Here is a 128531-nt window from a genome sequence, read left to right on the forward strand (position 1 = left end):
TATGAAGATTAGCCCCATCTGCATCCTAATTCATCTGCCACAAATTCTGTATAAAGATGACACAAAATTGTAAACCTCCCTGATGTTTGGGACATTCTGTTTCTTATTAAAAGGAATTAGGTAAAAACGGTTCAATTTCTTGACTTCTATTTTTTTAACTTTCAAAATCTTCTCTGAATAATACATGTTTTGTTAGAACTTTGGCACCTCATGTTTCCAGAGCATGGCATGGTTTTAGCTGGAAAACAAGAGCCAAAGGTGATTTGATGAGTTGAGCTGCATTCACTCGTTACAGTAACTGGTACAGAGGGACAAGGCCCAGTGGAGCAGGAACTGCTCTACAGAAGCCAAAAAATATTGGGTCTGCTTTATATATGCAGTCTAATATTAATTCCAAATGGCATCTCACCTTGTAATGATTCACACACAGACAAAGGCGAGAAGTGTTAGTAAACATTTCAGGCTTTAAGAAAAGGCTCCCTACAGTTCAAAAGTTTGTTACATCTTTCTGACCAATTTTCTTACATGAAGAGATAATTCTAACAATTTTAAAATGTTTCAGGAAGCAACATATGGTACGCATGTATGCTGTGACAAAATTCAAGGCTGCAAAGTGGAAAATCTGCAACCATCTGTGCAATGCAAAATTACGTAAAAAAAAAAGCAGACAAGCAAATACTTGATGGGAAAAGTATCATGGAATCACAGAACTGTTTGGGTTGGAAAAGGACCTTAAAGATCATCCAGTTCCAATCCCCCTGTCATGGGCAGGAACAGCTTCCAGTAGACCTGGTTGCTAAAAGCCTGGCCTTGAACACTTCCAGGGATGAGGCCTCCACAACTTTTTCCAGGCAACCTGTTCCAGTGCCTCAACACTCCCACAGTAAAGAATTTTTCCCTAATATCTAATCTAAGCCTACTCTCTTTGGTTTAAAGCCATCCCCTTCTTGTTCTGTCACTTCATGGCCTCATCAAAAGTCCCTCTCCAGCTTTCTTGTACCGCCCTTCAGGTACTGGAAGGTGTTCCAATGCCCCTTTGGAGCCTTCTCTTCTCCAGGCTGAACAACCCCAACTCTCTCAGCCTTCCTTCATACGAGAGATACTGAAGCCCTCTGCTCACCTTCATTATTCTGAGACTATAATTTCTTTTGACTAGTCCTGAGCTTAAAAAGAAAAATGAAGAAAAGAGAAAAGTGTCATCAGATTGTCTCTTGAAGTTTTAGCAGACACGTTTTGGAGAATTATCTTAACATGTATTTTCAGTGCTACTATGCCTGTGTAGCAATTCCGCACGCTTCCACGTTTACTTTGGATATGGCAATTTTTTGATGCCAAAATAACACCAAGAAAAGCATCCTAGTGTCCATGATGAGCTTAACAGGGATTAAGCACTGCAGAGCTAACACACTGTCATCATAGCTGTATCTTCTCCACAGAATAAGAGGATGAAGCAACATAATGCTATACTTGTACAGCAAACCCCATACTGGATGAGCCACACACTTGTGTTGACAGTGCTGATTAACTGCTCTACCTTGCATTTGCAGAGATTAATTTCATGTGAAAGCATCCTAATAATAGATGTTCAGACTGAGCCCTGCTATTACACAACAGGACAGTAAATTGGCCAGTAGGAGATTTGGGTCTTGTTCAGAGATAATGATGAAGACCTGTCAGTACAGCAGTTGGTCTACTCCCAAACAATCTAAAAATGCATATCCTGGTTATGCTGCTCACATGGCAAAACATCTAATGTCTTCAGTGTATCTAAAGGCCAACCAGACAATCAGTGGTTTAGTCTAACCCTGCTAAAATACCCTTTGAAGACTTCTGCTTGATGCACAGTAAACCAAATCAGCTAAAAGGATGCCAGGTCTATAACCTTACTTGTGAGATTATCCATCCATGTCTGCCTATTTTTTAATAAAAGGAAGTAGGCAATCATTCACATCCCAAATATATACAAATAAAGCTTACTAGTCAGTATTTATAGCCTACTTTCTGTTGCATAATATTGGAATAATTACCAATATATCCGGATGGGACTTGTCCGGGCTTGACCAGCCTCTGCTGCTTGACCAAAAGGCGGCAACTGCGGTGTTTTCACCTCAGAGACACCTCTGGCTAAGCTGGATGCTGCAGCCAGGCCACTATAGACAAGTCCAGACATGCAGAGCTCTGGTTTATCTCTGTGCAGATGCTTTAAGGCGAGGTGAAGGAAAAGGAGTCGGTTCTGCTAGAGGGTTTTGATCCAGAGTTTTATTCCGACCCACAACCTTCTGAATCCCATAACAGCTCTAACAGAACCTCCCCAACCGCGTGGTTGCTGGCTCTTTTAACCCCAGGGAGAGGGGGAGGGAAGGGGTAGGGATCCCACCAACCAGGTGCAGGGCGGGCAGGTCTCAGGTGAAAGGGACACCTGGGTGGGCCAATGGGCACCCAGGGATGCCAGGCACCTTTTGAACACTGCCAATCACTCGACGCTCTTCTGGAATGCCAGGGTTGATAGACAGCACTCAGCAGGGGTCAGGGTGGGGGAAAGTAGAGGTGATTGGCACCTGGGAAAGGACCAGGATACCTGAGACAAACTATGACACCGCACCACAACAGCATAACTTTTAACTAAAGTGGTACTGCAGCACTTGTAAAGGCCCTCTGCAGCCCAGACTGCAATTATGAAAACTCAGACCTTATTGCTTATGTGACTTTTTTTCCTTTATTTCACCGTTGTCTGAATTATTTTTCCTTTCATTCCTTATGGGGTTTTGTTCCTTCCATCCCTATTCAGTCACTGCAAGGCAAGAAGGGCATCTCAGTATGCTGCTCAAAACCACTCAAGGTTCAGCAGGACAGGCCATATATCATTCAATTTAGTTCAAACACAACAAAACTTCAGAAGTCTGTTCCAGTTGTCAATTTTATTCAAAAGGTGTCTTCTATATATTTTTAATATATAGAAATAAATATGAAAGGCCTATACAAATATGAACACTTAGAGAGTACCAATACTGCCCTTCATTTTTTATACTGATCTTTCAATACGTAAAGGGACAAAACTGCAGCAAATAGCCCACATACTTAATAAAATAAATTGTACAAAATCTCTGATAATAATGTCTGTCCATGTCTAAAAGAATCTTTTAGATTGAGTTTTCTTTTACATACATGCAACCTCGACACAAAATATGTTCAGCTTCGAGATGCTCACAACACAGACTGATATGCATTTTTCTCACGATGGACAGTAAACAAAAGATCATACTTCAGTTATACTTCAATGCAGAAATTTAGCATTATCATTTTCTATGACATGTTTAACAGTATTTTTATGACATGTGTTAACAGTTTTTATGACATCTTAACAGTCCAATAAATTAAAAGGAATGCAATCTTGCCTTCAAGTAAAACCCAAGTCATTTTAAAAACTTCAGAATAGGCATTTGCTTTTACATACCATGATTCTCCCCACAGCTTCAAAAATTTTTACACCACATAAAACATTTTTGGTATAAAATAGTATCATAAAGTAAGCAATCCTTTTGCTTCTTGTGAACCACATTTGATAGACAATTCTCCATTAAGTGATATTGTTCTAATACAGGGCATCACCCACATGCAGTTATGCAAAGTCACTAATTTACACATTTAAAAGAGCATAAAGCAAAGTATGTGCTTAAATGGCGAGAGGGATGACTCCTATATTGAATACAACTGCTCCTTCAAATGTTCGTTATTTGTTGGGTATTTTTTGGGGGAGGAATATTTTTCTTTAAGAAAAGGTCACACCCCAACAATATTGAAAGGCAACCACATGATAGAGCAAAAACCTCTTTTTTCTGACAGAGTTTGTCCTCATCCCAGAACTAAAAGTTCCCAGATGTTAATTTAAGATCTGTAGATCAAAATTCCTGGAAATCAGAAGAAATATTTCAGGTATTTTCTGTATGGACAATAAAACCATAAGCTTTAGATAACAAAAAAATATAATTTGCTGTAAGTGCACAAAAGCCCAATCTTTTGGTGCATCTCTCTCCTGTTGATTCAATTGTTTTCACTTAAGGAAAATATACAGAACTTCCCTCTCGTTCATTATTTAACTTACATAAATAACTGTTTGAAGAATATATTTAATAGTTCATCCACATACTAAATCTTAAGGGTATTTGGGAATGCCAACTCTGTTTTTCAAAAAACTACTGCTTTTACAATGTTGTAACAATTTTCTCTTTCCATCAAAATAAAGATTTTTGACCTCATATTACTAAACAGTATTCTCATTTCTACTTCTTGACATTTGAATGCTTGGCTTATTGTTTCAACAGAGAATTTGTAGATTCACTGAGAAATAAATGGGACAAGTCTCTACTCAAGGGCAGATATCTGATATGCCTCAGCTTCGAATAGCAGTTGTGTTGTAGGGTTCTCATTCACAGTATTGGAGTGGTTTCCATAACAAACCTCCCTGGATCACTGTAGTTCTCTAATCAATTTTCAATCCTCTAACCTTTTCTGAGCTCACACAGCGAAACAAAACACCTTGCAACACAGGTTTTGCAGGCATTGCTAGAGGTTCTGCAGGCCAAAAGTGGTGGATTGTTTCCCAGCAGTGTGAGAGTAACAATCTCAGGAAAGTCTTCATATATGTTGTATGGAATTAATCTGGCCCACACAACCTCCTCACAATGATGAGGGTCAAGACAGTAAGACTCCAGTTCTGCAGAGGGTTTGACATTCAGGTTAGAGATCCATCATGGTGGGGATGGGAGACAATGACAGACAAAAAGGAAGACAGACCATATACATAAAGGCTTGTAGTATTATTTGTAGAAAAACCCCAAAACAAACCCAGAATCAAGAACCCAGACACTTCCAAGGTAGGAATGCATTCATCAAAAATTAAACTTTGTCCCATTATGAATTATTTGAAGTTTGGGTTCCTAAGCTTGATACTGGACAGGGGAAAGGGCAAGGGCAAGGGACTTCTATCTTAAATTATACAGCAGTATCATTAGGACAGTATTTAAAACCTATTATTAGAAGAATGAATAATTTACAAATGTGACTTTAAGAATATTATACCTAAGTAGTAGTTATAGAAGTTTAAGCTTAGAAGACCTCAATCTTCTTTCTTTTGTGTTTGAAATCGTTCCATTAAAGCCCTAAATATATTTCCTGGTATTTTCTGATGTTTGTCTATGAGAGCTTGGACTGCTGCTTTTGTCTGTAGGGAAAGAAAAAAGGGTTTGGTCAGAAAACCTCATCTTCATACTGCTCATATAATAACACAGTTTCTAGGCTCTTTTTAATCTTTTTAAATATGACAGACCTATTGCAAATTCAAAATACTGCTCTTCCATATTTAAGCCCACAGGATGTGATTGTGACAACACTGCCAAAAAACAACCAAAAAAATAGTATTTCTTATGTGTGGTAGCTGTGTTCACAAGCTGTACTAGTGATACACAAAAGTCAAACAACAAGAGAGTAAATTCATGAAGAGACTTAGGTCCATAAAGCATGTTAAACACCTGCATGATGTATTGCAACTCAAACTTCTGCCTATGCCCAGGTTTGCATCAATAACACTCTTCCAGTGGGCATCACCTTTGCTTCTACACATGCTCAGAAGCAGCACTGGAAACATCATTGTGTCTCAGCACATTTGACTTGTACAAAGTAATGCCCTCTGGACCCAAGGCCCCTGAAGGCTCTGGTCCTGTGACACATGCTCAGGCCACTTAGCTGCATGTGACAGCAGCCTTCACTTTCACTCAAAAAACAAACAGGCCAAGGAGTGCACAGCAGTTACTCTTGTTATATAAAAGCTGTACAAGGAACATTCAAAAGCAACATGCAAAAGCTGTGGTGATAACACACTTCCTGTTCTGCCTAGACAAGCACAGGCTAGTGAATTCTTAAGGCCAGAAACAGAAGAACAGAGATTTGCCTCTGTAAACCAGTGGTCAGCAAGGGCAGATGTTGGTAGAATGTTGTTTGTTGGTACAAGCTCCCACTGTTTATATGAAGGAAGTGATCAACTGATATGACCTGGGACAAGGACTTCATACATCTGGTCCAAAGTGACTGTACAGATCTAAAACGTGTATTAGGTAAAAAATTTGAGCTTTATTTTTTGCTCTGTATAATGGGAAAATGCATACTGTGCCATAGCCTGAAACATGAGATACAACTTCAAAATCATTCTAACTAAATAGGATTCTAGGGAATTTGCATTCTAGGGGCTTTCTCTATCAGAATCTGAACTTAAGTCAGAAAAAAGTGAGGGTTGGCACAAATGTAAGATGTCAATGCATGCCTGAAAGTAACTTAGACACCTTCTCTGCTAAAAGCCAGCAGTTCTGAAGCCCTGCCAGAGTGATCCCCCAAAAGAAATAACCAGTGTGCTATAACCAGGGCCTAAGATATTGCAGACAAGCATTTTCAGAGTCTTTTTGCAGAGACCTAGTCATAGGATAAACAGACAAACAGACAACTGAACTGACACCTGCATGGTCAAGAAAAATCTCTCTCTCAAGTGAAGTTTTCAGAATATTATAAGTGACCATCTGTGGAGTTTTCAAAAACACCTATTTCAGCCCACTCCATTTCACTGCTCCACCACTTAACTGGTTTATATCTTTGCACTGTGAAATCTATTAATAAACTGAATAAAAATGAGGACCTGAAAAATCCTTTCTATAAGGCATCTAAATCTGAACTAGAGGAACATTTAGAAGTTAAATTGCTGGGCTAGAAGCTGGACAAAATAGAAACACGCTAGACAAAGCAATGAAATTCTTTACCTTTTTCTTTTATTGTATGTAATTCCAACAGTTTGTGAACATAGATTTGCTATGTTTGAAAGGCTTCCTTAGTATCTTTCTGAAAACACGAGGAAACAGAATGCTTCCTCTTGGGTGAAGTGCTTCCCTCTATCAACTGAGAGCTGTCTTGTCTGACCAAACTTCTTCAGTCTTTAAAGCAAGTTGTTTCTCAAAGCACATATAGGGTGAAATTAAAAGACTAGAAGTTGCAGTAATAAAAATATAGTATTTAAGAATGCCATTCAGAGTTAGGCAAGTACAAAACTTACCACGATTCCACCAATTTCTGTAACTGGCTCCTAGACAGAAATCACTTGACAAGACTATTACAGTGGTTTTAATCAGAACATCCAATATTTTAAATTTACATATTATAGATATCTATCTTACCTTTGTAGCTAGTTCCTCAGCAGTCATACTTGGTTCATATGGAATGGGTTCTCCAATAAATGTACGAAGCTTGACAGGAAACCCCCCGTACAGAGGAACTATTGGCAATCTAATACGCTCATATAGCGACCTAAGTATTTCTAATGTGAAAAAATGTAGTTGAAAACAGGAGAAAGAAAAGTGGGGAAGGGAGAAGGGGAGCAGGGGAGGGTAAAGGAAGAAAAAGAGAAAGAGAAAGAAACACTGGGATTATTCTGTTAAGTTTTTTGTCCCCGCTATGTCTTAACATTGAAACTGGCTTAAAAAGCAATCTAGCTCCCGATCCAGACTCTCAAATAATGTGACATCTCAAGTGCTATCCTACCTTGACTTTCATTTCCTAAAAGCTGCATTAGTGCTTATATCAGACTTATTTCTACCCTAACTTGGTGTGAAATCTTTCCTCCAAAGAGTAGCTGAAACGAGAAGAAAGAAGAGGAGAGAAATTCAATAGCTGCCTCTCTGGAGAGGAAGAGAATCCTACACAATACAGGTTACAGGTTCAGCTCATTTGACAGGTTAGAATTAGAAACTAGTATTGGAAAACTGCATGTTCAGTCCCATTGTGGTCTACAGGATCAGAAATAGCCTTATCTGCCTAAAAGTCAGTCATGCTAACATACTGAATTGCTCTTTCAGATCACACACTGGTTGCAGTTAAACAACATAAAAAGAGAGAAAAAAAAAGGTATTTCAAACAGCTCTAAGAGGACACATTCTTCTCCACATGCCACCTTCTAAGCGTTTATCCCAAATGTACCCAGAAGAGATTATTTGAAAAATATGCACTAATATTATATTTCTCAATTTCAGACAAGAAACTCCATTAACTGGCAAGCTGGCATAAGAAAATCCTTACTGATCAAGATGTGGAATTTTCTGTACATAACCTATAAAGACAAAGACAAAACTACTGAAACTGGAGTAACACCTCCAGTGACCAAGAAATTACACTCCTCTAAAAACTCTACTGTAGAATGCAAGGAGCATAAATGATTTTGGCTTCAATTTCCTGTTTGGGATTCCCCTGAACACAGCAACAATTAATTGCTGTTTATTTTTGTACAACATGACAAATGTGTGAATTATTCCAGCTTCTGCATCTGAGGCCTTGGCTTTCTCCATGCAATACATAGCTCTTAAACAGAGGGGGAGAGAAACAGAACTGGGCTGTCCTGCAGCCCTCTGATGAAGGTGATGATGCCATACTTGAGGCAGAACATGTGGTGTGGAGTTTTCAGGCCCCTCTGCTAAACAGTAACTAAGAGATATAAAAAAGAGGGAGTTTACCACTAGCAAATGAGCAGAGATGTGGGCATCTAATCATCCCAGAGATGGACCCCTCAGACAAAAGACCCATCTATTCATTTTCTGGCTGCAAGTTCCCTAGAGATAAGGAAGGAGAGCTGCCAAATGCAAGGTTTTGTGAGGAACCACAGGTCTAGTGCAGAACAGAAAAGCAACTACAGATTAAATGTAGTTCAGACTTTAAGTACAGGTAGAGGTGTAAGCACAGAGCTTTAGGAAAACAGGAATAATGTGTCAGTTGCCAACCTGTTTGCTTTGCTTCTTAACAGAGAGCAGGAAACCTAGGGTTGGCCTAGCAGATATAAGCAGAGAAAAAAATGCTTTAAATCTTCCTGCCTTTTTCTGGCTGTTTTTTCTTTCTTCTACTGCTTGTGCAAAAGAACACTGTTATGTGGAAAGTAGCCTATATGAGCCAAAATCACATCTAAAGCAGTTATTAAATCCTAGTAACATCTCTGAACACTACCAGAGAGCAAACATCAAGAAACAAGGCTGTGTTAAATCTCAAACTTATTTGAGGATTATTTCTACAGAGAAAGGCTAAACACACATGGAAAAATAAACTACAGAAAAATAGAAAATATCTTACTTATTCCTCCTAATGTCCTAAAGCCTTCTCGAACATTTTGTGTAAACATAGGAATGATGGGCTAGGAGGGAAAAAAAATAATTAAGAATTTAAGGAAGATAGCACTATCTAAAAAACTTCTACCTCACTTAAACTCAATAGGCAAATTAATTTCAGAAGTGTTTCTCAGACAAGGATATAGAGAGGGCAAAACAGGTATTCTGAAGTTCTTCTGTGACCTTCTGCCATGGGGTTTCAAACTCAAGAACACCACAAGATTTCAGTGAGTCACTGTTTCAGCAAGTCTATTAGAGCAGTCCAGAATTTCAGAACCTATGGAGCTTTTAGGCGTCCCTCCCCCCACCTAGCAGTGTTGGCACAGTTGTGATTTAAGTGCTTAAACCTCTTACCTAATTTGTAGTTATGCTCAAAGGGAAGGATTCACAGGATTGGGACACTAAACTTGTCTGATTCCTCTCTGCTATGCTGATGGTATTGCTTCACACTTGATGGGTCATATTCAATACATGTCCATGACTTATTTCTGCTGATGAGTACTTGGAATGGTGTTGAATATTTCAAGTTTTTATTGCTGTTTTTAAAACTGCAAACAGCTGTCAAGATTTACAAGAACTGTGAGGGGGTCAGCTACTATATATAGTTTTTCAATAGCATTTTATAGTATGTTCCCACTGCACACAGCATTATCAGAAATACAGAACTCTTCATGGGATTTTCATTAACTCAAATTCTTTTAAACTTTTTTAAGACAAGCATGGGGATGGGCTAGCACATGTAACTTTTCAGACATGCATCAAGTTTCGGGCTTTTTGAGAGAAAAAGAGGTCTGTAAATAATTACAGAGAATAAAAAGAAGTGCAGTTGCCTAAACTGAATGCATACAAATGTCTTTGTTCTAGAACAATGTTATTTGGAACATCTTACTTTTGACATAGAGGTAGAAATTTTTGTTTATATGACAGAAATAATGGCAAAAAAATCTGCTGAAATAAGACAACTTCAACACATTGAAGGTCCCAGTTTTAGATACATTTTTCTCATTCTTCTTTCCATGAGGAGTTCTGCTTATGATTCAAGGTGACTTAAAAGTTCATCTTTAATCTAAATCAAGATGTTTTTCCCACTTTCAGCCTGCCTCTGACACTCTCACTATTTTACTGCATCTCTCAGGTTTTTGTTTGTTTTTTTTTTAGGAGGGATGAAGCTACAAGACCCTTGTGAGCGCATAAAGGGAACCAACACACATCCAATAAAAAAAAAGTGCAACTAGCACAATCACAGCTGAATCTCAAGTATGGCCTTTCACATGCTATTTTAATACACTGGTAAAATCCAAACCTGTAGAAAATACCTGCCTAAACAGTGTTATTTTCCTTGTGAGAAAAGTGATGCATACTTGGGCCTTAAAAATATTCTATTTCTGTATAAAATCCTGAGATTTAACTAGCCTGTCTTTGACAGTAACTAAATATAAAACTCTTGGTGTGAGACTTGCTTTTAAATTAGGTATATGCAGACCTATGAACATATGCACACATCTTCCAAGTACAAATCTAGAACAAGAGAGACTCTGAAATGATTAGAGTCTCTTGATACAAAATACTAAACCCAGAAGGGCTAGCCAACTACAAAATAGTTACAATTCAAATATATCTCACACACTGCTGTGCCTTAACATTTGGTCCCCTATGAATAAGTACCTGCCTGCTGACCAAGCCCAATGCTGTACATTAGAACTGAAGAGTTCACACCAGTGACCAGCCCTGGACATCCCTCACTACCATAAAATGCCAATACAGTACCAAGTGTCAGTCAGTGAGTCTATACCCGGCTGGGTCACACCACACTTCAGTGACAGAACAAACAGAAACACGGAGCTGGACTCCATGATCCCGATGGTCCCTCCCAACTCAGCACATTCTGTGACTCTGATATGTTCACCTGTTTCCCAACCATGCTGGTCAGGGAGGGCTTGGCCATCACAATACTAACCAGGCATATATAAAAGAGCACATGCTTATAAGGAGAAATCTCTTATAAATCTTATAAGGAGAAATTTTGCATTTCATCTCCTGTTTTTTTGGACTCTGGACTTTCTAAACACACTATTGACTCATAAGCCTTCTTATCTATCAAAAGCAACAAAAAGAGGAAATGTAGTTTTTAGAGTAAGTAGACCATACTCATGACAGTCAGAAACCTAACATCAAATATATGATAATCAAAACAGCTTTCTCTGGAAGAAAGTACTAATAACTTAACCTTCTTTGCTTCTCTTCCATTATGTGTCATACTTACCACTTTTGCATCAATGGCCACCTGAGCAAAGCCCTTCCGATCGCTCCACAAAATATTGTACGTTTCATCACTGAAGAGTGCTTCCCGAAGTCCGCCTGGAGCAATGGCTAACAGATGGCCCTCCTCCAGAGTCCTGACACAAGCTTCTTTTGGTCCATGTATAACTCCAAATACCTCAAGTAGTATTCTGAAACCTGTAGGGTTAAGATAACATTAATTCTGGAAATGTTAATTCATACTACCATTGAGTACAGATTCCCAGCACAGAAAACTATAGCTAAGATTTGATTGTCTAATAAGCTGTGGCTGCCAGTCCCCAAGACAGACTGAAGCATTAAGTCTAACTTACAGATTTAGATTTTGGTCTACAAAGCTAAAGATCTAGAGGTTTCAGTGGTTTTTTGTCATAGTAAAGTCAGGTGTTATCCCACAGTCAGGACTAAATTGAAAAAGAACTGTCAAGCACTCTGTGATATCTGTCACATGTCCCTTTGAAGGAGTTGCTTGGCTCAAGGGCACTGGCTCCTTGCCCAAGCTCTACAGTTCAAACATAGCACAGTCCAAATAGAGAGCAACAAGAAGCAAAACCAGGAAATTGTTGTGGTTCTGTTTTGTGAACTTCGGCAAAGAACAGCAGCGCATAAGGAGGAGAATGACGAAGAAAATACATCATTTTCTGCATTACAGATCACTGCAGCAATTGACTCTGGTTCAGTCTGTGAGTACATGGATGACATTTCATACAGAGAAGCATCTGGTAAGCCTCAACTGAGTACATTCACCTTCTGTCAATATTGTAACTGAAGTCTTTTACCTAAGGTTACATAAATTCCTCATATCACTTTGAATTTGACATGTCATTCGGACTGTACTCCTCAAGAAACAGTAGAACATCAAAAATTTCTGTAGATGCTACAAGCATCAAAATGAACACATTTGATCAATTTAGACAACTAGCCTATTGTTAAAGGACATAACTCCCAAAGACCTCTGTTTGCAGGAAGTAAGTCCTGTTCAGTTGGTTCAATAGATTTTAAACTTATGCAGTATTTATGAGTACTGCATACCAAAATGGTAACTTTGGATGACTGGGCAGTAAGGGAAACATTACTTCTCTTTCTTGAAATTTCCCACTGAAGCAAACAGCCTTACCAGCCATAGACAAGGACACAGAACTGATCTAATTGAGTTTGCTCTTAATAACAAATTAACAGCTGTGACTATAAACATACATTTGTTACATACACACAGATGTTAAAGGAGAGCCCAAACAAAGTTAATAAGACAGAGGTCTGTCTTCTCTTATAGCTTGCATAAACTAAGGGCTTGGGAAGAAAAGAATAAATTAATAATGTGTTGCCTCATGCTTAACTAAACTCTGATCTATAACTAGTCTTTTTAAGTGGTATGAGTATAATAACTCTCAACTCATCTCTATACCCAATCAGGATCTGTCCACACACATGGCCACAGAACACAAGCTGCATTACACCTGTCTCATATTTTGCTGTGCCTGCCTCACACACTGCTGATGACACTCAGTCTTCATCCAAAAGCATTTGCATGGAAGAACACCTGAAACAGTTTACCTAATTGAAATTCATTTCTTTCAGGTGCTTTTTTTGGGGGATTTTCAATAGCTGAATTTTACAATGCTTGACATTTCCAAACTAATTAAAACTCTCTAGAATGTACCTGGTGGTAAAAAAGCTGCCTGTCTCCAAGTCCCTTCTGTCAGTGAGCTCAGGAGACAGACAAAACAGTCATGAAAAGAGTTGGGATGAGCAGGAAAAGAGGCTCCAAGGAAGCAAGGACTGCAACAACACAGTTTCTGTACTGGATACACTGAGGAAGGAGTGAGGGGGAGGGTGTGTCTGACAAAGCAATACCATGAGTCTGACCAGTTCATATATCAGTAAAAAAATAACTGAATATTAACAGAATACAGACAAAAAAGTGTAGTACAGAATAGTTGTCCAGGGAGGTTTTAAGTCCTCACAAAATTTCTCAGCTGTATTTCCTGCCTTGACTTTTAAATATCAACTTTATATTCTGAGCAGTGCTTCACAGCCTTTCCAGCAGATCACACATTCCTATTGATATCTCTGCTTCAGTACCAAAGAAGAACCTGGCTCCCTTAAAGCAGCTGAGAGATGCAATCTGACACAATGGCCCAGAGAGGACAGCCAAGGTAACTGGTGTCCAAGGCAAACGTCACCACAAAGTTAGAAGAAACACTGTAGTAGTACCGGGTAGCACTGCATGAAAGGAACCAAGAATCTGTTTTTCCATTTTAAACAACAAAACAACTCTCAAAATTATCTAAACACAAATTTTCAGCCATGCAGAACATGTTCTTCCAGACACCAAGAAGTTCAAACCTAATTTTATTCCACAGTTCAACCTGAACTCCGCCCTTTGCCCCAACATACTCTTCTCCTATTTTCCACAAGACTGTATTGGCAGAAATGTTTGAAAACCCTTTGGAGAGTACCCAGTAAGGCATGTAATACTGCTCTCAACTTGTGCACTATGTACATTTTTCTGTATTGGCCCCAGTGGCTGTTACATGAGGGCTGTCAGCTACCAAACAGCAGGACAGCAGGGATGTCATCATTTTCCTATGGTTCATCTTCAGGACCTCAGACAGAGAGGAACTATTTAGACCATTGAATCCAACCTTCCATAGTTGTGTGTGTGTATACACACACACACACATATATACATGCATGCACATATATATCTGCAGAGCATCTAGTCCACAAGATACTTTGCAGCACCTCTTGCGTGTAACAGACAAGAAGCCAAAGCTCCTTTCCTCTGGAACATTACAGAAAGGGACTGTTTCAGTTACATAAAATAGCAGGCAACCTTTTAAAGAGGGCTCCCAGATGACTTCAGGGAGCAAAAATGGCCCATATTATAGCAGAGGATGATGAAGAAGAACACAAATGAAATCAGTTCTCTCTGAATGTGTTGGGTAAAGGCTTTCTCCTAAACTTAGAGAAGTCAATGTATTTCTGAGCACTACACAGCTAAGAGTCTAAAGGAACCAGAAAGCTGGAATATTGGGGTTTTTTTTTCCCTGTAGCAGACCTCTAGTTATAAAGGAAGGAAAAAAGAATTTACATGACCGTGTTTTATATCCTTCTCCTCAAAAATGCAAGAAAAGCATACTTAATACTGACAATTCTGACATATTCATGTGAGTCTAACAGACTCCCCAAATGCACCACCACCCTTTCCCATTTTCCCTGCACTGAGCATAATAACTTTTGGTTAGAACATCTTCTGAAAAGGCATCCAGTTCAATCTGAACACTTAATCAAGATCAGACAGCCTTAGTATTAGGATAAAATTATGCAGTCTTTCTGGTTTGATTCACAAGGGAAGCAGCATCTACCTGAGTTGCCAGTCATAGATTACTGTGCTTCTTTTGAAACAATCCACAGCTTTTTCTGGGTTATTTGGACTTGTCTCCCTGAATTCCTTCACAGAACCAGAGAATTATGTAGATTAGAAGGAAGCTCTGGAGGTCATCTAGTCCAGCCTCCCACTCAAAGCGGGTTCAACTAGATCAAGCTATTCAGAGCCTCACCCAGCAGAGTTTTGAAAGTCTGCAAGGATGGAGATTCCCCAACTTACCTAAGCAATCTGTTCAGATGTCTGATCACTCAAGGTAAAACACCTTTCCACATGTCTAATCAAAATTTCCTGTGTTGCAATATGTCTCTGTTACTTCTCAATCTATCGCTGTGCGCCTGTAAGAAGAGTCTGACTGCCTCTTCTCCCCACCCTCCCACTAGGTCACTTAAGACAGCAATAGTATCTTTCCCCACCCTTATCTGATACACACCAAACAAATCACTTCTCTCAAGTCTGTGAGAAACAAGCTCTCCTTGTACACTGTGTGCTCCAGACCCCCATTATCCACTGAACATGCTCCAGTGTGTTTGTTTACCTTGTACCAGGGAGTTCAAAACTGGACATCATGTCACAGGATATCCTTGCACAGGTGCCACACCAAGAAAAAAAAAAAATCTCTTCACCCAAACCAGTGGCCCCATTCATGCTACAAAAAGCTCACCCTGCAGTTCATCTTCTTTGCTGTTAGGGCACACTGCCAATTCACATTCAGCTTGTTGTCCACTAGAATCCTAAGTCCTTTCCTGCAAAGCCCCCTTTTATCCAGAGTACTGTTGCACAGAATTGCTCTATCCCAGATGCACAGCTCTACACTGGCATTTGTTGAACTTCATAATATTTCTGCCAGTTGAACTCTATCAAGTCACTCTGAGAACAAGCTTTAATGCCCAGTATATCAGCAGCTTCCCCAGTTTGGTATCATCAGTGAATTTCCTGTGCATGCTCCAGGCCCTCATCCAGAGGTACTATAAAAACACTAAGCAGCAGTGGTCTCAGTATCAATCCCTGAGGAATGGCTGTAGCTGTTGGCTAGATGTTGTACCACTAAAACCAGTTCTTCAAGATCAGCCAGCAAGATGTTTCTGCAATGCTACTGAACGATATTTGGGGGACTCATAAGTATACTCCCACTTAAAGCCAGATTTAAAGCAGAAAAGTAGTAAAACATAATGTCCCATGTGATAAACATCTGTGCCTATAAAGATACAATATGGAGCCAAATCTGCATCATGAAGTAGGTTATATTAGTCATCTGTATGCAAAAGATTTGATGGCCACTGAGAAATGAATCTGTTGGCAAAAGCAGTTGTAGAGGCAAAGCCATACTGTAATCAGTATGAAAAAGTTCTTTTCAGGAACTAAGGCTGAAATAAATCTATACCAACAAAAAGACAATTTTCTTATATGAGTCGGTTCTACTAAAAGCACCAGTACACTACAGAATTCTTCTTGTAATTCATTTTGTGAATTGACAGGCCTTTAATCACAAACCAAACTTGGGAAACAAAGTGGGTACTACTGTATTTCACACAGACAAAAAAAACAAACCCCTCACATAATTAATTTCACCAATTGGCAGTGCATTTCATTAGGTTATCCTGCCAAAATCTTGCCCTAAACATATTTTTCATATTCTACCTGCTTCACCTCATGTTTCACACACACATGTTGAACACTTCTCTAGCTCTCCTGCAAAACAAATTCTACTCAAAACAGTCTTCCTGGGCACAAAATCCATCCTCAACTGGATAAAAATTGGGTGGAATAAGAAAATACATTGTCTCTTCAGACAGTATTCTTAACTTATATGGCATTTGTTCCCGTTTAATTCTTAATCAGTTCACACCACTCATTCTGCCAATATTAATGAAAAAGAAACATCTTATTGAAATCTTTGCTAATGATTAATACAGAGAACACTGCTTCTCCCATGATCTCCCTCTCTTTGTTTCTCAACACCCTAGAGTCATTGGAAAGTGTTGCCCAGACAGCACCATGTCCCATTCTTGCAGGGGCCAGTCTCATTCTTGTTTGTAAAGAACATGCTCTGTTTCAAAGCTTTCACTAAATTTGTCTGAATGTCTGTTCTGAAAGCTGTGCTCCTGCAACACGATTTTTATTAATTACACAATAAAAAAATTAAAATAAGAATTCCAAAACTGCTTGTTTATAATGAAGTATGTTACCTGGTAATCTAAAGACAAAATGATCAGCTACTACACTGCAGCGCCTCTTCTTCATTATATGAAGTCTAGCTGAGAAATAGATATAGTCAACAGGAGTAGCTCCATGATAAAACACAACAAGTCCTGGTCCTTGAGGAATATTTTCAACACCATGAAGCTCATAACCTGTTAGGAGTTAAAAAGGGAGCAGATGTTAATTTTTTATACAATTCTATCCCAAAGAAACTAACTTGCAGCAAGCTGGCAAACTGAAACCAACATGGATTGAGAAGTGATAAGAGCAAAGTGACCAATAGTAAGTCAAGAAATAACTTACAGTATCTACAGGAAATACAAGATGCTTCACAGAGAATACAAGTTCCATTTATGGCACCACACTTAGAGGAAAAAAAACCAACAGCATTAAAACACAACACCCAGTCACACTATTTCAAACTGTATAATTTATCCTTATTTTTTCTGTTCACCGTTTTCAAGGCTGCAAAGTCCTCTGAATCAATCATTCAAGAGAAATCAAAATATGGACTGGAGTGATGAAACAACTATTTCAAGCTATTATTAACCTTTCGAAGTTCATTGCCATCAGTGACTGTTTTAGAGGATTTGATACAACAGCACCCATTTTCATGTCTCCTTTTACTTCAGGATATGAAACTTATCTTTGCTACTTCTCTCAAGTTGTTCCAGCTTTCCCTCACTATATACTAGAAGCTATTTGGGACTATATATGTCAGCTGAAAAATACATAAACACACATAAGCTCCTTCCTGACCCCACATTTCTATTCAAGTTACAGGACAGAAAATATTTAATTAACACAAAATGCATCAGTATAGAACATATTCAGTTAACACCCAGCAGTACTGTTATAGTATCTTTTTTAAAAACAAAATAAAACAAGAAAAAAGAAAACGCCCAAAAAAAAACCACCCCTCAACCAAATTCTGTTACATCTTCCAAAGTTAGTCAGATCTGCAATTCCTATTCCATTAATTTAATTCTGAAGGTACTCTTGGCTCTTCTCCCTCTATTTTACTGCGGAGCTGCAATACATTGCAAGTGTATCATCTCATCTGTCCCACCCCAAGGGACCACTAGCGGTGCTCCATGCCAGCCAACTAACACACACAGCATTGGCATAATACATGTTAAGTTACAGGTATCGATCAGCACGTTTGGGGCTTTTTGGTTGTAGGGTTGTTTTTTTTCTCTTTTTTTTTTTTATTAATGCTGTTAGATTTCAGGACGGAAAGTTCTTCTTATGATATCCTGACAAGTCAAGTGGGGGAAAAAAATAACTGCAAAACATTTCATTCTTTAGCAAGACAAGTGTATAGATAAGAGGGAAGCAGCTGGCTGGGCAGAAAAAAGTCACAGCTCTCAATGAGGCACCGGATAAGACTCTTCTTGCACAAATAAAATGTCAGACCTTATGAAAAGAAAAAGTTGCTAAGGATTAAAAGAGTCAAGGCCCTAAAAAATAATTTTCTTGTGAAAAAAAAAGTAAATAGCTTTTTATTGTGAAGTGAGCATTTTAAGCTCTTTGATGTAGCTGTTGATTTTGATGTAGTGTACTTTCTTAGATTTGAAAGTTACATCTTAGTCCTACAAAGCCTATCTGATGCAGCTGCTGCACCATCTGGTTATCAATGCCTTGAAAACCCACTTCCCTTTGACTAGAGAACAAATAGAGATGATTTTCAAGAAGGATTTATTCTTTATGTAAATTGTTCTTAAGTATCTCTTTCTCCTTTAGCTGCATCTAGACTGAATGGCTCTGAAAGAGACTTATGATTTCCTTAGAGAGCAAAGCCAAATCATTTATTAAGTCTGTCTTCATAAAGAAATAATAGCAGAAGAACAAAGAACAAGGCCCTTAGTTTTGACATTCTAGTAGAGAAAGTAGTAGTCCAAAACACAAAGATAAATAAAAAAGTAGTTCTGTAACAGTGTCAGGCTCTGAAGCTAATTTCAAGAAGGAACTAAGTGCTCCTTTTAGCCATCATTTGGCATTTCATGTAAGACTGGTTAAGTGCAATTAAATTATGCTAGCATGTGCTGGCTGACATACTACCCATCAGGGAACTGGCATTTAACTTCCAGTCTTTACATATTAACTCTGAAATGATAGAGTTCATTGATCTAGCTTTTAACACAACACACATTTTAGGTCTTCTTCAAATAAGGAAATCCAGGAATTGTTATAAAACTCAAAAAAATGGGAAAAAAGGGCACCTAAAACATTGTGCATATATTCAACCAGAACAGAGATGCCACTTTATAGCAGCAAAGGAATAAATGCATAGGACAAAAAAACTCATATTCAAAAAAAGTCTCAATGTCTTTTTTTTTTTTTTCTCTCCTCTGTCTCAAGCACCACTGAGAGTTATGCATAAAACAGAAAAAAAACCGGCCTGCATTGGCATGCACCAGCAGCAACAATCAGGCATATCTTGATAATCTTCAAAGCTAAATGAGGAATAAGGGCTTCAGAAGTTTTTAATAAAAGATCAGATCTCACTTACCATGCCATATTCTTCCATGTCCATCCCATATGGTTGCCAACATTTCTCTTGCACCTATCCAAACATCATGGGAATAAGCTTCCTTTATTTCATTCTTCCTTTTATAAATATGAAGCCAGAGAATGGAAACATAGAAGAGAATGACAATAACTCCCGGAAGTACAAAGACTACTACAAGTGGAAATAGCAACCATAAAATGTAGAATGCATAACTCAGATAATCTCCAATATCCTCCACACCAGTCCATTCTTCCAGAATGTAAGTCAGGCAAGTTAAGTAGGACATAGATGTCGGTCCTGCAGTACAGGATTCATTTCCACCTGTCATCTCCTGTTTAAAATAAAATTTTAAAACAGTATATTAATAAATCTTCCAAAAAGATAGATCTGCCTATATTGTTTAATTGCATAATAAACCTCTCTGATTCATTTTATTCATACACCATCTACCCCACATCCCAGCAGCACCTATTAGAAACCTAACAGTTCACACAGCAAAACTTCTACTTGATATTTACAGTCCTTTTCTTTTGGGTACTGGGAAGGCTGACAATTCTAATGGAGAAAGATGTCGCAACTGCTTAATTCCAGGCTAAGATTTTATCTCACTGAAAACTGTTCAACTTGCACAGAGCCAGAATATTTATACTCTTACCAATATCAATTAATACTGAATTTTTGAATTTCAGAAAGCTGTATTGATTAGTCTAATTTATTGTTACAATAAAATAAAACCCTCTCACAAGCACTAACTACAACAGGAAACAGCACAATCTCAAATCCAGTGCTTTAAGGAAAACCTATGGAACACTTCCACTCACTATAAGCCTAGGACATCTAAGGAAGAAGACTCTCTCAAATAAAGTCTCATCCCTGGAAAGTCCTTAATTTGTACATGGAAATTTACTGATACTGACATGTCAAGACCCAGAGCACAACACTGAGAGGCAGCAGAAAGGTCAAGGGGAAAAAAGTTCACAAGAAGTCCTCTTTAGAGCTTTAACTGCTCTGCCTTTACTGTGTCCATGTATAAGAATCTCTCCACTCCACTACCAGCTTCTAAAAATCTACCAGCCCACAGAAGTCAAGCCTGCAATTTCAGGCTTAGTGTAACTCTGGAGCCACATTTTTTTTCTTACCTTTGTACAATTTAGGGGACAACTTGCTATTCACTTCACCTTACAAACACAAGACAGCCTGAATGCTTGGCTATTTTAGCTACAATGCTTGAATAGCAAACCTAATACCTCTGGGTACAAAAATTATTCTAGGCTAGAAAAGAACTGGTTGATCAATATTATATAACTTCTGCTAGTCAGGACCAAGAAGAAAAAATGTTGCAACTGCAAAAGAGACTTGTAGAGAGAAATGGAAGAACAGCATTTCCAAGAATGAAAATAATCCAATCTTGAAGCTGCTGTGTTTTGTTTATATTAGAGTGTGACTTACAGCAAGTATGCCTGCAAAGCTCCTATGCCTAGACAAACATATATGTCTATCATTCTTTTACTCTTGCTCTGCTTTTGCAAGAAACAAGAGACTGAAATACAGAAGATAATATTGCTTTCAGAACACCAGTGACAACAAAAATTACAAAGCAGATCAATTTTACTCCACATTTGCTAAGGAACATTGAAACACATACTAGAGTAGAATTCATTTCACTTATTTTCCTATCTCAATTTTTCCTCACATTCTGACAGAGCAAGGATGTCCCTTTTCCTTTGGTTTTAGAAATCTGCCTCTACCCACATTACTCAAGGTACCTAGCTCCTGTTAATGAGAAGAAAGGTGATCTTCGCTCCCACAATCCATGGCTGTTCCAAACTAATTCAGGCTTACAACATTTTGCTCCTCACCATGTTCGTGAGGACAGTGCAGCTGATTTATCTCCAGCCAGTATAAGCACATAGTAATAGTGACAGGCCCTTCACTGAATTCATGAACCCCTGTCTTTGGGGTGTGAATCAGGGGGAAAGGATGGGAGAGTGTGTGGGAGAGCAAGAGAAAGCTCTTTTTCATTCCAGTTGCCAGAGCTGAACTACAGAACCTGTCAGGCAGCAAACACCCACAGCAAGTATAAGAAACACAACTTGTGAGACCAAGCAAGATTTAGGAGTAGTATTCAACACCACAATATTAATCAGATTGTTTTGCCTGGACGTCTCCAATGGCTCCACCTACTACCTAGAGAACAATATGGAGCATGGGTTATGGTACAGAAGCATTTTTTCAAACCTGAGAGGTGATTATGTAGCTTAAAAGAAAACTGACAGCTATACTCTCCCACTTATTATATACTTTTAATAGTTTATGGCTTTCCCCAAACCCCAAATCCTCCATCAAGTAAATTTAAAATCCTGTTCACACATGTCAGTCTTGCAAAATATTACGTGTCCTTTTGCCTGTAATGTTCAATGCAATACCCCAATGCAATCACCAGTTTTTAAAGTTTACTTGCATATCTGTGTGGTAACCTGCAAGAGAAACTAGGATCTAACACGTTCTGTGCTACCAGCCACAGAGGTAAGAGCTAAAGCGCTGCCTTCCCTCAGAAACAGTCAAATTCACCCTGAACAATGCTGCTTCCTCATCTTGAGGAGCATCACAGGACAATTTATGCTGAAATTTATACTGTCCAACCTCTTCCTAACTAGCCAGTTAAATCAGGTTGTCCAATGACATATCCAGTCCACTAGTATTCTGGACTGGATCTCCATGGACAGATATCCCACAGCTTCTTCAGGCCCCTAATCCAGTGCTTGAATAGCTTCACGGTGCAAATGTTTTTCTTTCTTCTAGAGTTCCCCTTACTACACCTTGTGTCTGTTGCCTCCCATCCCTTTGCTGTGAAGATTCTACTTCTCACATCCATTAAGAGCAGCAGTAAGGTCATCACAATGGGGGTACTATGGCAGTGAAGAAGGGAAAGCAGATTATGATCAAAAAAAGCCCAGAAGTTCCACACTGAAAACAGGTTCAACATAGCTCTTATGTGCCACTAACAGATGACGACACTGGTCTGTTCCAACTTGCTGTTGAGCAGCACACATTATTAAGTTCTAACTTGCTAATGCAGCACCTTACATTTTTCACTAGTTCACAAAGACACAATTTCTCGTTTGACTAATTACAGTGCACACTTCAAGCTTTATGATGTGGAAACAAGGCTAACACACGATCCCTGTCACTGACTTCTGGCACAAGACCCAGAAAAGTCCTTAACTAAACTACAAGGGAGGCCTTCGGCTGCAGACAGCAGATGTCGGGATAACTCAGACCTTACTGATCAGGACAGAAGGAGCGATTATGGACAGCAGCAAGCTCTGCTGCAAGCGACACACAGCACCATTTCTGCACGCATATGCAGTGTGCAAGTGAAACCTCCGGAGGACATCCCAGTGTTTCCAAACTAGAAAGACACGGCGAAGCAGCAGCTACGACACGTCCCTGCCACAGAAACACACCGCTACGGAGGGCGTTTCTACCAGAATTACCATTGCAACCACAACCACACCAAAAAAAAAAACCCAAAACAAACGAAATGTACCAGAAGACCCTGATAATCCTGCTAAAGTCACCTGCGACAGGAGACACCCTAGAAGTCAGAGGATGGTTTAGCCCTTGTTTTGGCCCAAGAACTGGGCGGGCTCCGGTGCCGCCGGGTTCCTTCTGCGGGCGGACGGAGGGGGTCGAGGCTCGCTTTCCCGACCCGAAGGACACAGCCCCGGCCCGGCTGCCCCCACCAAGAGCCCCCGGCTCCCATCGCGCTCCGCCCGCAGCCCTGTGAAGCAAGTAAAGCAAGGCCCCGAGCTCGGCGGTGACAGAGGCCACCACGGCAAGTCACCTCCCGCCCGGGCACCTGCGGGGCCGGGGCCAGGCCCGGGCCGGGACCCTCCACCCGCCCGGCAGCGCCCGCTCACCTTGCCGTGGCGGCGGCGGGACCGGCTCCGGGCCCGCGTCCCTGCCGGGGCCCGGTTTTACTCTCCGCCCGCCGCCCCCACGGAGGCCGGGTGCCCGCGGGGCGGCCGGGCCGGGGCGGCTCCCGGCGGGGGGCGGGGGCGGGCGGGCGCCCTGCGGAGCGGGGGCGGCGGCGGGGGCGCGCAGGGCAGCGGGAACTCCGCGCCGCCGGGGGCGCGGCAGCCGCCCGGACCCGCGTCCGGCACGCACCGCCCGCCGCTTCCGCCGCGGCGGCAGGGGCTGGGCGCCGCCAGGGGGCGCGCGTTCCCCGCGAGCGGGAGGGGCGGGGCGGGAGGGCGGCGGGGGCGGAGGGCGCCGCCTGGCGGCGCGGGCGGGAGCCCGGAACCAGGGAATTCTTGATGGGCTTGGGCTGGGAAAGACCGCCGAGGTCATCGGGACCAACCCATCACCGAACACCACCTTGATAGCTGGCCCACAGCCCTGAGCGCCACGTCCAGCCTTTCCTTAAACACCGCCAGGGACACCGCCAACCCCTGGGCAGCCCATTCCAATGCCTAATCTGTCCCTCATGTCCCACCTTAACCTCCTCTGGAGCAGCTTGGGACTGTGTTCTCTCGTGCTGTCGCTGGTTGCCTGGGGAAAGAGGCCAAACCCCAACCGGCCGCAACCTCCTTTCAGGGAGTTACGGAGATTGATAAGGTCACCCCTGAGTCTCCATTTCTCCAGATTAAAGAACCCCCAGCAGCTGGCACCCACTGTTCACCCTCCTGCCTTGAGCACTGCATCCCTCCCAGCCACCCCTTCCCCGGTACCTGCCAGGTGCGTGCAATCCTCCTTCTCCAACCTCGCTGGTGTTGCCACAGCAGCAGCAGCAGGAGCAGCATCCATGCCTGGTACCCACTGCAGTCCCTCAGCGTTTCAGGCACGTTCTGGTTCGGACACGGCATTCACGGTTCTGTTAAGGCATTCCTGGCTGCCCAACACCTGCGGATGTAATCCCTGGATTTAGGTATAAAAATTAAAAAAAATAATGGATTTACAAATAAAAATCAGGCAAAGTAGTAAGCAGTGTTCCAGCTGCACTGGGTGCAGCTCCAAACACATGGGTATTGATGCAGATTCCCTACCTGCTAGGATGGCATGGAACACTGCCATGGCTGCACCCTCAGACTTCGGTGGGATGAACAGGGCCAGCTCTTCCAGGTCCCCTCCTGCTGTGCTTTTCTGACCAGCTCTCTTCTACAGGTACATCATCTGCCTGCTGGACATCTGCAGCTGCTCAGCTGAGCAGTTGCACTCAGTTTAGCGTGTAACTGTTTCCATTGTCATCGAATGAATAAATGTGCAGTTGTACACACTCTTTACAGTGTAACTGCTTCCACTGTCATCCAATTAATGATCGGTCACAGCCCCGAGCCTGCCAGAGCTCAAAAGGAATTCCGACAGGCACGTGGTGTGACTCTTCGCTGTCCTGTGCAGGACCAGGAGCTGGAGCTCAATGATCCTTCTGCGTCCCTTGCAACTCCAGGTATTCTATGATTCTATTAATTTACTCTGTTATCAATATCATATTCTTCTCTAATGTAAAATCTTATACACAAAAAGCTACAAAACCAGAATTTCTCTGCATTATTTACTGGGCAAACTATACCTAACAAAAGTCATAAATGCTGTTTTCATTTTGAGGCAGGCACAGGTCATTTGCTGCTTTTCATTTCTTTTTTTGTTGTTTGATGGAGAGGCTAAAAAGTAAGTGTACCAAGGGAGTGATTTGATCTGCAAGTATATTTCTATTTGTATGACAAGAACTCTAATATCTATAACACCAGTTTTTAGTTCTAGTTTCTATAATAATAATTTTAGTTCTAGTTTCTTTTTGCTCTAAAAAGAGTAAAAATGTAGAGTGAGCCACTAAAATAATACAATAGCTGGTTATTATTAGAGCAGTACTATAACGTTTCTGGGAAAAAATTGTTTACAATTTTATTAGAAAAATAACATATATCATTCAAAATCCCTCCTATTTCTGAGTAATAATTTTGCCTATCATCTTGAGACCCCAGAAAATACTCTTAGACAACTGTGACAGAAGACAACAAATAGAAATTATTTTTTACTCAGAGAAGCTGCAAATAACACGGCAGTGCTGCTAAAAGATGTAATAGCCTGGGAAAAACTTAAATCTTGTTAGAAGATATTAACAGCTGCTGAAATAGAGGAGATAAGAAAAGTAGAAATACCTGCTTTTTAAAATAATCAGCACTCTGATGACATATCTCCTACCCAAGGTTAGTGCTCCATTGTGCGTTGGAGCACAGCTCCTAGCATCATGTATCAGAGAGCATGGCATTTGAAAAGTTGTGCAAATTCCGATTTCTGAAGTGCTTAATTGGTCACAGAATCAGAATTGTTAAGTTGGAAAGGAAGTTTAAGACCATTGAGTCCAATCAATAACCTAACTCTGCCAAGCCCACCATTAAACCATATCCACAAGTGCCACATCTACTCATCTTCTAAATATCTCCTGGGATGGTGACTTCACCCCAGCCCTGGGCAGCCTGTTCCAATGCTTGAAAACCATCTCAGTGAAAAAAAATGTACTGATATCCAATCTAATCCTCTCCCAGCACAACTTCCTTTTCCTGTAGTTCTGTCCATTATTACCTGGGAGTAGAGACTGACTCCCACCTGGCCACAACCATGCTTTCAGGTAGTTGTAGGTGTTGGTCCCCACATGGGCTCCTTTTCTTCAGGCTAAACAACCCCATTTCCCTCAGATTTTCTTTACAAGACTAGTGCTCCAGACCCTTTACTAGCTTTGTTGCCCTTCTTTGGACACATTCCATGATGGCATTAATGTACTTGAAATACAGGATAGTCAGACAATGATTCTGTCTAGTCCTTCTACAGTTTCTGAAATACAAAGAAAGCCTTTAGATTCTGGTTACTTATAATTCCTCTTGCTTCTTCATCTGTATCCATTTTAGTATTCTATAACCTTTTCCTTTAGTTCCTTTTCTCCCTTGAAAGCTCAGGCTTTGAATTTTAGCTTGTATTGCTGCAGTGCAGCATGTAAGACTTCATGGTTTGAATTCCTGCTTGTGTCCAGGCGTATCAGTCTGCATCTTGATCTGCTTTCGTTCATCATGTCCCATGCATGCTGAGTCTCTGCTAGGAGAAAAATCCTTCTGCCTATATACAGCAGTTATAGTTAAGGTGTTCAAGTAAATACTCCTGTATCTTAAGACAGATTTGAGGGTTGACAGGATTTGACAGGATTCCTGTATTTTTGGTCCAGGGAAATAACTCACCTGTCCATCCTTCTCCCTTCACCAGATGTGCAAGAAATACTTGTGAAGAGGCAGGGTCAGGGAAGAATTTATTTTAATCCAAAGAGCAGATTTAGTTTTCTACTGAAAAATGGGCAAACATTACATATATTTCCTTAGATGCTATGTAACCTTTTAGGATGTTTAGAGGAAAGGTTATTAACATATTAAAAGTACATGAAGGAAAACGAGGCACAAAAATTACCTATCTTGCTCTTTGAAGTTAAGACTTGGCTGCATTTAGTGGCATATTGGATAGATTACACAGAGTTGTCCCACTCCCACCAGTAACAACATCCCATAGCCTGTAAAAACACATTCTGCTTTGTACTAACTCTCAGTTTTCCACAAGCTGCATTAGGAAGACAAAACTGCCTTTCCAAACAGGCATTTTGGTTCAATGTGACTGGCAGTGTTGCACTACTGCATTTTTAGGCAAACCACCAGTGATGACAAGCCTCAAAGATGCATTGCCTGAGAAAGCTCCCCCTGAGCCTGGTCACAGGGAGATTTGAGTAAATACAGCACAACCATACTGCACACACCATATCCAGGGGTTTTCAGGCTGAGGCAGCCTCATCCACTAAGCAACTATTGTGTGGTGCAATAGAGCATGCACAAACCAGCTCAGACTTGAAACTACTTTCTACATGGATTTGCAATATTTGCTACACTGAACTAAAGCTTTTTTTGCCTCTCTTTGTAAAAACTTTTTCTGTGGGGAAGAAGTCTTGGATGCACACAGTCCTGCTTTCCAGGATTCATACTAGTAAACTGATGTGTTTGAAGGAGTCTAACATCTGTTTTAAAGGGGTTGTCTCTTTTTGTATACTCCAGGAGAATGGTGTAAGCAGTAGTTGATTATCTAAAGCAAGACTGTTCTGACATGTCTTGCTTGGGTTCCATCGGAGATGGTGCCTGCCATGGGGTGGTCTCTGGTGGGACAACGCCAACCCTGAGGCTCAGCTCTGAGACCAGACTGTGCTCAAAACACAAACACACAGATCTAGACAACACCACTAAAGCCCTCAGATGTAAGTTCTTGCTTTAGGAACCAGGAAAATCTTGGCTCCATGATTTCCTTTGGGGGAATTTAGCTGTTGCATTGCTATTATGCATAAGTCATCTTCATCAGTCTTTCTTTGTTCAGGATATTCTCAAAGACATGGGGGAACTTTCTAGAGATTAATTGTTTTCTTCCACCAAATCTGTTGAAATTTGTAATTTAAACTGGTTAACACCAACTATTAGTTACCAGTGCTGTAGGAAATTGTTTTTTACTGTATGCTGTAAAACCAATGCAATTAACATGAGCATTCTAATCACTTTTACGACGTTTATCAAATCTCTCCAGTAAAGCCTTCCATATGCTGCCTGGGATTGTTTGGTGCTTGCTTATGAGATCCTGGACAGCAGTCTTTGTCTGAAAGGAGAAGAGAAATTTGCCTTTAAAGACCTTTTTTTTACATGGAAGAAAAGTATAATCACTAACTTCTCAGAGGTTCAAGAGGGAAATTTCACACGTAGCTCTACTGTAAGAAAATAATCGTGTTTTATATTAACTAGCTGTCCTAATGACACAATTCTTGGAAAAGAAAGAAACAAAAACAATTACTGCATTTTGGGTAGGCTGAAATTATTGAGATGTATCAAATGTGGACATACTTAGGCAAAGTAGCCTTTAACACATTCAAACATTAAGTCTCTGCAATTTCCCATCCCTGAAAATTTTCATCAAAAAAGTGATGGATAAAGCCTGACTCATCTCATCTGATCTTCTGGCTGACCTATCTTGGACTAGGAATTTGTAGTAGGAACCTCTGTCTGTCCTTCACAACATGAATTCTCCCATAATTTTATCATATACAGCATGCACATAATAAGAAAATTCATAATACTCTTTACATGAGATTCAAATGCAAGTTTAGGAAGAGAATGAGTACAATATTCTATTTCTTATTTCTAAAAGAAATAAGAAATTATCTAATTTTGATTTCCCTCATATATTTAAACTTGAAATAAGGGTAGCTACATACTCCACTGATCTACCCCAGAGTTATAGTAGAATATCACTGTGAATATTAGAAAAGAGTAACGTAACCTTTCCTGACAGATTCACATCCTAACTCCTTTGCAGGGCAGGATCAGAGAGAGGTCAGCCAGGCCACTGCTCACCTCAAACCTCATTTAAATTACCTTTTTTTTAAGTAATATCACCCACAGAAGACCTAACTGTACTCCCAGCAAAGTGGGTGGTGGTCAAAGGGGGCAGCCAAAGGCTTGCCTTTATAAGGTAAATCAGTATGATGGGAAATTTCAATTTCACTTTTGGAGGTACACAAAATACTGTTCCCCTAAAATACAAGAATATGAATAACCATAAGGGCAGTCGTATTGCTTCCAGCCTCCTAAAGATGCTAAGAGCAAACTCTACAGCTTGTTGGAGCTGTTCCCTTGTGACAGACCAAACCTGTCTTTCTGGTTTCACTTTTGTGAAGCTCAGCATAACCTGCAGTAGACCCTTAAAAAAGGAAAAAAAAAAAAAAACAAAAGAAGAAAAACTAGCCTTGTTGCATCTTTTTGGGTGCAGCAAGGTGTTTTTTAGTAAGTGATTTCTGACAGTTGACTTTTTTTGTGTATTTCTAGGTTGTAGCAGATTTTTTTTCCTCCTTTCATCTCCCATGAAAAATTTTAAAGCTGTATTTTCAGTTTAGCTTTATATTTTGAAACATGCATAAACTCTAGATCTATAAATACTTTTATGCTCTTGGGCATCATTAATTTCACCAAACTGTAGGTGCTCAAAACATTTTTATATCTTGCATGCAACTTTTTAACATTTTCATTTTGACAATGAGACTGAAGCTCTTGAACAACTTTGCTTCTAGAGCCCTATGCTATTTGGTGAAGATTCTCAAAGTTACTTGTTATTTATTAAATTTATTTTCAGAATTACTGAAAACTGCATTTAAAACATAATTTACATCATTTCCATTATCATAATTATTATCAAAGTTATCAAAGGCATGGGAGAAACAAAGTCAACAAAACAAGAAGACAGAGCTCATACATTTGGAAAGGATGAGGGTATCTCAGTCAACTGTTACTATGTCAATATTTACTGGTAGATATTTGTTAAATGATACATTAAATGATCCCAAACCTCAACTGCCCATGGGTGAACAAGTTAGTAAAAGTGTATTTGTCTTTATTCAAGCATGCAAAAAACTGGTTTCAAGTGCACCTATAGAAGAGGGCAAAGTGTGTAGTTCAATATTGCAAGGAGAGAGAACTTACCTTTTCAACTAATTCCTCTGCAGTTATATTCGGGTCATAAGGGATTGGCTTCCCAATGTATGTGCGAAATTTAACTGGAAGTCCTCCGTATGGAGGAGTAAAAGGCAATCGAGTGCTTTCATATAACTGTCTAAAAAATCCTGAAATGGTTTATGGGAGGAAGAAGTGAGATTATAGAAACAGTAAACACAATCCAAACATGAAATCTGATTATGTAGGATATTTCTTGAAAGTACATGCTTTATTTGAGAGTCAGGAAGTTGTTACAGGATTGATGCAATTGTCCACCAAAACAAAGCTTGATGGACTTAATAGACCAGAGAAATAATTCAAATAGGCCAAGAAATAAGACAAATCACACACACAAACCATTTATGCACAAGCTATTTCCAAACTTGAGCTACCTCTGACCCACAGCAAGTGTTAGAGAATCCAAAGTAAGCAAAAGTCTGAAAAGCAAAATCTAAGATAAAAGCAAGAGAAATCTGAGAGAAAAAAGATAAAACATTCAAAATACATAAAATGTATTTTTAAGTTCTTACTTCTTTCTTTAAACATCCTGTAGCCTTCACGGACATTTTGAGTATACATTGGAATGATGGGCTAAGGAAGTAGAAAAAAAAATAAAAAGGTGGAAATGTTATACTAGACTTGAATTTTTGCTTTAGTGCTTGCTAATGCAGGTAAGAAAATCACTCAATACAGAGGGTAATTACCAGTTAGTTAAGTAGTAAACAAGGAATCTTGATTTTAAAAACTCCAGAATAGAAATAAAGTGCTATTTTCAGCTGCCATAAACATTGTTTTAAAGTCACAATCTGTAAGTAAAATGACATTGTACTAGGTTTTATATAACTTCTATGTTATGTATTTACTGCAATATCACTGACTGGAACATTAAACAAATTTCTATGGTTTCTTTGTCTAAAGCTTTCATCATAAGTGGTGAATAGGAAAGTATTCAGTTTGTGAAGTCTTGCAGAAAGCAAGCAGACATTCACAGTTCGCTCATCTCATCTACTTCTCAAATAGGGTCTAACTGAAGCAGTAATGTTTGGACTTCAATGGAAAAGACGTCTGCAGATCCCTGAGACAAAAAAAGGCAGTGGTGTGTCCTCACTGACCTGGACTACACACCTTCTGAGGGTGGATCCTTAGGCACTTAGAGAACAAGTTCACTTCATCTTTGTGACTGAAAAGAGACACGCTTGAGATACCTGCACTTGAAACAGTCATGCCTTACAGCCTGAGGTAAGATTTCATAGTTTGTAGACAGACTGACAGTAGTTGTATCCATGTATGCAAAGACTTGTTTCTCCTCTATTGTCCCTCTTCCTTTTTCTGGAATTCTAATTTGAACAGGTTGTTGGAACAACTTGTCCAGAAGGTAATGAAAGAAGACTTTTCTACTGTTAAGAATCACTACCACAGAACAGAAGCTGCAGGATGAGAAAAAAACAAGCAGGAAAAAAACCTAACTAGAGCCTAACAAATAACTCATAGTGATAGAAAGCATTAAAAGGAAAAAAATACCTGAGGGAGAACAAAAGTATTAAACATGCATAAAGCTGTAATAGTAAACCTTTCAGAATGCAAAATTAATGGAAATTGTTAGAAATAAACCCTTAAAAAGTACTCAGTAATGTCTTTTTAAAATATATAAGTACTGGACACTAAAAATACCACACTTTGTTTCAGCTGTTAATTGAATACTGTACATCTAAGATGTAAAATATTTGAAACCTATTTGTCACACAGACAAAGCACTTCAAATTTTAGGAATAGTACAAGAAAAACATATGGTAGGCTATAAAGAAATCTGGCAACTACAGAAGTTACTGTCATACAATGAGAGTGCAATTGAGGTGCAGGGTAGGCAGGAACATTCAGTCCCTAAGCTGGAAAACACAGGTATGCACATAAAATCTTACATTTGTAAAGCAGCACAACCAGATCTGCAGTAACCCACACATTTATACTTGCTGTGCTGGAATTGAGCTGGAGCACCCCCAGCCAGCTTGAAAATCACAGAATTACAGGATAGTTGAGGTTGGAAGAGACCTCTGGAGATAAGGGAGTCCAAACCCCTTGCCCATACAAGAGAATTTTATAAATCATAGTTCCTGTTTATTTTTCACCTAACTCAGCTCGAAGGAAGTTTTTGGCACAGGTAAAATTCAGGGATCTTCAGAAATAATGATCCCTCCCTTTTAGCCTGTAAAAACAGAGCCATAGACAGAGTATTTCTGAAAGTCATGGATGAATTTGACTAAAACAAATATCTGTCCTAGAGGTACACTGAGTCATAACATTAAATAGCAACACTCTGACTCCTGTTAAGCAGAGTAGTTACACAAAATGAAGTGGAAACCAAATGTAGAAACTTCACAGGTAAGGACTGAGGCTGAAACTACCTTCCTTGTTTGCTTTTCTTCAACTTTTTCAGTGGAAGAACTATTGAACTTCTGTAATATTATATGATGGATGGGAATGTCTATTCATATATAAAGTAGGTTTTGTCTTGAAATCTCCATTCAAGTAATCTGTGACAGGTTATTAACCACCATGCAGTCATTTTGATAAAGTGTGTGTAGTTCTTTGGTTGAGAACTACATTGTATGTAGAGAAACTTTTAAAATACCCTTATAATTCTATCTTGCTTTTATTCATGATATCTGAGTAACTATTAGCAAATTTATATTAATTGCTACATAATAGAACAAGTTCTGATATCTGGATGAGTCTATCCCCAGTGTATTTGGTTTTGGTAACCAGATTTTGGTAGAGAGGGGAGCTACAGGGGTGGCTTCTGTGAGAAGCTGCCAGAAGCTTCCCCCATGTCTGGCCGAGGCAGTGTCAGCTGGCTCCAGGACGGATAAGCTGCGTGCCAAGACCAAGCCCATCAGGAATGATCATAACACCTCTGTGATAACATATTTAAGAAGGAAAAAATTATTGTGCATATGGTAATTGCAGACAGAGAAGAACAGGGTGAGAAAATGTGAGAGGGACAGCCCTGAGGACACCAAGGTCAATGCAAAAGGAGGGGGAGGAGGTGCTCCAGAGCAGAGAGATTTCCCTGCAGCCCATGGTGAGGCAGCTGTGCCCCTGCAGCCCATGGAAGACCACAGCAATGCAGAGATCCACCCATGGAGGAGACCCACACCAGAGCATGGATGCCTCAAAGAGGGCTGTGTAGCTGTAGGAAAGCAGTGCTGGAGCAGGCTCCAGGCAGGGGTCTGCAGACTCACAGAGAGAGAAGCCCACGCTGGAGCAGATTTCCTAGAAGGACTTGTGACCCTGAGGGGGACCCTCACTGGAGCAGGCTGTGCCTGAAGGACTGCACCCTGTGGAAAAGTGACTCACATATTCATGGAGAACCTGTTGCACAGGGGATGGACTCAATTTGAAGTTTGTCTCCTGTGGTATGGATCCCATGCTAGAACAGGAGAAGTACTCTTCTCTCTGAGCAGTGGCAGAAACAACAAACTGGCCATGACGCCCACTCCCCATTTGCCTGTGCCACTGCATGGAAGGAGGTAGAGCCAAGAAAGAAGGGAGAGGTGGGGCAAGAGGTGTTTTTACAACTTTTACTTTACTTCTCATTGTCTTGCTCTGATTTTGTTGCTAATCAATGCAATTAATTGCATTTAAGTTGAGTCTTGTTTGCTCATAATGGTATAATGGTGAGTGATTTCTCCCAGTCTTTACCTCAGCTCATGAATCTTTTGCTTTATTTTCTCTCCCCTGTCCACTTGTGGAGGGCAGTGGTAGAGAGGCTTTGATGGGTGCCTGGCATCCACTACACCCCAGTCTTTGGTCAACCAGGAAGACTAGTCTGGCCTGACTAGTCTTGAAAAGGATGCAGCAAGAACAAATAATCAAACTTGAAATGTGTCAAAAGATGGGATCCAGTGACTACTGTGGATTTAAGTTTATATAAGAAGTGATATATAAGGTTAATATTGCCCCCTCTACTGTTAAATGCACAGCAGTTCCCTTTTTTTTAAGTGTTTAGTTTTCTAAGGTTGGTCTGATTCCAGATTTCCAGAGAAATATCAATGATGCCCAAAATTCAGTGGAGCTTGCCAGCTAATTACAGCAATGTTCATCATGACTTCCTGATCATAAAAAACCACAAAGCTGAATGGGGGTAATAAAAAGAGATATAAGAACTGCCAACAATGTAAAGGTAAGCCCAGGCTAGTAGGTGTGAAAGGATAATATACTCTCTCTGCCCTCCTGGTAACAGTACCTCCTGGTACATAGTGCCTCTTTTAACAAACATGGAAAGGACCACAAGACCCTTTCATACTGCAAGAACCTTACCCTCAAAGAGTACCTAATTCAATAGATAAAATTTTAAAAACCTCCATCAAAAACCAAACACAAATTTTGTCAAGAAAAGGAGGAAACAATATTATTTACCACTATTCAGTTATTTCCATGTCTACTTCTTCCATTTATGGAAGACTAGTAGAATTAGGAGAATTACTAGCAAGGATTCTTGTGATGTGTTTTGATCGGGGTGGCAATCTATGTAAGGGCACTCAGAGCTTCTCATTTCAATTTCTATTTAAAAATCCACAACCTGTTACATTGCATTACTGTAAGGTTCCAGGTGAAGGGAGAGCATCTAGCAAAAGTTTTTCCAGATGTTTGAAGTAGCTTGAAAGACAGAGATGAAAGGAAAATCAATAGAAATCTCTCAAGTTTTTAAAGTGATAACTCTTTCTAACTGTTTCAGCATATTATTTCTTTAATATATAAGAAGACTATTAGGGAACTCAAGATGCCCATATAAATTTGACTGAGTTTATCCCACCACATTCCAATACTTTCCCTGTAGTGGTGGTGCACAGGCCCACACAGTATATGAAGTATTATGACTAACATTTACCCTTTTGAGAAAAAGGACAGGAAACAGAACAGAATGACCTAAAACCTGACATTTAAAAGGCCACATAAGACAAGATGTGGAAACAGGATTCCAGGCCTAAAATTATTTTATACATTGGGTAAATGCCCCTAATTTTATTCTAGTCTTTAAGTATCTCCCCACAATGATTTAGAGATAGAGTTATGAAGAAATATTAACCTAAAGCATGCATTTTGCACCTTCAGAGCCTTTGTACTAGGAGCCATAGCACAAGAGACCAAAAAAAAGTTTGAGTAGCAACAAATCAGATGAGGTGCAAAAGTGATATAACTGCATAAAAAGGGATGTTAAGAAATTAAAGTTTCATGGGAAGAACTCAACTCCCTGTATAGACAGAAAACTTTATGTGGAAGATCAAAGAGCACTGCAAGTGATGAGATATTCATAAGAACATGAGGAAAAAGTGATGGTTGTGCAGCTCATGAGAAAGCAGCAGAAAGTGCATGGCAGAACAGATAAAGCCTGGATTTGCACCAGTATTGTCAGACACAAAAATCACTAGGTATGCTAAGTCTAAATTAAGGCAGAAAACTTGTGTCTTGAGGTGGTGATGATGATAAGGAGAGCAGTTAGGAAAAAGACAGGGTTGCTGCTCTTTCAGCTGCATGCCACCCCAAATAAAATAATTTCCCAGAGACTGTATCAGAAAAACAGTCTGCCACATAGATTTAGATACAAGAAGTCAGACCTAGTGGTAGGAGGTTGTATTTGTAGATCATCATCCATATGGAAACTCACTGAAACCTTGGCCATGAGTACATTGGTGGAGTGCAAATCAAGAGAAGTGCATGCCTAGAGGATGCTGAGAATCTGACATCCACACTGAACAGACTTCAGCACTCTGCTTTTATCTAGAACTAGTTCTTGTTTGCTACCATTGACTGAAGACCGTTTGACACTGCAGAGTATTAGGTTCCAATTTTGGTTTAGTTTCAGCCAGAAGGAATGCAGTGCCAGTATTCTAACATGTTCCTTGATGGGAATGAAAGCATGGTGAGGGAAATACACAAACTGCATCAAAAGGGCGCACACAATTCAAACTCAGAACCTTGAGTTGTTTGATGCAATCTTTCACATACATGAAGAAAAGTAAAAGTAAGGACAAAATCCGAGACCTTCAGAATAAATAAGAATGATAAGGATAATACATTAAAGAACAATAAGGAAATGGCTGGATATGTGGAAGTAAAAGAAACATGTAAGTCTATTGGGATAAGAAAAAAGAATGAAACCTTAGGGCAGTATGGAGAAGGACCACAGTGAAGATTCTTGAAATACAATCAAGATGAAACACTGGATGCCTGCATGATGGAACTGCAGACATGGAACCACAGATATGGGTGCTTTGGAACAGTCAAGAAAAAGTTTGAGAATTCCACATAACTCTTGCTCCTTGTGAATGAATATGCTCGAGAAAAGTGATGGGAAAAGGAAATTAAATCTTTACTTTCCAACCATTTCTTCTGGAGGATTTTCCAACAAATGCTCCTAAGCTGTATTTTATAATGAAGCAGATATGCAGAAAGCATAAACTGGGGTTGGTAGCATATGGCACTCACCACTTTTGCTTCTAGAGCGACCTGAGCAAAGCCTTTTCGATTTCCCCACATGAGCTGATAACTTTCGTCGCTGAACAGCGCTTCTCGAACTCCACCCGGTGAGATGGACACCAAGTATCCATTCTTCAGGGCAACAAGACACTCCTCCCTTGTACCAGGTATGACACCCGTCACTCCCAACAACAATCTAAGTCCTGAAATAAACAAGGAGCAAATGTACATTTAATATAAAAATATATGTCCCAAATGCTGTTTGCATGGAGGAGCCAGATTACAGCTAAATTAAAATCTAGTAGCTATATATTTATATTTATATATTTAGACTAAGACAAATTTTTACGAAGGAAGTTAGTCACCTACAGAGTAAATGCTGGCAAAATGACAAATATGTGACAACATTTTTGCCCAAATATTATGAAGATGAACCATATTGTCAGGACACTTCAATTAAAAAGTGCTTCCACATGCTATCTTTCATAATTATCAACCAAATTATGTCAACAAAACTTGTGGGTCATAGCTAGAAATCAGAAAATAAGAATCTATTCCTGTCTCCTTCTTTTTACATGTTTTAACACAGAGAAAAGATCAGTACAATAAAGATTGGTACAAAAAAAAATACCTGACAAGCAGCTATTTTTGGTCTTCTTTTAAAATCTGAAATTTAACATTTTAACCATTGAGTTTTGAGTTGTTTAATTGAGTATTTTGTGGTAAAATTGCAAACTATGTGGATCAAATTAAACTGTTTTAAGACTCTCAAGATGCATGAATGACAGAAACTAGCAGGGCAATTTCAGTACCACATGAATGAATTAATCACAGTGAATCTCCTTCCTCTGTTTCCATAACTGGGATTTCTCTAAAAGACAGATTGAGAACCATAGAAGTACTCTATGCTTTCTAATATTATCTTCATATTTTAAATATATCAGTTTGGAACTCTGATAGAAAGCAAACAAGCATTTCCACAAATTTCTAAATTCCCTGTTCAAAGAGCATAGTTTCAAAATAATTTTTTATATTAATAAATGGAAGCAACAGCTCTGCACTGACAGAAGTCTGCAACAAAAACTTTGGAAGACAATAGATAACACAGTGCTGAATCCTGTAATTTAATTGTATTCAATCTTATCCAAGGTATCATGCTTAATAGATCTTTCTGTCAAAGACAGATGTTGACTTTGTTTAATCCTTTTGTGAACTCATATGTTTCATCCTAAAGTGAGAAATAGCATATTGTTATTAAGCAAAGAGGTTCTTCATTTGCTTGGCTTTAAAATTGTGAGAATTATAATGTATCACATGAAAATATTATCACTTCTTATTCCCCTTTTCTAGGTCTCACAGAATTTTTTTATCCCTCAGCCATGCAAGGCTTCTGTCTGATGTCCAAGCTCTTCAAAGGAAGCCACACCACACCTCTGAATCATCCTTGTCCTTTTATTTGTAACTTTTTTACTTAACAGCTATTCTGAGATGGAGAGACTTATTAATTCACAAGAAGAAATCTCCTGTAACTGTAATTAATCCTGTAAATAAACTGAACTGAGGTCCAGCATATGCTCATAAGCATTCTTTAAAGAACCAATCTGTGAAGTGTAACATTTCTTTGCAAAAAGTAGCAGAGTAGACAACATAAGGTTAAGGAGGAATTTCACTTTTAGCCACATTTTGTGCTATTGCAGTGGGGAGGTCTAACTTCAATTATTTGTAGACTTTCTTACCAGATGTCTTTTTATAGCCTTTTTGAAGGCTGACACAGCATTTGCCACATTTTGTTGCTCCAGTATGAACATAATGAAATCAATATGTTATATACACACCAGTAGTCCAGGAACTGCACAGCCGAGAGTGTTGCTTAATCACAACAAATGTGTATTTTATATTTGTAATAAAAATGCTAGGGACACTTCAATTTGAACAGTACCCTCTTATTTATTTCTTAAAAAAATAAGTCTCCCTTGCAACATTTTGCTAAACTTTCTCTTTTTTTTGAGGGTACTCTTAAAAGCCAACCATCTTTTGATGACTTCTTACTTCCAATATGCTCAGTATTTACTAAGTATGCCTTAAGACAATTATTGTAATCTTTCTGGGAATACTTGAATATAGTTTTAGCATCAAATTTACTTGAGTTTATAATGCTTGTTTTCAGGAAAACTTTGTTTTCCATAGAGTGTCCTTCTAAATACCTTCCTCTATTCTCTATATTAAAACAGCTTTCAATATTAGTGGCATAAAGGTGCCTTTAAATAATTCCTCTGCTATTCCTTCTGGACACTCTTCTTTATGCCTTGTGTTTCTCTTCTCCTGACAGGCCAGAACTAGGTCAATAGCAGAGTCCTATCCAGCACTTCCTACTGAGGGATGACATTCCATCCCAAAAGGATTATAATGTCTGTTTGTTGGCTTCGGAGGGTTTACCAATATTTTCACTGAAAAGACAGGATAATGCTACTCTGTTTGTCCTGTTACATCTACCAACTTTTCATTTAAAAAAATCTAAAAGCATTCTTTTATTTTAAAAGCTCTCTTTCAAGTATAGTAAATGTAAAGTTCACCAAAACCAGGACAGGTTCTGAATCCAAGAAGCTTAAATACAAGAGAACAGGTTCTTACCTGGTAAACGAAACACAAAATGATCAGCTACTGACAGGCAAAGTCTTTTCTTCCACAGAAACAGCCTAGACAAAAAGTAAAGGTAGTCTATAGGAATAGCTCCATGGTAATACACAAGAATGCCTGGTCCTTCTGGGAGGTTTTTCACACCATGAAGCTCATAACCTGTTTGGGATGGAAAGCAATACACTGACAATGATATATGTAAATTATCTGGCAGTTTAGAGATTTTTTAAGTGGCCTTCAGAGACTTCTGAAAGTCTCTGTAGTAGCTTTCAAAATAATTAAGTTCTGGATGGATCTTTTGGTCAATAGCACCAAGAAAGTCCCTCAGACATCACAGCATATCACTAGACTGATTTGTTGGTCAGTTTAATCATGAGATCAGACTTGAACCTGACATTTTTCGCAGTGAGGGAACTAAAGTAATTGTTCCCCATTAGGAACTTTTGTAAACAGTTCAATAATAATACATTAAAAAAAAAAATTAGTAACTAGTTTGAAATGCTTCATTTTCAGATATAGTGGCCAACAGTCTGGATACTTTCCTGAAATCTGGAAGTATGAATCTCCATTCTGTGACAATGAGAATGAAGAGTTTGGTATTTTCCATAATAAAGTTCTTCTCTTTTAGAGAAGGTGAGATGTTTAAATTGAAACCATAATCTTTAAGAATCTCAAAGAGAGGTTCTCTCCACAAGAGTTAAATATATTCACTCCACAGTGGGAGGGAATTTCCTCACAGACATGCACTTCTATGAATCCTTGTCATGACTCTTCCTACATTTGGTTTAGGTTTCAGGTGGAGCCAGACTAAAAGGCTAATGTATACAAAGGCTTGGGAAAGACACAGCTTTTGCCAAATAAGAGCTCTGTTCCACCTTGTCTGCCTTCATTTCCATCCCTGCTACAGCTCTTGCCATGAGCCATTTGGATGGGATTGGAGCAGGCAGTATCCTAGGAGCACGTGGAGAAAGTTTTATACTGCAGGTTGTTCAAAGAAGCCATACAAAGTATAATAAATGTAACTTATTTGCATCCATATGGAAGAAAAAAATTAAAACTTCTGTTTTAATTTGAAAGTATTGAATTACAATAAGTGGTAAATACACTTCTGTGTATTTACCACTTATTGTAATTCAATACTTCAGACAAGTCCTGTTGTACTTACCATGCCATATTCTTGCATATAAATCCCAAAAGCTTGCTATAGTTTTTCTCACACTATTCCAAACATCACTCAAGGGATCTGCTTTTAACTCATTGTTCCTCTGATATATTAAAAGCAAAATATTAGTAAGGTAAATGAAAAAGACGATTGTCAAAGGAACTATAAAAAAAACTAATATTGCACTAATTGTCAGTGAGGCAATGATCAGATGAAAAAGGTATTTCTTCAGGAACTCCGCAACAGTCCATTCTTCCAGTGCATAGAAAAGGCAGCTGAGGCTGGTCATTGGTAACTGTCCTGAAGCACAGGATTCTTTTCTACCTATCATATCCTGCATGGAGAAGGAAAAAGAAAATACAGCTGTAGTTTCTCAATTTGGGAAAAAAGGTTACTGTAAATACACCTGATCCTTATTTTGGTATAGCACAGGCTCAAACATCTTGCGTCTCTCTGTCATGCTAAGATAGCTGATGGCTAGGAGATTGTCCATGTATTTATGGAATAGGGGCTGAAACAAGAAGGACTGGAGTTCAACAAAGCCTCAGGATCCCTGCAACATGGCTGGTCAAATGATTTCTCTCAAGAGAGTAAATGGATAGTATTTTTAGCAGGGGAGTGAACAGCTGAAGGGACAGCAGCAAAACCAAGGCAATCATGGCTTCTTCGCAAGGCCTGGAAGTGTTTGGGACAACACTTGGTACTGCTGTTAATACTAGGATAAGCAGCTTTTCACCCCTTATCCATATAACACCTTTCTTTCAGATCTTCCAGCCCTAGAAAAGGCCAGGAGAGCTCCATGGTATGTTTTCCACATGCAACTCCCTAGTTAGTCCATTCCTACAGCTGACCCTACCTGCCTGGCAGCAGGTAGTGGTTACACTGGAATGTGAGAGCACTCCAGCATCGCTGGCTGCTTTAAAGAGTCTTGAGCATTAGCCAGAGATTTAAACATTGCAATCCAGCTCAGTAATCCATAACTGAATACAGATTTTCTTTGCCTCAATCAGGTTGCTACTTGTTTAATGAGTGGATTTTTCCGCCCCACCACCAGAACAAGTACCTACAAGAAACAAATCCTATGTGCCAAAGTCAGTGGCAGGATCAGAAAATACAGCAAGCTCAGACTTCTCTGACTTTATGTCTTCAGCTGTGTACTTATATGAGCAAACCTGCTGTACACTTCTGTTTTCCTTCTTTTAAGTTTTGGGTAGGATATAGGAGTGGACTGGCATAAAGCACAGCTCCCTGCAGGATTATGGCTGACCAGGAGTGCAGCAAACAGCAAAAGTGGAAAGCAGCCATGAACAAGCACTAGAGCCTAACACGCATCAAGGCAAGCAAGCCCCATGGGAAGCCCTGCAGTATGGGTAGCTGCAGTAGTAGCTATAAATTTGGTCTCCCACACCCCAGTGAAATCTGTCCTTATCTCAAACCCTTTGAACTCCTCAGTGACCACCAAAAAGAACGGCTTGGTTTAACCCCAGTGAGCACCACACAGCCACTCACTTGCTCCCCACTGCAGTGAGATGGGTGAGAGGATCAGAAGATTGAGAAAGCAAAAACTCTTGGTTTGAGATAAAGGCAGTTTCATAGGTAGAGCACAAGCTGGAAGTAAACAAAAAGGAAGCAAGCACTGTGTTAAAAGATGCTCAGCGTGGTAAAAAACAAATGAAATCAGCATGACAAAAAGTAACAAGAATTAATATAGAATTGTTTATATCCTGATGACTGGTGCCTCACTAAGATATAGGAAGATCTGGACATTTTCACTGAAAAGATATTTTATCAATAACATGAAAGGAAAAAAGGAACAGTCTGCATGATTCAGATATTTTAATATCTGTTTAGATAGTTTTTAAGAAGGATAAAACTGACTGTATGGTGCTACTCCATAGTAAGTTATTGTTTACAAAATTCCGATAAGAGCAAGGACTACAAATCTTCAATGTGTGCCAAGCTCTGTGCTGACAGAGCCCAGGAGAAGGCCATGTTAAGGGGGCTTGCCTCAGGTTACTGAATCAGAAATACTGAGCAATACTTGGAATAATTTGTTCAGCCAGCAACATAGGGTGAAGGAAGTGAGTGGATTTTGTATTGTTATTGGGGAGTCAGATCTGGAACACAGTCTACTACAGCCAGCAGCCAAATTGTCTTAAAATTACGGTTAAAATGTCCATATCCATAGCAAGGGCATCAATAATAACCTCAATATGATATGGGGATTAATTTGGATTTACAGATCACTGATGAACAAGAGATCATATAATCCACCAACAAGATTTAAGATGATTCCAGAGTCCCCAAGCACAAGTAATTGTAGACTCAACAGCCAGATAAACTTCTGGCAAGATAACTGAGAAGCTGGTAACTGATGCCACTCATTCTAATTTCGTGGGGAAAGACCTTGTAAACAAATTCACTTCCGTTCTTTAAAGAAATTAGAGGTTTAATAGCTTGTACAGGTTTCATGCTCATATAGTTTTAACAGGAGCTTCTTAAAGAGTCACTTTAAGGCACACATGAGCTGCTACTTGAAAGTCATCCTTCCACCAGTGATTCACTCTATGTTCTTATCCCCACAGTCTGATCTCCCACAGGATCTCCTGGCTCCCTGCTGAAGAGATTCCAGTGAAAATGCTGGCGCAACCAATATCACTCTTGGGAACAGCCCAAACTTAGGTTGGTATATGAGTATTGTGTACGTATATTATCAATGCCACTTGACATTTTTATTAAAATATACATCTCTTTGAAATTCAGCATATATGCAATGAATGACGTCATCAACTAGCATGACAACAAAGTATCCATCAGTGGTGGAATCTCTACCAAATAAGAACTGAATCTGTGTTCTACATTATTCAGCATTTTCAGAATTTTCTTCTAGTATTAATAGGATGTTTACATTGATCAGTTTTAACAATGTAACATTCCACTGATTCCTCTTCCTCCAACCCAATTTTTATGCAGCAGAAAATTACTTTCTGGCTGGAAAACCACTACCCTTAACTTTGTTAGTTCACAGACTACAGTATAAATTAACATCTTACTAATTTCTCATTTTAAGTTCAATACAGACACCAGAAAAAAGCTTTAGAAAGAAAGTAAAATGCACCAATGTGTAAAATCATATTTTTTAAAAACCTAAAACCTACAAAACAGATTTAACAGTACAGGTTTGACCAAAGATATCTGAAAGTAGTTGTGTAGATACAGAGTTAGTTCACCTTCTGCCAGTTAGCTGGATGGGTGGGATGCGAGCTAATTCAACATTATTCCAGCTGAATCCAAGGGTAGAAAAAGAATAAATGATTGATTGAGGAACAACTAGAAGCAGCATGGCTTCTTCTTATGGAAATTGGGTACTCAACCATGGTTCAGTTACTGCGCTCACAGTTCAATTGCAGACTACCTCAAATATTTCATAAGAAAAGAATAAATTCCAATCACTGAAACCTGGACCCTGATATTTGGACTACATGATGATAGTCCAATATGGCAAATGCATCCCTCTACTGTCAGTATACCAAAGGGCTACAACAGGAGAGGACTTCAGTTTTCCCATGTTCCACTAGCTAGGTCTCACCAGTTCCCTGCTGAAACCCCAAATACAATTTTGAAGCATTCTTTGTATCAAACACCATATATAAAATTATTACAACTATATGAGTGCCTATTGCAAGCCTGTTACTAACAACCTCCTTGATTATGCACTAGGATACAATGCAGGAGTGCTCCCACAAAGTAAACGCATTTATTTAAAATGTCTTTGGTTTGCCCCAAATGTCAAATTTAAGAGAGAAATTTCTCTTCTGCTTTTATCAAACCTGAACCAGGAGCAGCTCCAACATACCTCAATACTGAGTATCCTCTTAAAGTTTAACAAGTGGGTATAGTGTCATATTATTTAACAAAAACCCTAAACAAACATTTTTTTAATTGTCTACATTTTTGTTATCTTACCTCCTGATGGACTTGAAGCTACTGTTCTGAGTGATTTCATTGTTCTTATACAGAACAACATATGTGTTGACATGTGAGGTATTTGTTTGGGCTCCACCTCTAAAGCTTATCAAATTCCAGAGTAATCACTGTATCTACAGTGTAAAATTACAGGTGATGTCAGAGAAAGACAGAGCTACTGTCTCTCTACTTGGAGAGGAGCTCCCCTTTCAACAAAAGTCTTCTGTAGTACAAGTTGTTCAGATTCTAAGGTCTTGCTGAAGCATCATTTACTGATAAGGATAATCTTACCAACACTATAATCCCAGGGAAGAACAAAGCTGTCACAAGAGACTTACTACATTAAAATTAAAACCTTGTAGCTGGCCTTCAGTCATGACTGCAGAGTCATAATCTTGGTCCTGCTGCTTGCTAGTTTGCTCTTGGCAATAAGTTTAGAAGAGCATAGGGAGAAGATGCTTTACACAGAAGCAAGTGTAAGGTAACTGCAGACTCTCGGAGAGAGAATTTTTTGACACTTGCTTTCTTGGGGCAGGCTCCTACTCTTTGCTCAAACTCAATTGTTCTGTTTCATGAGAGGAGTCATCTAACAGCTACAATTCTGCCTCTTGCTTTTCAATGTAAATGAAATTCCAGTTTTATACTTCCTGGACATTTTGTGGCAGTTCCATAACTCTCTTCCTGGTCTCACCCTGCCACTACCCACTTTATTTATCTCCATAAATCCACCCTTCTTGTACCCTCCTGTGTTTGTAGAGGTTCCCCCACATTCAGCACATCCAACCCAAAAAGGAATGGTCTATCCCCTCCAGACAGAAATTATCAGCCATTACAGTGCTCAGTCCCCAGGTTTTTGCAGCCATTCTACCTTTTTCACACACTGAGAATATTAAACCCAGAGCACTGTTTCCCATTTACAGCCTCAGCAAACATGAATAACTGAATTCCCACTTGGGTTTGATTGAGCACGTGGGTATTAGGCACTACCCCTAGCTGAGCATTCTTGCTCAGCTTAGTTGCCAGAAACGTGGAGGTTAGAGCTAGAAGAATAATAAAATCATAGAATAGTTTGGGTTGGAAGGGACCTTAAATAGCATCCGGTACCAACTCCCCCTGTCACGGGCAGTGACATCTTCTACTAGCCTAGGTTGCCCAAAGCCCAATCCAACCTTCTACTAGCCCAGGTTGCTCAAAGCCCAATCCAACCTGACCTTCAACACAGCCAATGATGGAGCATCCACAACTGCTCTAAGCAACCTGGTCCAGTGTCTCATCATTCTTTTAGTAGATTTCTTCCTGATATTTAATCTAAACTGTCCTCTTTCAGTTCAAACCCAATCTCTCTTGTCCTGCTGGTTACACGCCTGTGTAAAAAGTCCCTCTCCAGCCCTCTTGTAGGTCCTTTTCACACACTAAAAGGCTGAAATGAGAGCTCCCTGAGGCTTTCTCTTCATCAGGCTGAACAATCCAAATTCTCTCAGCCTGTCTTCGCAAGACAGTCCTCTGATCATCTTTGTGATCCTTCCCTATACCTGTTCCAACAGGCCCGAGTCTTTACTAGGCTGAGAACCCCAGAGCTGGATCAGCACTCCAGGTGATGGCTCACGCCTGGAGCAGAGCAGAGGGGTGGGATCACCTCCCTCACCCTGCTGGCCACACTGCTTGGGATTCAGCCGAAGACATGGTTGGCTTTCCTGACCTGTGAGCACACATGATCGGAGGCATGCAGAGGGTGTACAAGAAGCAGCATCTAGGTTCAGATCTGGTACTTGTCCTGCTCAGGCACAAGTAAAATACCGCAAGTGCCCAACACCTACATTTGTCCCTTTTCTTCGCCTGGATGTGTCATTTAGCGTTTCCAAACATCAACACCGCGAAGACTCGAGGGTTTCCTCAATGTCCGGCTCTAAGGGCCCCTAAGAGCAGCAGATCGTCGCTGAAGCACGGGAGTGCTGGAACGCGGCTGGACCTCCCCCCGCCGCCCTCCGTCCCGTCCCGAGCCCCCGCCCCGCTCACCTGCCCGCGGCGGCGGCGCCGTCCCGGAGATCGCGGATGAGTCCCGTCCCGGGATAAGCGTACCGCCGCCCCCGCAGCCGGGACGAGGAGGCGGAGCTGCGCCTGGCAGACACAGCAGGCTCCGCGCCCAGATCTCCGTGTAATTCTTCACCGATAAAAATCCCGGGACGGGCTTCGCGAGCCCTGCCTGGGCGCGCTGGGATGGAGGAGCCGCTTCCCATCGCAGGGGAACGCGGGACGCGCAGAGCCTTCTGCGCCCTTCCCTGCTTGGAAGAAACAAGGCTCCCTAGGACGTGCTTCCAGTCAATTCATGTCTACGTTGATCAAGGAAACTTTCCGGCAGTGTAATTGACTGCTAAGTTGAGAAAATGCAGTGGTTTTGCAAAAGAAATAACCTCCTTAAAAAGAGAGGAGACTCGGGTGCCACACGAGCTTGGGATATAATTAAAACAGAACACAGATAGAACATGCTAATATGGCTGAATTCAGCAGAGGAAACCTGAAATGTAATAAGTACCCTTATGTTGTACTGTTGTTCACCCTCTTCCTTATATCATGAAGGTCTTACTTAGACCAATACAACCAATAGGTATCAGTTTTGAAGTTCAGGAAATGTTAAGAAAGTTAATCCAACCTGTTAAAGGCAGGTGATTGAATTTCATTGATTTGATTTGATGCAGAACAAGAAATTGGCTCCCATGAAGTAAAATGCATGACTGCAGTACATTGCTTCCCACACACCTACAGTGCTGTAGCTGTGGTCCAGGGGAAGGGGACACAAACCTGCAAAAAAAGCATCCACCACTGATGCTTTTTTGTTGGCTTCTGGTTTTTATGGCACAGGACAGATTTGTTCAGTAACAGGTTTTCTTGTGAGGGAATAAAAACCTTGATATTCCTTGCCTAACATGAAGCAGCAAATCATTGGAAAAGTGGTTTTGCTAGTAGAGACTGATAGAATGCAGATAGAAAGCATTTGAGAGGCAAAAGTACATTCAGATGACCAGTGCAGAGAGAAAAAATGTTGTACATAATACTTCCCAGCCAATGTCAAATGTGGCTGAAATTATTTTGTTTTGTTCCCTTGTGTTTTGTTTCTTTTGTGTTTGCATGATGGTGTGCTATCACCCAAAAGGTCTGGATGGAAATGCAAGAACTAAAACTACTATTGAAGAACAGAACTAGAATGAAACAGCAACATGATAATATGGCTATTGAAAAATACATTGGAATAAAAAGTACTGAGCAGTATTGTGTGAAGAAAAATAAATAATTGTGTTGCTATCTTTGCTTTTCCTTCTCATTTTTTTTTCTTGAGAGTCATCTCAATGAAAAAGTGGAATGAGGCTTTTTCAGAGTATTTTTAGAAATCTGATATGGGCTTCGATCAGCAGATTTGCATATGAACGGAGATTTCTAATGATAGACAAAACTACTCTGAGGAATCCATGTCATTACATGAAATCAAAATTTAAGTATTTGGATCTCAGGGAGTGGGAAAATATAATAAAGAGATGCAAAATCAACATAGAATTTTTAGGTGAAATAATGGTCAAACATTTTAGAAAGTTTCCAAAATTCCTACAGATACCTGGTGTATTATCATGACTATAAAGATTCTACAAGAAATGGGGCAAAAGGAACTGATTAGTATAATAAACTGTGTCATGTGAATCAGAAGCTTATGTTAAACTTCAGCTAAAAATAAAAGTAGCAACCAAGGTGAGAGATAAAAAATTAATAGAGCTGAGAAAGTACTTTGCTCTAATTTTGAATTAAGGTAATGAGATGGAGAATTGGCAGATTGATCATTAAGACAAAGGGGGGAAAAAATAAAATGGCAATGAAAAATCAACGTTCAGACATGATAAGAATAGAACCAGTTCATTTTCTCAATCTATGCAAGAACAGTGTCTATCAGATTTAATTCCAGGCCCAGTAGTAGGGACTTTCTAGTAGCTTTGTGGATTTTAGAATACCGTGTGACCAAGAATAGCAAATTGAACACTTACATTTGAGAAATTAGGAATAATTAGGAATTTCCTGTATTCTGCACAACCCAGTGTGTTCCAAACCAAAAAGTATTAAGAAAATAGGAGTTCAAGATGTGGAGAAAGGGTAAACTCATTTCCTTTTCTAATTGTAATGCTGCCAGGCAGTCCTGCCAATGGCATGAAGCTATGGGAAGAGTAAATATAACCTTAGGGTTTATCTTACAATGTTCCGGGTAGGATTACTGAAGTGTTACAGCTAACACTGAAGGCATGGCTGAAATCTCTGAAATATTTTACATAATTCTATTTCTGCCTTGTTTACATAGATCAATTTAGGTTGAAACAATGACAGAAAACAGTCTAAAGAATGAGGCAGACGCAGAATGTGGGGTTTTAAACCTGCCAAAATGAAATTTGAAATGGGATATACCTGTTGCTGCTAAATTATTTTGAGAGTAAGAAGGTAAAAAAGTAACTCAGTTAAAGGTCAGTCAAAGCACAGAATAAATGAGAGTTAATGAAAGTATAGCTTTGGCACATTTTATATTCCAGTAAGTTTTCTAGCAAGAAAAACTGAAGTTATGAATCTGTTTACAAGAAAAGTAATAGCATTTCTACTGCTATTTGAAAGCTGAAAATAAATAGTTTACAGACTTTGGCAGTCCCAGTCTGGTCTTGCTTGCATGACACTGCAGGTGAGTTATGCTGGGAGCTGGCTCCCCTTCATTAAGGATGATTCCAGTAGAACATGGAATGATTAATCCTGTTAGTAGCTGATCACAAGTGGTGTTCCCCAGGGATCAGTACTGGGGCCTGTCCTTTTTAGTATCTTCACGGATGGCCTGGATGAGTGGATTGAGTGAACCTTCAGTCAGTTCACAGACAGCACTAAGATGGGCAGGAATGTTGATCTGCTAGATAGTTGAAAGGCTCTGTAGAGAGATCTGGACTGGCTGGATCGATGGGCCTAGGCCAGTTTTATGAGGTTGGACAAAGCTGAGTGCTGGGTCCTGCCTTTGGGTCACAGCAACCCCATTGGGGCTCTACAGGCTAGGGGTAGAGTGGCTGGAAATCTGCCCAGTGCTAAAGGACCTGGGAGGGCTGGTCAGCAGCTGAACATGAGCCAGCGTGTGCCCAGGTGGCCAAGAAGGCCAGTGGCATCCTGGCCTGCACCAACAATAGTGTGGCCAGCAGGACCAGGGCAGGGATTGTCCCCTATCCCCAGCACTGGTGAGGCCACACCTCAAGTCCTGTGATCCCTCTTTTCTAATGCAACAAGCAAGATGAGATGGGGTCAAGTTGCACAAGGGGAGGTTTAGATTGGATATTAGGAAAAATTTCTTCAATGAAAAGGTTTCTCAGGCATTGGAACAGGCTGCCCAGGGCAGTGGTGGAGTTGCCACTCCCGGAGCAATCCTGGAGGTATTTTTTTAAAAGACAAGTAAATGTGATGCACAGGGACATGGTTCAGTGGTGAATGTGACAGTCTTAGGTTAATGCTTGGACTAGATCATAAAGGTCTTTTCTGCCCTAAATTATGGTGATTCCATGCTTAACATAAAATGACAACTTATGCTTGGAGGCTATAAAATTTCTTACTAAAATAAGCTGATTACTTGGTTCTAAAAATTTGCCTCAGTCTTGCCTCCTGTCTCTTAATACTTGTTTGAGCATATATGCCAGAACCTAGACAGGATTAGCAATTGCTACTAACCCCATTCTGGAGCAAGGTTGGTCTTTGTGGGTTGTTAGGGTTGGATCCTATTTCAGGCAGTAATGTTGCAGAGTGATGGGAAGAGATGACTGTCTTGGAGGTCACAGTAAACTGAACTTGAATGCTTTTGTTTTTTTTTTTTAACATTGACATTCTAAACATATCAATCACTGATGCTAAAATGTGGGAATCAGGATAGTACCACAGATGTGGGATTAGCAGGCAGGCTTGGAAGTTTTAGAGGTGGCTGCCAAGACAAAGAATAATTAGTTTTTATCTTCTTGGAGAGATGTTACACTGATGAGGAAGAAAATTAACTTTTCCTTTAGATCCTGAAGGAAATATCCCCCAATAACATTCTTGGAAAGCTGTTATATAGATGGAATTTCCTGACTTCAGATGTTGTAAGAAACTACATTGCTCATGCTGGGGTATTCAGACATTAAGTGTGAAACCTTGTTCTGTTTTTTCTTATGTAAAATCAGCAGAATCAAACCAAATTCTGCCAAGGCTCAACCTTATCCTGTGCTTGAAAATATCACTGCTGTCCTGGAGGAAAACACAAAGTCACTTGACATTAAAATGTAGTGGTCTAAAAACTGACTCAGTTCATTTGCCTTGAAGCAGAAGATGATAATCTGAGGAACATCACAGAGTATTTATTCCTAGCTCCAGGAAGAGCTCCTTCATCCAGTATCTGCGTAAACCATCCCTCTTACATATGCAAGATATGAGAGCCAAGGCTACTCTGCTGCACAAGTCTCCCCATTTCTTTTTCATATCCTCAATTTCCTTCTCTTCTACAGCTGTCAGTCTAGGGCCAGCTGGCTCTAGATTCATCATCTAACCACTGGCAGGGACAGTGGTGTCAGCCTGCAGGCTGGAGACCTCCTAACCACTGCAACTGGAGGTTGCAGCTTGGCAGAAGAGTATTCCTTCACTATCCCACAGGTTTGCATCCTGCCTTCTTGCCATCCATGATTTTCAGCACATCATTTGCTGGTAGTTGAGATGTGACAAATCATCAGGAATTTTTGGGTCTTATCCAATTTATAAGAAAACATAGTCTTTAGCAGGTATTTTTATCACTCTTTTCTATATACCTTAATATTTAGAAAGCATCCTCTGCATTCTTTTCCAATAGCTGTGCACTCTATTGACATTCATATAATTTTCCTGCCTTCCCTTTCTTACCTAATTTCAGTCTGCATTACTCTTACTCCCTGTTTCTTTCCCAGCACCAGTTCTTAGGTTGAGATCTTCTCTCCTGCACCTCTTTTTCTATTCTCAAGATTAATCCATCTCGCTTGAACAAACCCTGCCTTGTCTCCCTCACCTTGGTTCATAGTTTCTTTGCCCAGTTTAACACAGTGTCACCAAAGAAAGCTCCCTTCTACAGTTAGGTACTCTTTTCCCAGCATCCTTTCATTGACCCAAAACTATTGAATCTTCACAGCCTCATTATCTGGAAATTCCATTGTCATTCCCAGGTCTTTTACACACCATGGTTAGTTTGAAAAAAAAGGCCATTCCCCAGCTTCTTTCCCACTCTAGTATCTGTAAAATCTCACTGATGTTTCACAATTCCCACCCTTCCTTTGCACAACCTTCACTACTCCCTTGCCCTTGCACTTCTCTTTCACTCCAGTCTGCTGGAATTCAGCAGTTGCCATAAAATTTCATTGCTTGCACTGTGTCTTGTGTTGTTTATGTGCCTAGAGTCTTGTGTTGTTTATGTGTCTAGAGGCAGGGGAAATAGGATGAGTTTCCTGTTAAATTATTATTTTAGTCTGATTAACACTCTATATTGAGAAAAATATAGCATAGAGAGGACAGAGTCTTTCAGATCATAAAGTCATTGAATGTTTTGGGTTGGAAGAGACCTTAAAGATCATCTAGTTACAACACCCCTGCATTTAGATATTTAGGTCTTAAAAGATGACACTTTTCTAACATAAGCACACTACATTTTTTACTCTTCACAGTAGGTCAGCCTAGATTCAGGTCAGAAATATATCTGGAGATTTCCCTGCATTCAGTCCAGTGTCACAGGGTACTGTTTAGCCTTTGAGTCAATGGCTCAAAGGCTAAATAAGCAGTTGGTAATGTAACCAAGAGCAACATATGGGTCAAAGGATAGAAATACCTAAAATTTACCTCTAGACCATAACAATTGTGTCACACACAACTTGCTGACATCAAGTCCAGAGAAAAGAGAGGAAGAAACAATTTATCCCAAATACAAAGAGAGGTTCAGAAATGTTTGGAGTAGTTGCACACTGTTTCTGTGGTTGCAACACCCACGGTACCTCAGCAAAACCATGCACACGTAGTTTCTCTGATAAATTGGTGCCATTTTGAGCAGAATAAACCAAGACCAGTGTGTTGTGAGAAGTCAGAATACTAGTGATGGCCATAAGTGTACATCTTTTAGGATGACTGAAGTGTATTCAATGTACTCGCCCTGTGTTGCTGTTACTGAGAGACACATATGCAAATAACATGGCTATTAACTATTGCATGCACCTGGATACATGGTTATTTTCTAAACTCATGTACATATAGATACAGTAGAGTATGGCCTTATCTCATTAAATATTTTCCATTATGTAGAGTTGTAAGGCTTATTCCATGGCTGGACTCAGGTCTTCCCTTCATGACAGTCTGATGGTCCCATTTCTCCTGACTGGTTGTGCACCACTTCAAGCATTATAAACAGCATTCACCATCAAATCCCAAAATAAACATTGTAATATTATTTAGGTCCGGACTGTCAAGAGGTTGGATGGCTTTGCTCTAGTTATTACTTCAGTTAAATACTGTAATAACAGCATTCTTTCTCTTGCAAGAAGTTGAGTGGGTGTGTATGTAGCAATTATCTAAGTGGGTAGAATTTGCACAGATGAAAATAAAGTAGATGAGCTGTAATATCAAGTGTGGGTGACATGCCTCCCTTTATACACCCTTTAACCTTGCTCACACAGGAGGTACACACCAAACAGGGTGGCATTCTGAAGGGCTGGAGGGTCATAAAACCTTACTGGAGCATGGGTTTTGCTGAATGGATCTGTCTAGGATGCTTTATGCTTTAGGAATTTAAGAGAAAAGTACTTGTTTTGGACATTTATGAAACTGTAAGTTCAAATAATCTGCCTAAAATGAAAATTTTAGGAATGTTTTCTTCTACATAATTAAGAAAAGGTTACCTGAATTATAATTTTGACTAAGCCACAACAGATAAGGAGTTTTTTGGTTTGGAGATTTTCGGAGGGATTTGGGGGTTTGGTTTGGTTTGGGTTTTTATTTTGTTTTGTTTTTGTTTTAGAGAGAAACCACAGTCCTTCTCATAGGGAAATGTATTTAAAGACAAATGAGAAAACATTGTAACATCATTTCAGATTGTGGGTGTGCTTCATTCTTCAATAAACCAGAAAACTCAGCCTGAAATGTGACAAACGTCACCTGTAGGTTGACAAGGAGTCAGAAGCTGCAGTCAAGTTTCTTACAGAGGTAGTTTTTCTTATGGTAGAAAGTACAACAGATTGATGCCTCAATAACATGCTTGGTCCAGTATCACTAAGACATTTGAACGATCTCTTCAGTAAGCCACTGAACTGGAAAGGACTGGCTCACCTCAAGAGGGGACCAGATCCATCCCCTTGCTTATGGCAGTGCTGTGTCCGTGTCGTCATAGATGTTTGTCAGCATCAGTCTAAAAAACAATCCAGTGATAGACATTACCCCACAACCCTCCAACATGATAATTATTATTTTGTTATGAGACTTCTGTAAAACAAACAGGCATTTCAGGAGATAGAGGATTGTCTGTTGAAAGGGACTGAAAGATGATAAATTAAAGCACTTTACTGTTCCATTAAAATTAGTGGTAATCAGAGATACACATTTTCTTGGTTGCAATTTTAAATGCTCATTGCATGACACAAGAAAAAAATTTAGGAGCTCTTCAGGAGCATGTAAAATACAGTAATCTTTAAAATTAAACAATAATAAGTCATGATTTCAAGTAATTTTGCAAAGGCAATGCTGTTAGCTGAAAGGAAGCTAAAAAATAGGGAAAAAACTCAAGCTTATATTTTAGCAATAATCAAAAGCATCACACTTACTTAGTTAGACTGGCTTAAACCTTTTATATCCCCTGCATGTTTTTCAGTCCTTTTTTCCTCTAGAAGACCAACGTGCTTCTTGACCTTATTTTTTTTCTGGATTTTCAATTTCTAGCTTTTCAGTGATCAGCCACACTTTGTACCAAATCAAACAAGGATTTTTCAATACCTCTATGACTAGTAATGAATTAAATAGCTGATTTACAACACAGTGACTTTTTTCTGTCTTAGGTTTACTGGTATCATAAAACATTGTGTCATGTTTTAACCCCAGATGGCAACTAAGCACCACGCCACTGCTGTTGAATCCACTCCCCAGCCTACAGGTGGGATGCAGAGGAGAATAAGAAAAAGTTAAAACCTGTTGAGATAAGAACAGCTGAATAATTTAAATAAAGTAAATAATAATAACAACAATAACATCCATGAAAAGGGAGTTAACAAGAAGAGATTGAGCAATAAACCCCAAGACAGACAAGGGATGCTCACTACAGCTGTTCACCAGCTGCTGACCAATGCTGAGCCATCCCTAAGCTGGGACTGGCCTCTTCCAGCCAATTCCCCCCAGTTTATACACTGAGCATGACACTCTGTGATTTGGGACATCCCATTGACCAGTTCATGGCAGCTGTCCAGACCTGGCCAGCCTCCTCCTGGCTTCCTGTGCACCTGCTCACTGGCAGAGCATGGGAAACTGTAAAGTCCTCGACTTGGGGTAAGCCCTGCTTAGCAACAACTAAGCAATCAGTCTGCTATCAATATCATTTGCATATTGAACCCAAAATAAAAAACTGTACCAGCTACTAGGAAGAAAATGAACTATATCCCAGCCAAAACCAGGACACATTTATAGCTGCAGTGGTCACTAATTAAAACTTGTTAAACCCCAAGTTTTTAACTTTGTTAAAAAATTATTTTAATATGATTCTGAAATAGAATTGTCCAAGAAGGAAAAAATACCATCTTTTACATGTTTCAGAATAAAATCTGAATTTACTAGACCCACTGCAACGTGTTAAATCATGTTCACTTCATTCACTGTGCCCCAGACATGTTTAGGAATGCTATCGATTCGACAGAGCAGGATCCTTGGTTCTCATCCACATTTGAACTCTTTTTATACTGCTGTAGCAGAGTGAGGACACCTGAAAAATCTACTTACTATTCATATATCTCTGGGGCTTCTTTACAGTCCTAAAATCTAAAAAAAGGTTTCTGTAAAAACACGTAGGTTATATTTTAAATACCATTCACATAATGAAAATGTTATTCATTCTATATGCAGTTCATTTTGAAAATATGTATTGTATTTTCACATGCATTTACTCCCATGCCAAACATGGGAATGTGCCTATGCTTCGCCACCTCAGATCAAATAATGTAAATCACAAAAATCCTTTTTCATAATGTCTTCTGAGGGTATTTTGTAATAAGTACTGCCTTGCTTTGTTTGAGGATTGAACCAGTTTAATTTTTCAGTCTGGATAACTAGAGGTTTTTTCCCAGAGTTCATGAAGTGCTTTCCTGAAAGACAGTTCTGGATATGGATTCTGAGCCACTGAACACTCTATTCAAGTCACTGACAACCAGGAGATAAAATGGTGTTTCTGGTGTTTCCAGTTAAGGATGCTGGCCTTGATCAGGACAAATCACTTTGATGTAGTTGTTTCTTTTGCCCCTTGTTACAGTAATATTGACAGAAGCTAAAAAGTACTGCCCAAAGACATTGTCATCACTGATTGCTGGCTGTGCCTATGAGAAAATTATACAATCTTGGTCAATCCAATATGTTCTTACATGTTGTGATCAAAATTGTACTTGATAATTTAGCATTCATTGGAATGAAAAAGAAGGAAGCAAGTGGCAGGGAAATTTCCCTGTCTTTGTTACTGAGAAATCCCAAGACTTTCTCTTTTTATTCCCAGCTTAGCACAGAACTCTGTGGTGCTCTTCTATTTCAGCCCAGGGATGCCTGACATAAGGATTCATCTGCATTTGTAGAATGCTTTTTCTTTCCTTGTGAAACTAAGTTTTCCTTGTTCTTGCTAACTATAAAAATGGATTATGATATCTATTAGACAAAATACATCAGATTATCAGTGTAATGTGTTGCTGCCCCTTTCTACCTGCTGATTCTTAATCATTCTGAACTCTCAGTTACAACTGAAGGAATCTACAATATTTTGGGTCAGTCATTTGGTAGCTAATCTCTTCATCAGAGAAGAGAAGGCCATCTCTTTTGCCCCTCTGCAACACTATTTTTTCCCAGGCAGACTGTGTAACCACAGAGCAGATTGCACCAAGGCTTGTTATGACACTACTAAGGTGGACAGAAGTGCACTCTGCCCTCACAGCCCACAGCACCAGAGCTCCAGCTGTATCTGTGGCCCCAGTGTTCTGAGGATATACTATGGCCCACAAGTCACCTGTAACTTTCTGTAACGGCATCCACACTGCTTCTCACTACCCTGCCACTACTGAGCCCTCCCAAAGAACTTACTGTAGGGATAAAGCCTTCCTCATTCCTTACTTGCCTCCAGGATTATGAAACACATAACTCAGTAACTGTGAACAACTCCTGAAAATCTCCCATGACGTTTTAATATGAACATAAACAGCCATATGAAATTAAAAGAGAACATGACTACTATCAGCTGCAGTCCTTTAAAGTGCTTTACGGATATTTGCTTCTTGCCATTCCTCCTTTCTCTTTCAGAATCTGCTAAGAATCTGGATTCTGAGATTCTGGCATCAGGAGAGAGTCTGGTTGAGGCCAGACATTTTCCATCCCACAAACTCATGCAGCAGGCATGGAGGGAGCAGGAGAGATTATGATTGATACACTTTAAGAGTGAAAACTCTCCAAGCTCTGCAGACTGGGCATGCTAGCAGGCAAACCTGGTTCACACACTTTCAAGACTCCAGTTGCTTTGCTGCTGAGATTACCTAACAGTTGGCATAGTCTGGCTGGTTCTTAGCTGCAGCAGCAGCAGCAGCAGCTTTGATACAGGACAGACTAAGGACTGTCCCATGTCAGAAATAGCCTTAGCCTAGTGAACTTTGATGGCCAAGGAAGTTTGTTAATCCCTAAGGAGTGAAATAATTAACTCTGATGGGAGATTATAAAAGCATCTATATGTTTTTAAATGCTCTGTTATTACCTCTGATTGTTAGGTAAAAGGCAAGTGCACTCCCTCATAATTTGGTCACGGTATTACAGATTTAATCTTTAATTAATGTCCTCTTTCATCTGCTACCCTAGGCTTTGTGACTGCCTGTGTGTTGCATGACTCAGTCCCCCAGCTGAGATCATTCTTGTTTCCAGCCATCAGGGGTACTGGTTGTCCACATAACTCTAAACCTAAAAACTGAAATTGCAAACAAAATACCATTGCTCCTGGTAAGAGGTTCTTACTCCTGTTGTCCTCAGGTAGGAAGCAACTGAAATTTTTACCATTTTCATTTGCAGATATGTGGTTTAATCAATGAGTTGAACAGCATCTGAAAAAAACATGTCCCTTTAAAGCAACTCTTCAAAATAGAGGATATTTGCTGAGCAGTGTGTGCAGTTAAGTGCAGCTGTCATTACACTGCTGTTTTCTATAATATCATGAGCTAAATTGCTACTACTCAGTTAACAGGACTCTCAGAAGTTCTGTCTTCTAGTAGTAAAGTCCAAAGACCCCTAAGAAAACACTTGTCTCCTATACCTTGTAGGGCTTTCAGTATAGTGTCTCTGAATCATTCACCCAACAAGTGTGTTCTGCTAAATGTGCAGCTGAAAGTAGTCAATAAGAAGAAAAAGCAATATTTGTGTCGATTTCTTTTCTTGGTTTTCTTGCCTCAGTGGTGTGCCTCCATGCAATGATGCCTCAGTGAAAGAGCATGTCTTGACCTTCACAAATATGATCAGTATGAGAAACTCCTTAAAGTCAGGAAGTTCTTTGAGATTCAAGATCCTTTTCTATCCTGCTCAGAACTGACCAGGCTCGTTAGAGTAAAAGTGAGAGAACAAACCACTAATCGATTGTACATCTGTGGGTCAAGACCATTTTTAAAACCACTAAAAGTGTAATTTACCTAGACACTATAAAGAATAGAGCAGATATTAAAGTACAACTTCATAAACAATTTAATCACAGTTATAACAAATAATTAACTCTTGCATTAACACCACCCGGATGTGGAAATAATATTATTAATCATCCTGGGTAGAACAGTGCTTGTAAATAATCTTGCATAACAGTTGACATTATATAGAGTCTTTCTGCATTGAAATTTTTCTTTATATATTTTATTTGTCTAGATACAGACTGAGGTTTTCGGGGTTGTTCCGTTTCTAAGAAGAGTCTCATAAAAATCCCTATTTAAAAACAAGTTTTTAGAATAACAACAATGTTGTTAAAAGGACTTTTAGTTCCTTTAGTGTCTTGATGCATCTGCACCCACTTGCACAAACTAATACATGAAACCTATGAAAGGAAAATTATGCCTTGTTCATCTAGAAAGGAGATCAGCTAATGTAGTATTGAGCCTGAGATTGGCAACTTGTGATATTACATTAGCAAATCTTAACATCCTTTCTCTTTAGCCCTTGTTTGCATAAATCACTTGTGCTTGGCACCAGAATGCAGCAAAGGTAGCCTGATTTACATCTAGAGCTGGAAAAATCTATTAAGGTGGTTGCTCCCAGCATAAATGGAGATTTTGAGGGAAGTTAGAGGAAGTTTGAATAAAACTCATTATCATACTGGACATTTGCTAGGTTAGAAAATCATGTTCTACTGACATGCTATTATTACTGTGTAAAGTTCATAGGAGTCCCTCAGGCATTTCCAAAAGTTATGCATATGACAACTGCCACTTTTCCCAATCAGTTATGAAAACAAACCTTAATTTTGGAGGGTAAAATGTCTTTTTCATCTCTGACAATGTATACCTCATGGCCACAAAAGGATCATTAAGATTTTGAAAAAAAATAACCAGGTGGTCTGAAACTTTGAAAAAGCCCTGCTGAGACTCATAGCATCATGATATCAAAATATTATTGTCCTCCAAAATTATCACATCATATCCAATTTATGAGGTTGACATAAAAGTCTGTGGAATTCTTGCAAAAAAAAAACAAACCAAACCAAAACATAACAAAGCATACAAAAAACCCCAAATGAAACAATTAAAAAAACCAAAACCAAAACCAACAACCAACCAAACAATAAAACCAAAACAACCCCCCCCCCCCAAAAAAAACCCCAAAAATAAAAACCAAAAAAAACCCCAAAACAACCTAAGGTATATAAAAAGATAAAAAAACTACAAAAATACAGTGCAGAGACCCGAGAGGTCATCTTGTCTATCCCTGCTCTAAAGGAAGTTCAGCCATCTCTCATTTCTCTGCAACAGTCATTTCACATGCAGTCCAGAGGGATCAGGATTCAACCCCATGACTTCCCCTGTAAGATCTAGGATCTGCCACTAGAACCCCTTAACTGAAAGTATTTCCCTTTATCACCTTGCTTGCAAGAAAGCTTTTGTAGTTCTTCAGTATCAGTGCCTTGGCTGGCAAATTCTTACCTGTCTTAATATATCTGGCTTGAATTAGTAAAAACATATTTTAAAGTTGCTCTTTGACCACCAGTTCTGTGATGAGTTCACAGATTTTTCCAACAAGGTTGGTAATTTCCTGATTAATTGCGTAGGCATTACACAAAGTTGTTTTGTTTCTTTCTCTTCCTCAAAATGATTATTACTGATTTCTAATTTGGGGAACTTTTTTCCCAGTCTTCTTTCCAGTGATTTTAACTGTTTTGTCTAAGGTATTTTGGATAGATAGTATTGACTTCTTGAGGTACACGTTCATGAAGCCTCCACAGATGCCTTCATGGACCTTCACACAGCTCCACTAATTGTCAAGACACTGATCTCAGTCTTTATGTTCCTAGAAAGTAAAAATTGCTCCAGAAGGTAAGTGGCATCAGACTTTGCAAAAGGGACAACATATGCTAAGAGAACAGGTCTCCAAATACATTGTGTGGAAGGCTACAATACTACTTTTAACCCACTATTGCTTATAATATTTTTGAGACCATGAGATTTTTGATATCATCCTGAGATCATGGCAGTTTCTCAAGCAAGGGCTGTAATAGAAAACAACTGATGGACTGACCCTACACTCCTTTTGATATGCCAGTAGAAGAGAAACCAAGTGAAGGGTTGCACTTTGCATGGATATTTCTTCTCCAACATGTAATTTCTTATCAGCAGTATGAACACAGTTCCCGAAGTTTTCACAAACTAAATCTGGAATGCATTCTTAGTTGGTTTTAATGAAATGTAATTCTAGAACACCTTTTTTTTAGTCTTCTATAATTTCATATGCTCACTTCTCACACTGTTATCTTTTCTTTAGCAGTTAAGTGCAGGAACAAGACTAATTTCTACTGAACATATCTTTTAAGTTCTGTAATCATAATTTCTTATACTGGTATAATGTGAGGTATTCATATACAGCTCCACCTTCCTTTGCTTTCCTTCTTGAAGAACACTGTTTTAATTTTTTTCTCCCTTTCTTGTAACTTAATGATAATTAATTTAATGCTAAGTACTTTTTGTCATTTTTCTTCTCATTAAATAGCAATGAAGATTAATTGCTCAGTAAAAGCAAACACAGACAACTTACTCAGGAGTACAGATCAGAGTTTTGAACAAATAATTGCAAACAGAAATAAAAAATAGCAATCATTTTCCTTTTTTAAAGAGTGGGATTTTTAATCTTTGGCAAAAAATTTGATTTGGCTGATTATTTTCCTTCTCAAAGAATATATGTAAGCTGAGGGATTCTTCCTTGGTGGCTTTCCTTTTATACTATTCCTTGGTCTGTAGAGAAACTGCAAGAGACATGAGGCTGCCTGATTCCTCAGAACTACTTCAAAGTCCAATGCCTCCTGTTCACAGGGGACCTGGATTACCCTTGCCACAGAGAACAGAGATCCAGAACTACTGAAACTGATTTTCTTTACCCAGGCAAGAGAAGAAATGTCTCTGATAGGATGCTTTTATCTCATTCAGTCTTACTCAGATGAGGAAAAGTTTTACAGCTAGTTCAGAGTAGGCATCTCTGTGACAGCCCCTTAGCACTGTAACATTCCCTATTCAAACTCAATTTTATTCAAATTTTAGCTAAATTGTGTACTTTATTGAAAAAACTTCAAAACTTTATCTGTTGAAGAGTTGAAAAGCTAGAGGGATAAAATAGATATGCACTGTAATTTCATCTCTACTTCTCTTACTCCTTAAAATATCAACTCCTTTAAAAATCCATTATCTTTTTCTGGCTAACCCCTGAATTAACAACTCTTCTCCTAATTCTTTTTTCAAATATCTTCCATCTGATTGTCCATGTAGTTTGAGGGATTCAGAATAATAGTCCACAACTCTGTGGGTACTGGTAGCTAATTCAAGCAGGAGGTGAGTCAGTAGTCAAGCATGGTTGGTTCACTAGGTGACATCCTTCTTGAGAAATGCAAGAGGTCCAAAAGGTATGTCCAAATAAAACTTGCTTTGTTGCAACATCTTTCCCTCAAGCCTTCCCAGTGATTAAGTTATCTCGGTCTGTTTTGTCAAGGAGAGTTGGATCAAGCAAATCTAAACACATAAAATTAGGTGGGATAAATATTTCTGTCTTTCTGTTTCATTTCCATGGTGTTCAGCAGAGATGAAATTTGTACTTTCCAGGGGTAAAAAAAGAGCTATTAGTGTGCAGAATAACTCTCATAGGAAGAAGCTACTAAACTCCTGTTTGCAATATAAAAACACAGAACTGAAAGGTTTTGTATGAATCCAGTCTCAAGAAAACTCTGGAACAGGCTACAGAAGAAGCCCATAAAGCATTTATTCTACTTGCAATGGCACATATTGCTTCCACATCAGCTAGCTTAAGAATTTTAATATGAGGTCAAGAGCCATAGCAATTAAGTGTCACAGGACTCGAACAGGACAGATTAAGGGAGTTGTCAATGACAGAGTTATCTGCAACAAGAAGGAATTTGTTGAAGAAAACTCACAGATGGTGGGAAAAACCCGTTGTCCTTGCCAGACTGACTTAAGGAAAGATTCTCTGTTGACTGCAATTCTGGCCAAAGGTGTCGATGCTGAACATATAAGGAGTATACACTAGAAATACACCTGGCTGTTTTAATGTCAATAGAAACACAAAGGCATTTTGTCCTGCAAGCCCAGGATTAGGAAAGAGCTGGAAAGATTAAGAAAGAGGCAGGAAGAGCTTTTTGTTCTACTCCAAAGACAAACAGCAGAAACTGGCACATAGATCAATATAATGTTTGAATTCTCTTACTGTAGAGAATGTAGAAATGTAAATAAAAGTCCCTCTTTCTTCCTCCTTCAGAGGCAGTCCCACATGCAATATATAAGAACTTAATTTTCTCCCTGAGAATTTTCTGTATAATCCTTTCAAAATTTTTCAAACTCACTTTTAAAACTCTTTAGGTTTTTCACATTCAGGACATTATTCCAGAGCCATGTTTTCTGATACTGCTTTGATATAATTGATTTTTGTTATCCATCTGCCCGTATATCTCAGGAAAGATTTTTGGGGCAACTCTGTCTATATGTGGTTAGAACATTTTTCTTGAAAGCAAGATGAAATCTCACCTGATTCTTTCCCAGCTACTCGCCAGGGGTGCGTTCTGTGCTCTCTCCCTTTTCCCTCTCTTCTTCAGGGTCTGTTTTACTCCAGGGGTAAGACCTAATAAGTATCTAAAAAAAGCACAGAACTGTGAACCCAGTTATGACAAGTACCAGATAATCACAAAAAAAAGTCTGCACCTGTTCCAGACAGCAAGTGGAAGGCATTCTCAGAGAAAGCAGCAGGGCAAGTAATAACAGAAATAGACATTTTAGTGGGGCAAATTGCACTACGTATTATTTCTACCTAAGTTAAATCACAAGTTTAAAGTAGAGAAAACCAAAGGAAATGGCTGTAAGCAAAAAGTGTAGAAATGCTGGACTTCTTACCTCTGGCAGAAGTGGCTACAGGGTGTAATGTTAGGCTGGTTTAGGTAACCACAGCACAACAAAATTAAGTTAAAATTAGATCTGATTGCCAAGACAGGATATGACCAGCTATGCCTATCTACCTCCTCCAGTTTTAATGGAGTTTCATTTTAATAGTAAGATTAGAAGGGAAAGGCTTGTCTTTGAGGCACAGCTCCCTGGCCCTGTGTTTATGCTGGTACTCCCACCTGGAGGTGCAATGAGACTGTCATTCTGCACCATATAATCTTGAAGTTCAGGCAATGTTTATCCCTAAGAGACCAGCCTCCTGCATATGTTTCTTAACAACTTAGAATGCATACATTTCTAGTATCAAGATTCCTATCTGTCAATGAAGTTTTGAAATGTCATTAGGGAGGTACTTTTCTTTCTGGCAACATTTGTGCTGTTTCATTTTATTCCCTATAATAATTTTTCAAAATTTTGGAACGAAGAAGTTCTAAATCAGTTCTAGAGCAAAGTACTTGAATAATTCACAGAGATTAATTAAGCACACAACTCATTTTACTGATAAATTAGAAGAACTGAAAATTGTTTTTGATCAGTTGCAAAGTGCTTTTGAAGGAAGTTACATTTGACTCATAATTCAAAAAAGAGATTCTGGCATTATCATTGATGGTTGTTTAAAATCATTGGCTGAATGTTTACTGGCATTTAGAAGAGAAGACAGAGAGAAATATGATTGGGGTTTATTGTGTCATAAAGGCAGCAGGGAAGGTGAACAGAGAACTCTGCATCAACCCCACAGCGCTGGAACTAAGGCAAGCTCAATGAAACTGGTAGGAGATTGGTTGAAACAAAGATGAAAGGAAATACTTGATTACACAGTGGACACTGGACTACCAAAGAAGCTCATAAAGGCAGAGTTTATCATTGGGTTCAAAAAGGGTTCAAACAAAGTAATGAATAACTGATCCTTTAACAGGTTCAGGCAGAAATCTACCCTGTAACACTCCTAATATTTTTGCACACTGCAGAAATACACAGGTAAAAGAGAACATGGCCAGACTCACATGGTCTTCTTAAATAGCACCTGCTATTGCCTCTCTCAGAGCATATTGGGCTAACTGGAATTTCTGGTCTATTGTAGTACAGAACATCTAATATTCCTGAGTAAAAACATTGTTTGTGCCCTCTTCTGGATGCACTTGCTAGATGTCAAGTACAATTTCCTTTCCTTGTATTAAAGAAAATCTTTGTGTATAAGATAACATAAATTGACTGGTCGACTTTTTAGAGATATTGACTGAAACTGAGTGAATCTATCATATCATATATCATATCATATCATATATATGTAAATCAGATATACTTGATAGCTGTATACTATAAGCATTAAATACCAAGTTACTTGAGATATACTCATAGGAGAATTCATAAAGAAAGGATAGAAGCCCAAACAAAGCCCAGTTTTTGTCCTAGGGCAGAACTGTAGAAATGATGGACATGTCAGCTGTAACAATCTAAAATGGAGATACTCATAAAATTAAGTATTACTAGATTATCTGTGCTTCATCCTGAAATACCATTCCAACCACATATCTGATAAGCAGGCTGATAAAGAATAAAACATACAAAATTGCTGCAGATTAGTGGCACAGTGCCAAATATGTGCAGTATGAACCTGGTTTGATTGCAAAAATACAGAAAGTCCCCTGTAATTCTACAGAAAAGCGGGCTCAAAGGATCTTAAACCAACAGGTTATTTCATGTAACCTGTAGGGCTGTGTAGGGGCATGGCATGGTTCTAAGATGACATCTGTTTGCAAAGGGCAAACACAGATATATATCATGCAGACATATGCTCATGCTGTAAAATACAAGTCTGTTTTGCTCTCGTGAGGAATCACAAGGCAGAAGGCAGAATTCACAAAGTTTTCCAATGAATCCAGCCACTCAGATGGATGAGAGGCTGTCTCATGTACATACAGCAGATTATAGATTCTCATTCTTTAGGTTTGGTTGTATTTTATCATTTACAGAGAGATTTTAGGAACAATATATATACAGCTCAAAAATTACCCAGCAATTATTTATTGGGTAACAAAAAACATGAACAGCTGGGACTATCATACAGCACCGTTGCTCCCCATTTTCTTTCAGTTCCTTAATTTTTTTCTTACTATTTTCTTTTGTTCAGTTACTAGCAATTACTTCCTCAATAATTACACTTTGCCTGTCTTATTACTTTTCTCATCTTACACGGCTATTGCTCAGGTCTTGCAGCTCAAAATAATCATTTTCTCAAAGTTCTACATCACCAACGTAAGGCACCCAACTGGACTCGAGGTCACAGAGAGCTGAACCTGAATCCTTGGGCTGAGTTACATCTCCTCCCTGGAGAGTCCTCTCCTCTCTTTCTTCTGCCAAGGCTATGCTGTCCCCTGTTCCTTTGCACAGTTCTTAAAACCTGTATTTGCCTTTTCTCCTTGTACACAGCAGTGTAGCATGATTTAATTACTGGGTATGAAATCCATTTGTCATGCTGATGTAAAAGGTTATTTTAAATGATGCACACCTTTGCTTGCAAATCTGACATCAAATACTTGTAAAAATAATTAAGTAATTAATTCTCCCAATTGACAAGTCTGTGTCTAAATTGAGCATAAATGAAATACCAAACAGAAGAACAGGAAATCCATCCTGCATATTGCAGTATGAAGGCTGATGTCTGAATTTAGATTACAAATCAAGGCTCTAAACATTTCATTTACCACAGAAGTATTTACCTAGTATCCTGCTGATAAAGTGATCTGTTGCTGAGTGGCAGAGGCAGGCTGTGTTAATGCAGAAATCAACCATAATCTATAAGAACAGCATCATGGTAATAAACAATAAGCAAAGGTCCTTCCAGTGTGGTTTCTGCATCATGCTGTTCATAAATGGTCAGGTGGTCAGAAAGCAAAACTTCAAATCACAGCTTCAGGCAAGGCATCCTACAGTGTAACTCCTCAAAACATGCTGAGGACACAACAACTGGAAATACACATTAGTCAAGATTCAGTGGGCAGTCAAGAATGAAATATTTTTGCAATTATCATTGAGTCTTGGCACTCAAATATTTTAGAATGCCAATGTGGTCAACATTCTGTGAAGAAAAACCAAGAGCATAGCATATGGCAGGCTTTGCTTGTGTAGTGCTCATTTTATTACAGAGGCCTAAAATTTGTTGATTATGGTGCTCCTGTGACACTTATGTTGTTATTACAAGCCAATTCAACAACAGCTTTTTTAACACCAGTTTGTGTAACTTATGAATACATGAATACATGTACCATGCTATCATCTGGAATTTAAATTCACACTTAAAAATAACACCAAAATAAACAAGTACATGAAGCAAGTAAGAATAATTCTGAAGTCAGAAAACTAAGATGAATATGAAATCATCACAGGCTGAGCACAGGAGAATATCCTAGTGATAGTTACCCTTTTTTGTGATCAAACATTTTCATTTCACTTTGCAAAGAAGTTGCTTAAGAAATCTGCACCTGACACTTTATTTCTTTGTTGTTCTATGCACAACATAGTATTTCTGCATACAATATAATCAAGTGCAGGAAGCTACTTCATATTAGAGGTACTAAAATTCATGGGTTTTTTTCCTCTGATCATCATTATTAAAGAGAAAGATTCATTGCACATTCACATCCACAGAGGAAGGTGACAAAAAACAAATTTACATTTAATTCAGAAATGGTAAAAGAAGACTCTAAACAAAAGAGCAAATCTAAAAGCAACACACACACACATACAATTTGAGAATTCTTTATTAAGAGAAATTGCAAAATAGGCAGTTTACCTATGGACAGTCCTTTTGTTTGTTTTCTAGGTAGCACAGTGACTGAAAGCCTCAGGCAAGACTGCATTTCTATTTTCAGCTCAAAAATTCAAGAATTCCCAGAGACTTCTGCAGCATCTTCTGAAGCTTACAAAGAAGCTTGAACAGTTATAGACTGCCTTGGATTGTTAAATTGCCTTGTATTTGGTGAAAAGTAAACATATCACAGGTGCAGAGACTTTGGGGCTTTGGTCAGCTCAAAGAAATACTTTTTCCAGAAAAATACCCAACTTACAAGACCCTTGGAAGGAGATGTAATAGATATGATGATACCAGATTATACCAGACCATCCCTTTCCTTTTGTATAAAAGAATCTGTTACCAGATAACATCTCTTCATATTTAATTCCTAATAAAAAAACAACCATAAAGATCAGGAAATGTTTTTATTCTTAAATAGCAAAGCTATTATAAAACAAGTTGTAATCACTCATTATGTATTGCTTAACAGTTTAAATAGCAGTGATTGAACAAGCATTTCCACAGTGGTTCTTTCAAAAATGAAAGTCTATTTTCTGACCTACTGTCATTTAAAATAAGTATGAAAATACATATGTCACTATAAAGCTGCATTAACATTAATTTGGAAATTCCAAGTCAAAATTATTTTAAAGGCACTCTGCTAACAAAACCAAAGGGATGTTCTGAACAAGTTTGTTATGCAGCAGGTTACAGCCCAGTGCACTGCAGGCTCTTTCTTTGTTTTTAGCTTCTGAACACCAAGTTCAAAGATGCACAGTTCTCCTGCAAGTGCTTTCTCAAAATGAATGAAATCAAGTGTTCTGGAAAGGAGGCAGGACTGCTAACAGCGATTACAACTAAGAATGTCATTAATAAATAGTAGGATTTACCGTGCTAAGGTTAAGGCTTTGGCAGGTAAAAGGAGCTGAGGTAAATGAATGTTACTGGGAACAGATAAGCAGCAGAAACTATGATCATTTCCCTGCAGTCACTGTGGCAACACCTGATATTATTCCACTATCAGAAAAGACCTTTGAAAGACACTGGCAAAGCCCCTCCTGCTTGCAAAGACTCACAAGCTACCAGTGCTCTAGTACAGACAGCCCTAATCCCATTGACAACAGCAAGGGAGCTGAGTGAACTGCACAGTAAAAATCACTTTCTAGGATTTTTCTTTAAGTGCTGAAAGTGAAGCACCTTTGTGCACAGAACTGCTTTGAAAGGAAAAAAAAATTCATGAACTACTATGCTATTTATCTGAGGTCAGCTTTATATCTCTTCTTATTCTGGGCTTACCACTACAAGACTTGTTGCAAAATCTATTGAAATGCTGCAAGGGTGGTGTTTCCAGAATAGTCTGCTCATGTCTGATTTATTTTCGTTCTAAAAATCAGTTTGGTGGTCTAATCTCTCATCACTTACATAGGAATCCCTGAAGATTAGCAGGATGTCACTTGCAGGCTTTTATATCAGCTATTGCACTTCCCTGATTCATAAAGATGTCACTGGCTTTATCTGATACCATAGATTCACATGATACCTTGCCCAGAGCATCCCACGGTACTTGCACACAGTGTGAAAGATCCTGCTTTTTGTCTCAGACCTTTCCTCTACTTTAAAGTCCCTTATTTATGCATTTGAAGCTGTCTGTTGTGTGCCCAAGTGCCATGACCCCTCGTTTTTCCCAGAAATCCTCCCATGCCCATCATTTTATCAGAGCCCTCATGTAGCCTGAAGCTGAGCCTCAGAAGGGAGGGAGAAGCCAAGAGGCCAGGAAGGAGATGTTCCCCCTTCAAGGCAGGTAACACCCTGTGTTGAGGGTGTTTCTGCACAGATCCTTCCATCCTCCACAGAGCTCAGGGGAGCAGCACTGGGGATCCTGATGAGACCCCCTGCCCAGCCAGTCTCCCTGGTTTCAGAAGACATGTAATTCAAGTTTATCTGGAGACCTACAATGGCATACATGGCCTATTCTTTTTTTCTTTCCTAAGTCTTGGTTATATACAGTTGGTCATGGCTAAAGAGACTGAGGTAACACCCCCTTTGGTTTGTCCCTTTATGTCACTTTTTTCCTTACCAGAATTACTGTAGGTATACATTTTTATCTGTTTCATAAAAATATTTTAATCAAAAATATTTCTTATTTAGCATACTCTCATACAATGAGAATATTTCCCTGGCATTTTAACTGTGAGATGACTAGCTACGGAGTGACAGAGCCTGTGCCTCATGCTGGACAAACCAGCTATGAAATAGGAGTCACCAAGGATGTCTCCATGGTGAATGATAGACCACCTGGTGTTTCTTCCACCCCCACAAAGCTCCTCACCGGTCAAAACCGTAAAATCTTATGTATATATATATCTTATATATTATCTTATTATCTTATATATAATAGTAATTTTATACCAGTTGAGTTTCAAGGTAGCAAAACCTCCTGATGGACCTGTCTTGAAGAGTAACTCATTGCATGAAAGGAGAGTGAAAACAGCATGTAAAGACAGGACACCCAAAACTGCCAGATCTGAGAGAACTGGTCTTTTACCCCAAAATAGGAAATTAATAATGACAATGTTTGCTTACTCTAGGGATCTGTTTGATTAAGCAGCAACCAGGGGATTGCCAACAGGCTTTTGAGAAAAGAGCATGGGAAGCATAAAAAATGGAAGGAAACTTGAGACTGTGGGGTGACATGTGGGAGTGGAAGGCACACAGCAGTTTGATCCCTGGCTCAGATGCTGCCAGGAGTCACCCCACTGCCATCGTGTCCTGTATCCCCCCAGAATGGGGTGCAAGACCAGAAGAACCCACTGCTTGGAACCCATGGAATTCCTTCTCACCAGCCCATGGACTAGCAGGCAGCAGAGACCTCCACTGGTACACATGAACTCCAGCAGGAGAATATGCATGGCCACAAGAGAGGGGTGCACTTGTCACCCCCTGTCCTGTAAGAGAGAGATGTGCACAAGCATGCTCTTGTGGGACTAGAAATGGTGGAGATTAGGCTGTTAAGCAATTTATAGGTGTGTTTTAACATCCTGCAAGTGTTTTCCACTCTGGTTTATCTGTCAGCCTGTTGATATTGATCCAGAAGGTGAAGTTCACAGAGTGTCAGCTAATTATGTGTCATTAATAAATCAGTAAACCACTTAGATCCTGATCTGAGTTAAACCACTTAAGTGAAACAAGTCTTGCCTGACACAGTCCCTGGTGTTAAAAAAGTCATATGCTATTAAAACCACAATGAGCAATTAGCTTAAGTACCCCTGAATTGCACTCAAGTTACAATAGGTCTTTAACTCAGATGATTGACTATTTCATTTCCTAGTTAGAGGTTAACATGCTTCTTCTTGATGCTCTAATTATCTCAGAGACAGTTGCTGGCTACAGTCCTGGGCATTCCTGTGCCATTCCTCTCTTTATGCTGTCACCTTAATATGAGCTTGTATCACAGAAAGGAAATTTCTTATTTCCAAATTATGTTTCAGTAGGTAGTCTGTTTTCACATGCATTGGTGCAATTTGCAGCCCGGACATTGAACCTGGGAAAATACCTCCCAGATGAACAGTCTCTAATTTCTCATAGTTGTCATACTATAACTAAAGAAATTAAAAATAAGTGATGAGCTGAGAGAGTGCAGAAAGAGCAGAATTAAATAAAAGTTTCCCGTTCAACAAAAGCAATGAAAAGTAAAATGTAGCTAAGGCTTTCGGATGCTCAAGTATGAGCTGAAAAGCAAGAGACTTCAATGATTAGTTCCAGAGAAACAACATATCCCCTATAATTTTATTAAAGATATTAACCATAAAACACAGCAAATAAATTTAAAACATACTATTCAAATGTCCCATGAAAGAAATACACATACAATATAATGAATTTAACAGAAAGAAAATAATAAAGCTACTGGTCACCTAAAGTTTTCAACCTAAAAAGAAGCTCTAGCAAGGCGCCAGCCCAGCAAGGACACCCTTGCATCTTCAGATCAGGACCTCAGCAGGAACAAGCTCAGTTTCAGAGGAAGATCCCTGTACGGAAGAGCTCCTTTCTATGATGGAAGGGCTAAGATTAAACTGCTTTAGTTGAAGATAGGCAAGGGCACATCCCTAATTTGCCACCCTGTTTCTTGGGAGGTTAGATCTATCACATTTTTTTGTTACCCTGCAGTTACTTAAACCAGCAGGATCTTGTTTTGTGGTTAGTGGTGGCTGTTGAGGTGAAAATTAATGGTTTCTGAAAACACTTGCCTATGGCCATACCCTTTGAACTGTCTTTCCTTGACACCACTTTTCAGCCTGAAAGAATAAAAAGTCTTGCATTCTTCACACAAAGTTGCTACTCACTCTTTAGATTAGAAACAATCTTTTCAGTGAGATGTAGATGTTATTAAGTATAATGGGTTTATGATTAAGGCTCTCATACAATGCCAAAAAATCCACAAATCCCCAAGAAAAAAATTAATAACCAACAAGAGAAACAAGAAGTTATAATTTTCAGAGCTATATTGGAAAACAGAGCTCCAATAAAGCACTATAAAACTTACTTATAGGAATGTATATAAAAATCCAATTACATGATCAATATGCTTTATGATGAAGAAGAATAAAAACTACACATCCTCAAACTAATTTTTAAGATGTCCCTGATGGATTCACAGTCCCATTATGTGGCCTTCTTTGGCTTAAACTACATCAGCAGCCCTTCCAAAGGTGCAAACGAATAGTGGCTATTTGTAAAATAAATTATATGGCCCATTATCTAGCTAAAGCTATGGAACTGGATGTGATTTATCTGTATTTACTACTATACCAAAAAAAAAAAAAAGGAAATTAAAAATTATTTTTAAATTAATTAAAAAATTTAAATCCAAGACTTCACTGGGCAGAAACAGAAGCATTAGGTTAAGTGCCTGATAACTGGCATGACCAAATACATACTGTTCCAATTAATTACAATTCCCACAGGATTCAAAGGTGCTTTTGAATCAGGCAGCAGGCAGCTGAATTTGCTCACAAACAAAAAAAAAAACCAAACAAAACCAAACCCATAAAAAATTCATACACATTCAAAAAAAACAAAACAAAACAAAAGCAAACAAGACAACAACAAAGAAACCCTGAGCCCTTCACTACAAAAATGAAAGAGCAATTAAAATTCATATTCTGTCCTAGAATTACAGAATGTGGAGCTGTGGCTGAAGTACCCTTTATTAGTGTTTTCCAATAGATTTTGTCTTAAGTATTTCTGTTTTGCTCTGTGAAAGTGAAGTAATTACTGTTTAACAGTATTATTGTTTCACTGTAGTTGCAGATACTGAACAACCCATCACAGCTAAGGCAACCACAATGATTACAAGAACCTGCAGCTCCCACAGATTTGGCTAATGACACAATCTGAGTACAGTTACAACATAATTAGAGGATACTGCCCATTACTAGAAGGTTGAGACTTAAGGTGTCTTTAAGAAGGCAATTAGGAGATAAAAAATGCACTGTACAGTAAGAAACAGACTTAAACAACCTGTATGGATACCATGTTTGCTCTGTGTCTTTCTAAACATTTGTTCGGCTCATCTACCATAAAAACAAAAAAAATCAATCAGTCAGGGATGGCTTCATGTTCAAGCTGGGATTTCCTTCAAGAGGAAATGGCCTCAAGTTGCACCAGGAGAGATATAGGTTGCATTATTAGGAAAAATTTCTTCATGGAAAGGGTTGCCAAACATTGGAACAGGCTTCCCAGAGAAGTGGTTGAGTCACCGTCCCTGGAGGTATTTCAAAGACTTGCAGATGTGGCACCATAGGACATGGTTTAATAGTGGCCTTGGCAGTTTTAGGTTAATAGCTGAGCTCAGTGATCTTTTCCAACCTAAATGAGTCTATGTATTTTGAAATAAAAGCAAAAGCTGAGCAAAAATTAGAAGCACACAGTTTTCAGGAGGATCATAGCTTAATTCCCACTGAGATAATATTGCCACATAAAATTACTTTCTCATGTACCAGATCAGTCATATCTAACTGTCAAAGGGGACTTTGACACAGAAAAAAATCCACTCTATCACAGATGGTCACCAAATCATATGTCAAACAACCCTGACCTTGTGATTTGCATTTGCTTAGTGGACTCTCATCTTTACCAAAAAAAGTGTTAAGGAAATATTACTGTGAGACCTCAAATTCTGCAAGTGATGAATAGTATTTGAGTATTTGGTTATTTGTACATTGGCCAGTACCTCTTGAGAAGACTGCAGTGTCTCTGAATCTTAATTCAATTGTATGTCCTTCTGTGTACATCTGCAACTGGTGAAGTGACATGTCCTCCATCTTCTCCTCTTTATTAGAGACGATTTTTAAGCTAAAAGAAAAAGCCTTCACTTAGCTTGCCATTATTTTCCACACAAGTTCCCCAGACACCACCATTTGCCACCTACTGGTCCACAATTCATTGGAATAATGCCCCTTCAAGACATCCTTTTTCTTACATGTGTGAAGCTAAAGACTGAAAAAGTACAGAGCACCAGGAAGAAAAAATTCAAGTACAAAGACCATTATAAATGGCATTTTGATCAGCCAGAACCAGGGCACAGCTTGCAGAAAGTTGTCCAGATACTTCAGCTGAATCAAATCTTTCAATATATGAATTACAGAGATTTGAGATTCTCATGTACCTATCGCTTCCTGCTAAGAGAGAATGCAATATATTGACTTAAACACTCTCAGATGCTTCTCTCAGCTTATCCACCACATAAAGGTGCTAGAATCACTTGACTTAAAAACATGTAAATTAGAAAATTGTACTCTGTTTAAATACTGTTCTTAATTTTTTAAGTCTTGTTATCTGCTTATAAAGGGAGATGTTGATAAACTATTTGACTTTTTTATTATATGCAGATACATATCTAATCCAATAATTTCCTTCAAGGAGACAGTGAATGCTGTTTTCTGAGAGTTAATACATAAACATATAAAAAGCTTCATCTTGTCTTAGAAATACTTGCCTTACTTGTCCAGCACTACTCTTATATGGTAAAGGAGATGTGAATGTAAGGGTGGAGCTCAGAATTATTGAGCAGGTAAGAGTTACAGTGAGAATATGTTCCATTTCAAAAACATTGCACATATTTGCTTTTGTTTTATTTTTAACAGCTAAGGATGTTATTCCCAGAATCCTTCATATTATCATTATTTGGTCAGTATTTGTCATGGAAGTTAACTTTGAAAAGGGATTTAAAAAGGAAATAATGAAATGCTTTAAAGCCAGTTGGGCAGCAAGGTCACCTTCTGAGAAGCACAGAAAAAAGCAGCAAAGCCAGGATCACTGCAAAGGGGAGATCCTCACTATCACTTAAGATACATAAAAAATAATAACAAGAGATAGGTCCAAGAAGGACTTTGAAGCTGAGCCCCATGACTGCGTATGAGAGCAAGGAGCAAGAAACAGAAATAGGCATACCAGCCCTGCACCAACTCAGTGTGAAGCAGTCCATTATCTTCCTATAAAACAGGCTCCTTGTCAACAGCAAACTTTTACTAATTTCACTACATATGACTTTTTAAATCAGTAGAATCTCATCAGTGGAAATCTTTAAAGAATGGCTTATTTTACTTTAATTGAAACATGCTACTTGCCAGTGCAACCTAAAGTGAAAGAAGTGTTGTCACAAGCATCTTTCTGCTGGTGTAAGTGCCACATTTTAAAGTCATGTGTGCTAGAAATCACAGCCCAAGTGCATTGCCCTGCTTAGGTCAGACCTATCAGTGCAGCCTTGGTCCGAAGGGGGTATCTCTAGTAGGGTAAAGTACAAGAAAAGAGAGTAAGGGGGAAAACCAGGGGTACAGACCAGCTCCCACAGGAGGTACATTGGATATGCCAGGGTTTGTCATCTTGGAAGAGATTATATGGACTGATATCTACAAAATCCACCAGTACAGTAGCTGAGTATGGATCAATTGCTCACTTATTATTCTTATAAGTGAAGCATCATTTGAAGTTGGGAGAAGCCGTGTTCAAAATGGAAAAGGGTTCCTTCTCATGCAACAGCTGTGGGGTAAAGTGGACAAGTATCATGAGAAGAAATCCTGCTAAACAGACAGAAAACATGCCATCAGCTGCAGGTGGCTGGGGAATCTGAGAGTATTAGGAGCATTCCCACAAAGGTTTTGCCTTACCTGATGGTGGCTGCTCCTGCAGGCTGCAGAATATTGGGCTGCAATATTATAAAAGAAGAGGCATCTTGCACACGAGTGCAATTCACTGCATTTCATTAAAAATGTAACATTGTTTCCTTAAGCAGTATCCTAATTCTCAAAATATTTTGCACTTTACAATTCAACTTTTATGCACAGCATTTGGCTGTTGCTGAACAATTTGTGTTGAAAGGTTTTCGTTTTACTGCATCTTCCCTTTTGAAATATGAAGGTGATACATCATCCTAACTGCAAATGCAGTTAGACCCACATGAATGCTAGAACTGGTGCAATCTTTCCCTGTGTTTCTAAAGTATTTAATTATTGTAATGATAGACATATTCAAGCCCTGACTAACACTGGCATTTAATATTTTTGTTTATATCAGATGTAAGATGGTAGGTGATTCAGTACACAGCTAAGACTTTTCTTCCTGTAAATGGATGGAATTTGTTGTTGTAGTTGTGCTAGTGTCATCTGAACATCCTTCTGCATCCAAACCCCTCTTTGCATATGTTTTGTATGAAATGTCTTATTAATCCTGAGGACATCTTGCACCCTCATGAGGCTGTACAGCCTTGTTACCTTAAATACACAAACAGAAAGAAACAGCACAGCAGACAAACTGCACACTGATCATGCATTGAATGCAGGTAACATAACACTCAGTATCCCAGCTTGTCAAAAACACATTCCAGAGGGCCTGTTGTGCTTTAGGAATGGTATTCTGCATTTTAGCACTACTGCAAAAAATTAACCCTGTCCTGGTCGAAACCAGGACAGGGCATAAAAGCAGAGCAGATGTGAAGGCTACATTTCTTTCTCATACTCTTTCACTGTCCATTAAACAGGTTAGCAGGTAAGAAGAGATCCCAAAGTCCATAATTTTTATCTGAGAAAGCCTGACCCAGTGATCTCAAGGCAGGCTTTGTAATTGTCTTTAGAGACATGAATTTCATGTGTCTTACAGATACACTGTGAGTAATCTAAGTAGAACTGAACAGTCCATCACTCAGTGTTTTATGCAGGAAATCTCTCAAACCTAGTGCACCATCCTATAAATTCTCTACAGGAGATAAAAGGATAGAAACTGATCCTACAGGGCAGGATCCTGTGCTCTGCTCATCACTGCACTTTCCCTTGTCTCCACCCAACCCCCTATTCTAAACACGCTCCAACTCTCTCAAGTCATCGGATCTCTCAATGACGTTTTCCCAGGTTATATCTTAAGGTATTGACTGAAGCAAGACCCAACAGTAAAGAAACGTGTGAGCAAAACACGGTTATCTGTGTCACTGTACCCTATCACACATGCCTGCTTCCCAATGGTTTCCTCCCTCCCTACCCAACCTCTGCCTCCAGAGCCTCATTCCGACCTTGCTGCCTCACCCTGCCTCCTCCCAAGCCCCTTTTCTCACCACGCTTTGTTTACATTCTGACTCTCTCACCTTTTTGAGCTCTCCTGTTCATTCTTTATTGTGAGAGAGGTGAGGCACTGGGGTTTCCCAGACAATTTGTGGATGCCCCATCCCTGGAAGTGCCAGGCTGGATGGGGTTTTGAACAGCCTGGTTTAGTGGAAAGTGTCCCTGCCCATGGCAGAAGGATTGGCACAAAGTGATTTTAAGGTCCGCCCCAACCCAAACCATTCTGTGATTTTATGATTCTGCTCCAGTCACTACTCCAAAATATTGGAGTAGTTCCACTTCTGTTTCCCACTCCCGGTTCTACCAGATTTTGTCTGCTGCATCTTTTCCTGCAGACTTTCGTTGCGATGCCCTTTCCACCGCTCCGCTTTACTCACTCCGAACCCCACACACACGCTCGTACCCCTGGTGGGGCGGCTCTGGGAGCGCAGGCCCCGCCTCGGGCTGCCCTCCCGGCCGCAGCGGGGCGGGCGCGGGCGGCAGTTCCGGCGGAAGGCGGCGGGCCCGGCACGGCCCGGCCCGGCCCGGCGTGGGGAGCTTCCCGCAGCCATGGTGCAGGAGCCGGAGCCGGGCCCGAGGCTGGTGGCCGAGCTGCTGCTGCGGGCGGGGGCGGCCGGCGGCATCCTGTGCCTCTGCTCCCGCGCCTTCGTCGAGTGAGTAGCGCCGGGCGCGCCGCCTGTCCTGGCCCCCGCGGCCGGGGAGGTCCCGCTGGGGACGGGCGGGAAGGGCCGCGCTGCTGCGGCTAGGGGATGCGGGCGGAGCAGGGGTTTGCGGGGCTGTACCCAAAAGCACCCCGATATGTTTATCACTGGTGAGCAGAAAAAGGTGAGAGGAGCCCCCAGACGCTGACCCCTGGGCCGGGGCTCAGCGCGCCCTGCCGCCCCCTTCGCGCTCCCCATCCGCAGGGGCGCTGCCGGTTCCTCAACGAGAGGAGGACCAGAAAATTAAATTCCGGCGTGTACTGTGTAGTGCAGAGTTTTCTGAACGTCGCTCCTGTGGGCTTTCCCGTCAGGCTTTAATTAAAGTGTTGCCTTTTCCAGATGTTGTTACTTTATATTTGCCTCGCGTGTCTGGTGTCACAGGGCAGCCCGTGTGGGAAGGGACCTTGGGAAAGGTCCCATGGTCCAGCCTTTCATGGGAGCGGAGCCTAGAAGAGGTTAAGTACCCCATCAAGTATCATCTTGAAACGTCCAGTGGTGGGGATTTTATTGCATCCCTGGGGAGGTTTTTTCCAGTGAATGATTGCTTTTACTGAAAAAAAAATTGTTTCAATGGTGACTTTCTGCATCTGTGTCTGTCTTTATTTTTGCAGAGATCGAAAATTATATAAACTGGGATTAAAAGGATTTTATGTCAAAGATGACAATGACAGTACAGGTAAGCTAATACAATGTACTATGCAATGTGAGGTGCAGTCTCAAAATGAGTTATGTGTGGTTATTTAAGTTATTCCTACCTCTGTGTTGTTTTTCAGTACTTTTGCTATGGGGACAGAAGTTTATTATTAACTTAAAACTTACATAGCTTTCAGGTTACCATAATATTGATGTAGAAGGTTGTGTCAAACCAAGTGCAGTGCTTATTCCTTGTAGGAGCGACGCTGGGTAGGACGGTCAGGACAGATGGAGATGAGAGATCTCCGAAGCCGGGTCCTGGAACTTGTGGTTTATTGCAAAGGGCCTGGGTGCAGGGGCCCTGCTTGGAGCTGCCAGCCACAGCTTGGAGCAGGCCTGAGAGAGGAGCTCCAAAGAGGAGCCCAGAAGAGAGAGAGCAAGAGGAAAAGAGGACGAATGAGTAAAAGAGGACAAATACAATTATAATCCCATTACAATAGAATAAATCTTCTTCTGTGCTGAATCTTCTACTTTTCACTAGCCAGTCTAGCTAGTACTACAAGATACAAATGCTATAGCATTTATAGCATTCCCAGCCTATAAGGATCATTACATTACCATGCTGTGCTACATTTTAAACCCTAAAAACTACTCTTTGGACCCCTTCTGCCAAGCTAGTAGGGTCTGCTCTGACCCTTGGACCTGTCTGCAAGCAGAGGGTGTTGCCTAATCAAAAGGGGACTACCTTCAGCCTGCCATACCATAGTTTTCTAGTTGTTCAGTAGCTAAGGCTTGGTATCTCAACGCTTGCTTTCATTTCAATCTCGCTAATGGTTTCCATATTCTCAAAATCTTTTGCTAGGCAATCATATTTATAAGGCTTTCCTGTTTCATCCTCCCCAACAATTTCTATCCAGATAAATTTTACCAGCTCACATAATATTCACCCGGTGCATGGAACAGATTATATCACACATCCCTGACCTGGTCTTAAATCATAATTTCAACTTAATTCAATATTGATTGCATAATGTGAATCCTAGATATTTGTCTCCTCTGTCTCTACCCCAGCCTAGGACATTAGCTGTTGCTAGTTAATTTGCTGAGCGAGAAGTAGAGAAGTGCAATAGCACTGATGGGGAAAATTATGAGTCACATATATGCTATGAATCATGTGAGGAGGACCAGAAAAGTAAGTCTCTCACTTGGCATGCTTGTAATCTAGGAATTATCATGGTGTATACTCTAACAAATTTAACACCACTCCTCTACTCCATCTCCTGAATTCCTCACGTTTGCATATCTGACAATAATTGTTTTGGTATCTTTTTTAATTATTGCTGTGTTGGTAGATCCAGCAGCATAATATCTTGATTTGAAAGGAAGTCTGTGCAGAAATAGAAGCTGATAAATAATAGCACAGGTTAGATTGAGGCAATATGAGAGGAATGAAAGAAGGAGATTGTAAACTATGTTTTTGTACATGTATGAGTGATTTGTAGTGAGACTAATCAGTTAAAAATTGAAAGATCTCATGTTATGTGATAATTTGGCAGTAAATATATCCTGAGCAACCAAACCAAAAACCTTGAATGCTTCAGTATTATCAACTTGGTCAAGAGATTTTGATTTCATAATTTCCATCCATGTACAGCTCCTACTCTCTGAATAATATTTGTAATTTTATGTACATATGTTTCTGCTTAACAATTTGATAGAAGTGCAAGCTTGCTAGGGAGGGCACAGTCAGGCTAAGGAGGCTGTGTGAGTACTGCTGGCAGTAGCCAAAACATCAGCGTGCTGCCCACACTGTTTCAACCACAAATCCCAAACACAATGCCATAGAGACTGCTATGGAGAGATTAACTCCTTTCCAGACAGACCCAGTCCAGTGCCTTAGCTGCTGAAGTTACATTTGGATTCCTACTGATAGTTATGCAGAAGTTGAGCTGTTTATGAGGAAGATTTTGAAATGAGAAAGAAAGCATAAGAGGCAGTTCTGCTATCTTTTGTGTGCCATGCTGTGGCATTGAGGTGTCAGATTATGTTCATGAAAATATCTTGTTAACAGGGGAAGAACAAGTGTCTGAGGAGGAGAACTGTTGTCCCAATGTGAGATTAAAGGTGGATGCTAATCATGCCCTGGACCTGGAAGAAGTTGAATTAGACTCAGAAGCTGAGCTTATGAAGAGCATGGGATTGCCTCTTCAGTTTGGTGGGCAGTCAGCCCACAGGAACTTTGTGGTAAATCTTTACTTGCTTTATTTGTTTATGTTTGTGTGGTGTTTCCAGGCCTAGGGACATGCCTCCTCTCAGTTATTTCTGAGATGGCAGTTCATGGAAGTGTATCCGAGCTGCCTTTAAGCTGCCTGCATTGCATCCTGGTAACAGCACACAGCACCTTGGTCTGTCCAGGTTGTAAAACCTCTCTGCCAGTTGGACTAAACAGGGTCAAGGCTATGCTTTATGTGTCCGTATCTGTACTGGTCTCATGACTAGAGAAACCTGATTTAAAACAGCTGTGATAAAGCTGATGCTGCACATCAGGACAGCTAGTACACTCCAGTCTGGGCATTTATTTTCACACTGTCTGCTTTAACCATTTAACTTTTGATAGTAATGTAAACAGCTGATTTTTCAAATCCCTCAGATAAAGCCAGGCTGTTCCAAAAGGCAGGAGTGAGGCATTGGTGCTTTGCTTCCCATATTTGGACTTTAGAAGAGGCCTAAAGTTTTCACAGATGACAAAAAGACAGTACAATATTCGCAGTGTCCACTTTATGTAATACAGACCTCCCTGACAGTGAGACAGAGCGCTGCATGGTTCTGACCTAATTAATTTGTTACTAAATAAAAACTTATATGTGATTTGAATTGATGACTTGTAAATAGACCATACAGGCATCCAACTTCAAGCCCAAGGTATGTATACAATTTTTGTTGTTGTGTAGTAATATGCAAATAAGTTGAATGGGAAAATAATGCATTTTCTTATTACATTACTACTAAGCATTGTGCTTTGGTCTGTGTGTAATAACATGAGGGATGTGGATAAAAGATCAATGCCAGTTCTTCAGTTTTAACTTCTTTATAGTCCACCTAACATTTTTGTCAGTGTAGCAAAACTAAAGATTGCAGCTATTGGGGCATACATTCACAGTCCTTAGTCCGTGTGAGTTCTGTCATGACAGGAAGCCCCTCTGAAACAAGTGGAGTTGTAATTGATGAAACCAACAAGTTACCTTAGTGTTCCTTTCAGGAAGAGGTTTCTGTCTTCTGTTCCACCAGATAACTGTAGTGGCTGGTTTTGTTGTAATGAGTGAAGTGATTGTAATGCACAAATGAAAGGGCCACCTGTTTGGGCAGGAGGTTTTTGTTTCCTTGTTTCCTATTTCTGTTAGCCAACTTGGAGATTGTTATGGGGTGGAAAAGATATTGCTCCCCTCTTTTGGGTCACTCTGTTCAAGACTAACAGAGATTCAGCTGCGGGATTTTATAGAGTTTTTGAGTACAGAATGATTTTTTTGTGTGTGTGTGTACAGCATCCAAAATAGCAAGTATTTAACATTCTGTGAGCTTGAGCATTATGTTTGCTATCTTAATAAGACACTAAACAGTGTTTGCTGATTGAGCAGATACCAGGTAAAAGTAAGGGTCAGCCACCACAGCTGCATAAAACAAAACCTTGATGTTACCAAGACAGTATTTTGCTGTTGAGCTCAACCTTGTCACCCTTCAATTCCTCACCAGCTTCCCTTTAGGATTTTATAGTGTTTCTTGTTGATGACTTTCTTTCTGAATCTTTGAGCTGCTCATGACTTCCCACTCAGCAGCTCCACTTCTGTCTATCATTCTGCTTTTTTGTTGTGTGTGTTTCTACAGCTCTTCCTTACACCTTCCTCAGAAGTGTCAGTTGAGGTTATATAGCAGGGCCCTATCAGACCCAGAAACTCGACAGCCTTTTTGGGGAGAAAGCTAACAGCAGGGTTGCACTGAGAGGGAGGGTTCCAATGGAAACAGAAATGTGACTGGAGAGAGGACAAGATTGTATGTATGTTGTGGACTTCTAACTTTTCCATTATCTTTTAGGTAACAGAAAATTATAGAAAGAAAAATAATGTGAAGATTATGAAAAAGAAAAAGAAGAAGAAAAATGAGTTACAGCAAAAACGTGAGGATAAAATGGGGCAGGAATGCCAGGACAAAGCTTGTGGTGGTTGTACCCAGTCTGTTTCTGGTGAGCTGGCCCTAGCTACAGAGCAGTGTGAGATGAGCAGCAAACCTCAGGCTGTAATTGAAGAGAACTGTGAAAGTTCAGAAAGCCTTGCAAGTGAGGCTCTACCCAGTGAACTTAAGGAAAAATGGGAGAAGTACTGGAACGAGTATGGAGAGGGCCTTCTTTGGCAAAGTTGGTTGGAAAAGCACCAAGAAGTGTCATCATCTGAGGGCATCACAGCCTCTGAGCCTTGGAGTAGTCCAGATACTAAGGAAGAATGGGAGCAGCATTATAGTGAACTGTACTGGTATTATTGGGAACAGTTTCAGTACTGGACAAGTCAAGGATGGACTACTGAGAGCTCACATGGTGACAAAGTGGAAATTAATGGGATTACACAGGAGACTGGTTTTTCAGGTGAAATGGGCTTGGTTAGCCCAGGACCTGAGCACAGTGAAGTGCTGAGCTTGGAGCTGTCTCCCTCCAACACCAGAAGTGAGGAAAGACTCCCTTCAAGTGCTGATCCCCACAGTGAAATAATTTCTGGGATTTGTGATTTAAATCTGAATCTGGAGGAAGTGGAGCAGAGCAGTGCTGCTCTAACAGTAGCCCACAAAGATCCTGAAGAGCAGATTTCATTTGACAGTGGAAGCCAGAAGGAGCCCTGTGATGGCGGAAGCAGAAAAAGGAGAGCATCTTGTGAAAATAAGAGTCTTAACCAGTCAGGTAATACAAAATCAGATAAAGTTGATTATCAGAATTCTCTAGGTAGTTGTATGTAGGAAACAAGGGCATGTCTGTATTATTTTTTAAAAGTCAATTAGGTATTTTGTGGAATGATTACATACTTGATTCCTTTTTCTTCCTTCTGCTTCTTTGGATGATTTCTCCTTTCTAACCTGTGTATTGAATGTGGTCTTCAGCCAGAAATGGTTTTAACAGAACATGTACTTCATAAATATTCAAATGTACTACAGATATTGGTGAGAGATCCGTGTTAGTGCATATTTAATTATTTATCTTTGTCTTGATACTGCAGCTGAGACTTAAGTCTGCTGCTAGTGACTTTCTAAGAGAGGAAGAAGCAGATGTGGTCCCAGCTTGGTCCTACAGTAGAGCTGGAATGGGAGAGGTGAAAAGAAGATTCCTTTTGAAAAAGAAATGAGAGGACTGTTTAAATTCTTCCTTTCTAAATCTGTATGAATATCTTTGCATAGCTAATGAGATAGAAAACAAATTTTACTCACAAGGAGAAACTGCTTCAAATTTTGTATCGTGTAGACACTTTATTTTTCATGGAGATATGAGATAATTTGAAGTTGGTCCTTCATAAGATTGTTAACACTACAGTGTAATACTGGAAGCTTTATTAGTATGTTGTCCCTCAAACAAAGACAAGTAAAGATGTGTGTTTGGCACTCACTAACTAGCTGTAGCTGCAGGGGTACTTTGGGGACAGGAAGGTAAGGAATTGATTTATGCAGAAGGAGAATGTGATGTATCTTTTTTTAGGTGCGCAGGAGTCATGTAGCTCAAATTCAAGGGAAAAAAAGCAGTTGCTGCTTCATGACCAAGATGAAGATGAGGATGAAGAGCCTCCTGAATACAGATGTGTCAAAGTCAAGAGAAGGCAAGTCATGAAATTTACATGAGCTTGTTTCTCATGCAGTCCAGCTCCAGGAGTCTTCTGATTTATACTAACTATACCTTTGATTGAGGATATGAGTTAAAATGTCAGTACAAAGCCACATAGTCTTCCATCACTGCTTACTGCTGGGCCTCACAACAAGCAGTGGATATTTCCTCTCTTCCAGTGCTCTATGAAAACAATGTATGGCCTTGATGACTGTACAAGGTGATGGTGCAATTCTTCTGCCACTGAAGTATACAAGATTGTTGAATTGCATAGGGCAGCTTGCTTACTTAGATCTAATTAATTCAGACAATACCAGAACAACAGTAAATAATTGTATTGTTTAACTGCATTGAATGCTGCCACTAAAATGCTCAGAGGTATGGCAGTCATAAAATGGACAGTAAATGCCTTGTCACATTTTTTTTCTTTCTTCTCTAAAAATACATAGTCTCGAAGATGGTGAGATGGCTCTTTGTCTCTAATAAATTTGCAGACTCAAATGTGAAGGAGTGGGTGGAATTGTTACCTGCTAATCATGTAGCTGTGGTTTCATTCTAGTATTTTGCTGTTTCCACAGCATTAAAATATAGATAACATGATAGATGGTGAAGGTAATCTGGAAATAGGGTGAGCAGACACTGTCTTCATCATGTAGGGTTTGCCATCAAGTATTTTAAGAGGTCATTCAGAATAGTTGGAATATTATAACCCCAGGAGAAGGGCATATGTCCATAGAATTGGGTAGAAAAACCAAACTGACCCAAAAATTCATGCACAAGAATGGAGTGGTGTTATTTGCTTGGTTTGGTTTCAGCAGTGTGTGGAGAAACTTACTTGAAGCCCACATTTAAATGTTTGCAATTTGCAAGATTTTTAATAGTATAGCTGTAAAATGATTGGTTTCTTCACAGTAAGTAACTTTGTCATCTGTGTTTTTTCCTAGCCATGAGCTGGACATGGATGAGATCCCAGTGGAAAATCCTGAGGAAACCTGCTCTGTGCTGGGTTTCAAGTGTGGCACAGGACAAAAGTAATTACTTACAAGGAACTGTGGGGCTTTTCATAGCGAGTCAGCCCTCTTGTTATTATGGAAATAATTTTATCCCCATTTATCTCCATTTCCTTTTTGTTAAACTTTTGAAGTTGAGTTCCAGAGTTAGTCTCTGGGAATCATTTATACAACTGAAAGTACCTTACCAGTTACTCTAAGGTGTAGCACATAAGGTACTTTCAGTTGTATAAATGTTAAGTGGCTGTTAAGCAGCTACTTAAATTAGAGCACAAAGACTCTGACAATGAATGGTCCTCTCAGTTTGGAGTCCTGTGGGCTGAGATCATGATTTTTAGCTGTCTCATATTGGAATGAAGTTCCTTTATACTAGTGAAATGTTGCCATACTAGTAAAGTGCTACCAGATGTTGGGCAGTGAATTTTTTTTTAGTTGGTTGGGTTTTTTTTAATTACATTTGCCAGAAGATAAAAGTAGCTGGTTTGGAGGTTCTTGACAGCCACCAAAAAGATCTTTCATTCTTCTAATCAAGATTTTTTTTTATTTCCTATTCTTCAGGCTGGCCCAGGAAATTTTCATCTAAAGTTATATAACTACTAGACAAAAAAATCTAAAACTAATTAGGTCAAACATTTTCAAATGGAAATTGTTAACATTTTCATGAAGGTACAATGTTTTGCAGCTACACCCAGTGACCTATTTTAAATGGAGCAATATATACTTAAGCCTAAGTCATTTTTTTTCAAACATCAACATTCATGTTAAAGCTTCTAAACTGGAAATTGATCAACTAAGTCCTTATGTATGTATCTATCTGTCTATTTTCAGGTATGGTGGAATTCCAGATTTCACCCACCGAAGTGTGCAGTACTTGGAGAAGGAAGCAAAACTCAAGTCCAAATTCTTGAATATGCGTAAACCAAGGAGGAGCAAAAACACACACATCTTCTTTACAGAGGAATCTGAAACGACATGCAAAAAAAGCAAAACTTTGAGGAAGGTATGTTTAGTTGTTAACACTGTTGTAATTTGTAGATTTATCTGCTACCTTAGCTGTTGTTGTATTATGAAAATGAAAAAACAAAAAACTAATTGCCCAGGGTAGATGGAATTTTTAAACGTCCATCCACTGCTCCTTTTTTCTTTTTTTCCTTGTATTCTCCCCCTCTTGTCTGCCAATGTGAAGAGTATTTAGATTAGGATGGCTATGGAAAGGCATTGGTGGACCCTGTCAAGAAGAATGTGAGCTGAAATGGCCAAGCTATATGAAAGTTATTCCTAACATCATGGTGCACATAGCTTTAGAGGTGTGTGTAGGATTCTGTTGTTACTGAAAGTATCTTTGATTGTCAATTGCATGTGAAGCCAGTTGTTAATGCTGGCATTTCAGCAGTAACAGAAAATCTTTGCATAGATTAGTGTATTTCATGTAACTCCATGTTTTTAGTAATTTTGAAAGGGTTTTGCCTATACCTCTACTTGCATTTATTTTCGTCTTTAACTTTATGCTTTTTTTTTTTTAACTCAGAAATTCTAAGAAGTAGAAACATTTGTTCACTGGAGATTTTACTTAGTTAATTCTTTCTGAAAATTTGAGGGCAGAGATTTTAAAGTTATTTCACCTTCTAGAATGCTTGGCATTCCCCAAAACCCAAGTGCAAAGCACTGTTTTCTGTGGTGGCCATACATATTTTATTGAACTCCAATCACATTGCTATAATTTGTGATGAATTTTTGATTTTGTACCTGAGACCAATATAGTTTGAGGGCAACTTTAATTATGTGAAGGGAAAAAAAGTTATGAATTTCCTCAGACTTCCAGGTAAGGAACTGCTCCAGGTCTAGAGCCACTCAGAGCAACAATAATGTAAAAAGGAGCATCTGCATGTGCCTTTGAGGAGTTTGGAGTGGTATCTGTGCGTTGGTTAGGAGCTTATGTCGAACTCTCTGCTGTGCAGTAGAACCCTTAACCACCTGCACCATTTGATACATCTTGAAGGTGAGGCAACAAATGTGTGAAGGTAATTTTACCTGTTTATGCTAAAAAACTCTTCCCTGAGAGGCAGAGTTATTTCTGAATGCAGGTTAGAGAAAGATAGTTGTGAAGTAGTAGACTTGGTCACCTGGGATGTGGCAAGTGTGACTATTTAGATATTACATGAGAATTATTTACTGTATTTGCCAGTTGATCTTTTTGTTGGTTGGTTGGTTTTTTGTTTCTTTTTCGGAGGTAGCTGGCATCCGGTTCCCAAAGGCAACTTGTTTCCAAATATTTTAAAAAGGGAGCATGGTTAAGGACTACTTGAATTTTACTGTTTTCAAAATACACATGGTAGAGAGTGCCTGCAGATACTTTTGAACTGTAAAGCTTTTAAGCTGTGCTCTGGATAACAGATCATCATTTGATCATCTGTAATATTTGACAATTGCAGGTGGAAATGTTCCTGAAGCAGATTAGTAAACCTGAGGAGGAAGACACGTCCCAGACAGGCACCCCTCAGGGTAAAGCAGAGGCATCGTCTGTGAGCAGCAGCGACTCAGAGGGTCAGGAGGGCGCTGCTGCTGCCACACAGAGTGTGACACTGGATGCTGAAATCCAGGAGCCACCATCTCCGAGTGCAGCCTGCATGGAACCTGGAGGGACTAAGCTTGAGAGGGAGGCGCAGGACGCTGCGGCGAGTGGCTCCGATGAGCAGGGGGCAGGGAGGCCCGAGCGTGGCGGTGGGCAACAGCTTGTCCCTCTGGATATTCCTGATTATCTCCAGCCAGAGACAGAGGACATCAGCCAAGGTAAATCAGTTTCCTGCAAACTGATGAAATGAATTGGCAGTGGACTTAATACTGCCTTCTCAAGTGACTGTGTTGTGCACTACTTATTTTGTTAATTCAATGGGACTCATTAGGTCTAAGGGGAATTACCTTATTTCTGGAATGCCCGAATCACAGGTCTTGTCTTTAATGGTGACAGTATTTCTTTATGGATGAACGGTCATTGTTTATCCTTGACATGGTCTGACAGGTTTGCAATTCATACCTTTTTTACCCTCTGCAAGGATGAGGGTTATTAAACCTCAGGTAGCTGCACAGACCATGAATTTTTGGGTTCAAATACACATTGCTGAGCTCTTGGGAACACGTGTTGTTAAAATTATTTTCTAGGATTTAAAAAAAAAATGAGAATTATGAACTTTTCAATTTAATATGAAACAAAGGAAAGCAGAATTATTCAGGTTTTTACATGTAATTTAATCCTTCCTACAGTAGTTCAGTTATGTTAGATTCTTACTGTAAAACTATTGTCTAGATTGGTTTTAATTCATTACTGATAAAAGGGCATTAAACTGGTCTTTGATCCACTTGTTTGCTCATTACATACAGTTTATTGTCTCCAGTTGAAGATTCAGGCTCTTAAATAATGGGTGAACAGTGAGGATTTTTAGGACTGTGGCTAATCCCTTGAAATACAGGATGCTATTTTTTAATTTAAAGCCTCTAATCTTCATAATCTGGCAAACAGCAATAAAAAACATTTAGCAGTGTTTTTAAATCTTAACACTCACCTACCAGTTACATTCCCTAGCCTACAAGAACAGTGACTGTTAACTCTTGCAGTGTCTTCCAGCTGTGGATGAAAAAATTACTGCAAAGAAGAAGGAGACAAAAAGAAGGAGGAGGTCTAAAAATGCACAGAGAACTATACCTCCTGAGATTGCTGCTGATCCAGAGCTCGTCAAGTACTGGGCACAACGCTACCGGCTCTTCTCCCGTTTTGATGAGGGAATTAAACTAGACAGAGGTGGGTTCAGTACTGAGTGTGCTGACTTGGTGGTATATCTGAGCATATATCCAAATCTGTGGTCCTTCTTGCAGTTTATTACTAATTTTTTTAACGGAGGAACACTACTGAATGTGTCTTTGCGCCCATGCATAAATTCCTTCCCGCCCCCCCCCCCGCCCCCCCCCAGCAGGCAGGTAGCAGGCAGTCTTGGGATTCAGAAATGCATTTTGTGTGGGACATCCCTGTCTGCATTAGTCCTTATATTTGCTGAAGATCTTGCTGAACTCAAATTATACTTTGTCAGGACTTGTTCAGAAACTCAGTGATGTTTTTCTGTTTTTACATTTTATACAATAATTTTATGAAACTTCCAAGTATGCTGATGGATCTGGTTTCATTCTGTTATGTTCTGACTTGCAGCAGTCACTTGCCAAGCAACATTTTTCCATGTTTGCTTGCAAAATACTTCAAATCATAAATTAATAGGTAAAGGAGGAATTAGGATTACCAGGTATTTTTTGTTGGTTGGGTTTGTAAGCCTTCAGTTTCTAATGCTTTCCCTCATAAAGTTGCAGATTAATTGGCAGACCAGACATTGTGGCAAAGAAAATAAAATGGTGGATAAGAGAATATATTTCTGGTTTAATTTCCTACAGAGCATCATCACAATGTATAAAGTTTTTCATAGCTGTGCTCCTGGACTTCTCCTTGATAAACTAGAATCCTCAGCACCAAGGTCAACAGAGCATGTACTGCGATTGAGGCATATCAGTTTGCTTCAGTGAGACTTTGTTTGCTTAGCAAATCTCTGGGCTGAGCAGAGTTTATCATCTTCAAAGACGGTATTTCCTGGTGGAATGCACTAAGCCAAAATACTTGGGATTAATGCTAAACCGTTAGGTTTTTGTGGGGCTTGGTTGTTTGTTTTTAAATTAGGTGACCTTGACATAAGAGGTGAAAATACATTTCTTCCCCTTCCTCTGCAGAGGGCTGGTTTTCTGTTACTCCTGAGAAAATAGCTGAGCACATTGCTGTCCGCATCAGTCAGTCGTTCAACTGCGACATCATAGTGGATGCATTCTGCGGGGTTGGAGGAAATGCTATTCAGTTTGCACTGACCTCAAAAAGAGGTAAGTAAGTGTTGTAAACAGTGCATTAGTTTTGTTTCTTCAGTCTTTTTCCTGACTCTGTTCAGGTATGTGCTCTGTTTGTTGATTTATTTTGTTTTTCGGTGCTTCTGTAGCAACAGCAGTTTCACTTCATCAGACTCACAATATGACCTCTCTGTTTTCAAAAAGGACCAATAAATCTGCTTTTCTATTTTAAGTCAGAGTCAGATTTGTGTTGTACTAATCAATGCTATTTTTGTGTGGCATAATATCTGGTCTGTGAGATACTGTGGAGATCACATGTAAAACTGGACTGCTGTCAAAGCTACTGCTTTTCCTAGTTCTTAAAAGTATACTCAAAAAAAAAACAGGTTCCATATGAACAGTACTTAAAGCACTGAATGGAATCACATGCTGATTCTGCAGAACCAAGTGCACAAAAGTGATGACAACTTCATGTTAGTCTAATGCCAGCCAATGAAATTGTAGTGAAATATTGAGAGTACTTCTTGCATAAATATTTCCTGCAAGATACTCATACCAGTTCATCTAACTCTTCTGACTGATGTTTGAGTGAGACAAATGGTAGTTTCTGCGGCATTAAATTTGGCAGGCTATGATCCAATCTGTACATGTCACTTGGCTTTTTGTATTTCTTGGCTTAATTTTAATTTCTGTTATTGTGTACTAATCTTGTGTCATCCATCTCTCTTGGGCTGTGTTAGTTGGGGCTTTTTAAACTCAGTTTTCAGAACTATGGGGCCAGCCACAGATAAATGTTTTTCTTTAACAAAGAAGACGAAGTTTCTAATGGACACCATTGAAGTTGTCAGGCAAACCTGAGGCAAGAAGGACTTGCTCTCTTAGGCAGACAGTGCCATGTCCTTGAGCCTTGCGCGGGGCTGTCACAGCAGCGGTGTCTGACCGCAGTGCCGTGCCGCTGCTCGGGCGCCATTCTCACTTCCCATTAATCCCAATGTTGGCTGTCTCTTGCGGGCAGTGATCGCCATCGACATCGATCCCGAGAAGCTGCGGCTGGCGCGGCACAACGCGGAGGTGTACGGCGTGGCCGAGCACATCGACTTCCTGTGCGGCGACTTCATGGCGTTGGCGGCTGGCCTGCGCGCCGACGTGGTGTTCCTCAGCCCGCCCTGGGGGGGGCCTGACTACGCCACTGCCGAAATCTTCGACATCCAAACCATGATCTGCCCAGATGGATATCCTTCCCAGGCTGTGCCTTGTGGTGGGCTTCTCTCTTTGCTCCCATGGGGTTTGCATGCCCTCTCCTCCCAGGGGGTTGGCTGACTGTGGATGACATGGCTGGCAGCTGGAGTTCCAGGTGCAAACCATTTGTTTAGTCCTCTTCCCCACCTAAATTTTAATATTTTTATCTTTTATTATTACCATAAAAAACGGTGATGAGATTTTCCTGAGCGCAAAAAATCCATCAGTGAATTTAGTAGCTCTCAACTTAAAACATTAATTCAGCAGTTTTAACTCTTTTAAATTGTTTTATTAAAATACCCCATAGCAATCAAATAGCCAAGTGGTGTGTGTGTGTGTGTGTAAATATATATAGATAGATAATAACTAGTTCTGTGAACTATGACCTTGTCATTAATTCCACTTTTTAATTGATTCATAAAGGGGATATCTTATTTAAAATACCTTACTAAAACTGTTCTTAGTCATATCACCTGCCTATGACTTGGGAAATCACATAAGAGTGCCAGCAAAGCACCTGCCTATGACTTGGGAAATCACATAAGAGTGCAAGCAAAATGTTAACTCTTTGAATTAATATATAGAATTTCCTACTACCTTGTTAACAGTGATACTGAGCACTCATTCATCTGGGAAGGTATTAACATAATATTTTCGTCATGTGTGAAGTGTGGGGTTTCTTTTGTCATGGAATAATCTTAATTTGTTGCCTTTTTTGCTAAAATGTAGCCATATTTGTAAGAAAATCTTCATATGCATGTGTGAGAGATTTCACAAAGTGGATAAAAAAAAATTGTAAGCCAAATATGCTAGCTACAAACTACATTCACGTTTGTCAAATACTTCTCTGTAGTTCAGTCAAATTTTCATGAAAAGTGAGTGTTGGGGTTTTTTTTTTTCTTTTAGGGCACTAATGGTGAAATAGAGTTTCTGCATTTCAGAAGAAAATCCTACCCACACACTCAAAAGATTAACTGCAGTTTAATTGCATAATAGCTGAAATTAAAACATACTTTCAAAATGAATCAATATAAAGAAACTTTTCCTTCCCCATTCTTATTTTTTTCCTTTACTGGCTTCTACATTTGAAATTTTCAGGCTCTCCAAGAAGATCACGAACAATATTGTTTATTTTCTGCCTCGGAATGCTGATATTGACCAGGTGTGTTACTGGATGAGGTCTTGGTGAATGAATATAATGCTCAGCTGACTTAAAACATGGGTATTATAAACACATACATGAGACTTTTAAGTCTGTTCAGCTGAATGCAGGGTATTTGGTGTTTTTAAATTTGACCCTTGTGTTAAGTGATTTCTGTGTTTGCAGTACTTTTGGTATATTTAGAAATAGGAGTACAAGATTATTTCCATGGTTTTGACACTGTTTCTTCTTAAAGCAACAGAATGGGGTTTCTTGTAGAAGTTTCAAAGCCAATTGCCAGGCACATGCATCATTATAAAAATATCAAAAAATATATTTTAACCAGCTCTCACTATCTGATAAGTTGGTGAGTCTCAGACTTCATGGCTGTCAGTTTATGAAGGAGTTGCAGGAAATCACAGCCTGCAGTCACTGCTCTCAGGGGTGGTACTGTTGGTGTCCACACAAGTGTGTGGTTCCATGTAGGCTACTTGCATTGAAGTGGTGTGTGATAAACACAGAATTTGTGGCACTGATGTGGGGTTTTTTGTATTAGAGATTTTTCGTAGAAGTTTAGGTTTTTTTAAGCAGGTACATGACTTGCAGTTCCCCTGAGTGTCTGGTTTAGTTTCCTCTGTGTATTTTCTATGTTAATTATGTCTTGTAGCTTTTTGGAAAGAAGGAAGCAGTTCTCACCTGCAAGATGCCACAGGACTTCCCAGGACTTCTTCCTGCTTTTCCAAAAACTGCATCTGACTGAGAGTAGGCAGGGCATCAAGCCATATGGTGCCTTGTGGAATTGTTGCTGGCAAGCAGCTGCCTTAAGAAAAAGGCTGAAATTCACATGGCCTGAGTATTAGCAGGCTCTAAGACCATGCTGTGCACAGAACCATTGCTTTGGCAGGTGATGATTCAGTTCCTTTTTGCATTTCAGGCTGGTGAAATGTCAAAGTGGTTTATGAATCTTTGAACAGGGACCTTAATTTTAGGAAGAGTTTCTCTAATTACAATATCACATCTTAGCACTACAATTTGCCAAATATTTCATTCCCATGATGAAGAGTGACCTTAGAGAGTTTTCTGCTCTGCTCATGAGCACTTTTTACTGGCTTTCTAAATGGCCAAGGGCATCTACATTTCAATTTCACTTCTGTTTCCACAGAAGCATGCAGGAATACTTCCCACAGGCCTGTACCTTTTCCTTCAGAAGAGCTGGGCTCTTCTGGGTGATTGGGCCAGGTGTCCTGACATCTCTATATCTTGTACAGTTGGCTCTGAATGATGTTGATTACATCCATGGGTTTGGTTTAACACAGGTAGCTGCAGAGTAACAGCTGTTGCTGGAAAACATCACTCAGTTGTTAAAAGCTCATGGCTGAGGTGTTTGTTCAGGTCAGTGTTCCAGGCTATGGGCTACTCTCGGGAGGGGAAATCAGCTCCTTATGCCTTTCTTTAGAAATAGTGTCAGTATAAGAATAAAAATAACCCAAAAGGTTGATGATCTGAGAGGGGGAAAGAGAATCTTCATCAAGCCCACTGTTTAAGGAAGCGTCTTCATCCTGTGTAGACAAAGGTGTGTGTCAAACGTGTTCCAAATGTGACCTTGGTGAATACTCTGGTCCACAGAAGACTGTTATAGGTTTGACTACCAAAATCTCCAGCTGTATTTAAAAATTAATTTTCTGGATTTACTGCCACTACACTTCCAGGGCTGTGAATTTCCAGCAAAATAAAAAATTCAAAAAATTAAAAGAAAAAATTGATTAAAAGCCCAGCAGTTAGAAGCAACCTTGCAATGAAATGACTGTTTAGCCATTAGTTAAGGTGGTTCAAATTTAGTGGAAAATATGTAATTTTTATGGAAGATAGTTATCAGGTCACTGTTAGATAGCAAACATAAAATAGGGATATAGGGATCCTGCTGATGGAGTTTGAAAGCAGAGTGGTAACTGACCTTGACCTAGCTGTGTCAGAGGCGTTCATTGCCTTATTGGTGGACAAGATACTCAGCCTTGTTCCACGTGACTTTATTGCAAAAACAGCACTTACTACTTCTGCTGGGACAGCCACGTCAGTGTAGAGTTGGTCTTGTTGAGAGAAATGGGATTCTTTGAATTCCCTTTAAAAAATCAGTAGAGTTTAGGTCTCAGAGACATGAACTTTTGTACTTCTGCCTCAAGAGGGAGCAGCGAACCAGTGCAAGATGGTCGGCACATTAGCAAGAAATATAAAAACATTTCTCTGAACTGTGTCAAGTCTCCTTGTTTACAAACATGTTAGAAAATTCATAATGTATGCAGGTCTGGTTTTAGGCTGAATTAATCTTTAACAATATTCTTTCTAGCTAGGAACAATCAGGAATAATAATGTGTGTACACATACATCGAAAAATATGTATATTTATTAGTGCCTGTTATGTAGTTCATAAATGTAATTTATGAAGTGTTTATGAAGCTGTGCTCTGCCTCATTGGGCAGAGTGAGAAGTGTGTACTCACCTCTGGGAGCTGAAGTCATCCCAGGTAGTCTAATCTCTTTCACAGACTTTTCTGTACCAGATAATGCTTCTGCATGTTAATATTTGCAGCAAAGAAGGAGGAACCTGCAATTTGTTGCTGTAGAACCTTCTTGCTAATGGTGGAATCTGTTCTTTTCATCCCATTGTAGAAGTTGTATTCGGTTACTGTTGGTCTCTCGCTGGTGGTCAGAATGTTGTCAGGATGCATGATGGCTCCCCCCAGTAAACTGGTGAGCCTGAAATGTTGGTGACCTGGTCTGTTGTGAGACAGATAACCACATCAGCATCTTTAGCAGCCTAGCCAGGTTTGGGAGATGGAGTAATGGAAGAGATGGAATTGGAAGTTTATTGCTTATCCTGCTTGTGCTTGGTTAGCGGCTTGGATACTGGACTGTGCCTTAGTGATTGTTTCAGCTGTCACCATTCTTTGAAGACAGGCATACTGCTGTTTGTGGTAGCTATGTCTCATTTTGTCCAATTGTGCTGTTGTTGGAGCTTTTGCTGTCCTAGATGTTGGTGTCTCAGACCTGGCTTGTATTTTGAATATCGGAATACAGAATACTGTCAGAATACATGAATGCATGAATGGCTTTTTGTTTCTTGTCCAGTGTAGAGTGGTTCTATGAACCTAGAATTAAGCAAAGTGTTCTGGACCTTGATGGTCCTACAAAACATGCGCATTATGCTGGTAATTTTATTTTTTTCATGTCTTTGTTCCCACCTCATCTCCATCAATCACTTTAAGAAAATCTGGAGTTAGACACTGAGGCCTTGTTCTGTCTGCAATATACTGCCTGGATGGAAAAAATGTATTTCTGTGTTGCTGTGTTTCTGTTTGTGAAGGTGCAGTTGTTAAAAATGACTGCTTAATGAAGGGAGTGTGAAGATGGGTAAAACCCTTTTATTTATTTGAATTCTCTCTTTTAGCTGTGATATTTTAAAATGGAGACTATCCAAATAGGACTTGCCAAGCAGAGTCATCTTTATTTAGGAGTAAATAGAACAGTGAGCAAAGCAGGGAGTGAGAGGCCAGGAAATGAGCCAGAGGTTGATTTGATAGTATTTTTAAGATGCTTAGGTATTAGGGGAGTTGGCAGGTAAAAGACCGTGGGCTGATATGTTTTGGAGGCTGATAATTTCTAAGTGAATGTAATTTCATACACTTCAGCTGTGACTATTGTTTTAATAACAACAGCTTTAAAGCAGCCGAGTTGAAACTCATTTGTGTTCTCTGTCCTTGATAAAAGCCAGAATTTACCCACAGCATACACCAAGCCAGAGTGACACTTCTGAACTTCAGTCCTCCTAAAGCTCATAGTGCTTGCATACTGAATTGTAATTTGCCTACACTAAGTAAGAAAAAAATAAATGTCTGACCTATTGAAGGGTGGCAGCACCACTGTGATGGTGTCACAATTCACATGCATACCTGTACGTTTTCAAAAATGCTGCCTGAGAGCATTTTATTTTATTATGTTCAGTGTAAAGAATACCATTTTCTTCTTTTTCAAGTTGGTTGGGCTTGTGTTCCCGTTAGCTTTTAGGTTGGATACAGGGGGAGGGGATTCTTCATTTTAGTAGTATTCTATAAAATTAATTGATTCACAGAGTCCTTTTGTGACTCCATATTAAGTCAGAAAGCTTGTACTTGTCATACCTCAGAAAAGTTTCTAGGAGGGGAGAAAAAAATATGATAAATTTTTAGTCCACAGTTATATTAGTTGGTGACTGGAACAGATGGGAAGTTACTTTACTAAAAGAGTTTCAGTATGATTTAAAAAATGTAAAAAAACCCCAAGACCAGTAGGAAAACCTTCAAGATCAAAAGTACACTTGAAGAATGTAAGGGAAGTTTGCACCTCAAGCAACTTGTGCTCCTGAAATAATCTTCTGTGTTTGTTTCCCCTTTCATATTTTCGTCTTTTCTGATGTCTCCTTTTCAAACCTGTTGGCTGCTTTTTTGATGTGTTTTGGCTGTGGCTGTAGCTGTGGACTCTCTTTAGCAGTAGTCACTGAACTGAAAGATGAAGGTGGGAGGGATGCATGCAGGGAGGTGTTAAATGGAGCTGCAACCTTTACCTCTGCCTAGGGACAGCGGCACAGCAAAGGAAGCAATATCTGTCCACCCAGGTAATGTGGGTTTGGACTAAAGAATAAACCAGGGTAAGGAGAGTTACCAGCAGGGAATCATTGTTTGTACACAAGAAAGTGAAAAATAAAGGCATTTTGGACTAGTCAAGTTTTTAAAAAGTCTTTCCGTATTCACCATGGTAGTGCACTGTAAAAACAGGAGATGTTTGTCGATATCTCTAAAAATAGCTGAGCACCTTTGTTTTTCTCAAAGCATCGTTCCTCAATCTGCTGTTATTTTTAGAGGGTGTCCCCCTGCCAGACCCTTCTGAAGCTTGGTGTGTGGCAGCCTTCCCTCACTACACTTGTCAGGGTTGACTGAGCCCTGCTGAGGAAAACTTGGCAACTCCTACGTAATTAAATTTGCAACCTCCAGCAATTTACAACTGAGCATTGTCACAGAGGATTTGCATTTCTCTCCTCTGTGTATCGGGTGGGTTAAAGAGCCTGCAGTACCAGATCTGTCACAGCAGAGCTTATTCCCATTTGCTTATTTAAATTTTTTTTCGCCTTTGGGTTTATCAAATACTTTTAGTCGTTGTTTGAAATTAATCATAGTTATCCTGGGTTTAACACTTAGACACAACGTATGTAAATTTTCAGCTGTCCCTTGGTGGACACCACCTGTCAGTGTAGGGGCATCTTGTTCTACTTGGCCTTCTAAGAGAAATGTTTAGTAAATACTAATGTTTAATATCAATGCATTAGTCATACTTAGATATGCTGGGGACACAAACCATGCCCAGAAAGCAGGAGTGCATAACCCCCAGACACTAATTTCAGTATTCTTATACTGACTAATCCAATTAATATTTTAGCATACTTAAGTGACATCAGCTATGAAGTGCAAAGCCTCCTAATGCTTTTTGGAAGGGACATTCCAGCTTCTGTTTTTAAAAAATTAAAAGTTAATATCTTCCTAGAAAAACTATGGATCAACCCACAATGCTTTGTGGATTTCAAGTAAGAGCAGATAAGTTGTAAAATTAACATTCCTGATGACTTGCCAGTTTTAGATTCTTGTGCTATTTATAAGTCAGCCAGCCTCTGGTTTTTTACTTAAGTGGCAGGTTCCCCTCTGACAAGAATGCAGAGTGTTTTTTCCTATCACCAGAAGTTGAAGGATGAAGAAACTGCTCACTCTTTTTATCTAAAAATACAAAAACAAGGGAGAAAATCAAAACAGAATGTCTAAAAAAACAAAAAAAAAAAAGAAGGGAGAAAATCAAAACAGAAAAGTAAATGCTTGATTTAGATAAGTGTGGCAGTTTTTTGAACAAGGCAATAAAGTTCAAAGTGTAATTTAAATTAATCTGTTATTTTCTCTTGATAGTAGGCTGGTTTTTTACTCACGATAAAATAGAGGAAGTTCAGCATGTTTATATTTAAACCTGCACTACAGAGTTAAGTCTCAAGGGGCTTTAGAAGTGTTAGTAACACAGCTTGAACTCAAAGTTTCAGCTGCTAACATCATCTTGGCTTAAAGATCAGTTAAAATCTACTGCAGGCTTGTAGACCCTGTAACTTTGCCTGGGAAGTTTCCCTGCATGGGGAGCTATAGAAATAATTTTCCCGCAGCAGCCTGGGAGAATGGCAGCACAGAGCAGAACTGGCTGTGGAGCATGGACCCCCCTGCCACAGGACAGGTCCCCAGGGTCCAAAGTGGAGGGGAAAAAAGCAGACAATGTTCAGTTTTGGTGTTTGTCCTTCTGACTGTGCAATCTCTCCTGATGAGGAGTTGATGGCAAATAAGCTGGTATCCCTTTGAGGCATCCTGAATAGGAACAGGAGAAGGGAGAGTACTGCATGCTCCAGTCCAAAATGCAAAGTCCTCTGTGAAATGGTGTCTGTCTGTAAATATTAAGCATTAAAGGTGTGCACTGGGCTCAGTCCAAGATAGCCTGAATGGTGAAATTCTCACTCCAGTGATCATAACACAAAGCTGGGACCGGTGCTGCCTGACAGGCTCTCCCAGCCTGCAGAGGCACTGCTGCCCCAGCCTTGCCCTCAGCACTGCCTGCGACTCCAATGCATGCAACAGCTTTTTCTTTAGCTGCAGTAGCAACAATTAACTGTGACCTTTTCTCGTGAGTTTCTCTGCATGTTTGGGGCTTGGTTTTGTTTGGGTTGTTCCTTTCCACCCTGCCACTCTTCAGTGCAACCTTTATGCTTCCTATTTCTAATGACTAAAATTGGTTTTACTCATCCCCCAAAATTTGGGATGTGACATTTTTCAAGCACAGCTTATAGGTTGCTTTTTGCTACACTGGCATTTCTCAAATGCCAAGTACCATGCAAACTTGACTCCAGCATCTCTTGCCTCAGCACAGCATGTCAACTTCTGAGTGTTTCTCTTTGGCTCTGAAATCCTCTTGTTTTTGTGATTTGGGTAAGGAGGGTTTTTCAGTCACAAGCCACAAACGGCTTCTGTGAGTAAAAGGAGACCTAAAAAGAGGATCAGAGGCATTAGCTGCCAAGGAACACTTTCCACCAATATTAACAGAGCAGAGATTTTTTTTTCTGATTGTTTGTGCATTAGAAGGTTTGGGGGTTTGCCTCTTTTCCTGTACATTGATTGGTGTATTTTTTGTTCTTTGTTTTTCAGGTGGCTTCCTTAGCAGGGCCAGGAGGAAAAGTTGAAATAGAACAAAATTTTCTCAATTTCAAACTGAAGACAATAACAGCTTATTTTGGTGATCTAATAAGGCATGACATCTCCTGAACTCCATGTGGATTCTTCCAAACCCATCCTCCCTAACTGCTGCCTTGCTTAAGCTTTTGTACAGCTGGCTGGTCAAAAATGACTTAAAGCCATTTTCCGCTTTAATTTCAGTTTACAGAAATTGGTTCTGTTGTACTGACAATAAATGTTTTATAATAATTTTGACAAAACTGTAAATGTAGAAAAGCTGTGAATGTATGAAGAAAGCTCTTTATAAAATGCAGTCTTTCAAGGATTATGGGTTGGGCTCATGGTCTTTCGAGCCCAACCCATGGAAGTGGGGTTCAGGATTTCTTTGTAACTCTCACATGTTCTACTTCTGTGCTTGCTCTGGTTTTGAGCACCCAGAGGGTCAAGAAAAATAGCTTGAAAGCCACAGGAGCTGCTGTCTGTGTTTGAGAAGCAAAAGCATTTGAACATCAGGTGAAACTAGAGGGTCAGGTGCACCACAAGAGGTTAACCCCAGTCCACCTCTCTCGCTCCCTGCTCTCTGAGAAAACTTTTCAGGTTTTCTTTGTAGGATGAAGGTTCACACATTAATTCTAGTGAGTGCTCTGACTTGTGGCAGGTGAAACAGGGAGCTGGGTGTGTTTGTGTCTGGAGGTGGGACTGTACCCTCTAGGTATAGTCATTTTATTTTATTTTTTATCTCCCTGCCATTCCTCTTCATTGCAAAGATATTTTGAAGAAACCCTCTGCCTGGAGGTTTGTATCAGTAAGCAGAGAAGTTTCTGTCCCCCTTCTTTTCTAGGCCTTTGGAATCCTCACACAGGCTTCAGGGCAGAAATAAGCCAGCTTTTCCTGGTGAGGGCTCTCTGCTCCCACTTAAAGTTTGGAGGGGAAGAGTGGCCTTTGTGCAGTTCTCCAAGTAGAAGAGAAGGCAGGTGAGAAATGCCTAGGGCATGGCTATGGTGCTCTCACTGAAATATTCTTACATTAAGTCCCCAAGCTCAATTTTGAGTGGTTTTTGAGGTAAGAGTGTAGGAATAATAATTTCTAAGGTAAATTAATGCTGCTTCTCCTCTGCTTTGAATGCAGCAGCATGCTGAAGGCAGCAGAAACTAAGCACTAAACCACACATTAGTGCTATCCAGAAAAACTAGAATAACTGTAGAGTAACCAAATAAGAGGATCTATTTTCCCCATGAAGGAGTGAAATCCAACTCTTCAAAACAGTTGGAGAGACCAAAGTGTTCGTGTGTTCATGGATTGTTATGACTCAGTGTGAGTTTGCAGTGCAGTAAAGTAGCCCTTGGGAAATAGCTGTTTTCTAGCTTTGCTGTCTTTCCAGATCCAGACAAGTGCTAAACTTTTACTGTTACATTCATGCTTCATGGAAGGTATTTTATGAAGATAGTTTGGCTAATGTGGATCACTGCACTGCCACAGTGCTACAGTAAGGAAGAAGTCTTGTGCTGGCTCTGCATCAGTGTTTAAAGGGAATTATTAAGGAAATAATATTTCTTAGAAGTTTCCTATTAGGTCGTAGGAGAATTTGGCAAGAGTGCTAATACTACAGGAGCTCTAAACCTACTGGGGCAGTGGCATGTGAATGCAATAATGCTGTTAGACTTCCACTACAAGCTACCAGCAAAAATCCAAATCCATGAGGCTGAATGAAGAATAGATTCATTTATATTGTGAATGTCACAATATAAATGTGTACAGTACTCTGTACACTAAAATTTTACTATATTTGGCTTATTGCTGCTTGTAGAATACCCTTGTTTTGTTACTTGGTCCTCTTTTTCTCCTTAAGGAGATGCTTGAGAAGCATTTTTAGATCTTGCTGATGCTACTCCTGTAAAAGGAAGCTCTGACAGTGAAATGCCTGTGAATTTACTTTTACCTTCTGGAAAGTAGTTAGATTTTGTTCAGTGCCCGATATACAAAGTGTGGAAGCTAAAATATAAAAAGTACAACACTTACCCATTTGAATTTTTACTTCCAGTGTAATGAACCTAATGGTGAAAAGGAATAATTTCTCAAAGGTCGCTACAGAGCTTTGCAAGCACATGGAGTATCAAAAGCAGAAGAATATCTTTGTTCATAGCTGTTCCTTTCTCTAACCAAGAAGGACAAAAGGGGATTTTTTGGTTTGGGGGTTTTTTTTAGTTACAATTTGAAGTCAGAATGCACTCTTCTGGGCTGTGATAAATGTTTGCCCTCACTTCCCACTTGCACAGAACTGGTGAAGTTCCCCAGGGCTTTGAATCTACCAGTCTGTAAAGTCTAAAATACATCTGTGAGTACTTTTACTTTTTTGGTAATAATATCAACCAACAAACCTTTCATGGAGGAGAGCTTCAGTCATGATTTGCTATAAAATGTTACTTTGCTTTATACTGGAGAAAAAAGTTAACATGTCCTGAGACACTTAAATTTCTGGACAGCTTGTGGCCACTGTTTTAATACCCTTTCTGAATTTAGGTAGTATTTTGTAAATGATACATTGGGCAGCAAAGAAGTTACATTGCTACTGTAAATACTCATAGAAGTTTGATCTTTTTTACCCATTCTAAGACACAAAATAAGCTACAGGAAAAATGCAGATTTTTTTTTTTTTTCCCTAAGGACTAAATGCAGTAAATGCATACTGAGTTCCACTTTCCAGTACACTCTTGAGCCCCTAATCTCTTTAGGTTTATCTTAATTAAATCCAGCATTAAATTAAGCCCATTCATTTATTTTTCTAGTGCATGGCATGGAGAGAAGTGATGGAAGATGAAGTTAGGTGCCTTGCACGGCTGAAGCCTAATTGCAGATTCAGGGAGAGCAGAGCAGAGCATCAGCAGGGCTGAGCAGCTATCTCTTCATGGTAGGACATCACTGTGCCCTTCTCTGAATGAGGCCCCATCAGAGTTAAGAGAAAAAATTAACTGTTCCATGAAGTTTTCTTGTACAGGTTTTAGAAAACCTTCCCCAAGTGTACTGTTTCTGAAATAACATCTGGGTCTATATGTGCAACTGAGAGGTTATATAAGCAAATTAATGTTACACCACAGTGACCATAGTAACATTTAGCAGAGGGAAACCCCGTAAACAGCAGAAGGAAAAAATTACTTGCAAGAACTCATTGAATAAATCAGTAGAAAATTGGGTTATTTTCACTTGGTTTGCTCTCTCAGCTTTCATATGCCTCATAGTCACTGTTTGCGTTAATTGTCCTCCCATCGTACACAAACCTTCCCATCTCCAAATACCAAGAAAGAGGGGCAATCCTGTCATGATTTACTGTTGCTGGTGTAGCCTTTCCAACACGGGCATCTTAGTATTCCTGCCACTTGAATCTTTGGGAGGTCCAGAATACCTATAAAAAGTTGATTTTCGGTGGTGAAGAAGTTTCAGATTTCTTTATGAAGACAGTAGAGATATTTTTGTAAGTGTGTGTTGCAGTGGCAGAGGAGTAAATGCTGTAAAACCAGGCTTGAAATCAATTCAGACCCTGTCCTGTTTCAGCTGTCAGATGATGAAGTTGTTGAGTGGCTCAGCCTGGTCCCTCTGGATGGAGTATTAGGAACATGCACACTCCAGCAAAGTACCTGTAAGAGCAACGCTGTGTTGATTCAGTTAAATGAAATCCCCCAAACACCAAAATTAATTCATACGAAAAAGAACCCCACCCAAAACCATAAAAAACACCAAAATAACCTTATTACTTGGGAGGCTGCAGGGGGCTGCAGAAGCCATCAGCAGCTGAAAGGAAGCAGTAGGGCTGGCTAAAGCCAGCTGAAGTGACTGAACCTAGTGGGCTGGACATTCACCCAGGCTCTGAAGATCTGAGCTGCACGCTCACAGGGAGGAGGCAGGAGTGAAGGCTGTCTGCAAACAGGGCTTGTCCCCCAAAGGGATTTATTTCTGCCTCTACTCAGCACGGTCCTGCGGTGTCTCCTAGCAATGCCTAAGGTTTTGGTGATGCCTGTTGATGCTGAGAGCAGGGCTACTGCCCAGGGCAGAGGTTGGAAGCAGCAGCCTGGGGAGCCCTGGCAGCCCTGGGCTCTGCTCAAGGGTTTCCTCACCCAGGGGAATTCCCAGCTGAGCTGTGCACACAACTCTGCAAAACACTCCCTGCAACACCCCTGCAGCCTAAGGGGTCAGCCCTGGGTTTCTCCATATAGAGACCCAAGGATGGGTGTCTTTTTAGCATGTGTTGCAACAGAGTGTCAGGGAGTGTGCTTTTGCTGCCAGCACCTTGTGGACCCTTCTTCAAGTCTCATGCAAATGTATTTTCTAATTTCTTGCTTCCCACATGTCTCTGAGGTCTTGGCCTAACACCTTGCAAAGTTCCAAAACCAGAGCAAGTTTCAAGGTGCTTCCCCAGCAGCTTTACTAAAAACCCGAAACATTGCTCTGGGTTTCTGGGTTCTCAGACTGCCAAGGAAAAAATTATGCTGTTGGAGGCAGTCTGGGTTTGATGACAGCACAATTCTTCCTGTCTCTCCGTGTGCCTTTGCTCATTCTCTTCCTTTTTTTCAAGAACGTGCTTCAGCCTTCTTGTGAAACCCCTGTGGTTTATTAGAAGAGCGCAGTGGCAGCAGCAGAGCTTTAGCCCTGTGTAAATATGAGTACAGGGGCTCACAGAGCACCTTCAGCATTTTGGAACTAATGAAACGCCTTTCCCCAGGATTTTATCCTAAAATCCGGCCAAAGAATGGCCATCAGAGAGGATATGCCTCTGCATTGTCATCACAGGTTGCTGCAGGTTGAACAAACACTTTTATCCCATCAGCGCACTACTACCTAGACCTCTGGGGGTCTTCACATCGTTGCCGTGTCAGATACAGTTATGGTAACAGTGGCAAGAGCTTTGGTGAAAGGCAGTATTGTGATCTGACAGCAAAACCTGTCCTAAGGTATTCATTAAATTGTACCAGGCACCAGGACAGCCTATGATTATGTCAAACAGGGGAGCAAATTGTACGCTCTGCTTTCCCAGTGTGCACGAACTCAGTCTGAAAGTGTGCTTGGGAAGGTTAAACACAGGCAGCTTTGTTCAGGAGAGCTCCAAACTGGCAGAGCCCACTGCCCAGAGGGTCACCTGGGGGGGACTGCCTGTGCAAAATGTCTGTGCTGCTGTGGGAATGCTTTCCATGGGTGCAGGTTGCAGCCGAGCTTGTCCAAGTGGTTCCCTCAGATGTCAGAACGTTTGGATGTTCCCAGCAGATGCAGTGCTATCTGTAGCTCAGGCTCTCATCTGTACTTCTGGAAAGTGGTCCCCAAAACAGAAGCTGGAGTTCCCCAGGAAGCAGCTGCATGGGGAACTCTGGGCTCCTCCTGCAGGAGAAACCACGCTCCAGGAAGTGTTTGGTGTGGGGTTTTGGCACGGAAAGGGCCAGTTCTCACAACAATAATGAGCCTTGTGGGACTTCTAGACCTTACACAGAAATTACTCACCAGGGTATTCCTTAACCCTGCCAGGAAGAGGTGCTGGTAGAGTCAGGTTTGAGAGCAGCCCTTGGGGACATGTAATGTAGAGTGGGACACCAACATGCAGGGGCTCCTGATGGCTCAAAGAGTGAGCTAAGTGCTGGGAGCAGGACAGAGCAAAGGGCCCACAGGGCCATGTTCAGGCTGCAGAGCTGAATGCTGCAGTGCCTGGGTTGTGGCTACAAGACACACTGCTTTTGAGCTTTACTGGCAGTCTTTTGATTTTATTTTTTTTTCTGCATCTTGTAAAGAGCATTGTTTGAAAAAAAAAAAAAAAACAACCAAAACCCTACCTTCATCTAAAAATAAATCTGTAGTCCTTGCAGTTAAAAAAAAAAAAAAGAAAAAAAACCAACCCCCCCCAAAAATCCCAGTAAAACAGCTGACATAAAAACAAGACCTGCATGCATTACGATAGTTCAGAAATCAGATAAGAATGACCAAAATGTAACTAATTTTAAATTGCTTTGTAGGCAGGTTCACCTCACGTTTTGGCCTGAGGCATAGAGATAGCAGCTGATATGACTTTTCAGCATTTTGGATTGACCACACTGCTTGCCCCTGCTGCTACTCCAATTTATCGGCTTTGTTTAAAGATCAAAGCATTCAGTATAAACAATTTGAAGTTGGAAACCATCTGACTTCTTGCATGTTTATCTCCTCTGTTAATGAGAAGAATTACCTAATCCAAAATTATTATAATTTTTTCTAAAAATTCGAAGTGGAGAAATCATTTTGTTGGTTTGCAAGTAGAAAAGCAGTTAAAAATGGATGCGGAGGCTGCAATATCAAGGTCTGCCAAGAAAAATCCAATTTGGATGAATTGGCAAAATCAATTGTGCAGATAGGAAGGAAAGAAAAGACAGAAAGGAAGGAAAGGAAGAAAGGAAGAAGGAGAAAGAAAGGAAGAAAAGAAAGAAAGAAAGAAAGAAAGAAAGAAAGAAAGAAAGAAAGAAAGAAAGAAAGAAAGAAAGAAAGAAAGAAAGAAAGAATGAAAGAAAGAAAGAAAGAAAGAGAGGAAGGAAAGAAAGAAAGAAAGAAAGAGAAAGAAAGAAAAGAAAGAAAGAAAGAAAGAAAGAAAGAGAGAAAGGAGCTCTGCCAGCACAGAAGATGCAAAAGCCCCTAGAAGCTTCATGATCTCAAGTCAGCCCAGAAAAGGAATCAGCAAAGAGCAGCTGTTTGACAGCTATGAGCCATGAGTGAAGTGAACATGAGCCTCTGGCCAGCTCAGAGCATGTTGAGTGCAGGGATTAGGGACCTGGGAAAACTTCCAGGAGAAGAAATTCCAAGGAGCAGTGGGTCCCATCTTGGCAGTCACCTGTTTGGGTGAGAAATAAAAGGAGCCAGAATTTGCAAATCACAGTTTATCTGGTCCTGCAAAAAGTTTCATGAGTTTTAAGAGAGAAAGAAGCAGCAGATTGTTGTGCCCAGGCTACCACAGATGCTTGAGGGATTGCCTGGGAGCAGACCTGGGTTACTGCAAAGTTTTTGCTTGTGCTGAAAATGCTGCTGCCCTGCACTGCTGCAGGACCATCGTCAGCAAAGAGGAATGGCAAAAATCCATGGCAATTTGCAGTTACTTAGATCAAGCAGAATTAAGGAAAGATCAAATTCCTGCTGGAGTCCAGGTTTTGTTAAGCAAACACTGCCCTTCCTTCCATCTCTTCATCTGTAATAAGAGTTTTGTATTGCCTTTTGGGCTGTGAAGGGATCTTTATTTTTCATTTACTCAAGAAAAGGAATCAGATGACCTTGGTGACAGCTATCAGGTCATGTTTTCGAGACGACATGCTGAGTGGCAATGCTAGGATCTCCACCAGCACTATCAATTTCCACAGCTTATTGCTGAGGAGGTAAGCACACAGGCTGCTCTGTGCTGGCCACAGCAGGACTCTCAATCCCTGCAGCACACCAGGCAAACTGCATTTTAAAGAAAAATGCCACAGATGCTTCAACTGGTTGGCCTGGGAGCCAGCTGTCCCATACTGGGGGTAAAGTTAACTGGCCAATGCAACCAGAATAGGCAGCAGGGTGGTACCAGGTACCATCTTTACAGCATCTGAAACACTTCAAACTCCCCATGGGTCTCCAAAGAAAGCCAGGGGAAGGAGGCAGTGGAATGAGTAGCCAGCCCCCATCTAGGCAGGCTAGGCACTGTCTTTTTCTGGTTAGATCTTCATTAAAATCAGGTCAAAATGTGTCTGGGCCTTAGGTGATGGCACCTTCTGGGGTGTGAAAACTTTGTGTTCTGACCACAGGAGAAAATAACAATGCTGCAGTTTGCTGCTTGCACTGTAAAATGGATTTGCCAAGCACATGGGGGGTTAACACAAAAGAGCTGCAAGTAAACAATTGTGTAGTAAGAAATGTGTAACAATTTTTGAATTCATGACTTCTTGCTGAAGTCATGGTTATTCTAGCTGAATCTTACTTGTCACCATGGATGTCATGAGCCCCAAACCCCTTCTTTGTAGCCAAGGAGAGATTCTCAGTCTTCTCTCTGTCATATTGCCTTTCCATGAGGGCAACACAGATTCCAATCCCAAAATCAGTGTCCAGCCATGCTGGAGAAGTTACTACAGCTAGGTCCATATAAGCAAGTCACACAGCACCCTGGGAGGGGAACCTGCAGGGGAAAACAGCCAGTGCAGAGACCCAGTGCAGAGACCCATGCAGCCCCACACCTCAGTGGTTTTACCACAGCCCAGCTGTAACTGGGTCCTGTGGATCACATGTGTGTTGGTGGTTGGAGGGATCTGAGTAAGTTTCCCCTGGCAGGAAATTGGATTGCACGCTCCAGGGACTGCAGCAGTTGGAGCCACAGTAAGGGGGCAACCACAAAATTATTTTAAAAATGTGTTTGCTATCCAAAATAAACTACCAGGCTGGAGATACTAGAGATAACAGGTGCCTTGCCCAGTGCCTTATGGGTGAATGAGCCCTACCCAGCTCAGTATCCTGACATTTCCTATCTGGCAGAACTGGAGGGCCAACTTTATCTTAAAAAAAAGAAGAAAATCACTGCTAGCAATCTGTCCTTCTCCATATTTCTGTGTCTGTCTCTACAGGCAGGAACTGAACACTTCCATTTTGCATATCAATATCATTTCACTTTTCTTTCACTTAAAATTTGTTTCATTTTGAGGTGCCTGATGTCAGGCTGGCTGGCAAGCTACCAGTATCTCATTCTCTAGGGAACAGCAGTCCCAGATGGGACTGTGCAAGCGGGGGCCACCAGCTGCAGGCAAGGTCCATGTGGATGCAGAGCATCCTGCTCCAAGCTGTGAGGGCTGCTTTGAAGCAGAAAAAGGCAAATGGGAACTGGAGTAATGCTGGCATAGCCTGGGACAGGGAACACCCAAATCCTGGCTGCCTCCAAAATTGTAGTCCTTCCCTTCCCTTCCCTTCCCTTCCCTTCCCTTCCCTTCCCTTCCCTTCCCTTCCCTTCCCTTCCCTTCCCTTCCCTTCCCTTCCCTTCCCTTCCCTTCCCTTCCCTTCCCTTCCCTTCCCTTCCCTTCCCTTCCCTTCCCTTCCCTTCCCTTCCCTTCCCTTCCCTTCCCTTCCCTTCCCTTCCCTTCCCTTCCCTTCCCTTCCCTTCCCTTCCCTTCCCTTCCCTTCCCTTCCCTTCCCTTCCCTTCCCTTCCCTTCCCTTCCCTTCCCTTCCCTTCCCTTCCCTTCCCTTCCCTTCCCTTCCCTTCCCTTCCCTTCCCTTCCCTTCCCTTCCCTTCCCTTCCCTTCCCTTCCCTTCCCTTCCCTTCCCTTCCCTTCCCTTCCCTTCCCTTCCCTTCCCTTCCCTTCCCTTCCCTTCCCTTCCCTTCCCTTCCCTTCCCTTCCCTTCCCTTCCCTTCCCTTCCCTTCCCTTCCCTTCCCTTCCCTTCCCTTCCCTTCCCTTCCCTTCCCTTCCCTTCCCTTCCCTTCCCTTCCCTTCCCTTCCCTTCCCTTCCCTTCCCTTCCCTTCCCTTCCCTCAATTTTCTGTGAACTAAATCTCTGTGTCACCTCATGTGAGAGCTGCAGATATCCTTACAAGTGTTGGCTCAGAGATTAATTTGCTAATAAATATTATTCTGTTAATTATACATCTACCATGGGTTTTCCAAAAATACCAGATGCTGCTATGTGAACACTGCAGTTACCTAGATAGGTTATCTCACACCCTGCCTCCCCCTCTTTCCCATTTGTTTCCATGTTGTGATGCCCTAAATGCCTGTGGATGCTGGCCATCCTTATTCCCATGGATGCTTGGGACAACACAGTTCTGGAGCTGCAAGGTAGAAGGGGAACTACTGGGTGTAAGTCAGAAAAGAAATGAAGCAACTCTTAGAAATTAATGATATAGTAGCAAGTAGGGCAAGACAGTTTTGAAACAGGAATTAATGATCATTGCATACTAAGCTGGTTATGCATCCAGGTTGAGATGTACAGAGTGGGTGGGCTGCACTCAGCTGGGAGGAGCAGGGCACACAGCCAGCCCTGCACAATGTGTGTGTTTGTGTGCCTGGTGGCAAGCAAATCCGTCACCCTCTTCAGAGAGTAGTGCAAAAGGGAGTGGGATCTGCCAAATGGCAGACATCCGGAAAGGCACAGGGAGACAGCCCAGCTTGGCCACATCGTGCGTGGCAGCCAGCACACTGGGTCCACAGATGGAAACGTGCAAACTACAGCCCTGGGCAGAGCCTGGGGAACACTGGCAAAGTCAGACCCCAACTCCCCAGACTCCTCTGAGAAACTGAAAAATCAGGACGACAGTCTGGATCGACCTCATCTTCTAAGGTCACACAAATCTGGAGGAAATGGCAAGCCTAGATGTGGCTGGGCTGATCTTGGTGCAGGGCACAGAGAAGGGCTGTAGGAAGACAAACGAATTGACAGCTCGTTAGTTCTGGAGCTAATTAGAGTCTGAATTACAATCTGCAGCATTTCTCTCTCTATAAACCTGTCTATGCACTAGACAGAATATAATTCCAAAATGGGAAAGCACAAGGAATGCAAATACGTTCCCTTTTCTACCCCCAGCCTCCTTTGGTAGTCACTCTCCCTCAGCAGCTACAGGATAAGGTATCCTAGAGCAGCTGAATGCCAGTGTGGAATAGGGAGGGGGAATTTTTATGTAGCTGTTTTCTCAGTTGCATCATGCTACTACTCCCAAAAATGGAATTCCATAAAATGAAGACAAGAATGACTGGAAGGAAAGAAAGCATTTTCTTTCTTTCTTTTTTTTTTTTTTTTTTTTTTTGGTTTGGTTTGGGTTGGGTTTTTTTTTTTCTACACCATCGAGTCTGCATTTAGCTAAGTCTCTTGTTTTTTACGAAACCTTTTTTCTTTTTTTCCCTCTCAAGGCAGGCTGAGGAAATAGAGCAACAGGGGACTCTTGCCTGTGTCCTCTTCCCCTGCCTGGCCTGCCTCAGCTCAGCACATAGGTGGGCAAGGATGAGCTGCAGCTCCCTAGGGAGAGGGTATTTACTTGAGACTTCTAGTTTAAGCAATGAGCCTCTGTGCTACACTCTGAATCACTGCTCTGTGTGATAAATTGGACCAGTCTTTTAGCTTCACATGTCCTTTAGCTTTATTCTTATCTCATACGAGCCCAAATAAGAGAAGGCTGAGACATCTGTCTTGATCCAAGCGAAAACAGATTTTTGCTCAGAAGAGTTGATTTAATTTACACCAAGAAACAAATCTGCTCAGGCAAACCAGTAAATGTTTTTGAAGCCAGATACTGTTAAGTTTTTCTGAGTTCCACCTTATTCCAGAAACAAAAAGACCTTGCAGAAACACCATGATTTGGGTGTGACATATTTTAACATCTGTGCAGCAGCTCTTGAGACCACGATGGGGTGTGTGTTTGTCAGAGATCAACAGAAAGGTGCTTTGTAAAGGTACAAGGTGCTTCCATGCTGCCATGATATAATGGGTTGTTAGTGACTTGTCAGTTCATGTTTTCAATTACTGTTATTACTATTATTTCTAAACTGTGGGAGTTTCTAAAATTACTTTATATCAGATAATAAGTATACTCTTTCTTCAGTTACACTAATTAGAGTTCTGAGTATGATTCTGCCACCTTGATGGCTCCAAGAGCTGGAACTAGTTACCATATACACGAAGCTCTTAGCTCTTTTCCATAAATAAATTACAACCCTTGAGTTTTAACTCTTGATGTCCCAAAGACCATCTTTGCTGCCTCTGGCTTTTCCATGGCTCATTCCTGTTATTTCTTTAGAGTTTCTCTCCTATCAAATGATGTATCCCGCAAAAAAAGTGAATCTTTTTGGCCAAAATAAAAGTGCAATACCCTAATACCCATCCCATGGCATGTTGCTGTAAAGCATATTTCTTTGAAGCTTCCTGAGTGAATAGCTCCCATATTATCTTCTCCTGCGTGGCTCTCGTGTTTCCTCCCAGTTGTGCATGCATTTCCCAGCCCTGGGAGGGGTCACTGCTGACCATTGCCAGGCTACAGTCTGGAGCAGCCTAAAAATGCTATGCATGCCCATCTAGCTGAAAACAAAGCTGGTGAGCAGAGGGTAGAGCTGAGAAAAATCTTGCTTTTAAAAACTGCCTTAAAATATATATCTGAGTCTGGCCTAAAAAGAAGTAGCAGAGCAAGTCAGAGCAGAGAGCAGGGGGGGATTCAATGGTGTGGCACTACTGCATGCAATAAGCTTCATGTAGGTTATTTTACCAGAAAAAATGTTTTCCTGAAAATGTATTCCACAGGTCAGAGCTCTAAAGGGGCATGGCAAAGGAAGAACAAACCAAAGAAAGGAAAAAAATCCATACCATATGAAAAACTGTAAGATGGTCCACAAGGACTTGCATTAAAGTGGGGAAAAGGGACTAGGTTAACTAATAGAAATGGCTGAAAGTTTTTTAAAGCCTTGTTAGGAGACTGTGTATGCATTTTATGGTCTACCTCCTGTCTGCAGAATATCATTTTCTCAGAGAAAATTTAAATCTGCCCTTTTAATGATTGGAAGTTAAGCAGAGCCCAGAAACTGTGGCATAACCGGCCCTATTTAATCAGGTAAACTGTTTTGCTCACTGGACTATGCTTGCATGTCATTCACTTCCCTGATATTACCTCCTCACCCAGAAATTTACTGCTCTCCTATTTCCAGATGGAGCATCTCAGCTCATTTCATTACAGTATGAACACAAAGGAGCTGCTGGTGGATATCCCTTATCATGCTCACTTCACACCTTAGATTTGCCATCAACCAAGTGCCTTTGCCTTCCAGGCCCATTACAAAGCCTCTCTTTTTCTCATCACTGAGAGAGAGTTTCCTATCTGTGCAATAGCTTAAACTGCTCGTGTAACAAACACATCCTCCATGGGGACCAGCAGTGTGGGGAGAGATGAAATGGAGAGATTAAATGGCCCTCTGGGAGCTCATTACAGAACCAGGACTGTTGATGGCTGGCTGCCTGTGTTGTCACACAGGACACCTTGCTCCAGCTGGGGTCCAACCACTGTGAACTGGTACATGGCTTTACTAAAGATGCAAAAAGAGCCAAAAAGATTCTTCCTTTAAACATGCCAAGGGCAGAACATGGTGAGTTTATTTCAAGGAAAAAAATATACAAATTCTGTTTTTTCTAGCACATTTCTTTGATATCTAGCAGGTCTATTTGTAGCAAGTGTTTCTGTCAACACAATGAGACAGCTCCCCAGCCTAACCTATCAATGGTCCACTTACTGCATGCAATCAATACATCCTTCTTTCTGAGGTAATTGGATGTATTAATAGAGCAAACAACAACCAAATCATAAAAATTAGCTCAAAACACTGCTACTGGTTTGGTTTCTGCTAGGGACCACATCGTAGATGTGATGACTTAGACCCTTTCCCTCGGTTTTTGACATGCTGAGAACACATCTTGGGGTGCCAGAAATGCCAAAGCTGTGTAAGTCTTCCTTGAAGGCTGCATCCCAAAATAAACCCCCTGTCTTCAGGAGAATAGTACCAACCCATTACACACTGCTGTTGAGGAAGATTTTAGGTCATTAAGATTCTATGAGTAATATGTTTGAAAATGCAATTTAAAAGTTTTTCAATCATTCATGAAAACTCTTTTGATGCAGAGTAAAGCTTGATAATGTCTGTGATTGTGCCTTGACTGATGAAAGATCTGAATGGAAACTTGTACAGTAGGTAATATTTATTCTGGCAGTGTGTCAGTAGGCCATGTCTACTGCTTTTATTGCTTTGTGGAATAAAAGTTTTGAATTTTCCTCAGTACTGAACCATTTATTGTCTTGAAATTGGCAGCAGTAACACCCAGCTGGATGCCGGTATGTTTTGTGTTTGTGAGCAGACTGATCCATGGGAAACAATCTAGCAGACAAATCAACTTCGTTATGAATTAAACAAAATCTTTACTTGGGTATGAGACATTTGAGCCTGAGGGAGCTATTATTTTGGAAAAGGCCCATAAAAGGAGTTTTTAAGACAGGGACTTTGTGAGTCTTTATGATATTCTTAGACTGCCTTTAGTTATGCCTTGCTTTGCATGACACAGTGGGTTTTTATAAAACAATAACGTCTATGTAAATGGTACTGGGATCCAAAACTCTGAGATGAAAGTCAGAACAGTGTTCAGTGCCTGGCCAAACCAGTGAGATGCTTAAATTGTTCTTCTGCCTGTCCCCGGGACAGGAACTGCCATTTCCTATCTGTATCTCTATTGCATAGCACTGAGAAAATCCTTCTTATAAGCAAAGAGAGAGGTAGAACATTTACCCAGAAATAACTGAGTGCTCAGTACCAAAACTAAGCATAGTATGAAGAGATAGTTCTGTGTGCTTAGAGCCAGTCCTATCAATTCTCACAGCCTTGTGAATGTCATGGGATCTGATGTTTTCTTAATTCCCCAGCTGATGGTAATCGGGGAACCACATGATAACCTTGACTTCATTAACACAATGAAAAAAAATCCCAAGTAAAGAACTCACTTTGTGATTGCCGAGTAAATATGAAGCCAATCTTAATCCTGAAGGTAAACAAAATCACCTGATGGTAATTCTGACCCTTTATTCACTCTCCATGGGTTATGAATCCCAATCTTTCTTAGCTGCTTTTTAGACACAACCACACAAAAAATTGGTTCTTCATGAAATATCCTGTAACAGTCTTTACATTCACCCCCAGCCAGCAACCTTTATGATTAATTTTTTTTTTCTCCTTTGCTGGTCCAAAAGTGTGTGCTGCCAATCAGCAATGTGCATTGGATAGTCTCACAATTTACACATGATTTGTTCTCTCTGTAGCTTTAATGAAGACCTCGTCTGCTCTTCTTCTCTGAAAATGTTGTATGCCCCTGCTATTACACATGTACTTTTTGGAAGTAGTTTCCATCCTCACAGACAGCCCATGTGATTTTGGGGAAGTCACCCTATCAGTTCCTCCACTCTTTCTGTATAAAATGCAGATAATTGTATTTCCCTTCCTGATCTGTTTTGGACAGGTTGTTTCTTAGTACAGGTCTGTTATATAAAGCCAGGCTTTATAACTCATCTCTGTTTACTTTCTATGTCCCTTGGAGCAGGGACAGGGATTCAGGCTCCCCCACTGCCAGGCTGGGCCAGAGGAGATGTGACAAAGGGAGGAAGCAGACAGGGCTTGTCCCACAGCTGTGCACAGGCTGAGTGCCAGCAATTGCAGCCTGGACACTCACAGGTGAGCAATCTTGCACTGGGTTACATAAAACACCAACTGAGAACATCTTAAGGCTGTTAATGCTGCTCTGAGCTGGCACTGGCATGGTAACCATAACCATTCAGGGGCATTTTTAAATTAAAAAAAAAAAAATCAGGTTCAGTCTATAAACCATATCAAAGAATCTGCTCTTGGCAGGACTTTTGCCAGTGATTGGGATGATACTATTTGCTCTCTGTAGCACAGCTTTCAGAGATGGGCAAGCTGATTCCTGTCACGTGACTTTCTCTGGACTATGGTAAGCTTCAAAGACAAAGTTTCCTTATTCTTGCCTTAAATTCATATAGCTTTAACATGCTGCATAACCATAGCTTTAACCATGTTTCAGAGTTTGAATGCTTGATATTTGCAGGAAGAAACGTGAAAAAGAAAGAAAAACATAATAGTTTCCGATCATCAAATATTTTGGGTGAGTCATTCGCCTGCATCGCCAGATAAATGCAACAGGACATCCTGTGACCGTTGGGCAGTTTCTTTAACTTCTCCCCTTTTTTCCCTCTCAACACAAATAGCAAAGTAGGAAAGAAAGCAGCAGTAGAGTCCTGTCTAGGCACTCCTCTTTGCTTGGATTCTCTCCCACATCAGGAGAGGGAAGTCAGTCACCTCAGGGGTTACTGCCTGCACTGGTGCTGGGATATACAGATGGATTGTGCTCTGCTCCTGGCCAGCAGCAGGTAATTCAAAGGCAAAGCCTCTTGAGCGAGTTTAGAGAAGCTGATGTTATTTTCCTGAGCCTTTTGCCTTGTGGAAGAGTTTCTTCACTGGAGCTCTTCTGGAGCCTGGAAGGGGCATTTCTGTGCTGCCAGTCCTTTCTCTCACCCAAATTCAAGACTAATCATCCCCAGCTAAATTTTTAGGTCTTGCATGACTAGTAGAAGAATTTTTAAGAGATTTCACTCATTTCTTTTGGGTGCTAGCAAAGGGATACAGATGACCAGAATACCAGTAAAAGTGATGAAACTGAAGTCAAACAAATGCTGCTCCCAACAAAAGAAAGCAATAAATCAGAACACCATAATTATGGTCATAGAGTTGGCATATTTAAAGAAACAGAAGGAAAAGCTGAATAACTGGAAAAATAAAATACTTCTTCTTTCTACTCTATATGCAAGCACAAACAGAGCTTTGAACCTTTGAGCTGTAAAAAGCCAATCTGATCTTATGCAAAGGCCTTGGAAAAAAAGATCTGATCCAAGGAAGATAAACATCTAGTCGGATATCTTAGAGTAAGCCTGAGAGACAGTTTGCATATGTGTGAGTATACATATATAATCACCAAAAATTAAATAGACAGCTTTGTGTTGACTGTTCAAGTGAGAGGGAATTAGTGGAGAGAGAACAAATCAATAAAGCACAACTTTCAGTAATAGCTCTTGGCAGAATTTTGGAGGCATGACTTCACATGAAATAAATGGAATCTTCTGAGATTTATCTCCCTCCTCAAAATCCTTTTTCCAAACTTGTCACTACTATGACACTTAGAAGTTGATGAAACTGGGATTGTCATGTATTAAAAAGGGTTTTATTTCAATTAAAATTGTCTTTTATTATACATTCCTTTTACATCATGCCAGGAAACATTCTACTTTGCTTATACAGTACCTAGCACAGTGGTCTTCTGTTGTGGCCATGCTTTCAATTAACCCCACTAATAATTACCAGGAACAAATCTATTAATAAATAAGTCTCATAACTTCATGATCTGACAGTGAAATGAAGAAATATCAATGTCTAACTGCTATCATGTATGTTTCATTGTGGCACTATTCTTCCCCTCTCTCGCATATACACAGGTCTTCACCAGGCAGAACAATAAAGATAAGGCTCCTGGTTTCATTTGTTATTTAATCACCACTATCTTCAGGGTGAGAGTTCCCCATAGTTCTTTTACACACCTCTCATCTGGACTTCTCCCACTCCTTCATTCTTCAAGTGTTTTCCTGATCTGGTCACAGGTATGCTGGCAGCAGGCATTCTGTTCTTTGTATTGGGAAACATTTTTCCCCCATTTTTCAATCACTGATTCTTTTCCTCTTCCAGTTCCATCTATTTCACAACAGGTTTTGTCAGCAAAACACCTTCTACTCCCTATCTGCTTTCCACATCAGATTTGTGCCTTAAGTCTAGACTGGAAGTCTTCAGGGCAGGGACTGTCTCTAGGTTAACATTTATATATATTTACTTATCCTCAAAAAGCCCCAGCTTCAAACCTCAAAGTCCAATTACAGTAACTAACATTGGTGTGGGTGAAAAGGTTTTAGCCTATTAATTTCAGGAACCACTCTAAACTCTACTTTCTAGCATTAACCAAAAACTGAAGGTTACTGTCCGTTTCTTCCTGGCCTTCCTAACCCTTGAGCTCTTCTTTCATCCAGCTTCAGGCTCTGCAGCTTCTCTTGAGACTGTTCAATATTTGCAGTATCGAGCCTTTTCTTTTTTTCTCTCTTTTATTTGCAATAGCCTTCCTGAATAATTTGGGCTTTCCTGGCTTGTCTTCAAATATTACCTGAACCATATCTTCCTCTTCTAATTGTTCTCACACGATTGTTTTCTAAAGCCTTTGATTTAGCTGCCTTAGTAAAATATGCTATTAAAAAAATGCCACAGGAAAAAAAAAGCGTTCCTTTGTCCCACATGTTATTTGTATTTCTGTAATAGCTGAGAACTCCATTTATAGTTTACCCACTAACCCGCTTTCAGTGTTTGTTGTTGGTGATTGTGGTATCACTTTTCTATTACGTTCTTATTGCCTGGTCTGGTGTAATCACTGTAATCCTTTACTGCTCTTCGTACTTCAGAGCACAACTAATACTCCAGTTTCAAGTTGTACTTGTTTCCTTTATCTTTGATGACTGACACAGTTGAATCAGTTCACAAAAATAGTCTTTTCTGAGTAGTTAGTTGCAAAATTTTTGGTTTAAATCATCTCGGGAAATAAACAGTGGAACTGGGAAGGTTAGGGTTTTACATTTATTTGACATTTATTGTCATTTTTCTTATTTATTTTTGTAAAGCCTGTTTCAATGTAGCACACTACTGAATAATGTCAAAAAGCATAACACAAAGCATATGTAGCAGCATGTTCAAAGGTGACATACTTGGTTTTGTATGAGGAGTAGGAAATTCTCCTCCTACTGCCTCTATCTAGCCTGCTTTGTCTGGCCAAAATGGATCTCTGTCAGAGAATGGTGGATGGCTTACATGGAGGTCACACTGCCCCTTTCCTTTAGCGTGGCACAAACAGTCCTCAAGGTTCACGGTCTTGTTTGCAGGCAAAGCAAGAGAATGACAAAGGAACAAAGGAAGCTGCCCTTTCATGGCTTGGCTTTGCCCCAGTCTCCTGGGGCTGGAAGTCTGGGTGATGGAGCCTGCAGCTGCAGAGCAGGGGTGTCCCAGGAGGTGACATGGCCTCCCAGAAGCTGTGGCCTGTGCCTGGGGCCACCTGAGGCTCTGGCAAGTGCTGCTTGACTGCTCTGCACAGGAGTTTGATCCTGGCTGGTGCACCCAGCCTCAGCTGCTGTCAGAGGCAGGTGCACAGAGTGGTGGTCCTGGGCAGGTGCTTCCTGACCACCCTGGAGCTGAGCTGAAGCCTTGCCTTCACCCACCCAGTCAGCCAAACAAGAACCATCAGACTCTCCTACAGACATCTTTGTGCCTTGCAAACATCTGCCTCTGCCTCTCTCTGCCTTCACATCCTGCCACGGTCCAGTGTGGCAGACACACTCCCCCTCTCTGAATTCAGACATACAGGCAGCATGAGCAGCCCTCAAACCACAGCCAAAATGCAAAGAGTGGATTTATTATTTCATGACCTCACTAACGAGGCCTGGCCACAGGGACACAGGGACACAGGGTCCCTTTGGCTAAGTTCATCCCAGCTGGCAGCAGGGATGGGGGCTCACTGCCTGCCTCACCACGACAAAAGATGTCTGCATGTCCCTGACAGGAATGCTCCTCAAAAAAGGCAGAGGAGGAACAACAGTAGCCATAAGAAATAGTGTTTTCCCACATCAACATTTTCAGTGGTCCCAGCTTCAAGGTCACTTTGAGCTGAACTATTCCCTCCTCATCAATCTTCCTGTTTTAACCCTTTCCTCCCAAGAGCCTCACAAGTGCAATACCCAGGAAAGCAGCCCTGGAATACTGAGTGAAGTATTGAAGCATCACCCCCATTGGTAAGGGGACTGTTATTCCCCCCAGGCCTCCTCACATTCACACACTCTCCATTTGAAAGTCCAAAATGTTTTGGGACCTCCTTGTCAGTTCCCTCCTGGCACATGCCACTGATGTGTGGCTGTTCAGTGGAGAAGCCCTCTACACTACCAAGTTCTTCCTTCCTCTGTCTTTCTCATGCAACCTGGCAGTTTCTTTGAGCAGTGGGAATCCCATGGGAATCCTTCACAGAGATTTTCGCTGTTCTCTTTTTAGAAGTAGCCCATGCTGGTTCTTGTTTATCTTCATTTGTAGTCTCCACTGTGCAGATAAGGGGGAAGCCACGAGATCAAAAGAAAATGGGCTGCTTAGTCCTTGAAGACTTTATCTGCTGTTCCCGAGGGATCTGTCATTTCAATGACATTTCTAAGTGCCAAAATTAAATATATTTATCACAGAGTCAATTAGATTGGAAAAGACCTCTGAGATCATCAAGTCAAATCTTCTCATCCTAAGCAGTTTGTGTTCTGGGCCTATTCTTTCAGGAAACACCAGCATGCAAGGTTTCCCTATGTGCTTACAATTACTGAGCAGCCTTAACTTTGCTCTGCATGCCATAAAAGCAAGTTAATACTGCTGTTGGTAGCCAAAACCAGACTCTTGTCAAAACTGCTATTCATAACTCTCCTTTCAAGAAACAACATATTATGGACTGCAGTCACCATGCAGTTCTCAGATATATATAAATAAAACTTGGATTTTTTTATTTGCAATTACAATATTTATTATCATTATACAATTATAATTGTATTATTGCAATTATTGTGATTTTGTCTTTTTTTCATACACTTTGCCTCATACTTGGGACAGATGTGTCTAAATATCTCTGTTGTTTTTGTGTTTTTTCATCAAGATTTTGCTGTTCTTGTCATTACATTATATTGGACGTTAAGAACTATATTTATAAATCTGGCTTTTAAATATCAAGCAGGGAAATAGCTGCACACAGTGGAACTGCTGTCCTATGCAGACATTGGATACAGCATCAGGGTACAATTTCGATGGGTGGGCTCAACCTCATGGGCACCAAGTTGGCTGTGACTCTTCCAGCAGGTTTCTTGGTCAATAGATTTCTTCTAGCCACTATCTGCAGATCAGCAAAGAGCTAAAGCAACTTCTTCCTGTTCAAAGACAACCAGGCATGGGAGAGCATGATGAAAATTGGAAGGTATGCACATGAATAAAAAGCGTGGTCTCACTGTGGGGCTGGAGCTGCTGATGGCTGACCAGGTAGGAAAAAGGCTTGACTGGGGTGGATTGAAGAGAAGGTTATTTGAGAAGAAAGCCTTAAGGAAACAGAGATTAGCAGATCAAAACCATTTAATGTTCAACTTCCCACTCAAATCAGGGCTAGCTCCAAAGTTGGATCAGGTTGCTAAGGGTCTTGTCTAGGATTTCTGAGCATCTCCATGGATGGAGATCCTACAAGCTCTCTGGGCACTTGTTGGTTTAACTACTCTCATGAAGAAAACACTTTTCCTTAGATCCATCTGGAATTTTTACAGCTGTAACCTTGGCCATTGCATCTTATAATTTCCTTCTGCACATCCAAAAATCTGGCACCTTCTTCCCTATAACACATCTTCAAGTAGCTGCAGACTAAAATTATACCTTCATCCAGCCATTTCTTCTCCATGATGAACACAGATGTCAGCTTTTCCCCGTGCATCATTGTGATGCAGTTCTCTAACCATCTTTGTGGCCCTCTGCTGAACCACCTCCAGTCTGCAAATTGAGCACTGGTGAGGAAGGGGTGAAAGATAGTAGGGTCTTGGGACTTCTGCTGTTCAGAGTGACCCCGAGATGTGATAGAAAGTCTCTTTTCCCAGCCTGGCTGTTGAAGAAGGAGTCAGAACTCTGCAGTTCTCGTTCTCAAGGTTGTTTATTGTTTCTTATCTATAAAATTCTTTCTCTGGCCTGCTGAGGTCCGTTCAGCAGGACAGACAGAGGCCCTCTGCCCGCCTCCAGGGCAGTGTTATCTTTTTATACTAAAAACTATGTGTACATTATTTACCGTAACTTCCCAATACCCATCACCTGTGGTAGACAGTGAGCTTCTACTCTAAACCAATCCAAAAGTGCCACCATCACAGTTGAAGACAGAGGCCAAGAAGAAGAAGGAGAAAGGCTAGACATGCCCAGATTCCTCCATCTTGCCTCCTGAACCCCCATTCTAAAAGCCCCAGAAATTTATTTTTCACCCCATGATAAACTAATTCTTATTCTACTTAGACTTTCATGACTTACAGATCCTCATATAAAGTCAGTAATTTTCTCCATGGGTCATAATCAAAGTCACAGGCGTCTTGGGCTCTGTGCCAAGGTATCTGAGCCCCCTGGCAGGGGTTTGGGCAATCCAGGAGAGCCAGAGGGATGTCCTGAATTCCGACAGTAGGGTAGGAGAATAAAGAGAACAAGGAGGGAAACCTTCAAAAAACAAAGTCCAGAGCAATTAGGATACCGCATGCAAAAGAAAATAGAAGGTAGGAAGGCAAAAAATAGCATGAGAAAAGTGGCCACATCATTCCAGCTGTGCTCTGTAGTAGCTCTTTTACTAGATTACTAGAGCATCTCAAGATTTTTTTTCAAAAAGTTTTCATCTGAGAGAGCTATTGTTCCACTGATTCATTATAAAGGTTAGTGTTGATGTGGTTTTCTCTCAAAAATGGCTTAGTAGATGTCTAATTAATTTTGCAGTAGTGTGCATAAATAATGGAGAGTGTGAAGTAGGAGGTTATTCACATAAGATATCTGCCCAGAAAAGTGAGTGATACTGGTTTTTGCACTAGACTTGTTCTCTCACAAGCACTCATGCCTAAGACAAACAACACTTAGATTGAGATGTAGGAGTGGCAGATAGCGATTCCCAGGTCCAGATTCCTTTATTTTCTTTATCACAGAAGGCTTATCCATGAACTTGCAGTGCAGCCACAAATTCCCTTTTGTTTTGAAGAATCCTCATCTTCTGGAAGCCACTTGCAAAAGAGTCACGTGATAGATTTGCTCAAAATGGGCTGTAGCTGTCACTAACAGAAATGTCTTCTACTGCTCTGGGACTACTGTGAACCTTTCCTCTGATCATGAGCTTGACAGATCAACTGGCTGCTGCTTAATGACCCTGTTACTGCAGCTGGCAGACATTGATTTGACACATCAGGGCAGGCAGGTTCTTTGGAGGCTGGGTAATGTCAGTCCTTGACAATGCATTACATTCATGCAGAGATGATGGCAAAGCAGAACAACATTTGAGTAATGTCACCAAGCAGTGGGAAAACAGCCCCCATGATTTAAAATGTGTGCACGTTGGCCTTTTTAGAAGAAATATTTTGTGTTTTACTCAGTCAATTAGATATTTTACATTTTCAGCAATGTTTGCAAATTATTAATCACCTACCTCTGCCATGGGTATTTTTTCCATTTAAAAAAATCTTCTTGACTAATCTATTTGATTAGTCATCTAAGTAGATGTCAGTAGTTTTCCAAAACTGTGTCCTGTATTGAAATAATAATGTTATCAATAAAGGATGGAATTTCACCAAGGGCAAGTCCTGCCTGGCCAACTTGTGACCTTCTAAGACAGAGTGACTATATCAGTGGACAAGGGAAGGATTAAAGATGTCATTTATGTGGACTGCTGTAAAGCCATTGGCATGATCCCACACAACATCCTTGTCTCTAATTTGGAGAGAGGTGGATTTGATTAGCTGGATAAGAAATCAAAGGGACAGTTGCATCCAGAGGGTAGTGGTCAATGGCTCAGAGTGTCAATGGACATTAAGACAAGTGAGGTCTGTATTGGGACCAGTGTTATTTAATATCTTCATTAATGAGATAGAGAAAGGAATTGAGTGCACCCTCAGCAAATCTGCAGATGACACCGAGCTGAGAGATGCAGTTGCCACACCTGAGGGGCAGGATGCCACCCAGAGGGATCTGGACAATCTCAAGAAGTATGGGAATCTCAGTTTAATGAGGTTTAATAAGATCAAGTGCTGGTGCTGCACCTGGCTCAGGGCAGCCCCCACCTCAGCACAGGCTGGGGATGAACAGATCCAGAGCAGCTCTGCAAGAAGGACTTGGGGGCATTGGTGGGTGAGAGGCCTGACATGACCCAGCCATGGGCACTCACAGCACAGAAAGTCAAAAGTGTCCTGGACTGCATCCAAAGCTCCCTGGGCAGCAGGGACAGGGAGGGAATTCTGCCCCTCTACTCCACTCTGGTGAGACCCCCCCTGCAGTGCTGCACCCAGCTCTGGGGTCCCAGCACAGGAAGGACATGGACCTGTTGGAGCAACAGGTTCATGCTGAGACCCTCCCTCTCCAGAGGAAGGCCACCAAGATGATTAGAGGGATGGAATACCTCTCCTATGAGAAGGGAAAGAGAATTGAATTTTTTTAGCCTGGAAAAGAAAAGGCTTGGGTGAATGGAGCCTGCAAGAAAGATGGAAATGAGATGAAGGAGCTTTTTGCGAGAGCAAAAAGTGACAAGGACAAGGGGGAATGACAAAACTGAAAGAGAGCATGTTTAGCTTAGACATTAGGAAGAAGTTCTTTCTGTGGGGGTGGCGAGGAACTGGAACAGGTTGCACGTAGAAGTTGTGGGAGCCCCATCCCTGGAAGTCCTGCCCCAGGCTGAATGGAGCTCTAAGCAACCTGTTCTAGTGAAAAGCATCCCTGCTCATGCCAGGGGCTTGAAACTAGATGATCTTTAAGGGCTTTTTCAATCCCAACCATTCTGTGATTCTATGATTCTCTGAATCCAGCTGAACTCTTTTGGTGCCAAAATCCAAGGTGCTGGAAGTCCCTGAGTAACTGCACATCTTCTGGATGGTTCTGATACCCTCCATTCTCCTTGTAGTTCCCTATTTAGTAGCCTTCCTGGGAGGTGAAAATCTTGGAAAACATATACTGTCTTTTTTTTTTTTTTCAAGCCAAAATGATGCAGTTTTTCCTGTTTACTTTCACCAGCTTTATTTAGCAAAGTTTTTTACATTTTTCAAATGTAAAACTGGAAAAACTCTTTCTATGATAACTTATGTAAAAATTTAAATTAAATTAGAATCTACTGTGTATCATATTTTAGTTAAGAACATTAAAGACTGGGTTCATTAAATTTATCTCTGGGCCTGCACAGTCCATAAGACCACTCACAGCTGCACCTGAAGAAATTCTGCTATAGACAAGCAAATAGCAAATTAGCCATAATTATCATTTAGCAATTTGCATGGCTAATGCCATGTTTGCTTCTCTGCTGGTTTGGGGACTACACAGTGCAGGTCTGTGTTTCTTTTTGTGAGTGAGCTTGACTTACCTCTGAGTACCAGGAAGCTAAAATTTAACCCTTTATGGGCAAGAGGGCTGCCTCAGAAGCAGCAGTGTGTACACACGCATGGAACCTAATTTCAGGTTGCACTAGTGACCTCGTGTTAGTAGTATGAATGGTTCAACTTGTTAATGGAAGTTGTTTAATAAAATTTAATGTTATAGCATGGACCACACAGAAGACATTGCCAATATGCTTGTCAATTTACTTCATACGGATGAAAATTAATTTAAATAATCTGATATCTCTTAACAGGCATGCCATCTACAACAATACCCTAATCACTCCAGAGCTCAGTCTGAAGTTGCTTTTGACATTTATAGTGCCACCTGTGCCTCCAAGGCCATGGACCAACAAAACAGTAAACCTCACTTTAAATACTGGACCAACATTGCAGCAGCTGTCTGATACAAAACACTGCCCTGATACATACAGTATAATGTTTTGATGGTTTAAGTTTGTATCAATGAACTTTAAGCTGGCTTTAAATTAAGATGGCTATAAGTATAAATTCAGTGCCTCTTTCACAGCTAGCACCATTCCAAGAGTCTGCCCAAATGCCCAGTTGTCTCTGCCCTGTTCAAGGACAACCATCTTTTGATGTCAGCTGCAAGCTTGCAGTCTTACTTGTGTTGGTCATCTCTAAGGGATACTCATCAGTCTGATTTCTTTGCCATGGATCTTACCCTAGATTTCTGCCTTGCCTCACATCTTCTCACCAAATCTTTTCCTTAACCCTTTCCTTTGCCTCAGCATTCTCACAGTCTGCTAATACAGCACCATCACTGACCCACAGCCAAGCTGTACATTTTTGCAAGGCTCAAATACAGCTGGTGCTCCTCAGAAACCACCCCGTAGGCTGTGCTGCATGGAAGTGCCAGCAGCTGAGCTGAAACAGTCAGGGCAGAAGCTGCTGGTCTAGACTTTCAAGTAACCTTTGTAAAATTTAATTACTTGTTCAGATAAGGAAAGAACAAGGGTTACTTGCATTCACCTGCTGAACCAATTCAGATGACCGTGGCCAAAAACAAAGCAGCAAGGACAGGGTGTGCATGGTAGCCAGTAAGCTCAACAGTACTGTGGCAGCCAATGGGTGGACACAATAAAGAGGTGGTTTTGATACTAAATGAAGTATACTAGGACATCCAAAGAGGGGATCCAGGAGACAAAGCTCACATGTACTTGCATAGACTCAGAATAGGTTGATAGAGAGTATCAGCAATTCCTACTTCCTCAGAATTTCCTACTACCTCAGACTTAGCCTTCCTGACTGCTTCATATCTTATCCTAAACACTTCCACACCAGATAACCTACCCAAGGTTCAGCAGCTGTGAAGGAACAACTCCTACCAGAGCAGGAACTGCCAGCAGGAGACACTGTATGAGTTACTTGCTACAACCTGATCCAGGACAAGAACTCTGGTAGTGCCCATCCACCACAGTCCATGTGTGTGGAATTAAAGCCTGTGTCCAGTTTTGTTCAAGATATGATTTCCTTTTTCCCTTTGCTTTTCAATTACTTTCTACTTTTTTTTCCAGCCAAGACCATTCTTTGCGGGCTCTCATGGAGGGGCTGGATGACATCAGAGATGTCCAGGGTTGAAACTCCAAATATTCCAAAGTCTGGGGCAAAGAGCTGCAGAGCTGAAATGGATGAGATGGCACAGCTGGAATTCCAAAGCCACTAGGGCCTGTCTCCAAGAGCAGGATACAAAGAGCTTCATGGGGAAACAAGAACTGGGAACAGGAAAGCCAGAGAAAAGATGATTTACTGCTCATGTCCGACAGATGCGTGATTTCAAGTTACAGCAAACAGCTGTCAACCACTCAACAGAAAGCAATTAGTCAGGTTGTCCCTGACAACGTGACCCTCACAAATTTCACAGGAAATGATCAAGCTGCAGCTGGCGGAGGGACTGGCTGTAGTTCCCACTTGTTACACTCCTACCCTGCCACCATCTGCTCTTTTGGCTCTCCGAGTTTTGTGAAGGACACAGCCTGCAGATGGGAGCCTGGTTTGGAAGGGCAGTTCAGAAGCCCTCCAGCAGCCTTTCAGACATGCTGCACAGCCATTTGGGAACCCCACCCTGAGGTGGTAAAGCCAGAGGTCCAAGCAACAGCTAAGTTGCTGCTAAGTGCAAGAACAGGTAAGGAGGCTCATTCAAGATGAAGGTTATTCAGCAACTCCAGAATTCCAAATGGGCTCAGCAGCAGTTTGTACATGGCATGGCTGCACAGCATCAGACAGGCAGGAGATATGCAAGACTTGAGTGCTGTATGTCCTGCTAGACCAGCCAGCCCCAGCTGACAGCAGTAAAGGATCTGTGAAATGATCCACGCTAGTTCCTCTCAACATTCCTGATGGTGGAAAATTGTGCTGGGTCAGGAGACAGGGAATAAAGAGATCACAACTATGAGGTTGCCCTTACAGGCAGCATAGCCTTCCAACACATTCTCCATGTCCACAGAGAGTGCAGGCTGAGAACTTTATGGCTTTCAGCTGTCACCTCCTAATTTACATAGGTAGCTGTCACCTTCCCAAGCCCTAGTTGATGGCTAATGCACCAGAAAAAAATTAGATTTCATATAACCAAGGCAACCTTCTTGATGTTCAGAGTTGCTCCAGTGATTACTTTCTGTCCCAGATAAGAGCTGCTTCTCACAAACCCTGTGCAAGAAGGGGAGGGGTTTGATAACTTCAATTGGTACCAATTTTTCACTCAGTCGTACCAACTGTGACTTCATTAACTCAGCTTCCAGAGGTTACCTGATGCTCTGTGCTGTCCCAGAAGAAAATAAAAGCTGCATGTGGCCCATGGATACAGCTGTGGTCAGCAATGGGATTACCTGCCCACTGCTACTGCAGCTGTTCAAGGGCAGCCTGAGTGCTGTGCTGCCCTTGCACGGCAGCAATACTAACAATGGTCCAGTGCCTTGCCACAGGGAAACTTTCTGTAGCAAGCAGCTGATCCTGGAAAAGAAAAGCTACTCTTCAACAACAGCTCACCGTGGAAAATGCCTCCAGAAACACCAAGTTGCTTCTGAACTAGCAATCTCTGTGGTGCAGGACCTGCAAGACACAGGCTGAATGCCCATCCAGGCTGGCAATAGGAATATAAGGCAGAAAACAAACAAGCAAACAAAAATATCACCACTGTGTGATCTTGCTAATTTGAAATGATCACACAAGACTGCTCCTGAATTAGCTCAAATCTGTTCTTTCATGTAATTGAATATTAGTGATCACAGAACTGTGTACTAAATTGAGCACAAATTTAACACATTCTTTATTAGTGTGGGCAGTCTCTTCAGACCAATAAGAATATCTGTAAATGACCACAAATCTTTAAAAGAGGAAAATTCCTGGAATGACTTGTTGTCAGCTCAAACTTTTCCTTGCCTACCTGAATGAACTGAGAAGAACCCATCAGCCCAGCTGCTTTTCTTGGCTCTGTAAGATGATATTCATGAGAACCACAACAACCCTTTATCTGAGCAGTCATTTCCACAGAAAGGCAATTGGGATATTCTGTAGAGTGCACATAGGCCATTTTCAGTCTCCATCAGGATACTCAGGATGCTGTCCCACCAACACAACCTAGTTCAATGCAGATGGTTCTCAAATTGCCTTCCAGAGCTGGACCTGCTTTGATTCACTGAATAACAATTTTTTCACTCACAGCCATGGAACAAGTGGAAACAAAATGGGAAAGATTTCTATGTATAAAAATACATAATGGCAAGTGAATAAAACATTTAAAATCAGCAAAGATGCAGAAGAAGCAGCTTTTACTAACTTTCAGAATGAGAGGATCTCAAGCCGAGTATTTTTTCTATCTGCTGTATTATTATGAGCTGTTCACAGAAACTGGAATTAACAAGATGAAACAAAAAATGTTGAATTGAGGATTTATGGCCAGAAAACATCAGTGTAATAAAATGCAAGTGGCTGTGCTTATGCAGACCACTGTCTACAGGAAAGATGCCAGCTTTCCCAGCTTTAGCCTAGTTAGTATGTGAATTGTTAGTGTGAACAACAGGTCAAATGCATGTTGAGTCAATATACAAAGTTTACAAGGATCTGTGCATTATTCCCCAAAGTGTTTTCAATATTTTCCAAACTTTTAGTCACAAAATTAGTCAAGATTGTAAATTATTGTGTGATACATTTCAAATAATCATAATGGAACTACCTTTAAAAACTAAGATTTTGTCTGTTTGTTTGAATTTCTCTTTAGTGTCACAAAACTTCATTTTCCCAGGCTCCAAACTGGAAATGAGAGCAGGAACTGATAAATATCCTCATATAAGGTGCAT

The 128531-nt window shown here is 40.4% G+C and overlaps 3 protein-coding genes and 1 long non-coding RNA gene across 14 annotated transcripts; 1 reads left to right on the top strand and 3 right to left on the bottom strand.

Moving 5' to 3' along the window:
- Positions 1-2899: 2899 nt before the first annotated feature.
- On the bottom strand, positions 2900-26730 carry LOC132334604 (transmembrane protein 68-like). 5 transcript variants are annotated; one of them, XM_059860718.1, is made up of 8 exons: positions 24634-26730; positions 24319-24490; positions 19586-19916; positions 17061-17225; positions 11449-11642; positions 9151-9211; positions 7215-7354; positions 2900-5221 (listed from the first exon to the last, which is right to left on the bottom strand). In XM_059860718.1, exons 2-8 carry the CDS (start codon positions 24451-24453, stop codon positions 5117-5119), a joined length of 1131 nt encoding a protein of 376 aa, XP_059716701.1. In that variant the 5' UTR covers positions 24454-24490; positions 24634-26730; the 3' UTR covers positions 2900-5116. The 5 variants fall into 5 exon arrangements, 4 of the variants coding, with proteins under 4 accessions (XP_059716701.1, XP_059716695.1, XP_059716707.1 ...); XM_059860712.1 differs by having other exon boundaries at positions 24319-24505; XR_009488426.1 differs by lacking the exon at positions 2900-5221 and adding an exon at positions 7579-7669 and having other exon boundaries at positions 24319-24505.
- A 138-nt stretch (positions 26731-26868) lies between these two features.
- On the bottom strand, positions 26869-46537 carry LOC132334640 (transmembrane protein 68-like). Of its 2 annotated transcripts, none has more exons than XM_059860741.1 (7): positions 46403-46537; positions 40424-40754; positions 39253-39417; positions 36631-36824; positions 30675-30735; positions 30133-30272; positions 26869-28258 (listed from the first exon to the last, which is right to left on the bottom strand). In XM_059860741.1, the coding sequence occupies exons 2-7, from the start codon at positions 40749-40751 to the stop codon at positions 28154-28156; spliced, it is 993 nt and encodes a 330-aa protein (XP_059716724.1). In that variant the 5' UTR covers positions 40752-40754; positions 46403-46537; the 3' UTR covers positions 26869-28153. The 2 variants fall into 2 exon arrangements, with proteins under 2 accessions (XP_059716724.1, XP_059716729.1); XM_059860746.1 differs by having other exon boundaries at positions 46204-46524.
- TGS1 (trimethylguanosine synthase 1) lies at positions 31107-99712 on the top strand. 6 transcript variants are annotated; one of them, XM_059860697.1, is made up of 16 exons: positions 31346-31383; positions 36685-36788; positions 39772-39891; positions 43006-43102; positions 78032-78096; positions 80125-80297; positions 82143-82995; positions 83782-83899; positions 84849-84935; positions 85743-85914; positions 87347-87704; positions 88537-88710; positions 89679-89822; positions 90802-91018; positions 92109-92187; positions 99419-99712. In XM_059860697.1, exons 6-16 carry the CDS (start codon positions 80238-80240, stop codon positions 99533-99535), a joined length of 2379 nt encoding a protein of 792 aa, XP_059716680.1. In that variant the 5' UTR covers positions 31346-31383; positions 36685-36788; positions 39772-39891; positions 43006-43102; positions 78032-78096; positions 80125-80237; the 3' UTR covers positions 99536-99712. The 6 variants fall into 6 exon arrangements, with proteins under 6 accessions (XP_059716687.1, XP_059716672.1, XP_059716680.1 ...); XM_059860704.1 differs by lacking the exon at positions 36685-36788 and having other exon boundaries at positions 31107-31383; XM_059860682.1 differs by lacking the exon at positions 31346-31383 and having other exon boundaries at positions 36647-36788.
- Positions 53526-63637, bottom strand: LOC132334657 (uncharacterized). The gene is made up of 3 exons (XR_009488427.1): positions 63268-63637; positions 62905-63009; positions 53526-53822 (listed from the first exon to the last, which is right to left on the bottom strand). It is a non-coding gene; the product is annotated as an uncharacterized LOC132334657 (long non-coding RNA).
- Positions 99713-128531: the final 28819 nt, after the last annotated feature.

Source organism: Haemorhous mexicanus, chromosome 1 (genome assembly GCF_027477595.1).
Source record: "Haemorhous mexicanus isolate bHaeMex1 chromosome 1, bHaeMex1.pri, whole genome shotgun sequence".
Lineage (NCBI taxonomy): Eukaryota > Metazoa > Chordata > Aves > Passeriformes > Fringillidae > Haemorhous > Haemorhous mexicanus.

What these genes read in the sequence shown, in the direction of transcription:
- LOC132334604 (XM_059860718.1), bottom strand. Translation starts at nt 24,453, where the DNA reads ATGCCGTGTCCGAACCAGAACGTGCCTGAAACGCTGAGGGACTGCAGT. An exon ending in GGATTGCACGCACCTGGCAG is followed by an intron (nt 19,917 to 24,318) that starts GTACCGGGGAAG and finishes TATTTTAAACAG; the next exon opens with GAGATGACAGGTGGAAATGA. An exon ending in TGGCCATTGATGCAAAAGTG is followed by an intron (nt 9,212 to 11,448) that starts GTAAGTATGACA and finishes TTTCCCTCCTAG; the next exon opens with CCCATCATTCCTATGTTTAC.
- LOC132334640 (XM_059860741.1), bottom strand. Translation starts at nt 40,751, where the DNA reads ATGATAGGTAGAAAAGAATCCTGTGCTTCAGGACAGTTACCAATGACC. An exon ending in ATATGCAAGAATATGGCATG is followed by an intron (nt 39,418 to 40,423) that starts GTAAGTACAACA and finishes CATCCCAAACAG; the next exon opens with GTTATGAGCTTCATGGTGTG. An exon ending in CAGAGGAATTAGTTGAAAAG is followed by an intron (nt 28,259 to 30,132) that starts GTAAGTTCTCTC and finishes TTCTCCTTTCAG; the next exon opens with ACAAAGACTGCTGTCCAGGA.
- TGS1 (XM_059860669.1), top strand. Translation starts at nt 77,269, where the DNA reads ATGGTGCAGGAGCCGGAGCCGGGCCCGAGGCTGGTGGCCGAGCTGCTG. An exon ending in TGCTCCCGCGCCTTCGTCGA is followed by an intron (nt 77,373 to 78,031) that starts GTGAGTAGCGCC and finishes TTATTTTTGCAG; the next exon opens with AGATCGAAAATTATATAAAC. An exon ending in AAGTGTGGCACAGGACAAAA is followed by an intron (nt 84,936 to 85,742) that starts GTAATTACTTAC and finishes GTCTATTTTCAG; the next exon opens with GTATGGTGGAATTCCAGATT.